Source organism: Haemorhous mexicanus, chromosome Z (assembly GCF_027477595.1).
Source record: "Haemorhous mexicanus isolate bHaeMex1 chromosome Z, bHaeMex1.pri, whole genome shotgun sequence".
NCBI lineage: Eukaryota > Metazoa > Chordata > Aves > Passeriformes > Fringillidae > Haemorhous > Haemorhous mexicanus.
In genome coordinates this window covers 50,501,507-50,623,402 of record NC_082381.1, presented here as the reverse complement: position 1 = coordinate 50,623,402, position 121,896 = coordinate 50,501,507, and the positions used below count along the sequence as shown (strand labels likewise).

Below are 121,896 nucleotides of genomic sequence, written 5' to 3'. Positions count from 1 at the left end.
GGGGCACAGGGGCCTGCATCCTGGCTGGCAAGCAGTAGCACGCTTCCCGGAGGGAATTTTGTCCCTTCTTATGGAGGGCTGTAGTTTTCAGAACTCAGCACACATTTATTTTTTTCTTCCACAAAGTGGAAATGCCAGACTGATTCTGTTATCCAATTTAGGGCACAACCACAGAGATGGAAAAAGACAAAGAACTTCCTCCCACATCTAAGAAGAAATAACCTTTCATATAAAGTGCTTTAGTCAACAAATTGCTTCATTCAGAATGAGAATGACATGCATAACACAATCCTAAACCTATCCCCCAACATGCAAAGGTGACAGAATCAACAGACAAGGACCAGCATGCTGCCCTTGAGACAGGGTAACAAATGGCTCCTGCTGCAAAATGGGCAAATCTGAATATCCCATACATCCCAAATACTGAAAGGTCTCAGATTCATGCTCCAAATCAGAATGATTGCATGGTTGCACCTGCAGAGATAACCAGCAGCAAATAAAGAAGCATTCCATAAACAACCAAATCTATAACCAGTAAGTTATAATATTTTTTTATTCATGTTAGAATTTCTATCAGTGTTTGAACATTAATATTTAGAGAGTTTGTACAATTTCCATTCAAAGCTTAAAATGAGAACCACGCTAGATCACAAATGGCAACTAAAACACAGTTCAGAATTGTATGAATATTCACACTCTCTTTCTCTCTTAACACTGTTAAACACTTTCTTTTCTCCAGGGGGTTTACAAGGAAAAGTGTGCACTGTAATTGTATCTCAGCAGTGTTCCAAAACATAATGGTATCATCATTACATATAAACTCTTTAAAAATATACTTCTGTCAAAAGACTTGATGACTACTATGTACACTACAAAAATAAATTTTCATATAAATAAATTATATGGCATAATTTTATCTTTGTAACTGAAATGACACAAACCCACTCCTACCAAACAGGCAGGCAATGAGACCCAGTTTGAATATTTTTTTTCCTTTTAACTCCTTACACTAAAAGCTACAACAAGTCCATAATGTAAATGTTATATACTCTTTCCTATTTAACATTAGTAAGCACTCTATACAAATAAAAATCCATTAAACAGTAAAAACATAACTGTAATAGTGTTTCCAATAGAAATAAAATCCCTGCATTTTGTTTGTTATAAACTGGCATGACAAATACTGTAAGAAAAACATTCTTATGATACAAAAATATAAATATCACCCATGATTAAAAAAGTTAAGAAACAAAACCAAAACAAAATAAATGTTGCCAGCCACTGAGTTCTCCCCTTGCCAATGTGACTATCGAAGAAGAAGGTCTACATTGTGCACAAAGCAGCAGACAGCTCACCCACACGCAAGCACGCAGGAAGACTCGGGCAGGGGCAGGTGGGAGACACTGCAACTTGCCCTGGGCCCCTTCCCTCCCGAGGAAGAGCAGGAAGCAAGGCAGCCTGCGGCACGGAGTGGTGCCAGTGGGAGCCCTGCCAATCTCTGACACGTGAGCGCACAAGCTTGGTGGTTGAAGGCGGCTTCCAATTAGTATCATACAGTTTTGTTGCAGAGTTTGTATGATCTGAGGTCACTATGCTGCTAGTGCTAAATTGGGGCCCCTCATCTTTTTGTCATCAAGAGTTTTCACGTTAGACAGTGAACTGGACCAGTAGGCAGTTGCGACATCAACCCTTGGTGTGCACTGAAACAGTAGCTTATGTATCACGGGAATGACACCAGGCTCTCGCCACCTGCTCTTCGAGCGTTCACATTGGAGATCTGTAAACAAGTGCCTCATATCAAAGTGTTTTCAAGTGAGCAAAAAAGGCATGGAAATTTGTGCATTCTAATTATCCCCATTTGTTTTGCTGGCAAGGTCTGTAGGCAAAGATAGACTCCCTGAAGCCACTGGAGAAAAACACTTTCCCATCAAAGAATTGGCCACTGCTGTTCAGGTATCCATAAAGAAAAGCCCCACCACTGCTGTGTTTAGAAACTGAAAATATTGGCTGTGTTTGGCTCTGAATACAAAACTGAACATCTACCTGCTCTAAAAAACAGCTTGGTGAAGGGCAGAAAAAAAGATTTAAAATAAAGACAGAGACAATGAAAACTTGTGTTGCATTATTTTAAATTAAAGTTCTTTGTTCCTATGGTTTGTTTCCAACTGGAGCACAGATTGTAGTGTTTTTCCAGACCCTTCACCTGCAGCAATCCCCTTTTAGTTTAAAAATAATAGTACAAAAAGCTAAATTAGTTTCGCAAAGAGATCCCAGTTTAGCTGTTATAATTAAAAGTGCCAATGCAGCATGGGAAAACACAAACAATAAAGAAAATAACTACCCAGGCCTTAGGTGTCATTACCATCCCGGCCCACCAGAAAGCCATTTATATTTATAAGTGAATATACTTTTTTTTTTTTTTTTAATCCTTCCGTTTGATTTTTATTACTGAATATTAACTCCTTCCTGCCATGAAAATAAGGTGACCAAAGATGCTGCTTTCAATGCTGTAATGACTCAGCTAAGCTGTGGCTCACCATCAAACAATCCATTATCCAGCTTCTAATGCCATTCAAAATTAACAGTATCAAAATAAGGCAGATGCTCATTGTATTTCTATAACCACCAGCACCAGTCAATATCCAGCACCTTTGGAAGTGAAAAAATAATGGTTATAGTGCTTGCACTTACCTGGCATATTTTGTGAGGGGAAAAGAAACCTCAAAGCACTATATGAACTGTAATTAAGCCTCACAACATTCCTGGGAGGTAGGTAAGTGTAATTATAGCCATTTTACAGAATGAAAAACTGAGGCATGGGGCAGCTAAGTGACTTGACTAAAGTCATATGAAACAAGACATTAAGGGTTTGGGAACAGAAACATAATTCTAAACCTCAACTCCCTGACTTATCTAGTATTTTAGTTGGGCCTCTGATGATGGCAGTCTATAGTTGTAAATATTGGTAAACAACAACAGAGTTTTCACTAGTGCCTACTAACAGGGAAAGCCAGACTCACATCAGCATCAGTGGGTTTGTAAGCCCACCAAGTGTTAACATACAGCAAAAGAGAAACTAGAGTACACCAGGAACATACACACAAAAGCATGCATATTTCCAGATGCACACTTGGACACATACAGCAAAACAAAACCTGCACATAGCTAAGTCTATTTAAGCCTCCCAGATTAACTTGCTTTTCTTCATATTTGCTTATTTTAAAAATTACCACGCATAGCGTGTTTGAAAGTTAACAGTAACATTTCATACTACCACAGGGTTGTGATACACAAATTTAAAATATTTTAAACAGACATGTACCTTTTAAAAAAATCCTATTACATAAGCAATATTTGCATAGAATTATACAAGTAAATTATAAAATATTTAAGCAGCAGCAACTTATGCTGGAATTTAGAACTAGATTAAGCTTAGTTGTGGCACAGATATCAATGTACAAAAAGTACAAAGAGCACACAATTTTGTCCCCATTCTATTGCCCAAAGGCAAATGACTCCAGACTATACTACTTTACATCATTCTTTTGTATATTACATATGTGTACATCTTTTAAATACTTAAAAGAAATATTTAACAAAATAATACAATAGGTTACAGTAACAGTGAACTGTTGTCCTGATGCAGCATGTCCTTTTCTACAACTTCAAGCAGTTCTTCTCTTCAAGCAGTTCTGGAATACAGTTTTCCATCTTTGGCCTCTTTGCTTCAGTTATTACCCTGTACAAATAAGGAGAGAGAAAAAAGCAAATGTTCACTAAATTTCAAGAAAAACAAACAAATCAAACGAAACCAATTCATTTCATGATTCTTATGGTTAGAGTTAGCAGTCAGGAAATGCTGGCTCTACTTTCATCTCAGTCATTAATTTCCTGGTGAAGAAATACTGATGCCAATTAAAAAAATGTAGATGTTTTACTTTTTAAGTTCCCAGTTTTAGATAGCTGTGACAAATTCAGTCAAAAAACAATGAACAGTTGAAGGAGAAGTATGCTACAATGAATACTGAGTTTATTTAAGAGTCTCACACTACCATACACTTCAGCTTGAAAAAACTAAGCCCAAGTATTTCCTTATTCTGTGGGTACTATTATTTGTCATATTTCTAGACTGCAAGGCTGAAGGCATTCACATCTATTTACTCTTTGGGATGTTTGGAGAGACATTTTATAATTCAGAAAGTGGTTTCATTTTGAATTATCATAAAAATTTCCATCAAAACTCTGTATGTGTGTGCATACACATGCATGAATGAGTACATGCAAAATATTCTAGAATCAAAATAAAATTACTTGCTCTGCTCAGACTGGTGTCTGTCACTGAAAAGCTCAGACAAGCAAAGAGAAAAAACAGTAATCCACAGATTAATAACTATTCTAACACCTTCTTTTTCCCCTGCAAGAGAAGAACATAGTAAAAATAGTGAGAAGTAGTTTTTCATGTAAGAGCCCCAAGAAGTAAAAAGTCAATGGGCAGCTCTATCCTGTGCAAACGTGCAATTGCCACTGCAGGTGCCCCTGGCACGGCAGAGGTCAGCTCAGACACCTCCAGTGTACGAGGTCACTGGGGAGGTTTCTGAAGGCCCCTCCTAAGAGCAGGGGACACTCTGCTGAGCATGGTAGGACTTCCCACTTCAGACTTGGCTTATCTTCTAGAGGGATTCAGTCCTTATTATGGACTTTAAATTCTTTCACAAACTATTTTATTCAAGAGATGACAACTCCTGAAGTAGCTGGCAACTTTACACTCTCCTAGGCAATGTCATTTCATACAATGTTTTAGAGCATGCCTGATTCAGGGTTCAGAAGACAGGACTTACACAATGGTAAAAGCAGTCGTACAGTTCTAAAGATGTTATACATCTCTGCTTTATTCTCCTCATCTGGTAAACTAGGATTGTACGATGCACTTATCCATTTTGCAAGGCTCTTCGAAGTAGTAAATGTCTGAATACAGTATGACTTCCCAGTGTTGGAGTGCTTTGTCTTAGCCAACCTCATGTCTAGTGCAAACTGTACTATACTCACAGTTGGCAGATTTAAGGTAATCAGTGTGACCTGTAAGTAGTGCTATCTATGAAAAGTTATCTCTGAGAAACTTTATTTTTCCTCTTTCTTTTGATCACACCATTGCCTAACACAGGCCAAAGCTTGCAGTTACACGGGATGGACCTACCTTATTGTGAGCTGTTGCCAGGTATCCTCTCCTCACATTCCACATCTTGCAGCTCTATAACTTCCACTTTAGAATTTCTTCTTTCACACCGCACATTAAAAGGCACGTGGGGGTCCTCAAACGGCGCATGGCCGGCTTCGTGGTGTCCCTCGTAGGATGGGAAGCTCACTCCCCGAGGGCTGTGGCTGTGCAGGGCAGGGTGGACAGCAACAGTGACCGAGGCCGAGGCAGTCACAGTAGTGATGGGCTGGCAGTAGGCTGCTCCTGCGGCGCCCGCGGCCCCGAACGCCGGGCTCCTCACGCTGTGGCAGCGAGCCTTGTGGCCCGAGCGATCCCTGGTGCTGCTGCTGCTGCTGCTGCTGGGTCCCGAGTACCCTTCAGTAGAAATTTCAAAAGCGTCCCTGCGAGGGCGGTAAGGAGGTGGTCGCGGCCCTTCCCTCGCTTCCCTTTTGGGCTGTCTGCCCTGATGCCACGGCTGCTGCGTGCTGGGCTCTGGATTCGACTGCAGCCGAGGGCTCGGCTGGTGCCTTGCTTCCGGCTGAACCACCTGAGAGAGACACGCACGGTTACGGCTCTGACAAGGCAAAGCAAGCAATATGTTTTATGCTGGGAATAATTACAATACTGCTTTGACTCTACAAAGGGAATGTTGTGGAATCTGATAATTGATTTTTCCATGGTTTTTGTCTGAAGTTATTAAAACCTGGAAAGCACATCTTCAGAAAAACACAGGATGACAGCTGAAAACATTATTGTAAGCTTCCTCCATGCTGGTCCATCTTTTCAAAGGGATGGGTGACAAGCACTTGGTCTTAACTCCACAAGCAGAATTGCAGGCATTTGGAAAAGGCTATTCCATGCAGGGAACATACACAGGATGTTAGTGGGGTAGTTTGTATAGACTGTAGGAATCTGTTTTCTGATTTCCATAAAGAGCGTGAAGCACAGCAGCTACATCAGTCAATAAACCGTGACCAACTTCAAATGTGGCTGTGCTTGTACCTATTTCTAGACCTCTGCTGAACAAAACCAGATCCACATTGCAGCTCAGCATGCAACATCAGCAGGGGTAGGAGACAGAGCTTTTTCACTTTCCTTCAAAATCGCAATTATGCCAACCCAGTAGCAAGATGCAACAAGGCTCAAGATTAGGTACAACGTTTAAACTGCTTTCTTCTGGCTCTAATCTTTCTCTCCAAAATGTGCTGCCACAGAGAGGTATACGATAGCAATCTACAAGGAGCTGTGTGAAAGAGGTTGGGATCTTGTAATCTCTCCTCCTTTGCTCTCTGAAAACAGACTGAGAGCTCTCTCTTGTGGCTGGTGCCAATAGGATGTAATAGCAATTACCCATGCCAAAGGCCCTGCTTTTGTACCACCACTTTACCCCTAGCTCAGTTCTAAAGGAGAGAATGAGGAGAACCTTCACTCCCTGCAAACAGGTTTTGGCACCAAGTCACAAAGCACAATCAGTCAGAAAGAGTTTTCCACAAAAATAAATAGATTAAAAAAAAAACCCAAAAAAAAAACCACACCAAAAAACTTCTTGCCCTCCTGCTAATACATATGAAAGCTACTTACTGTGGATCTTGCAAAGAGAGGATTCTCAGTCGCTTCCACTATTACTTGATGGACCGGTGCCCCAGGACCTCGTGTGGCCTCGTACTGATGCAGCTCTTCACTGATGCCAGACACTGTGGTTTGAGAGCTGTACTCAGAATCAGAGGAGTCTGAAGCATTATTTGTGTGGCCAGGTGGCAGTGCAAACCTCACAGTACTGGGGGGTGGCTCAGGAGATGGTGTGGGCAATCTGTCCTGTCCGTTGGCTGGAGAAACCTGGTGACAGCAACACTTTTAGTCACATTCAGCTAGCTTTTCCCTTTTAATCACTAGTGCTTGACACAAACAATGTTCTGCCAAATACACCCTGCCATGCCACAGCAAGCTTAGCAAGAGTTTTCTGATGAACACAGATACTGAACTGAAAAAGATTAATGGAAGTATAAAAGACATGACCTCCACCTGCAGATACATATGTAAACAAGACTACACAGATTCTGCTGTATATCATTGTATCAGGAAGAGCATACACGTGTGTATGTGCATGCACTTGCAAATATAAAAATAAAAACAATATGTGGGTTCCTCTCCCCCTTCAGCAAGCATTAGCAGTGATTTTATAAAATCACCTCAGTGGGTTGGGACAGTGTTACTCTGTGTCTGTTTGCAAAGAGATGGATACACGCATCACAGCAATATATATATATGGTAATAACACACACATTCATATTGTTTGAGTAAGAGACAAGTCATGCATACTGTTAGGAATTAGGAGAGTACACATTGTTGTCAAAACTGTTCTACTAATATTAAAAGAACCCAAACACTTCTGAAATATAGCAGTGCTGAATACATACCTCGTGTTTTATTCTTGGGCACACACATATATATAGACATGTAAAACATAGCCCACTGATTCTATTGACACGTGATAAAGATAACCCCACGTAACACAGTAATTGTGTTAACTACAGGGTAGGTAATAAGTGGCCAACAACCAAATATAAAGCTGGTATCTCTGAATCCTGGAATCTGGACTTGGACTTTGTACTGTAAAGTCATCTACATCTAAGTGAAGCCTTCCCCACATCAAAAATGCTACTTGAGGAAGGAGAATGGCTCAGGGAGAGGTGACTGGGCAGCGGGGACCTTCTGGCAGACCAGTCATGGTTATCAAGGTGTGGTCCATAGACCACCACTGTGTTTGTTGGTCCACACAGGCCTTCCTGGTGGTCTGCTCAGTTAAAAACTTTCGGGAATGCAACAGAGCCAGTGAAGTAGGAAAGTAGAAGGTATGTGTACAAAACAAGCTATCTTTTGGAAAATATTGAGGGAAATCCTTATTTTACAAGCTTGTTTGCACATCACATTATGCTAGTAGTATAAATAACACTATCAGGTTTGCTTATTGTGACCTCTAAAACAAGACTTATTTAAAAAAAAAAAAAACACCTTAAAAAAGAGTAGTATTAACTACATAACAAACAGCACTTTTAATAAAAAAATTATAAGGAAGCCTGAGAGCAAGAAACTTAATCTAAGAAAACTTTAAAAATACTTTCTAAAACCAGGGGGTGATTGAGGGGGACAGCAGCACAGACATAGTATTTTTTTTCTGTTCACCATTAATTTTACTGACCTCAGGGTATGGTCCAAAGAATGAGAGAAGAACAGGAAGCAGCACCAATCCATTGAGAACTCCCAGAATGGTTAGGATTGCCAGAACAGCAAAGAAATACCTGAAGTATAGTTTAAATGGTTTGGGGGGAGAGAATAGCCACTGTTAGAAACAAGAGATTACAAATTACTCCTACATGTGTTAAAATAATACAGATACTAAATTAACTCTAACATATTACTAACATCAAAGTAAACAATTGTATCACTTTCCATATAAAATATAAGGAGTTTTACCTTTTGAATTAGAGAAGCTACATTCCACAAAGTGTTAGTTGAAAAGGAAAGAAAAAATTAAATTTGTTAATTTCCCAGAATCTGGAAGCATGTAATGTTATTTATGAATGTGTTACACAAACACAAAAATATGGAATGTGCAGGGAATGGCTGAATGGATTGAAAGCACAAATACAATGAAAAGGGGCCCCCATTAGTGAAAACCCAGCAGAAGCAAACAAATGAAGTGAAGGGTGTAGAATTTAAACAATTTAGTGTAGAAGGAAAAGAAGCCCTCTTCTCCCAGCAGCTAATCCACTGTGAAATGCTTCTGCAACTTACAGCAGAATGTCTAATTAAATCTACAGTATATCAGGTAAGGGTTTTCCTTGCCGTTCATTAATCAAACTTAACGCCTAGAATTCTGTGAGTTCCAGTTTTACCAAATAGCTTGAATTGCAACTCTTTTACAACACAGGAACCCGCTTTCTGCAAAGAAAATGCCCCTTCTATAGTAAGCTTCAGCATTGTACTGAGTAAGAGCGCTCCACAATGGCAGAGCTGCATTGCAGGCTAATCTTTTGTTGAACAATTTAGCATCTCTGAATACTCTTGTTTTGCGTCAGCCAATTCAAACATAAAGGCTGAAATACTATGGAAGAAGAGAAAAGTGCACAAGTAGTTGTCCTTTCCCACCGCTGAGGGCTAAGGTCTGGGATCCTTCATGAATACCAAGGTAAACCTGTCAGTAAAAGGAAAGTCTTGCTAGTTGGTATTCGGCACAGCTGGGGCTCAGACTAAACTTAAGGCTGCGTTGTAACTAATGATTTCAAGGACTCAGTCTTGGTAAATTCCTGAAGGAGAAGGCAAAGGAGAAGAACAGAGGGCAAGTTTGCTACTAATGGGTCTGCTGATTACATTGTCTAGCTGGCAACAAACTTTATTGCCTCCCTGTTTCCACATCTGATCAAATATATCAGACTCCTGTAAAACTATAAATATCCTGCTATTGTAAACATTTGGGAATTTCTGATCTGCACTAACAAAAATCAGCAAGCCAATCTACTCTACTAACATAAACCTCCAGAACTTTAAACTGGGACACAGATCAACAACAGACATTAAAAACATTTGCATCTCATCCATCTAACGTTAGAATAAACAGGAGGATTATAGTTTTGACCAGTTGGTGTATACAGTGTCTGTTAATTTACTTAATCTTCCACATTGCTGGACTAATCTGTCGCTTTCCGGAAGTTTAGGATCTTCTTCGCCCACTCTAACAATGCTCAGGCTCCCCATAGTTTATTTTACTATATTTTTTAAACACAGCAAGCTGAAGTGAGATTGTGCTATAAAAACAGAAACTGATGGCCAAAAAAAGTAAAATAACATAAGTTGAAAAGTTGAAAGGCTCATTTTATAAACTGAGAGCACATCCAATCCAAATTTGGTGTGAAGGGCTGCTACAATCTTCCATTTGCTATGACACAAAAATGTGTGCCAAAATCTCATCTGTTAAGTAGGAAAGTAGCACACCAAAAATAAACCCCTGTAAATTTAGGTTAAATCTATCAGTAACCTGGATGTCAAAATATTCTAACCCTTACAAAACTAGGACCTAAAAGTAAAATTCTATTTCTTCAATACCAGTTCAATAAAGTAAAAAAATCGTGATTTCGGGAGGAAAAAATTTATTTTGGAACATGGAATACCTATATAGTAATAATCTTCCTGTGGGTTTCATGAGATCTAACTGCAAACCGCCTGCTTTCTTTAAATCTCTTTCATACATAAACAAAAAGCCTGATGAGATTTAGCAGTCATTCTCTCAGTTCCTGCCCCTGACATTTGTTGTTCTTGTTGTCAAATGGATGTCAGTTAAGTCTAGTCATCTATCCAGCTTATGTCTACCTAAGTAGTTAAGCCATCTTTCAGAGCATTTTTATTTGGCCCAGTTCTACCTCAGTTCCATTTTAGGGCTTGGATTATTTTTGTGTGTGTGTGCTATAGTTTACCACAAAGAGCCTGTGTTACTTCTAAGATTAGCCATTTTGCAGAGCTCCACAGGTTGTTTGGAATAGAAGAGGATCTGTTTCATTGCACTTCTCAAATTCCCCTCAAGAAAAGACTTGCTTTCCTCCATACTTGACAAACACACATTCTTAATTATATTCACAAGAAACAGCCTGCTTGTAGTTCTAAACAGAAGGGCCTTTAGGCTTTGCTGTACAAAATTTTAGTATGAAATTCTGTGTTCATATTTATGGTTCCCCAGCTCCCAAACAGCGCCTTCTCCCCCACCACATCCCCCCCACCCCTTTTCCTCATTATGTAAAACCTACATAAGGATAGAAGGGGAAGGCCCTGAGAGAGTCACTTGCAGCACAGACGAATGTTTGTAGGTTCACATGTCTTTTGCATACAAATTCCTGTGCATGCAAGAAGTCTGGAGGACCTCAAGGCTAAAGGTCAGCTGCAGCCAATACTGGACAATACAAGATGCTTTGAACTAATTCAAACCCAGAATCAGCAAACTTTCTAAAGAGCAACATTTTTGTGTTCCTTCATGCTAAGTCTCAGATTTTCCTGGAACAGATTTTAATGTCAGCAATGGAAACACTACCATTTCTAGCAAGTAACAAGGAGTTAATAAAACAGAGGGAAAGCAGGACCATGACATAAGCATACTTGACACACCATGCATAGTAATAAAATGACAGATTCACTGAAGTGAATAAAAATAAAAGCACACTTATTTTTGAAAGAAAGTCAAAACACAAAAATGCTTTACCTGACAATAAAATCAAACTCTGATCCTGCAAGCATTAGCACCCCAAGCAGAGTGGACACGGCCCCATCTAGCACTGGTGCAAACATGTGTTCCAACGCAAGGACAGCCCTATGGTTCCTGTCTCCTATGGCAGTTAAAAACGCCTGTAAAACAAAAAAGTCCATCTCCTTAGGCAGATGTATACAACCTTCCAAACAGCCTCTCTCCTAGCATACACAGATTTCCATCAGTTAATTACTCTAAACTACAGTTTATCAAAGTTATCTCTGTAGCTAACCCTTGAGAGAAGGCTTGATCCTGCAGATATACCACAGCAGCTGCTGAAGTCACACATCCAGAGTAAGCACTGATAACAGAGCCAGACCATAATAATTCTGGAAGCAATGCCTTCTTGCAACAGTGGCCTTTTGTCTCTGGATTTGCCTATTTCCACCTGAAAAGAACCCATATCCTGGTGAAAGCACTTCAGGTAGGGCTGCTCCTCTCATTCTTGTGGGTCCATGGCTTCTATGACTTTTTTAACATTTTCATTTCCCTCAAAAAAGTTTTTGAAACTTTTAGTAATTCAAAGCTAGCAGTTCTATATATACAAAATTATCCTAGGAATAGTGCTGAACATGGTAGTGCCTGAGCAACAATATCTGTAGTGAATGTCTTCATCTCTACCACTCTGTATGAATAAGCTTTATCAAGAACATGCAAATGCTGGAGTTATAAATTTGTTATAAATTTGTCTACTCTGTGTATGACTTAATGGTTTAAGAAAACAAGAACCTGACTGATCCTCTTACTGTGATTTGTAAGGGCTCTCTTTAGTTAATTCCCTACTGGCTATTAAGTTATGTGCTGAAGCAGCTATCTTCCTCACAGTCCTGGAATTAAGGTCTCTTTTCTCCAGAACTAGAAAAAAACAAGGTCACAATTCACAAGCAATAGCAGAAAACTGACCCACAACTGGATTGTGAATCACTCTTAAACTCAATTAAATCTGGCATTAAAAGTTCCAGCACTACCTTTTTGTTTATATGACACTGATTTGACTATTTATGCGTGCCAAAGTTTTTATCTCCGGTGTCAATGTGAGAAAACCACTATTTTCAGTTTGCCTGGCATTTTAATATCAGGCACAGGTGACCCGTAAAGTCCCGTAAATTAAATTAGTTCCTTCCCATCTAGAAACAACTGTTTTGTCAACAAACAACTCTTCTTTTTTATTCCATTTTTCCTGTTTTAAGTCCTCAATACTAAGAAGCTGTCATTTCTTTCTTCCTCATCTACACTAACACTTCCCAAACTATTCCAAGTCCTAGCAAATTCGTTTACCTCCAAAAGTCTATCTGTACCATCAGGGGAAAAAATATGTCATCACTTGAGGGATCCAATTGCTCCTCTTTAACCTTACCCTACTTCTACTTGGGTTTTTCTCAGAATGATTCTTTTCATTTAGGGTGACTTTATGTGCCCTAACTCTGTACATCATCTAAACCACTAGATAAACAGTAGGAAAATGTTTTCCTAGAGACCGCATGTTTGTGCCTGCTTTTATTAGCCAATGGCTTCTGAAAAGAAGGTGCAGATTTTACTAATTCAAACATGTTCACATTCAAGAAGTCCAGAAATACCAAGTGACACAATATCTAACTTTGAAAAGCTCCTCTGAAGAATTCTCTTTTGCAAGATAATCTACATGCAAGACGCAACAAAAAACTGTGTAACGCTGATGCAGCAACACTGAGGGTTCAGACAAGGATCATGAGAGTCTGGAATGAAGCAAGGTGATTTAAGATCTCTGTTTTCTTTATATAATTGCATTAATCAGACAAACAGGTATCACAGCAAATGTATTCTCTCTTGTCTCCTGGGAGACTGACTCAATAGCTAGGAACTGCCTCATGAAGATCAACTCTTGTTCCATTGAGACAAACAGAAAGGTGCACAAAACTGTGACCATTTTCCTTCTGAGAATCATGTCACTGACAAGAAACTGTAAGGATTTGTGATCTGAACATTGCCACCATTTTATTTTAAGATGTTTTTAGAATGCTTCTTGATTTTACGTACCAAAGCAACATGAACAGTGAATTCCACACCAATGCCAACAGAAGCAATCAGGATAACCACAGGCACTGCACTCAGCTTTATTCCAATTAGACCCATCATGCCGAACAGCTCCACAGTCATCAGAGCCAGCACCACCACCTAGATGATTTCAAACATCTATCAGTATTTCTTATACTCCAGACAATGAGGAGAAAGACATTTCCAAATAACGTGGTTACCATAGGACATATTCCTCAAAGCCATCCTATATTCCCAATGACAAGGTGCTCTTACTTGTTTCATTATTCTCAATGGCAATGAATGCTGCACAGCCAGTCTAAATTACACCCTAAGAACCAGTTAACATGTGAAGCACCAGCTTTGTATTGGATATGATCCATCAGTGAGCTGAAAAACCATTTATTCCTCCTTATCATGGATACTCCCAGAAGGTACATTTTTCTTTTTCACCCATCTTTCACACAATCCTTCTTTATTTTTTTTAATTTATTGTAATATTTTATTTTATTCTTTAGACAATATGTCTAAAGCACAGAAGAAACGGAATGCCATAATCAGCTGATGAGTCTCAGGTTACAGAGGGACTCTCAGCTTTTAAGGTATTTGGGGGGGATTGACATGGACAAAGTGAACAGTTAAATATAAGAGGAAGCTTTTATTTTTCTTTGATCTACCTTGTAAAAAAAGCTGAGGAAAAGGGAGGGAAGGAAATCTGGAGAATCAACTTTAAAAGTAGCTAAAGCCAAGCAGGAGAAAGAAAAAAAAAAAAAAAGACACACTCATAAAAGCAATGGTGGACTCTGAAAATAAACTCCTTTTCCAAAGGAGAAAAAGTATGCACTACAATAAATGATTTTATAAGCTAATGAATCAAGCATAATAGCATAAATTGCTTGATAAGGTGCTATGAAAAATATTCTAGACTAAACATTTACCTTTTAACATACCTGTCATATAAATGTACATTAAAAAAACTAGTAACTGTTTTATACTTTTCTACTTCTGGCTTTTTATAAACCATACAATAGTTTATGGAATTTAAACATAGGGACATCATCATTCAATTTAACTGAATGTTTACTGAGAGGCTTTTGGTGCCTTGCAGAAAGCATGGAGGAGTATTCTCTGCAGTTTACAATTTTATGCTCTTTCTCCTCTCTCAGTTACAGACTTTCCACAGTCTGTTCCATACAACATGAGCATTTCATTTTTTTCCAGAAAAATTGCATCCAGAATGGCTGGGAAAATTTACAGACAAGCTAGTTATAAGCGACTGCCTTAAAAAAAATTATGTGTGACAAAAGAAGAGAAGGAATACAGAATCAGAAATTATTTTAATAAAGCTCTTAATTTTCCTCTGTGTCTTTATTTCTTATGTTAGTGTGCATTTGAGCAAGGGTAAAAGTTTATGTACCTTTCTAAGAAACCTTTAAACCGGCAAAAAAGGTGGCCAGAAGATTAAAGTTATTAAGGTTTGTACCTTCAGCATGAACCCTACCCCCTCAAGTTGAATAAATATATAATGAATGATGCAATATACATACTCCACCAGAGGCCCAGACATAAACAAAACCTTCCCGACTACAGCAAGAGCTATGCTGAAAGGAATTTGACTTCAACAAAGACCCTTATAATAAACTTACAATGATCCCAGCTGTCCAGGGGTTTAGGAGGAAGAGGGCACACACCAGAAACGTGCAAGCCAAAACCACACTAATGGATAAGAGGAGCCAGTGACGAAGTCCAATGTACTGCTCCCAGAAGAGAAATGGGTAACCATTAGGGTAGCTGGATATCCCCAAGCTGGTGTAGTTATTACAGATAGCTCTCACTTTCTCAATAGCCTCCACAAAGTCAGAAGTTTCGCGCAATCCATTGAGGTAGAAAGGAAACTGAGCATATTCTATGGGCTCGGCTGCTGGAACTAGGAAAACAACAGCAGTGTTAAAATGCACTTTTGGGAAGAAGATGATATACAGAGATCAGAGTTAGCAAAACATTTAATCTTCACAGCAAAATGCATAAAAGGTGACGAATTTAAATTTACTTGTTTGGAATTAATGATAGTTTTAAAACTCTCCAGTAAAGAGAAACTGGAAACGTATGTGAGATTACTCTATTGTATCATGCAGTGTAATGGGATGAACACAGCCTCCACCAAGTTCCCTAACAGTTATATATAATTTAAGTTATATGTCAATCCATGTATTTAATCCTGATCAGTGTTACAGTGCTTTTTACAGAATACCTAGTCAAAAATCCCTAACTGCAACATAGGAGTAGACAATCACATAATTAAAAAAATTTTATCCAAATGCTCCTCTTTTATGCAGTTTCTTCAACATCAAAGATCATTTCCCTGAGATTAAGTGAGATCCACTGACACAAAACTAGAGAAAAATTAGGCTTGAGCAGGTTGGTTGTTTTTTAAAGATTTCCATCAAATATTTGGAAATTCAGATGCAGAAATCCACATTCAGATGGAAATCAGTGGAGGAAAAAATCCCCATAATATAGAAGTAATGGCTTACTGAGGAAATATATAATTTTGTATCCCTAATAATTTGACAAACCAACACTCTCCATTCTTCTTTTTGAGTGTAATGCAAGGTCTACTCTATGACTAGAAAAGAAAAGGCTTCTTCAACAAGCTTTTGGTTACTGCCATTGTGTGTTCCAACCCTGCAGCTTCATTCAGTTGACTTGCTTAACATGATTTGCCCTATTATAATCTCAACTATAAATTTTCATTAAGACAAAACTTGGCTGACTGCCACAAAGCTCTAGGGTTTGGATACACTGAAGCATGGTTATCCAACCACATTTCCAAGTGCACCAGTTGTCCCCTATATGCCCTCTCTCCTTCCCTACTGGTGTCCAACTAGCAATCCTCAATTGAAAGCTCAGTCTAAGCCAGCTTTTGGTATTGGTGCCAGGAAAACAGTGAATGCTGCAAAGTGGGACTTCTCCCCTAGTCCCTCTAGCTCTTGTACGATATCAGTGCAGTAGCTTAGTGTATGAGTTACCTTGGTAAAAATTTCTTTGATATTAAGAATTGAGAACAACCATGATAGAATTTCAGTAATGAAATTTTAGAAAAACTTAGGCAGGAATTTAATGAAATGCCCAGGTTTCCCACACAGGTAAAACTATCAGGCAACACTTTAAAAAAAGCAATGTTTACTATAAAATTTTAGAGCTTTAAACTGTTCTATAACTCATTATTCAACATGATAAAACCCTGTAATGGTGTCACAGTCTCAGCGGTGCTTGGATCTCCTATGACTACAGCGTAACACAATGTCTTCTCCTGCTTCTGCTTCTGAGCCCTGTGCAGCATCAGGGGTTACTGGTGCTGGAAGGAAGGAGTGGGGGCACTCATGTAAACTGCAGGATGTTAAGATGAAACACTACTTACTCCTCAGCCGTGTTTCTGGCATGTAGTCTGCTTTGTCATGGACCCACTCCGGGCGGTGCGGGCGGATGTTGGCCTGCGAGGCAGCATACGCCACAGGGTCATTGCTAACCCAGGCTGTCAGGTAGATGTAGAAAGCATTTGGGTTAATGATTCCATCCGCATCCACCAGACGCTGTTTAGTCAACTGCAAGATGGGAAAAAATTAGAAGCCTTTCAGAACAAGTTTTGCTTTCAGCACTCCTGCCATAATGCTTTCAGCAAATGGCCTGGAGATGCAACACACGTACAGGAGGGTAAAAGCAAAAGAAGATGAATCTTCACTTGAAGGGACTTATCAGTAAACTATTGCTGGACAACAAAACCAAAATCTAAGAAAATGCAGCGACAGTGGTTATTCATAAATTAGTACTCATATAATATTTACAATAACTAGTAAATCAACAGATGGTTCCAGAATACACTGAACCAGTTAAATCCAAATTCTGAAAGACTGCAGCCAAGAATGAAAAACAACCAAGTTGGAGAAACATATTTAAAGACACGGAAAGAAAACCTGGCAAGAGTCCCTATACATGTCTGTGTGCAGTTAACCTCTGTTGTTAACACTGAAGGAAATGCCACCCAGTAAATGGAGGAGAGCTATAAAAATAAAACAACATCTGTATAAATTTTGCTAACACTTGCCTCCTACGACCTATGTATTCAGAAAATGCCCAGCGTCAAAAAAGCAGACGACTGCCCCGTGTTATTTGGGTCACTGTGGGCAAATGCATCCGTGGGGTAAACAGCAGTGGTATACTTGCAGGGTTCTGTTAGCCAAATCCTGCACAGCTAGAGCTCTTGCAGAGGACTCCATGGGTGAAAAGTATTACTGGGACTTTTTGTTTTGTTTATTTAAAATTCTGGCTGAGCTCCAGTTCCAGGTCTTTTTAATGAAATGAAAAACAACAGTGACAGCAGTTAAAAAAAAAAAAAAGTTAGATTCCAAGGATCTGGATTCAATTAGTCCACAGGATATGCAACAACTGTATGTCTTCAAGCTGTCTCTGGAACTGCACAGTACAGCGCTCAACCCCTGTGGGTGCACCACACTTTTCTCCCTCCCAGGCACAGGAAATTATATCAGCAGCTGCAGTCCAATTGCATTTGTTCCACAGCGTACCTGGTACACTCTGCTAAACAAAATCTCACTGAAGGTTTTCTCTTCAACTCCCTTTCTTTGCCTAATTCATTGGTGAAGCTTCATTCAGACCTGACAGCATGTTGCATGTTGCTATACAGGAGTGTGTTTCACACACTACAGTAACTTTGAACAATGTACTCTGTAAATCTGTCACCTTTAATGCCAGGAAGAAAAAAGAAAGACAGTAAGCAGAACTGCCAAGAAGCTCATTAAAAACACTATTTTTCTGCCTGAAAGCACAGTGAGTTGATGATGACTCTCAGAGAAGAGAAGGTATGTTATTGAAGAATTTCTTCTTCAGCATTTGAAATCTGATTTTAGTGTAAGGAGTTATTCCTAATGTATTTCCACTTACAAGTGGCTACAGCAAATGCAGTCATATGCTGTGGTAACCTCAGGCATATTTTATTTGGTCAGCTTTAACAACTGCCATTGGTAGTTCTACAGCACTTTAGATATACTTAGTGATCATGGTACAAGATTTTGATACTGCATGTAATCCCTTTCGTCTCCTTCCTCTATAATTCATCAATATCTTTTTAAAAATGTTCTTCTTTGAACAAATCAGTAGGAACAAAACAAATAACTGCAAATGTCTGACATAGGACTACACTCCATACACCTATGGATGCAGAGAGGGATTTTTCACAACAATTTCCATGGAAACTGAGCATGTCTGGCATGGGAGCACAAAATGCACACCACCCAGTAACAATCTAGGACTGGTATTTGTCATGTTGATTCGAACACTTTGCAACATAGGCCACACTGCATCTGAGGAGTGGCTTCAGCAACATCAGCAAGGCCATACAAGAAAGGCATAATTCAGGCATTCAGCTGCTTGAGCTGGAAAAATGATACTACAGCCTCTGTAGAACTTTGCACCTCCCCCCACTCCTGATGGCTTGTGTATTGTTGTGTAAACCAGCATGGACTCTGATATGCTACCTGGCTGATATCAATGGGCTTCGCATGGTTGCCTGTTTGTACCAAGAGTTTGTAAGCCAAAACAGCATCATCAGAACCATTTTTGTAGCTGTTGTAAGTGATCTTCCCAGTTTCCCAGTCACTGTCAAACGCATCTTGAAGTCCTGAGGAGTTAAGAGAGACAAGGAGAAGACAGAATAAGCAGGTGAACAATCACTATTATAAACAAGTTTCAGAAGGAGAAAGAATAATGATGTTTCTTGATATGGAATGGATGAAGGATGAAAATTATTGACCTGGTGCCTCCTAAATTTGGGGCTCCACGCAGTCAGCATGTGGGAAGTGTCAGCTGCATGTCCAATATTTTGCCCAAATATAGGCAGGGGAAGCAAGGAAATGCAAGGGAGAAGCCCCAGGAGTCCCCAGGTTGTGCAGACCAGCGAAGCTGAGCTAGCAAGCTGCAGATGCCTTGTGAACTGGCAAAAATGGCTTCCCTTCAAGGGAAAGATGAAGATCTTCTCCAAGTGTTCCACTTGGAGAAGTGTATGGGAAAGAGTTACTCTTGTCTAGAACAGAAAAGGGCTGAGCTCAGCCCTCATCCAGCTTCACCATCTTTCAACCAGAGGAGGCATAAGTCTGTTACCTAGAAGGGAAACGTACTCCTTACTCACCTCTGCCTCACCAAGACCCTGTCTGAGTGCATGGAGCCACAGAGGAGGACACACACCGCTCTCATTACTGTTTTGAGCTACTGCAGAGCACTGGGGCAATAGCTTCTACACTATAACCAGAAATTCCACTATGAGCGGGGAGAAAAACACACTCAAACTTTCAACTTCAAACAGCAACTCAGCTGCTCCTCAAGCACAGCGTGAGTGAACACGATTTTGTCAATTTGTTCCATCTGTTCAACTTGTGCAGCTAATACAAGTCATGGGATCTGCTGCCAGCACATGTAAAGATCACAGCCAACACCTATTCACTCTCAACTGTTATTTTCCTCCTTGCCACCCTTCCAGGGGGAGGGAATACCTCACAGCAGAAATTTGGATCAGATTTAGTACAGGAAGCCACAGCCCAGTACAAGGAGGCTCTGTGCGAGCAGATGACAAACCGCATGTCCAGGGAAGGGAAGAAAAAGGCCGGGGGAGTGGCGGTGGAGGAAATCATTGACCCACCTCACAGCTGGGCTGAGGAGCTGTAATGAAAACCATCGCTGCAGGCTGGGTAGGTTAGCTACAGCTGTACTGAGATAAGAGCACTGGAAGAGAAAATGCACCCAGCTGACACTGACTCCTGGGCAGAGTACCCATTCTCATTGACAAACTCGGCCTCTCTTCTTAGAAAACTGCCTCTGATGCTGTCTCACTAAACCATGTCAAATCATGTGAAGCCAACAGGCTGAGAACCAAATGATGAAAGAGGCCTGCCAGATCTCTGCATGCAGTCCTCTGGCACTGCTCCAGGAGGAGGGACAATTTGCCATCAGGTTTTCTGACATCACCAAAGGACTTTGAGGTTCCCTTTCAAAAAAGCACTGTTTGCTGGCACTGTAGAGAGGGGAAACATTGGTAAGAGTATGCAAAAATACCAATCCATCCCTTCTGTGCCACATCCAGCTCCACATCAGTTTCTCACAAAGTGGCCAGGTGAGAGTATTTGGGCTATCGTATCAGTGACAAGACACACAATGACTTTGGAAAGTGAAGAGGATGCTGTCAAAAAAGCACGTGGAGAAGAAGGAGATGACCTAAGAACAGTGTAATTTCCAGTAGAAGTGTCCCTTCCACAGAAGGAGCACACAAATTCCATGATAGACAGCATGTCAGGGCAGAACTTTCGCATAAACATCCCACCCCTGTCAGGGGGCTCCACAGACACAATAAAAAATAAATCCATTGGCATGTGACATACCAGTTTTAGGTTGTAAAAAAGGGCATGTACTTGGGAACATTACTGCAGTGGGTGAAAACTCAGCTCTCTTACGTCTCCACCAGATCCTCCTGCTCCCCTGCTCTCACAAGTTTGGTCATCCTTCAAATCCTGCTCCCTTTTACACTTTTATTCTTCAACTAGCTTAAAACACTTTCTGTTTTGCGTGATTTTATAACTTGCCTTGCTGAAACTGAAAAGAATATTAAAAATCCCCTGGCAGGTGTACTTAATTTCTAAAGAATTTCAAACTTGCAAGAAATAAAATTTGCCATTACACTTTGAAATTTGTAGTAGACTTTGCTGTTTTCAAAGCAAACATGTTCATAACAATTATTTTAATAGACATTTAATCTACCATAAATGGGATAAACTATATGTTTCTGGGCAGAAAGATGAAAGTATGTTGCTGACATCTTTCTGCAGAAAAGTTATAGAAATTAAGGGAATTTTTAAAACTTTATATAATGGATTTTTTCACATAAGCAGTCACTTTTGCTCAGTACTTCAGAAGAAAGTGACAATATCGAAAATTACGTGGGGGTGAGGAAGGAATTCCTCCTGGCTCATGTGAGCAGCTGCTACCTTGAAACACCAGATAAGATTTCCCTTTGCAAAAACAAGCCTAATTAGAAGCCATCAGGGAATCCAAGTTACCTCATTTACATTTGGTCACTAACAAAAGCAATGTTAACATTTACAGCTTCAATGAATGATTAGTGTGAACTTTTCTTCTGTTGCATTTTCAGTAACAGAAAATGTGGTAACATAAACAATACTAAAAAGCAAAATAAGAGGGATCTCTGAAAAGAGAAGCGCATGAGGCAGAAGGCACACTCCACTGCTATTAGATGAGGAAGAATGCACAGCTAAACCAAGGGTGCCTTCTTGGTAAAAAATGGTTGTTCACATGTTGTTGCATCCTTCATTCTGCTGGACAAATGTGTGCGTGTCAGAAGGCCATCTTGAGCCATTAACCTCTGGCACTGGATTCACAGCCAAGTCAGCAGGAATTAGCCATGCAGGTCAAAGCTGTTCCTGCTCCGATTATCCACTCCTTCCAGTGCATAAAACCATGCCAGTAGAACTGCTCTGCCTCACAGAGGATTCTCCCTGAATCCAGCCTAAACCTGCACCTTGTTTGTAAATTCTATCTTCATCTTCCCTTCCCTTGACTCTTTCAGCATCAGCCACAGTTGGTAACAATGAGGTGTTATTCTGCCTGTTCGTCTGCACCTTCTGATAATTCCCCAACTATGACAAGCATGGCAGCTTTTAGTACAACAGTCTAGCTCCCCTGTTACATCAATTCCCTGTACCGCTTGAAAATATAATCTCTTCTCTTGATGCATCTCACCATCCTCCTTTACAGCCTCGTGAATGCAGTTTCATGCTCTGCCCTAAGAGCCCTGGAACTTTACAAAGCAGCAGGGCTGTATTAATTGTGACCTCCTCAGAAAAGGTGGGGAGAAGAGGTAAGTATACAGACCTAAGTGCTAATCAATAATCATAATGATTAATTCTAAAGCTGTGTGTGATCAAAAGGCCAGTCCACAGCCTATCAAAGGACTGGTATGTCACATGGACTGCAGCAAGTCACTACAGCTTCCTTGTGTCACCCTGACTGTTCTACTGTAACATTTTAGCTCCACGCAGCCTGTCAGTGTGCCTAGGGTACCAGGAATACACACAGCTCCTCTAGTGGAAGGAGAGCAGAGGACAAATAAGGACAGGCTGGCTAATGTGGACTGGAGGGGAAAAGTAACTATGTGCTGAGCTAAGTACAGAGTAGGAACAGAGCTATGGGAAGAGCATGTCTGCAAAGAACACACACGAGCACACTGCTGCAGTGTGAGAGGACATGCAGGCCCTTGGCCACACAAGAGGGACACAAAGGACTGCAAAGAGGACAGGGAGGCACCCAACGTGAAAAAGGTTTGGGAAAGCATGTGGTGCGCCTGACAGAGGGGCACTGGGAACGGGAGTACTCCTAGGAGTAACACCAAGTGGGCCAGCCTCCAGCACTTTACTTTGAGCAGCCTGCAAGGGAGCAGATCCAAGGGCACCTCCTCCTGATTTTATCGTTGGCAGACTGTGCTGAGGTTGAGCACTAATAAAGCTTCCCGAACACAATCTCAGATTTCCATCTCCCTCATGGGGGAGGGGGAAAAAGAGAAAGGGGGGACACCAGATACAGTTTTTCCTACTGTATTGGAACAGCAGCAAAAAATAACCACAAAAGAAACAAAGTAAACAGCAGAGGTTTAAGTGAATTTGGAAAAGCATGTAGAAGGACGACTGCTTAGAATTCTAGCAAGTATAGTAAGGTTTCAATCCAGCAAACATCAAGCTACATTGAATTTTCCTCCTGCCAGTAATGCCGCCCCTTACAGCTCAATATGCTTATGTGAGCAAAATATTTTAAATAAAGCTTCCAGTAAGTAGACTGCAATGAATGGATCCAATGTATTTAAAAACCATTAAAAAACCCCCAAAGCTAATAGCTGAAATACTGCTTTGCATTATTTAGGAATGCATTAAACACATGGGAAACCTCATTTTGTGTAGATTTGTCATTTACACGCATCTGCTTTCCTAATATTGTTCAACATATTTTCAGAAGGAATAAAATACATCAGATACTGACAGTTACTGATATGTTTTCTAAGAATCACAGGCTGCAGTGGTCATCTGTACACAATTAAGTTTAAAATTTACAGTCTCACCAAGTCAGCACAATTTTTTTTTTTTTTTTTTTTTTTTTTTTTTTTTTTTGGCAAACATTTCCTAGAAATTCTCCCAAGAGAAAGACATAGGTAGGACCAAAGTAATCCTGGGCAGGGTATGTTGGCTGTTAAAGTATCTTCAATATTCAATTACTTGAATACACCCTGCTACACTTCAGCACAGAAAAACAGCACCACAGAAAGGGTGAGTGTAGTTGATTAGAAACCTGGATTATGCAGTAAGTTCCTAGCCCAATAAAACACATAAGCCACACTGAGTTTTCTCCATGCCAGCAGTCCCAGTTGAAGCCAACAAGATCATTCAAGAGCTAAGTCTGTGTCAGAATACATCACTGGACAGGGATTTTTCATTCACTGCTCTGCAAACACTCACCAAATATTTATTTACGCAGGACACAGGGCCATATTTGGCCATAATACAGAACACCTCATCAACTTCTTAGACATGAATGGCATGGATATAATCCCCTAAAGCTTCAAAACTGTCTTACTGGGGAACAAACTTAAGCACAAAGAAAATAAGTGACAAAGAGCGAGCCCATACGTGGGTTCAAAGCAGCACCTAGGTGTTCTCCCTACTGCTCAGAGCCTTTGACTGTGTGACTGTGTTACAGCAATACCACTGTGAAAAACTGCTCTTTCTGACAAACTAGTAAAAGTTTCTGTAACACTCTCTTACCTTGCAGCCAGTCTCGAAAGTAGTGCAACCACATTTTGGGGAGCTGCCTATCCTCTTCCAACAGAACATATGCCACGTTGCTGAAACTTCTGTGAAGTTCATAAAGTAACTGCTGGACGTTTGGATAGTCTGCTTTCTGTGTCACAATGTACATGTTGTAAAATGAAAAGTACTTGAACTGTGCAGCAATAAAGTCATATTCCCGTGTTTCCCGTGGTACAATGTCTGTGAGATCTAGTCCATCTCTTACCCGGGTAGTTCCATAAAGGCTGAGCCCAAGTAAACCCAGAAAAAGAAAAATAACCACAATCTGCAACAGAAAACAGAGATGTATTTGGTTTTAGGCTTCTAAAGGCCCTAACAATCCATAATGTCATACTACAAAGCCAAATCCAAAATTAACATCCATCAGTACTATCAAGCTTTTATTTTTCTGGTGGTTTTTTCATGCATATACATACTACAAGACTAAGATCATTTTTTTTTCCTTGAAGGGGCTCCACATCATTGATGAGAAATTTCTAGTGTAGTAAAGTTTAAAATTTCACATCAATTTCACTGTTCACAAGCTTATGTTACTAGAAGTCACCAGAACCCTCACTTGTAACATATATTTTATGTCTCTATAGCACTTGTAAGATAAAACTTATAAAATAAGAAATCAGCTGAAAATTATTAAAAACTCTTATTTCACAAGAATTATATTTATTCCTTATACTTAAAACCATCGCTAGGATAGTTTTTTAACTGGGCAAGGCAGAAATCTAATTTTGAAAACAGGTAAATAGTTCCCCGATTACCTTAGCTTTTGGTTTTAGGAGGAATGGAGCATAATGTTTTTCTGCAAAAGATGAGAGTGTCCACTTTGTACAGGGCTGCTCAAGGCAATGTATACTGGAGTCTGAGAATTGGGAAAGCAAATCCCTCGTCGAGCTTGTGCTTTCTGGGCTCTGGCAGCTGAGGTTATCTTGTGTCACTGTCACTGGCTGCACAGATATTTCTGAGCGAGGCTCTGCTGTGGTGTAGTACACCTGCGTGTGAGGATCGTATTCTGTGCGCAGCTGCACCGTGGACTGCATTGTAATCTGAGTTTCATGTGCAAAACTGTGGCTGCTGTACGGGGGTGGAGGACTGTAGCAAGTATTGTCATTTTCTGCGTACGCTTGAGGCTCAACCTGAATCACTCTAGTGACACACGGGCTGTAAGAGAAGAAAAAAACCATCTGATCGCATTGAGACAGATCCTTATTTTAATCAGGCTAGATAGGATAACATGCTTTCATCTGAGATTTTTTTCCTACTTCTACCAGAGAGTTTACACTAATTACATGAAACATTTAGATATTAATTTCATTCTGTGCATTTAGGAAACATCTCTCAGATGTGGTTCATAGTGTAAGCCTCTGAGAATATGTGCTAATTTCTTGTCCTCCAGGAAGAAGGAAACAGCATCTGTCTGAAGACATGGACATGTACACACATCACTCCGCTAATTACACATGCTCATCAGGTAGTTGTACAGTCTGAATGCACATGCATTCTTCTCTGTACCCATGCTGAGAATTAAGATATTTAGATGAAGAGGGAAATGCATGGCATAGCTAGTTCTTGTGTTTAGAACAAATAAAGTAACTGTTAAATAATATTTGAGCCTTCTGGATAAGATCTCAGACTTTTGGGAGGCAGGTTGAAATAATCTGGCATAATCTGACTGAATATTATAAATCAGGAAAACATTAAAGTATTAATGAAGGGATTAATTTCTAGGAAGGATGGGCCATACAAAGAGACAAAACTACAGAAGTTGAAGTATTCTCTTTATTTTAGACTATGCAAGACCCTAACAGTTACCTAGTTTATATTAAAAAAATTTAACTATCAGAGACAAGCCAACTCCTGTACAAAAGAAATGACAAGTGGATGATACTAAACAGTATCAGATATTTTTCACCAAGTGCACAAATCCTACAAAAATAAGAGGAATTCAGAATGTTGCCTACCTAATCAAACCAAGCTCTTACTGGTTGCATTTCTTTACATGCAAAGGGGCTGAATTCTGATGCACATTTGGTGCAGCTTTAGGTGAGGGAATAAATAGAAGGTCTGAGGGTCCTGAATTCTTGAAAATCAGGGCTCCAATACTCTAATACATTCAGCTGTTCTCTGGAACTATGACTGAATAAGAAATAGCTTGGGATCTACTCCCTGTTTTAACCATTCACCCATAGACAAATTCAGTAAAATGTTTTCTTCCTTCTTCCTTTGACATTAAATATTAAACTATCAGCTCCTGGATGCATGTAAAAGGCTGAAATGTCCCAATGCAGATTCTCCACATCTTGGTTATGACAGTAGGAGTACATGTAGAAGTGTAGCTCACCCTCTTCACTGCAGTCAAAAGCAAAAACTAAGGTAGAAAAGAGGTTTCGTTTCCAAGCAGCGGCTCCACTGACAAGAGCAGACTCCTAGCCCCCATTACAGGTTCAGAGTTGGCTGTGTATCGGGTGAGAGTATGTTTGTACACACTTTAGAATGGAAGTGTTACCATTCTGTATTACTACTGCAGCCACAAAGGACGCTTTATCAAGCATTATCCTGTAATGGTAATGATTTTTCCTTACAGTGCTATGAAAAACTCACCTAAGGGGAAGTAATTTCTGAGTTTATTTATTTAGGTTTAAAAGCATAAAAGCATAAAGATTAACACATAGTGATTTACTGTAAATCAGGCTTCTCAGTATCCTGAGTTATGTACAGCTTTCCAAGATTAGCCAGTACTGGCACTAGACACCTTGCAGTAAGTCATAACCTTCTAAAAACACTTCAAGATATTCCTAAATAGTGGATCTTTCATCTGCTTTCAGAAAGTTGTTCTCCAACAGTAAAAACGGACATATGCAGGAATGAAGGGAAAAGTGTGGGGGAAAGGGGATGTGGGGGAAGAGAGGAAGACAGATATATTCCAGCTTTTCCCTGCAGGCAAGTTAAAAACAAGGCAGCAAATGTAAGCCAGTCACTAGCAATGAAATGGTAGCAATAACATGCTGACCCCACTTTAGTCAAGAACTCCCACTCCTGACAAGGAATGGATGCACTGATTGGTGACCACAGAAAGGACAAAGCTACTGCTAACTCTCACCTTGTAAAACAGCAAAATATGTCCAGTCTCCTGTCTTCCCGACGATAAAGGTCCATGCTCAGGATAGCAGGGAAAATCAGCAGAACCATGGCAAAATTGAACACCACCACAACTGCTGCCTAGAGACAATCACAGGATAGGTAATGCTGCTAAACTTCATTTATGGCATCAGCATCAGCTTTACAAAGCATAAAAATCCCTTTCAGTTCTCATCCCCATTTACCATTGCAATCCATCTGATGCTTTCAAGCTTTTGCCTGAGCAAACAGATTTATGTTTACATTCCCATTTCATTATGGTAGGATTATTGTGGTGAATCAACTTAATTTAATACTCAACCTTGTATTATCATAATACATTCTTGCCTGGATATGTGGTGATTATTTTTTAAAGAGGAAAAACAGTCTGTTGACTCAGTAATCATATTTTTATATGAAATTCTGCCATATTTAGAGTCTCAAAGCAAAATAAAATGGAAGAAAACCTGAAAGTAGAACCGAAGGTCTTCCATTTATGGGATCTGAAGTGATTTAAGTATCACAATAATATTAAAGCATGTTATTAAATCAGAAAATAAGATCTCTGTAAATTTAAAAAAAACAAACAACAGATGACTTTGGTGAAATACTGCACACTTGATAGTCTTACTTAAAAGTTTAGCCAAGAAAAAGCAATATTTTGAGTTTACCAGGGATTATTTGTAAAGTACAATCAAAACTAAACCAACACCACACAGAAAATATGTGTTAATATGCCTGTGTTTAACAATGAGCCAGTCTACCAAAATGAGGCTTAAATTGGAACAAGAATACTTGATTTAATTTGTAAAGCAAGTATCACATAATGAAAAAAAAACAACCTCCCCGCCCACCCCCTTTCAAACCATACTCCAAACCCTTTCCCACACAGAGATTCCCAGAGAATTTCCATAAACATATGTGGTGCAGCATCTATCATTATTATTGATAGCATGTATTTGTAATGCAGAATTGTTAGGAGCCCTACCCATCACAAAGAAAAGCTGGGCACTGGGAACTGGAAGACAGTTGTAAGGGTAGGAGAAACACTAGGAAAAAAATTGTTCAGCCACCAACCAATGAAAAGAAAAAACCCTTTGAAAGCCTTATGTTTTACCCATTTGGTAACCAGCAGCTATCTCAATAGTAGCCCAGTTTCATGTTAAGCTATCTGTATATAAACTATCAAGCGCCTCCACCTGTAACTTCTGAAATAATGGCTACTTGGGTTAATACAGTCTTGAAAAAGAACAAAAGTTGGGCTACAAAAATGACCCAATATAAATGTGATGTCTTTTTTCCCAAAAGAAATAGAGAGTTTCTTTTGATCTTGAGAGATCAGACGTCAAAACTGGCAGTACAAACAATGTGATATCCAAAATCCATGTTTTAAAAATTTTTTTAGTTGCTTTTCAATTAAGTTATATAAATTGCTTAAATTTAACTGCAAAAATCAATGTAATAACAGCCTGTAAGATTTTCACAGTTTTTAAATAGTCAGAATATAATAACAAGCTTAGAATGACAGAATCAACTAGTTATGTAAATATTTTCTAGTAATTTCAGTCACAAATATACTGCATACAAAAGCTGGTTTTATTGCTGTTTCTCTCTCCTGGTCTCCAGCCTGCTTTAAGATTTTAGTACTGCTGACTGTCTGCAGACATGGCTACTAAAACAGAATTTACCTGGTACTTGAAGCCAAATTAGTATTTAGTCATCTTTGCGAGAAAAGATCCAATGATTATTTAATGATTTATAAATATTCACACAGAAAAGTATGCAAGTTCATAGCCAATACTTTAAAATTAAGTGATTTGCTTTTGATCTGCTCTAGAATTAATTAAATCTGTCAGAAAAACAAATGGCTGCTGTTGAAAGAAAGGTGTTTGTTGGACTTCGTTCTTACAACTTTGCTTTCTTTGCTGGTGCTAAACCAAAATAAGGCTGAATCACCCATATGACATGAATAATTAGTTGTGCCTAACCAAGATCTTGTATCAAGGATCAGCTAAGATTTACTGAGATTTGGAAAAAATAGCTGAGGTCTGAGTCAATAATTCTTATTCCTCTTAGCATGGTTGAAAAACTAACAGAAGTCCTCTGTTTCTGCTCTATAACCTGCAAATACTTCATGCCATATCAGTTCCCTTTCTAGACCCCAACATCCTTGAATTGCCAATATTACTGAATCTGAAAATTAATAGTTAACCGTGTGGTAGAGATGCCATTCAAGTTAGTTATACTGACATCTGATTTTTTTAGGAAGGATCAAAACTAATCCAACAACACACAGTAAATCTGCCTACTTACATCTCTTTTTGGAACAACTACATTTTCCACTGTGCCATCCTACCACTGATATACTACTTTACCCTGCAAGTAAAATACTTCAAAGCAGTCTCTGTTCTGATTTTAACTTCAATAGATTCCTAGAGCTTAATATTGCACGACCTATATATTGCACACTCTATCTCACTCACCTTAACTCAGCATTACAAGGATTAACTGTTCTCAGCTTTCACAACTGAATAAGTTCTTGTGTGAATTCTAATACGTTGTCCCATCAAAGAAACCCCACCCTCTGACTTGCTAAGGAGAGGAAAGGATGAATTACTGAGGAGGGATTCAGTCCCTGACGCGATGCATCTGCCACTTCTGCCCTCCCAATACCATTCATACACACAGTGCTGCGGAATAGGAGAGTACGAGAACTGAGATCCTGACAACAGCCACAATCTGCAAAAGCAACAAGGAACTGTGGCAGCTGAGCTTCCCGAGCACAGGCAGCACCCAGGCTGAAAGCATACTTAGGATTTCTGAGAGCAGGGCATCTTCTCTCACACCTTTGGAGACCAGTGGTCAAACAAGAGAGAAAAAGGCCTCAGACCTTTTCCTTGGGAAATCAACAAAAGTAAAATTAATCCAAAAGGAATAAAATGGGACCTACTCAAGGGTGTAAAATGAAGGCATTCAGTGAAATGAGATCAGAGAGCAGTAAAAAAATTCCATTAATCAGAAAAAAATTATGTTGGTCACTTCCTGAGAAACATGCTACGGTTTTTGCATCTTTTCATAATGCACAGCTTAAAAATATTGCTGCTGCAACTGTTAATGGAGACAGAAGAATGGCAGTCTGTGCTGGAGGCAGCAAGGGAGCAGGGAGCCAGGCTGGTAGGTATGTGCTGGGGCCCCGCTGAAGTATGTGCTGCTATGTGCCATTCCTGGCAGCCCACCCAAGGAGACCGGGTGTGCTGTATAGCCAGAGGTGATGAACAGATGAGGAGGTCTGTCAGGAAAACTTCCACCCTACTGCTCTCTATCTGCAACTCCCTCCTGATATAGTACAGGCTCAGATCCTCGTCCCCTGCCCCCTTTTCCCTTAGGCTTTAATTCTGCTTGTTAAATTCTCATGTCAGGGGCAGGGGAAGGTAAATGGTGTGGATAAAGGTGGGGGATGAACCACTTCAGCAGAGTAAGACAATGGAATGAGCTTAAAAGCATACATTCTTTCCCTCCAGAAATCCACCACTGCCACCTGGTAATGGATTCTACATTTAGGAAAAAAACTTGTCGTTCTTGTGGTGAGGGAAAAAGTTATTTCTAACACTTCTTGGGAAAAGTTCCACCTCTGCTCATTACTGGATCCACACCACTCCTCTGCTGCTAGGGGAGGAAGTTTCTGATGTAAGAAAGAAGAGGGTGATAATTTTTTACCTTATCTTTCCTGGGCAGAATTTACTGTGTGACAGCCTCTGAACAGTCCGTCTTAGGAAATAATATAGACCAGAAGTAGTTAGACTCCACCATGACTTCCTTCACTTTTACTCAAAACAAAGGGCTATGTTTAAGACATTCCTATTGTAAGCTTCAAAACTTTGAGGATTTCTCTGATAACCTCTTCCTTCAACACCATTTTAAGAAACAAAATACATCTGAAAATTCAGGAGCTACTCCCTTAGAGTCTTGAGCGTGCTTAGAGATGATTCTTATGACTGAGTATTTAGGTCATATTCAGCAATCTCAAAGCCCTAAAACTGCTTAAATAAGGGGCTAATAAGATCAACAAATGAAAAAAAAATTAGAACAGGGAAAGAGCTAAAACAGTACCTACTTGTGCATGTAATTAATTTCAAAGATCTCACTTTCAAAAGAACTAAATTCCACTTTTTAAGTTTTGGAAAGAACTAATCCTAGCAGACTCTTAAGACAGCATCAGACTTGAAGTGTTTGAGTTCCATAAAGTAAAAAACCAACTCAGAGGTAACAAGGAACTGCTTTAGCTGGCAAAATATGACAGAAGCTGAGACAGAAGAAGGCACTGGTGTGCAAAATATGAGTTTCTAATTAGAAGTTTATCTTACAGATGCAGGAAATTATTTATTTTCCCTCAGCAGCCAGGTTACTTTACCAATACTGGGCCTCAAAATTATGCAAAGGTTGACAATTACCTTGCAATGTCTTAAGAAAAGTGAATGAAGAGCAAAACAAGGTCAAGAGCAATCCTTCTTTTTCAAGCCCCTCTGTTAAAAATTCATTATCTAGATGAGAAGATGGTAGTATCTGTGAAAAGTAAATGCAGCAGTATTTTATTGCTTTTTAAGTTTTGCTAGGAAACCATCAAAGACAGCAAGGACTTCTTGTTTAAACAAGTCTGAATAAAAGGGAGAGAGAGGAAGGAATACTGTAAATAAAGGAATACATAAATACATAAATACAGACCACCCACCAAAACTGCCATGGTTCTCTGATTCCAAGTACTGAGATCAAAGTATCACCTGATTTTGATTTTACCTGGTGAAGCTAAGCAAAGCAACTAATAGATGTTTCTTCCTAACAACAAAGGATTTCGTTTTAGTGGTTGCTAACTTTTAAGTGTATCAGTCACATATGTAGCTCTGACATCAATGAATATAAGTCTCCCACTGCTCCTCCTTTGCACATTTCACCCCTTATATATGTATACAGGGCTACTTGTGTTCCAGCAAAGATAAATTACCAAGTGAGAAAAGTTTGAGTAATTCAAACCACAATTTCTGGACACTCATGTGAGCTCCTACACATAAATTCCAAATTAATCACTGTCTTATAAAAGACGTCAATGTTTTTATTCTGAATAATATCAACAAGTTCATACAATAATACAGTATGTTGAAATCTCATCAGAAACTTTTTGTTTGTCATTTTGCTATGCAGACTTTATTTTAAAGTTTCAGTGACTCAGTCTGCAGCACAGCAGTAGGCAAAAATAAATTACTTTAGCCTATGTAAGTTAACTGATTATACTACCAATTACAGCCGTTGTCTCCACATATGTTCCAAAGACATCCTGTCACATTCTGACATTGAAGAGTGAAAATAAGTAAAAAATTGAGCAAAATTTGATCAGATAAGAAAGCATTAATACTGGTGGCTCACACTCAACAGCTCAGCAATGGGATAACAACAAAATGGCCAATTTGTGTTGAATACTTCTTCATGAAATGCATTTAGGCTGATGTAACTTCTGTAAAGCAGGTACTACAGTCTGATGACCTCCAGTATCCTGTTAGGAGCTGAAGGTACCTGTTAAATATTTGAAATTGAGACACAGACTTAGGAGACATAAATAACTTCTTCCAGTGGAAGAAGTGATATACTATCAAAAGTATTTCACATACAAAGCTTAGTCTTTACCATGCAAATGTCATGAGGTGCAACAAAGCCAAGGGCATGGTCCTGCACTTGTACCTGGTATCCCAGTACCAGCCCAGGCTGGGGATGAACAGATGGAGAGCAGCCCTGCCCAGAAGGACCTGGGGCTCCTGGTGGGTGAGAGGCTGGACATGACCCAGCCATGGGCACTCCCAGCCCAGAAAGCCAAACGTGTCCTGGGCTGCATCCAGAGCACCGTGGGCAGCAGGGCCAGGGAGGGGATTCTGCCCCTCTGCTCTGCTCTGGTGAGAGCCCACCTGGAACCCTGCATCCAGCTCTGGGGTCCCAGCACGGGGAGGATATGGACTGTGGGAATGAGCCCAAGAAAGGGTCACAAAGGTGATTTGACAGATTGAGCAATTCCTCTCCTAAGGCTGAGAGAATTTGGATTACTCAGCCTGGAGAAGAGAAATTTCTGGAGGGACCTTACAGCAGCCTCCCAGTACCTAAAGGGGGGGCTACAAGGAGGCTGGAGAGGGGCTTTTCACAAGGGCATGTAGTGACAAAACAAGAGGAATGACTTTAAACTGAAAGAGGGTAGATTTCAATTAGATACAAGAAAGTGGCTTTTAAAAATTTGGGTAGGAAAACACTGGAACAAGTTGCCCAGAGAAATCTAGTTAAAGATGTCCCTACTCAGGGTGTAGGGGACAGGGTTGGGCTAGATGACCTTCAAAAGGTCTGGTACAATTCAAGCTATTCTGTGATTAAAATAAAACAATTCACTATCATATGATCTGTCAGAAGAGACACCTAAGTTTTGGCAAATCAGCAGAGCTAAAGACTGCTAACCATTCAAGGCTTAACATCTAGGTTTAGTTGCCACAAGCATCTGCTAAATGATAAAGAAAACCAGTGAGGCCTTTACATTCGCTATTATCCTCCATCAAATTGCCTATTGAGAAGGAAATGTAAGGAAATTATCAATGCCTCAAGTTTTGGCTTTTGTATTTTTCAGATTCTGTATTATTAGTAACATAATTGTAATCACAAACAGTTTACCAATTTATAGTTTAATGCAGGCATACTTAAATCTCTGAGAACAGCAATAATTGCCACATATATCAGGAAAAATTTCAGCCCTGCCTCTTCTGAGTAACCAAGGGCTCAATGAGAATAAAAATCAATGGAGAACCAGGCCAGAGAAGAAGAAAAATAACTACTGAAATAGTACAGTGCTCTGTAGTGCCATAAATTGCTTGTGTCAGGGGAGAAACTTCCAAACCTTTCTTCAGTCTTCACTTTTAGAATAAGTCCTTCTCCAATATCATAAATATTTCATATTTATGAAGGTGTATTATCGCAAACAAATACAAGAAGACAGAGGAAGGCAGAGCAAGCTGGCTTAGCACATAAAATTCACATTTTCTTTGTACCCATCCAGAACACAATTTTTAAGTTTTCTCCAAGTTTGCTAAAATTACTGTAAGGCAGTAAAAAGTAATTATTAAAATTACAAATTCATATGTACTGCTGTCATTGTAGTTTTTAAGAGCAGCAAATGGACAAACATGAATGAAAGGATTAAATTGCTGCTGAGAAACATTACAGTACACACTTCACCGCAGCCTACTCCTCTTGACTTTGAAACACAAATCCATCTGGGAACTTGTTTCCTCTTAGTTACACGTAGCTTGGGTTTTGTGTTCAACCCAGCTGTGGTGGGACAGAGTATTCTTTCACCTGCTAGCAGGATGTGAGAGACTCTGTGTGTGAGAATAGGGAGCAGGAGAATGGAGAGCAGATAGCAGTTGTCACTGCCCAGGTCTGTGGTGCTGCTGCAGGGAGGTTCTGGCTCAGTGAACCACAGGAGCACCAAAATCAGCCTTCAGTGCCACCACTAACAAGTGCCATCATCGCACTTCCACAGGGCATCAGAGCTAAAGAAACAGGGTATAGACTTACTTGGAGTGAAAACGCTCTTAAAGCCGGAATTGGAATTAGGGCAGCCATAAAGAAAGCAGTAACATTGCTGATAGATGTAAGGGCTACACTTGCTCCTGTTCGCTTCAGACATTCACCTGTTCTGTCCTGCAAAACAAAGGATGCATCTTAAAAGTCAAGTGGACAAGGTGATGTCCTGCAAATTAAGGGGTCATCCTAGAGATGTGACACAGTAGCAGTGAAAAATTGTTACAACTGAATTCTGAATATAAATTCAGAACATGCAAGAAAACTATATACCAAGTTTACTGTTCAGCAGGAACACAGATGAAGTGCTCAAGTTTTTGAGGGCAGAAAACATGACTAGAATTGATTCTAGCTTCAGAACACAAAACTAAATGGGTACTGACAATACATCAAATACATCTGCTGTTGAGAAGGTTTTCATTTTTACCAGTGGAATCACCTGGTGTTCTCATTTTTCAGACAAAATAAACATGTATTAACAGCATGGAGGCATAATAGAGCCACACATCTTGAAAAAATATGTAACAAAACAAACAAAAAGAACTCCACCAAGTCTAGGGAACACACACAAAACCCACCAAGAAATCAAGATAAACACATGACCCTTTCCTAACCCAACAGGCTATTATGAAGCAGACAGAGATTATAGAGTGAGGTTGCACTGCCTGCATACAAAACCAGCTGGAGAGAGCACATGGAAGACTGCTAATACAAAACAAAATCAGCAAATATACACAAGTTTTAAATGGGATGTACTTCAGATGGGAACATTTGGACAGAGACTAAAATTTTAACAAAGGATCATAAAATTGATGACACCTTAGACTTCCTATCAGCTATATGTTAAGCTTTGAAATGTCATGGTCAATTATAAACTTCAGAAAATAAAAAAAAAAAAAAAAAAAGGGAAAATACAGAAAATAACTCAATTTTAGGGCCACAAAAAAAAAAGGAAAGGTAATGTCTTCTCTCTCTTTCCCCCTTATTTATCTCTTCTATTCCATGAGTTCTTTAATTCAAATAATTTTATCATCTCATTGTCAAGCACCTATTTGAGTTTCTTCCTAGATTTGCATTAACTTTCACTGAAATTTTTGGCAGAATTTGGATTATGGAAGTCTGTCTTTATGCAAATGGTTATAAATTCAAATTTCAATAGAAAATAAATCTAAGAGACTACAAAAAAAAGAAAAAGGAAACAAGAATATGTACATTCAAAAATGTCCTAGGACCACATGTATTACTATAATTTCCTATTTTGACAGAAATAAGAATTTCTAGACCCCAGGAAAAGCTATTAAAAAAAAAAACAACTCCACTGATTAATTCTAGATATGAGTATCTGTTCCTATATGAAATTTTTTGTTTTATTTTCCTGCAAATCTCCATTTTGTCATTACCTCAAACGGAATTCTCTTATTCTGTCCTGTTTCACTAAATGCATGTGCCAGAAGGAAAACATCATCTACACCAACTCCGAGAGCAAGAAAAGGCAAAACCTTGGGGAAGAAACAAAACAAAACCCAAATATACTGTGTTATGATTTGCCATGCAGCTAGCCATTAAATGGCTAATTATAGCAACTTTTACATTACACTCTACAGAAATCCAAGGGTAAAATGAAAATGGAAAGGATGCAATACAGGTCTTAACTTTTATTCTTGAATGCAGCTGAGTGATTTAAAAAATACCATTAACAGCTACAAATTCTCACCAGAAGTAATTCAAGTTCTGGATAGACAAATATCTGATAATAATTCAAGTTAGATTCCACATATTTTCAGAACTTGAACATCCTGGTATATTCAGATGCAAAAACAAATCTGCAGCTCCTTAAGTACTTAGGATGCCTCCATTTGTATTGGGACACAGAAAAACCAAACAAGAATTATACAGATTACATAACACCTGTTTTTTCTTCACTATCACTTGTCAGCATGATAATTTAATTTATCACAGCATAAGCTATGAAATAGGAAAACGGCACAAGTAAAAATCTAGAGCCAAAATATTTTTTCAGTACTTTATTTCTCAAAGATTCACTTGTGTTCATTCATTAACAGAGTACTTGCAATTTAAGGGCGGACTTGTGTCTTCCAAATACCTGAGTTGTGGCAGCATTAAAGGAAATTCCAATCAACGAGCACAGGCCCAATCCTGCAGCCACAGAGAGTGCAACCAACAAGACTCCTGCCAGCCCCACAGCACCCTGAGACTTGGCACAGTCCCACCGCAGCATCGTTAAACAGGCATAGGCAAGCTAAGGAAAAGAGGCAGGGAGGGGAATTTGGGGGGGAAAAAAACAAAATATTAGAATGGATCCTTCTCTGTCAGCTGTCTCTCCCCACCCACCTACAGATCCTTACACCTTTTTTAATCAGAATAGACATGTCACAGAGGTTACAAAGTGGAACAGGTAAGAAACCTGAGGTAAAGTTTACAAACTGTAGGTTTTATTTTAAATATTTGTAAAAGTCTCTGGACTACAAACTGGTAACAATAAAGTATATTTTTAAGCCTTGCTCTACTACTGAAGAAAATGAAATAATTCATTTTATTACCATTAGTAAGTAGCCACTAGCTACTCGGATAGCACTGACATCAGAAAATGACTTCAAGATGTCATCCAGGGTGGTTGTGGTAAAGGAAAGCACCTTCTGAGTAGAGTTTTGTGCAACACTTTGATGAACAACCTATGAAAAGAAAAATAAAACTTTGTGTGAATAAAGAATTTTTTCGCTTTATTTTAGTAATTTAGTCAAAAAAAGTCAGTACCATCTTCTACAGCACACAACTGAAATCCAATCTTTTTCTCTTAACGTTCTTGCTAAAGCCCATGCTCTACACAAACATTACAGTGATGCTATACAACACTGAGGTGTTTCCTGATTATTTTCGGGCAATCTGCTGATTATGAGACAGAATTTGCACCCTTCAGGAAAGCCTACTGCACGCCCAGCTCATAACAAACACTTAACTTGAACCCCTTCCTGTAACTCCACAACACAGTACCAGTTCTGCGCTTAACCCAGGCCAGCCATCTCTTTGCCCCTCGCTGCCTGGCCATTTGCAGAGGTCAGAAACAGTGCAAGGTTTGGGACACAGAGGGCAGGTATTGTCACACAGCCTCCTCACCTGGGCTGCTGCTGAGGGAGCAGCCCATGGGAGGCTAATGTTTTCCAGACACCTTTAGAATAATCATGCCAACCAAGAGCTTTTCAACTCCAGCTAGCTCTTTGTTTTTTTTCTCAGCCCCAACTAAACAAAATTGTCCCAGGCAGCAAAAAGTTAAACCTTCATGGCTTCTCATATAGGAATAACCAAGTTTTTCCTACTGGGGAAAAAAAAAAAAAAAGGGGGGGGGGGGGTAAAAACCCAAACCAAACCAAAAAAACAACCAACAAGCCACCAAAAGAACTCTTATAAACAGGGAGGCAATGACTCAGTCCTGAGTTAAGCATATTCCTTAAGGAAACACTATAAAAAGTAGGCAGTGGATCTTAGTAGGACTTTACAGTACGGTATCTAAGTTGTTTTCAATTTTACCTCAACATACATCCTCTGCCAGGCTTCCAGAATTGCTGCTGCCTTGTCCTCGTTCCAGTTGATGTGTGAAACATATTCATACCCCTTGAAATGCTCATACATTTGCTTAGGGGTCATTAACTGAAACATGGTTTGCAAAGCCTGGGCACTGTGACATGGACAGAAGAGAGAGGAGAAATAGGCACAATCTGAGCATTTTCAGGAAAATATTTTCATGGCATGAAGTCCCAAATGCAATTCTAATAGGAGTTCTTGATTTGATAGGGCACATGCTCATATTAAAATTGTACAGAGTATAATTATTCTACTGTGTATCTGGTGCAGTTGTACTGCTCCATGCAAGTATTGAGGCTGAATCTGTTTTCACTAAAGTTAATAAGAGTTTTGACATTATTTTCAGTAGGATTAGCTTCAGGAGAAAAGAATATAACCCTACAAATCTGTTCTAAAATTCATGCTTGATAAGACAGATTGCTGTGAGGATGCCACAGGAGCAGTTATTTCTATGAGGTCCTGTAAAGGCTGGCAAAATGTCATTTGAAGACCTCAGTCTTTTTTACCCCTTGGAGAGAAGTAATAGATTAAACTCCTCAGGCCTAATAAACTGTGGGGAATACACAAAGGCAATCTATCCTGAATTTCCACAGTATGCAATGCCATCCAACAATTTCAGAAGCTCTTATTAGCTAATAATACGAAGAAACCATTAATTAGTAAGAGAAAGAACCATTTTCTTTTTCAATAGAAGTGTCTTACTTGGCTCTTTCTTGAGAGACGTATTAATGTATTGTGTGAATGCTAAAAAGGTTAAAAGTTCTCTGGAGAAAAATTATGCTTCATTTTGTTTAGTATGGCCTGCATTTTTCAGAGAAGCAAATTACATAGTTTTATTCCCTCACTAAAGTCCAGCATTCTAAGTCTTTGTTCAGAAGTCTAAAACAAAGGGTTTGGATTTGTTTTACTACTTAAAACTGTATTAACAATACAGGGACATGAAAATAGACTATTCTCTGTATTGACCTTGAATAAAACACTCAGTGGATATTTTGGAATTCTGAGAGAAATCAAATGAGTTAGTACATTACTCGCAGTATTTTCCTTCCTTTTCCCTTTGATCAAATTTCAAAATGTGATCAAAGGTGTTCAGTGCTTTACACGCTGTTCAATGCTTTATACATACATTCTAAACAAAAAAGCTTCCAGTAAAAAGGTTTCTTTCTGACTGACATACACCATCATTCTGAAATGAGAAGCAGGAAATGATGACCCCACCTTATATTTAAACAACAGCCAAAGCATTCTTTTAAATTCTGCTCTCTTGAGATGTGTCACCCTGAAGCGAAATTTATAACACATGTGAAGGGCAATAGAGTTTGCAACATCCTCCTACTGTGTCCCAAAAAATGAATCCTAACAAATTAAAACTGACATTTTCTTTAAATATTTTTTTTTTTACCTGACAAGTTTACCAGAACTGTTCTTGACTGTACCACCTATAATCAGCTCCTCCTGCCAATGCATGTATTTTCTTGATAGTCCATAGCATCCACCACTCAAAACAAGGGCTACATCAAGAGGCTAGAAAAAGTTATAAAGAAACAGTTAACAGGTTTCATAACTCTATAAATTCATACCTTAATTCAGCATCCAGTGAACTAGAATCATGGATTTTAAAGACCATCTGGGTAGTCTACTAGAAGAAAGGCATTCAACAAATCAAGCTAAGAAATCACCTTGTTGACCAAATGGCAATTCCTCCAAAGTCTGATGTGACTGATGAAGGGATACATAAATTTGAGGCTTATGACTTCTAATTCATCACCAAAAATCAACAAAACTTGTGCTACTTGAGGAAAGGCTTTCTGCCTGGCATGGGGGTGCAGCAGCAGCAGCTGTGTTCCAGCAGTGGCTATTGTCTGTCTGAGGCACCAGTCTGCAGAAATGCCACATCACTGCAGTGCCACAGCAACAGCTGACAACTGTACTTTCATTCTAAATGTAGAGGATTAAGCATTGCATCACACAACGAGGCAAAATCCATGACAGTGAGCTAACAGTGGTTAACAGGAACAGAAAAATGACATCATGCAAGAACACAAGCTATATACAGCTTGGAAGAAAATGGTACTTTCTTCTAGTCTGTTTGACCTTCCCCCCCAACATTCCCCACCCCCCAGCCTCCCTTGAAAAGACATGCACAAGGACAAGCAAACTTACTTTGGTGGAATTTTTATTGGGAGCTGTGATTGGGCAATCGGGATCAGCAGGATTCAGGCAGGGTCGATCCATATAACCATGACCAACCTCCGCTTTATTCAGCATTTCTTCCCAGCTCTCCACTTGGTAGTTTATTTTCTTTAACTCTTCCAAGAATTCTAAGGGGTCAAAGTTGATCCACTGCAAAGGAGGCTTCCCTCTGCAAGAGCAACCAGGAGAAAAAGACACATAGAAAGAAGACAAAAGTTCTGAAATAAACATACTTTAAAATTCATGTTTGAACAAATAACTGAGTTATTTTCTGCTACAAGTTAAAACCTTTTCTGGTAAAGCTGTTTCATAAAATGTAAGGCATGCTTTAATGAGATTTGTTTATGTACTTTTCTTGAAGCCCAGTTGTAATTTGAACAAAAAATACTTGGTTCTTACAAAGCTATCTTGTAAAACTGGTTAAAAATACTTTCACTTACAAACAAGGCAAAACAAATTATCAAGAACCTAAATAACAAAAAAGCAGCCAACTGCTGCTTCAAAGAATTAGGGGGGAGGGGAAAGGGGCAGAAGAGAGGGGGCTGAGGAAAGAAAGCCTTTCTCATAGTATCAGATTACTTCTTGCTAGTCTAATAATCATCTTGCAAATGTAATCAATCAATATAACTGATCTTTGTTTATCTGTAACAATACTGTGCTCCTTCAAATGCCCTGGCAGCTTGACTATCAACCATCAAGCCTTCCTGCTACCATGGCTGTCACCACTATCACTGTCACGTCTCCCACCCCCCACTTCTGAATTTGTGATGTTGACAGACCAGAAAGGCTTTTGACTGCCTTATTCTGTGGTTCAAACCACACTGTATCTGCTTAACCAGGCTTAAGTCATTATTCTGAATCTCCCAACCAGAAAACACAAACCCCCTTATTTCCCCATCTAAAACTGTACACTAAAGGTTAGGAGATGGCCATTGCAAATTGCTTTTGCAGAGACATGCAAACCAGGACAGAAACAATAACTCAAATGCTAACTCTTGCATAATTAACAGAAAATGCCTGCACAGATTAACAATTAACTCTTTAAAGAACTCAGGGCATCTAATATCACACTCGTAAACTGTGAGAAACCATCCATAAAAGATACTATATGGTTTCTTTAATGGTCTCTGAAGCAAAGGATTTGTTCTTTATTCCTCAGGAAGACTTGGGAATTAACCCAAGACATTTTCTTAGGTCTAAAATTCCCAGCCAACCAATGTTTTGGTATTTTATGGGGTAAAAAAATCCACCAGAAACAACTTTGTTCCGGGGATAAAAAAAAGGCAAAGCATAAAATTCTTAAAGCTCCAACTCAGAATTTACATTTTAATTCACATGCCAGCAACACAGGAAAAATAATAGGGGATTTAAATTGAGGTTTACAAATAATCTCACAGAAATAGGTAAACCTTGTGTTAAATGAAAAAAAAAAATCCATGAGTATTTTTAATGCAGATACCTACACTTCATATTTTATTTTTCCTGTTAAATCAGAATATGAATAAACAATGGAAATGAAACAAACACTGTACAGTTATACAATTTAAAACATTCAGATCAGAAAGTTATGAAAAAACATCCTTACAATAGATAGGCAGTTCCTGACTGTAGCTTTGCTCCCTCCCAGAAGCAGTCCAAAGGAGTGATAATTAAGCAAGGATAAAGATATTCTATGATCTGTCAAAATAAAAAGAGGAAAAACATAGTCACATGAGAATATAATCAATGCAGCACAAGCTGAATCATGAAAATACACAAACTTTGTAATTAAATGCCTGCTACACATACCTGGTCCATGTAACCTGCTTCTGTGATGAGTTCTCCTGATTTGTAACACAAATGTTCCAATTTCCACTGTCTGTAAGAAATATGAAGGACAAATATTTTCTTCTTGCACAATTACTGAGAAGTAATTTTGAAAATGAAACAGACATTTAAAGCTGTGACTCATATACACACACTGGCCTCAAGCAGCAAATCATTGAGTAAGTCAAACATTATTAAAAATAGATATATTGGACCTCACAAAAAAAAAATCCTTTCTTTATTTCAGTTGTTTCCATATTCTCTGTATAACTCATTGAAAATAAGGGAAGTGCTTTAGTACACACAGGCTAGTCAGCACATGTTAATGGGACAAAAATACACTTTATATTTTTGTCAGTCTCATTTATATGAGACTACTTGTGACTTAAGGTATCACATGGTGACACCAGTAAGAGAAAAGCCACCTCCAGCTCAGAGGACTCAAATATAATCAGTGGACCAAGACAGGCAGAGGAAAATAAACCATTAAGATTCCTGCCTTCCTATTTCAGCTGTATTACAACTTCCACTACCATGGCTTCTAATGACTTAGACAGGGCAGGAGCTGCGTAAAAGAAAACTGGAGCCTTAGCAGTAGCTCATGGAGGAACCAGCTGGGTGTGCTGAAAAGATCTGCTGAAAGAGAGGGAGCTTTGTGCCTCACAGGCAGGACTCCTAGGCAAATACTGTCCAAGTAGTAACTCTGGCAGAACCATTTTTCAGGGAGACATCCTAGCCCTGTGCCGGTACCTTCCTGATGTCCCAAGGTGCACCGTTATTTTTCTGTTGGACAACACACAACTGCCAACCATCAGTATGGGGCCACAGACACTCTTGAAGGCACAGTCTGTTCTCTATGTTATTAAACAGCTCCTATTCCACCTGCTGACATTTCCAACAGATAGGCATTTCCCTTTACAGCCAAACTATTGGAAGAACACTAGCCTCTGCCACTGTTTACAGCCATTGTGTACCTCATTATGACATTAGCAAGTGAATTCAACTCTAGTATGGAAGGATTTTCAGTGCTATGAATCCTATCCATAAGGTTCTAGGTTTAAGATCACAGACATTATATCTTTACCTAAAGAAATGCTGCATGCTGTGGCATGTCTCACATAGCACCACTTCCCCCATATTACTTGTTAAATGCCAGTTTATCACAGCTATCACGCCACAGTGTCAAGCTATCAGAAACCAGTGACACTCAAATCAAAACACAGCCCCAAGGGAAAGTCTCAGAAGTGCTAACCATTTGAAAATACATTGAGGAAAGCACGCATCCATTTTTCAGCTACTGTATATGATCAAGAAAACTTTTGATTTTCCCCTCACCTGTTGTACATATAGACATGTACTCTGCTGGCCTGAAGCGCAGACTCAAGGTGCTGTCGGAGTGCTTCTGTTGTTAGTACATTAGCACCATCTTCCTGTGGAGTCTGGATCATGAGCTGGGGGTTGAACATGGCCTCTTCTCCAATCTTCTGCCGTGTGTAATTTAACTCCTGACTCACTCGTCCACCAACTGATGGATAAATATTAAGGACTTCATATTAGCCAGTACCTGCTTATTCTACATTCTCTTGATGAACACTCTCTAGTCAGAAAACCCTCACTGTGTGCAGGGCCTATTCTTTCTCAAACTGATCGCTGTGTAACTCTCAAACTAAGAACAACTTTTAGTATCTCCGAAAAAAACCCCACATTTCTCATTACAATACCTTTACTGCTACTGTACTGAAACACCGATGCATAAACTGGAGTCCCTGTTTTTTCTATATTATAACCAATATCCCAAGTATAAAAATTAAAGAAGAGGAAGAAAAAAGGAAAAACTATACCGGGCAGACCAGAAGAAATACTATGTTACAATTTCTTCTACTTGTATGTAGTCTGCTCCAAAAGCACATTTCAAGAGAATGGCTTTAATTTACACTCGTCTACTAAATAATTTGGCAACGATAGAAGGCAAATGTTTCTCTTTGGTATAAAAAAAAGGGGGGGGGAGGGAAAACATAAGTGAGCAGAAGTATTTCTTTCACCCTTAAATAAAAAAAGAAAAAAATGCAGGTTCATATAAAGAGATGCAATTTGAGTGTAGCAGAAAGGTCTGTCTAATTTACCCCAGTGGCCCAGTACCTGGCTGTGATGCAGGAGATTGCTCATGTGCAACAACATCTGTTTCTAAACCCACACGAGCTGAACAGTGTGCTCCATATTAAAACATGGTGGGGCAAAAAAGAAAAAGAAAAAAAAAAAGAGGCAGAGGGAGACGGCAGAGTCAACAGGCTCTAGAGGGAGCTATACACAATTTGCCTCGCCAGAAAACATTGCATAAGAATGGAAAACTGTCTTCCCTTCCACAAAAACCCCAGCCAGCTAGAGTTCATATACTTCATATAACCTCCCCTGTAGTCTCTCTAGCCAATGCATGTGGGAGGCAATGTCAATTAATTCAGCCTATTAGCTGAATCAAGACCACATCCAGATGAGGAGGACAAGAATGTAAATCCAAGCTACAGATCTGGTCTAATTTGTTCCATTTTTCTCAGTCCTAGTAAGCTTGACACTGGTGATCTGAATTACTGCCAAAGTTTAGCTCGCAACAGTGTGAACAGAAATTAAGCACACATATTTATTTCTTCCTAGGTCATATAGCAGAAGACTGATCCATAACCAGTTGGCAGAGTGGGAGATGAGATTCCTGAGCCTGAACAGGGACATACTTTTTCAATCACTTGGGCCCTCAACCCACCCGTAACACCCCTGGGGCTAAAACGACCACCAGGCAAGAAGCTGGGCCCCTGCATGCATAAAACTGTCAGAATGAGACCCTCAACAATTAAACCATACAGACATTCTGGCATGAAGCATTGCTTAATTTCTTGTTCAAGGATTCTTTGAAGAAATAAGTGTTTCCACAACACACCCAATTTTTTTTCAGCCTGTCACATATGGGATTACCTCCTTTATACCACGGAACAGAGACTAGCTCACAGTATGCAAAACAAAACAAAACAAATCAAAGTACAACCTTTTACCTAGAGTCCCTTTAGAACTTTTTAACATCACTCTTATTACAGTGAGAGGACATACTATCATTGAGACTGCATTTGCATGGTAACAAAATGCTATTGCTAATTCTTATCAAGATTAAAACTCTAAGAATACTTTCATTCATCAGCCCCAGGTTTATGCTCACTGCTGTCTTTCCACGGAACTGCAGCAATCAGTAGTCCTTCACACTAGGATTTTTAGTTCATTTTACAGGAATATGAGAAATAAGGGAGCAGAGTTATCCTAATCTGTATGTCTTGTAACCAGACCCTTCTTTCATAACCCTTTACACTGCAAGTGCTTCAAAGACAAAGTGACTCTCCCTCTTTTGTCTCTCAAAGCCAGTCAAGACAATAAAGCCCCAATGTTAAGAGGACTGGGGAGTCTGCCATAAACTTCTACTCCTGGTACTGTATTCTCTTCCATTCCACCCACACTTTCCTTCTGAATTTAACCAGAACTTGAACCAACAAATCATACTTCATGCAAGACAAAGGGCATCATTCCCACCTCTGCTAAAAGTGACCGACTGTTTACTATCAACAGAGATGATCGCTTCCTAATCAAGGTCCTGTCAAACAATGTTAACTTCACTGAACAAGGCAGATATAGCTAATCAAAATTGCATCATGCAAGTCAGTCATCAGAACAGAAGCTGTTTTTTCCCTTTCTAACTTTCAACCAGGAGTAGCAAAACCACCCAAGAAGCTGGGCACTGATTCCAGAACCCATCAGCAGATCTGCTTCATATTTTTCTTAAGGCATTTCACCATTTAACTATTCCTTTGATGGGTCCATTATCTACATTTCTTCTGCCAAACATAGTAAAAGTAGCTCCAAATATTGCAAATATTTTATACAATGTAACAGTCAGGCACAAAAAAAAAAAAAATCACATGTGTACATTGACAGAATTTTCATCTGCAAAACCAGGTTACGTTAAAACATATGGACAGACCAGAAGCAAGTGAACACATCAGTGGTCTTTCAACATATTAGGAGTAAAAGAGAGCAAAAGGGAAGGAAAAAAAAACAAAAAAAAGGAGGAAGTTTTTACCAGTTATGCTTCAATTTATTTCAATTAAAAGTTTGTAAATATCAGTGTGAGCCATACTCACATATCTTCTACCTACACAATCAGCACAATTAGCTGAATGGGTATTATTTTAAAATCAAGCCTCTTGTTGCTCATGTTTCCTCCCCTCCCACCATTTACCCACAAGTAGTGCAAAAACTTAGGAGAGAAATGACTAAAAATGTCACAGAAATGTACTAAAGCCACTGTGCTGGATATATCTATTACCTGCAAGACTCACGCATTCTGCAGGAATTCATTCCTTACACTTGTAAAACAAAAAAAAAAAAAAATGGCAATTGCAGTCATGATAGCATTTCCACACCACAGGACAAACAATATAATGGAAAATATGATCAATGAACAAAATGCTGGTGTTTTGTGGTTTTCCTTTATGGACTCTGTTTTCTTCTGCTTGGTAACAGCAACATTTTACACTCAAAATGCTACTAACAGAAATTTTATGTATGGCATACATACTTCCAATTCTATATCAAAGACAGACAAAACCATCTCACTTTAATATTCTGATGAAAAAATCTACATATCACTGTCCTTTTTTGATATACCAAAAGCCACTTGACGGCATTCTAGTCTTTTATTACGTGATTCCTTATGATTAGTTACGTAGGTGGTTGAGTTAGCGGCAAGAATTCCCGTAATCAAAAGATTATTTAAGTAGCAGGTCAATGCAGAGTCTCATGACTGGTGATAAGACAGTGCAGTGGCTTGTACACTACCCTTCCAGCAGTGTCATGGGTTTCTGCCCATGAAAAATGAGATACCACGCCATCTGTTTGACTTAGTTACAATTTTTTTTTTTAGGGGGAAAAAAACCCCAGCAAAGTAGCAACACCAATGTCCTGGCATTATTTCACATTTATGTATCTGTTTCTAATTCTCAAGGATGTATTTGAAGGCCCATCATGAAACAGTGTAACTGACAGCATCTCTACTGCTGAGGGTTAGTTATTGTTAAAAAGCTGTTTTTTTTCAGAGAAAAGAGTCTTCCTCCTCCCCATCCTCTCTGATATCCACAGTCTTCCCTCTTAGCTCTTTGCCAGAACAATCCAGATGAGCCTTGAGCAAGTCAGCATCCCACACCATGAAACAAGCTGCTGCTCCTCCTGAGCCTCCCCAACAACTGGAACAGAAGCTGGACAAGGTAATTTGCACTAAGACTGGTACATAACACTGATACACCCTTCAATGAGGTAACAATTAGACAGTGATTTTTTTCATTGGCACAATTTTTGACACATTTCCTTCCACTGACTTAGTATCCATTTTGAAGTTCCTGTGTCATTCAGCTCATGTGCTCATTCCACTGAGAATGTCAGTCTTATCTACACCTTTCTCACAGCCAAAGTGAAAATTTACATGGCATTATATTAACATGTTTACAAAGAAGTCTGGAATCCATCACTGCAGTCCCTTCCATACCAAGTAGCCTGAGGAGTAAATTTGACCTCTCTCACACTTAGAGATCAATGCTAGAACAAGCCATTAGGAATAGCCAGAAGTCACTGCTTATTAATTTACTGTCCAGTGGCTCTGAAGGCATTAAATACTTATTTTTCAGAGTGTCTTACAATGTTTCATTTCAGGTTACTGGAATTGCATCACATAGCTAGAGGTTTCTTTATTTTTCTTGGATGTGAACACTACCTCTATTAACCACTCAATAGTTACCTTGTGCACTACCACACAACCAGTAGCTTAGACAGCAAGCTCTCTCTAAAAAAGAACATTCCCAAGAGAAACATTTGCGATAAAAATGTTCGCCTACCAATGTGGAGGACAGACTTTGAGAAACCAGTCAGGTTTCCCACAAATACATACTAGTTTTGGAGCCTAAATTCTCAGACAAATTTTAGGTACACAAACAATTTTCTGGAGAACCTCCCTTTTGAAGATTATGGGCCTCAAGGTGTTTCCATTTGAGCACCTGAGGGGCAAGACACAGTTCTGCTTCGTTTGAGCAACACCACCTTTTTAATTTTTTGTCAGGACTATAAATGTGTAGCATTAGAGCAATTCAGCAACCTCGTGCCAGTGAAAACTCAAAGCAACAGAATCATGCCTCTAATAATCATGGACATCTCACACAAGCAATGTTTTTGTTTTATGTCTTTGAAAGATGCTGACATTTTTGATAAATCAGGCATATGGATAAGTATCCCTTGCAGCGCTTATTTTATGGATACAGCCAAGGCAGGGAACCCTTGCAATATTTGTAATCACTAGAGCAGAAGGTATAGGAAATAAAAACCCCTTACAACCCAGTAATCACATACAAAGACTGAATAATATTCCAACATGTTCACCTGGGTCTCAGCCTTCACCAACCAACCCAAAAAGCAGCAGTGTACAGAGAAAGATGCTAGAGAACAGACATCCTGCCTCCACCTTGCCTTCTCACCCTTCAGCACCCTCTCTCTGCCAGGATGGGAACCTGAAAGGGACTTCATACCTCTCTCCCTGACACCCTGCACAGCCCATCTCCCTCAGCTTTGACTGCCATTATGGGCTTTCTTCTACTCCACTTCCTCATGGAATGGTGTTCCCATGTGCATCTCTGTAACACGTGTGTACAGGTGCTACTCAAACACTTAGCAATGAAGCTAGTTTCAGTCTATCACAGTGGTACATGCATAAGAACAGCGAGACACAGTTCTGCTCCCCCATCCTAACTGGGTACCATGGTCACAATCAGTCACATATGCCACAGGGTAGAAAGCAGCTCCTAAGGGTACCAGTGACAATCTCTGTTTTTACTGATAAAGAACACAGACCTCATGAGAAAAAAACACAGCAGCCAAATACTATTCACAAAGGGTTGAAACCTCCTATAAAGAAACTGATATAAAGAGTTGAAGTTCTACAGCAGATATGAAGACTATCCTGTCTCTTACTGGGCACAGAAAAATAATGGCCTTTTGATTTAAAGCTTCCTGTTGCTCTGTAGGGAGTTCTGTCTTCATGTTCTCTCAGATGTTTGAGCTTGTCTGGTGCTGCTCTTTGTCAGCAACAGAATATAGTTTTTCTGCGCACAGACAGTTTTAGTCAGCATCCTGACAGAAGAGCAGGGAAGACAGCACCTTCCTCAGAATTATCATTCTTTAGGCCTGACAGGCAAAACCATTTACTGGGAGAAAGGGCAAAACACCTTCTGGAAGTCCAAGTTTAGTTGGTAGCAGAAATGGGATTGGTTGGAATGTCCACTTCTTTCAACTTTTAAAATGTCTTCTGCTTGTAGAGCCACATTTGCTATTGGTTTATATGGTTGATCTCTGAATGTATTAACTACTCTGAGATACTGATACATCTAATGATGTATCTAATGATGCTAAGGATGGCTGTCATAAATCCATCAGGATTACATTATAAAAACATAATGCAAAAGTAAAGACTTCACAGAAAGTGAATGAAACTGAGCTACCAAATAAAATCTCTTGAGAAATAGTGAGCTTACAAGAGCTAGAACACAGTGGTTAACAATCAGCGTCTTAAAGAGATTACATGGTCATTCAGTGGGCTGTGCAGCAGCTCAATAAAAAAATATCATATTAATCATGTAGCTAGACATGATCTCTGTGAGCACTGCCCTACAGGCAGTCAGAAATTGCATGCTGTGTCTGTCTAGGTTTTCTTGCACAGCATTCACTGAATACACATTTCTTCATCTGTATAGCACACATGGAACAGCTGTTGTGCCTACCCAGGTTAAAAGAGCCTGCACCCCACCACCTCCCTTCCCAACACACAGATAGACACTCTGCTCTCATCCCTCTCCCCAGTTTTGCTGTCCAACAAAAGGACACCGTCTAGAACATCATCACATCCCAATGAGAAGATATAATCGGTATCAATATCTCTTTAGTGCCAAAGACTTTAGGATTATGTAAAAGCAGTATGACCATATAAACCAGTTCTATCACACTGAGAATAAGATAACACCAGGCTCTTCATTTTTACTTTAAAAAAGTGGGGGGGCAGAGGGGAGGTGAGAAGTGGCAGAGATAAAAACCTACAAATGCAAAAAAAAAAAAAAGCTAACAAAAAACCACCCAACAAAGCACTTCAAAAGGCTGCTTTTTATCTCTCAAGACATCATATGATATGAGTTAAGTCAATCCTTACACATGCTGGGGATGGCTCCAGTGTTGCTGCTACAAATTTCATTAACACTGACACGATTATGAATAGCAAAAATAAAAACACACATCAAAGTTGCCTTTTCATTCTATCACAGTGTGATAAAGTTTAGAGCTGTGACAAGGACACAAAGCTGTCTGCATACTCAGGAAGACAGCCCAACAACAGCTGCCGCTGCTTGTAGTGGGAAACCTTCCCTGCAATTTTAGGAACTAAAACCTTTTCTTTCTAAAAATCCAGTTTTGCATGTAAACATCTGTATTGCCTATAGGCAGAAAAATATCCTTTTTGATTGGGTACAACAGATAGATTGCTAAAGAAAAAGAGATATTTTGATTTCTTGATTGGCGTCCATCTAGGCAGAGAGAGTGGAAAAGTACAGGGAAAAAAACCAGCACACCAGAATGAACAAATTAGACAGTACAAACTTAAGAAAAAAAAAAAAAGCACAGCCAATATGCAATGAGCTTTGAAATATACAATAATGTACAAAACTGGTACATCACAGTTCAAACTTTTCAATTAAACATAAAATGCAGTGGCTGCTTACTGAGCTGCGACACATGTCCTTGGTAACAGGATATGAGCTGTTCACCTCTGGGTCACCATTCCTAATCCAGCCAGGAACAATAGTGACCACAAGTTGTTTACCATCTGACAGCTGTTTGCTAACTTATGTGAAATGAGTTGGTGGTCTCAGCCCATTTCCTACGGGGCAGGTGTCCACATTATAAAACAGCACTGTCACAACAGGCATCCTTGTTGACCAACCCAGCAAAGAAACTGAGGAATGAATGGGCATGGAGAGCAAACTATACTTCCTTCCAAAGACATGGTCCCTTCACATCACAATTAAATCATAGCTTTTAGTGGAGAAGCCCAATCACTGAATTTTCTGGCTCAAGTAGCAAAGGAATAGTAGCAAAAGGGTCTCAGACTCTGCTTTTTCCTAGATATCAAGGAGACTGCCTTCAGCAGCTAATACAGATTATTGCAATTCTCCCAACAGTTTATGGTCACATAATGGTATATACCTCCTCCCATGAGGAGCAAGCTGAATTTTTATTGTTCAGTAATTTAAGACAACAGCCAAGCATGCTTCATAACAAGAAAAATCCTCAATTGTACACGAAAGAGGCAAAGTTGAGAGAAGTGCTGCTGGGAAGGGTATGTAAAGGGCTACAAGGTCTAAAGCTAAGAATTTCAAAACAGCTGAATATAATTTCTTTAAGTTACTTTAGGTTGAATAAGAACTTCTGCTGGGTAATATGTTACAAACAATTTGCTGTGTTGTTCCACAGCAGTCAGCTTTCCTCTAGGCCAAACTTTTCATTTAACCTCTCTGTGCCCTTTCCTCAAATATGTAATTGTTTTCCTGTGCGGTTAAAAACAGCATTTTTAGGTCTTTTCATCTGTACTCCTGGGATAGCACAAATTTCATCTGTACACGGAGTAGCACAAATTTGAATGCAATCTTTTTAAAGGAACAGCAAACAGCAATGCAAACAGATGCAAACAGCATCCAGAACCTCCTAGAGGATATCACTTCCTAAATAGCACTTTTAGGAGATGGCAAAATTAACATAGAAAAATGAAAGGAATGAACACGTTACGACACAGGGTACAGCTCCTTTCAAGTTTTCCTTACCAGCTGCTCGCTGTACCATCTGTTGTTGCCTAAGCAGCTTCCTTCTGAATGGCTTTGCACTGAAGCAGAACTGCTCTCACTGTTGGACACAATCAGGTCAGGTCAGCGCTCCCCCCAGCACCGAACCTGCTGCCTGTCACAGCTTCCCCCACCTCGATATTTCTTACTGGCCACCAGCTCCCGAGGCCGCGCTGCATCTGTCAGGAGGCCCATTTTTCATCGCTCGCTGGCCATTGACACCGAGCAGGACACAGCGCGTCCCACTTTGAGGGATGCACTCAGAGATTCCCGTCAGACACGCTGAGCGTGCGACCATATGGCCAGGTTTATGCTGAAGCAGGAAAGGCCTGGAAAAAAAGCCAAACAAATGGCCAAGCACACCCATCAGCACGGCTTTTATTTTCTGCTTTGGGCCACTGTGACCGTGCTGGTGGTTTTTTACTGCAGACCCCAGTGCGGAGGTCCGCGCTCCCTCTGGACCTTGAGCGGCAGCTCCAAGGTCTGGGGCGGGAGGAGGCCGAGTGGAGCCGGCAGTCCCGTGGGGGCACACGGCGGGGTCCCACCTGAAGCCCTGCCAGGAGCCGACCCCGCCGCCAGCCTCAGCCCTGCCCCAGGGGCACCCTCCGGCCCCCGCACAAAAGGCCGCCCCGGCCCCGAGGGGCTGGTGCGTTCCCAACGCCGCTCCTTCCCGCGGCATCTGCGCAGGGAAACACACATCGCTGGGAGCCACTTTCACGATTTTGTTGCGAGCGGGATTAGCTGGATTAGGGGCCGATTCATAAGGACCCCCTGCGGCTGTGAGGAAGTTTCATCACAAGGTCAGTGTGGTGTGAACTATATTCTGTCAACACCACCACTCCTTATAGCCGGCTACAAAAAAATACAAAAGCGGGGGGGTGGGGGGAAGGAGGAAATTGCAAGTGAAATATATGAATGAACAGTTTACAGCAACAAAAAGATTTACCGATTTCCCCCTCAAATGCTTAAAAAGATGTGTACCCTTCAACGCTGCGTTCCTTTAAAACAAGAAACCTGTATAAGTCATTTTTAATTTATAAAGAATTTAGTGGTTTAGGAGGTGGGAGGAACCTGGGGAATAAGTGTAGCAACCCACACACAAAAACCACAGAGGAACTTCTGGCACTTAGTTTAAAACCAGTCATGCAGCTCCAAGATTGTTGCACTGTTGAGATTTTATTACATTTAATGCTGTCACCTTCAAGACTATTTAATTCCTACCCCCCTAAGTGCAGTAAGTAACAGAGACATTAAAAAAATAAAAATAGGGTTGGATTGAAGAAAGGAGAAGGTGAATTAAAGGGGTTTTTTGTTTGTTTTTGCTCTTTAAAGCATAATTACCCACCTTGTACTTCCCCCACCTCCCCCCCAGCAAGATTCTCCTCATCCCATCGTAATGACATCACTCAAAGACTGCAACACTTTTATAGCTAGCATGATGCAAAATAAAATCTATAATGAAAGAGAGGGACTTTTGTTTTGCATGTGTAGTTTTGGGGGAGTTTGGGGGGGCGCGTGGTTTAAGAGAAGTCCCTCTTGCACAGAACCAGGCTGTTCAATCAAAGCCTTATCTGTTATATTTCTGTCTTTCTCTTCTGTTTAGCGCATTCACCGACAAGAGAAAAGGGGCTAAAGCAATGGAGGCTTTGACCTGCAGCTGTAACACAATACTTTCGCACAGCCCTGTCGACCCCTGACATAAATTTTACACCGCAGCTGGCATTTACACACTTAACATTACCATATGTATAGCCTACTCTGTGCTAATTATGCTAATCACCTGTCTAACTCTCTGCTGCGAAAAATGGTTGTATTTAGCAGTCCACTGCCTACCAATACAGCTTACTGTGTGGCTGAAATGTACATTCAGACGGCTCTGAATGGCAAGATTTTTCCACGTTGCTGGCTTCATTCAGACCACAGAAAAATTTATTCAAGTCAACTGGTTTCGGTCCGCAACAAAAAAGTTACGAGAAAAAAGTGAGTGTGTTCCTGCCCTAACATTCTAAGTCTGCTTGCAAGCAAAATGATAAATCAATTGGTGTGGGAAACAAAAAGGGAGAAAGATTTCTTTTGCAAGCCATGTGAAACTGTAGCCTATTTAAAAAAAAAAAAAAAAAAAAAAAAAAAAAACAGAAAAAAGAAGAAAAAGGTCATCCTATTTCCCCAAATCTCTAGAAAGAACAGTTTAATAGATATTTACACCTGCTCACAACTCTCTCAAGTTCCTCCCTTTTATCTACAGTTGGAAGTCGTACTAAACATGTTTCAGGTTTTGTTTCTTGAATTTAATAATTTCCACTAGAATATTACATTTTCTAATATCTACTGCTTAAACAGCATCAGCTTCTAAACAGCTAGGGCTTCTCTTCTGACTATGGGAACCCTTTGAAAAGTTAGTGAAGATTGCTCTAAATGAAATCAGAATGAGGCCCATGTTGAGACGCAAATAAAAAAAATGCCCAGGAGATACTCACCAGAAGAACTGAATTAAGTATCTTCTTTAAGTACTTTTTTTACCATTACAGAAAAGGTAACTTAAAAAAAAAAAAATAAAGTTGTAGTGGATAAGGGTTTCTTTTTAATGCTTAGTGTCAGCAGGAAGGGAGATGTTTAATTGAGTCTCTAAAGCTCATGATTCTACTTAGTATCACACTGAGGAGACTACACCAAGATTTGCACTGGGATTACATTCCTGAAGCTATTTAAATATGGTTTATCACCCAAGTAAGTTCCTATAACCCTCTTCTCCTCTACACACACCCAAAGAAGCTATGATAGTTCACAGATTTCTCAGATAACCAAAACGTAAATCTGATTATGGCATCACCCTTGGCAATTTCCTTTCAGGTTAGATTTGTGGAATCTTTTTTTCAACTAATTTTAAATGTTATGAAATGGCATGTTCATACACAAAATAGAAAAATGTGCAAATAAACCTTCTATATCCACTACCGCATCTGAATAAGGTAAGTACACTGGAAGGTAAGTCATTGTTAATATACAGCCAAGGGATTTAATTAAAAACAAGAACAGCTCAGCAATGTTTATGCTCAGAAGGTCCAGTAACATACCCAGTCACAGCATGAGGTCAAGAAGATCCCTATGTCTGTGCCTTCCCAACTTCCCATCCTTTGTCCACTCTACTTCCACATGCAAGAGATTGCTGCTCACAATAAGGTAAAGTAATAAGTTTTGCTTGTCAGCAATGGCCTTTACTTTAATATTTTACTTATTACATTGCCTGCTTGACTACACCGCAGACCCTCAGCCAAGACACATCTTGCTTTCTAGCATCTCAGTTTCAGTTCTCTGCTAGTCCAAAGCACTAATTTATCTGTGTTCTTTCAGCTCCAAAACACTGGTTGTGCAGCCAAAACCAGAAATAACACTACAACTACTGTTTATTTCAGAGCATGCGGATTTTCCCCTTTTCTGCCTTTTTTTTTTTTTTTTTCTTTTTTGACTAGGAGATGGACCACCCTGCTCTCATGGCACAGAACACTATTTACATTGCAATACTTGACTGTGTAATACATCTGGCATTTTTGGGCAGGATTCCTGAGCTAGGGGCCAGAAGCCCTTAAGCAATGATTTAACAGGGGAAAAAAATCATACAACTTGACTCAACAGTGCTCATTTCTAGTTTGCTGCACTTAACTTTTGATTACTGACTGAAAGGCAGAAATGCATCATACTGGTAAACAAGAGAAGACTGTTTCTTATAATTTATCTCACTGTTAATAAAAGACTGTATTACAGTCTTATGACTGAGCTTCAGCTTCAGGTAATACAGGTGTACAACACTGCACATGTGCTCACACATGAGCAAAATACAGATGTTTCAAATACACAATGATTACTTGTATATTTGAAGCTGGAATTAAGTTCAGTACAATTCTCTAAAGAAGCAGCACCTTTGCAGAAAGAATCAGGTTATGGTTCTCTTCATTCCCTTACCTCTTGTGTATTTTGTTCAAGCACTGAAATAACTTAAGTTTCCCAAAACCAAGCAGAAGTTAAAGCCAAGGCATTCATTCTAAAAACCAAAATTAAAATTCTCCATACATCAAAACATGTGTATGGTCAGCAGTTTCCATAAAGAACTTTTTACCTCTTGATACTATTGCTGCCAAAATCAGTCTGTTTATAGTAACTGAGGTGATAGTAAATGAAAATAACAGAGCAAAACCAAGAACAAGAAAATTGTATTTATAGATATTAAACTAAGTTTACACAATAAAAAAGAAATAAAGAAAAATGTTTTATTTATAAATTCTGAATTAATAACTACTCCTTTAAACTCCATTCTATTTTGCTGTACTGTACAATGAAAAACTACTCCAAGTCAAAAGTTACTCAATTAAGAGCAAGGGTGAACATAATTTATGGTATTCATCAGTCATATAATCTGAGTGGATAATAAAATATAACAGCATATGCAAAACTGGAGTGAAATATCTTCCTGTTCTCCTTAATTCATGGACACAGAAATGAAGGGGCCATTATAACATGGCACACATTCTCAGCACAGATATCACACTTTAAAGCACAGAGTTTTCTGTCATGAAGCACCATCTTGGGAATCTGCCACTCCAGCAAAGCATCAGCAGAACAAGGCAGAAAACAGCATGGTTTCTTAATTATTAATGAATACTGTGCATCTTTACTTTTCTGCACTTTGAGAGGCGACTACATTCTTATAATAGAACTGTCATGCAGACCTCAAGAAGTTTTACTGATTTCTTCAGGTTTTCCCTGGAAGAGTAACTCACAAACATAATGGGGGCAAGACTTCCTGCATATTACAAGGCAGCAGAGATCAGAGAAATGAAAAGAACCAAAGCCTTAAATACTGAAGAAAAATAAGACAAATACTGAAGAAAATAAGGATCGCTGAGAAAATGCATGTAACTGAATAGTATATACAAAGTAGAGTGAACTTCTTGATAAAATTCTGCACTCCAGATCCTGCTGAACTCTAAAATAGAGCAGCTAGAGCTACATATACACACACCACCATCTGTAGACAGAAAAAGCACTGTGCAAAGGATTGGACTTTATTCTGTATACAGAAGAGAACACCTGACAAGTAACAGCCCGACAAGATCTATAACCAAAATGCTGTTTTAACCAATCAGAAAAAAAGCTAGCTGTGGGGCAAAGAACTTTACAAGCATGGTTTTATCTGAGTGGTTACAGGTTGAAGCAGGCAATTAACAGTTAAGTTAAAAAAATTGTGCGTAATAGTCCATGAGTGTGAAAATGAGAACATGTTCCATTGGACACCAAAAGGAAAGTAATTGCAAACACATCAAAACCAGCATCCTAGTGGACACAGCTCCAACAGGTCATAGGGAGGTCAGTTTTTAAGAAAAAAATCCAACTGAAATATAAACACGGCACTATGGAAAGCAGACAAATCTCCCATAGCTTTGTCCAGCCAGCACTACTCTAGGCATCAGCTGTGGTGCCTAATCTAAACAAAGGGATCAGTTGGTTCATACATCTGGAAGCTGTCATATTTTGGAGCCTCCTAACAGTTATGTGTAAGTGCAGCCTTCACTTGGATGTAACAGCCTTTAAATCTGTTGAGTGGTCAAGAACAGTTACATGCATACACTACATCATATTATGACTATCTGGGGAAACATCAAAAATATTATATAATGACAGGGCTTGGACCACCTCTAACCACAAAAAAAAAAAGAAAAAAAAAATCATGAAAATTGACAGATTCAGGGTGAGCAGCTCAGGTTTACCTTAATGCATTCTATGCTGAAAGCAAGCTTGAACACCCATGGCTTTTAGAGTTCATTCTTTTCTGAACCCACTGGCTGCTGATGAATAATGAGGAAGGAAGGCCAGTTCTCTACAAAAACAAGCAAATAAACATAAAACCAGGCCACTTAGTAGGTAGCAAGAGCTGGTAGTAAGTAGGGCCCAAACCACTCACCACCACATCCACATAGCACCACAACTTCAGTAGCAGCCAGCCCCTACAGCTGATTCAGGTCTTTTGCTTACCTACACTTTCCTGTTCCTGCTCAGTAACAGCAGCATGAGGAACAACAATAAGGCAATGTTGCTTTCAGCTATTCTATTTCACTCCAGGACTTCTGTACCAAAATCTGCAAGCTCTCCAGAGCTACAGAAATGCCTTCAAACCCTGTTCGTAAGCAGCAAAATCCCCAGAGCACAAGATGACACTCAAAGCTCAGAAGAGGAGCACAATGGCATTGCCCAGGCGCCACCCTGTTTAAGTACACATTCCAACAGAGAAAGAAACAGATCCTTCCAAACAATGATCTGTAGGGCACATTCTAGCAGAGCACTGGCAACACTGTTAAATTTGGAAATAACAATGAAGATTAATTTGCTCCAGCCTTGAGTAAATTAAATGCCTCTGAAGTCTGAAAGGCAGAAGGAACCATGTAACAATGCACTTAGAGCTTTGAGGGGTGCAAATTCTACAGGAGGAGCTTCTCTTTCCCTTCCCTGAAGAGGCTAAAACATAGGCACACTGTTAGTCTGCTCTGGCTTTGTACATGGATAAACCCTGGTCACTCTAAAGTCATCCCAAGTTCTCCCACTACATTCAGTGAATTAAGGATTTCATCCTCTACCTTTTTACTGACCAAAGAATGGCAATACCTTTATTAAAACTCTTACAGATAAAAGAGGAATTTTATGTACTGAACCTGCAGGGATTTTTATCATGTGCAAGCTTTTCATCAAGGAGCACCAGCTCCGAGCAATTATGTGGATGCCTGTCAAGATGGAACTTAACAGAGGTCTTCAGTGATTTTGAACTTAATAGCGGGCTCTTGAAAGATGACAATCAATTAAACAAACATATAAGTAAAACCTGTAAACATCTTTTCCTAACAACTTTCAACACACAGAAGCAGAGAGAGTTCAAATTCAAAGGAACATAACACCAACTGCCCTGATGTTTTTATCCACAGATGTCATGTAAATATTAGAATTTGATGTTCCTTTTCAAAACAGTAGCATGGACCAAAATACTTTTGTGCTTCATCAGTAAACATTTAAATAAACATGTTGCTCAGATGACCATCCTTCAGCTATCATGTGGAAAAAAAAAGAGATGTAATAAATAATTGTACCAAAGTCAGATAAAATAGTGGCCTGGAAATTTTCCAGATGAACACCTCCCAGAGAACTTTCAATATGCACTGAGGAACGCAACACAGTGCAAGACAGCATCTGAGGATAAGTAAGATCTTAAGTCACCTGACTCACAGGAAACTAATGAACTGGGTGATGTGATCAGAGACAATGTCTTGACTGCCACAGAGCCTGCCAACAACTGTTGTGATGGACTGAAGAGGAGAGTAACTTCTGTAACAATTTCTACACCGTGCCAATGTGGTGATACAGGAGCAAGCTCATCTAATACAATACTCCCCTGCTGCTGTCCACAAATGCATTTGGTTGTGGGAGAAAGGAATTGCACTTGACTCTGTCAAGTCCTACTAACTATACTCAAACCAAGCATGTTACTTCAGCCCATTTACATAAATTTTTCTCCCATGAAAAAACAAATTCAGACAGATCTGTTCTGTTACTATTCTGTTTCTCCAAAGAATACTAGTGTAAAGTTAACTGGTGCCTTTAGGCAGAACCTAAGAACAACTTTTCTCTAAACCTGCACCTAATCTTGCTGAGTTAAGAAAACTGATAATCTTACAAATAATAAGGGTTCCTGCATCATTCACACACTTTCCTCATTTTCACCTCATTCTTAACTTGCACGGGTGGATTAACATATTTTAAAAAGGTCAGCCATAAGTACAATAGAGCAACCTGATTTTTGTCCCTTAAGAGAAAAAGGAAATAATACTACACATAGTCCAAATCTTGACTTACAAAGTATTTCTGCTGTACACACTCAATCCTAATTCACTTACAATTTGAACACACTCACTTTATTCCACATACCTGAACTGAAGCAGGCAGCTTCTGAGGCACTCTCTGCAAGATGTCCTACCCATTTGTATCATCCACCCTCTTCCTTCAAACTGTCTTAAAGAAGGAGCTCCGCATGTTATAGCTCAGTTCAAGCTCACAAATCTTCACAAAGCTTTGTGAAGAGGACTACTTAAGGAGGAAATAGTCTGACTGAGCTTCATCTAGTGCAAAAAGTGAAGAAAGAAAAAAATGAAGGGAAGAACAGCATGATCTTTGACCACTTAAGGAAGAAAGCTAATGAAAAAAAATGAGGAGAAAAAAATCCCAAAACAATGATGACATGAAATGAAATACCAAAGCACAAGACCAGACCATCTCCCCCATTATAAGCTGCTCCAATTAACATCATTTAAGGCACTGCAGTAGCCAAATTTCAAGCTTCATTTAACAGAACCTTCTCTGGAGCCACAAAACTACCTTCTTTCAGAAGCAGAGGCTGTGAATTTACATGTGTGACTGCTGCTGACACACTGGGTCTTAGACTGCCTATTTAGAGTGGTAGCAAATAAACATATCCAGTTATGAGCATGATTTCTTTTCCATCCTGAGCACTCTCTAGCTATGAATGGATGATTCTAAAAGCACATCTGTGTCCAACAAAATTCAGTCACCGAGGAAATCAATTCTAAGTCTTTTTTTTCTCTGTGTGTGTGTACAATGTATAAAGATGCTAAACAGTCTCCATAACTCCAGAATGCATGGACACCCACATACAGCAGTTCAACTCAAGCTGAATAACAGAACTGCCATTAAAATGTCAGTACAGTATTTGTCTGCCCTGGCAGACAACTCCTTCCCACCGCCACCAGCAGCAAGGTATGCCATGAGGATGATAGATCTCTTTTCCTACCTGTGCTGAAAAGATAGGCAAAGATGACTGAGAGCAAGTCTAGAAGACAGCAACATAGATGGAGCCACTGTGGGACATAGAGTAATAACTCAAGTATTCTGAACAGCAGCCAGAACAGGACTATGTTTAAAAGAAACCCCAAAAAACAAAAAGCTACTCTACAACACTCAGTGCCAAGAAACAAGCTGAGAGGAAAGCCACTTCGGTATCAGGAGGCTCAGAGAAGGCCAAGAATGCTAGCATAAATTTTGAAGGAGGACGACTACTACAGGAAATCTGAAAGAATGATGTTTCGAAGATCTCTCTCTACCAGGTGAGCTTCTAAACTCATGTAAATATTTCAACCATAACAGCTGCAGGCTCAGACTACTAATCATTTAACTTGGAATGTGCATGGTCTTAAAACTCATTCAAAGTTCACTTCACTGTTTGTTAATTAATTCTGTTATGATTTTAAAGCAACCATTTACTTCCAGCAAACTTCAGTGATGTATTATGTTCCATGGTATTCAGAAACAGACCATATCAAATTTCTCTCTTTAAATACTGCCAATTTATTCAGCAATAATAACTGTAAAAAGTTTCAGTAGCAAATCAAAACTGTTACTTGAAGTATATTTCAAGTAACCTATACACAGCACATACAAGACAGTCCAGGAATCAGGCCTAGCTGGAATGCGGTTGGGAAAGGCAGATGCTACTTCACCAATCTTACCTTCTTTGACAGCTTAGTGGATGAGGAAAAGGCTACGGATATTGTCTACCTGAACTTTAATAATGCCTTTAACACTGTTTCCTACAGCATTGTCCTGGTGATACTGGCTGCTCATGGTTTGGACAGGTGCACTGTTTGCCGGTTAAAAACTGGCTGGATGGCAGGGCCCAGAGAGAGTTTCATCCAGCTGGTGGCCAGTGACTGGAGGGGCTCCCCAGGGCTCAGTGATAGGACAAGTCCTGTTAAATAGCTTTAGCAATTATTTGGATGAGCAGTTCAAAGGCTCCCTCAGTCAGTTCCCAGATATCACCAAGCTGGGTGGGAGTGTTGATCTGCGGGAAGACAGGAAAGCTCTGCAGAGGGACCTGGATAGGCTGGATTAATGGGTCAATGCCAATGATGTGAGCTTCATACCGTGTTCTATAACATGAAGCGTCAGGTCCTGTCCTTGAGTCACGACAGCTCCATGCAGGACTACAGGCTTGGGGAAGAGCGGCTGGAAAGCTACCCCAGGAAACAGACCTGGGGGTGCTGAACATGAGCCAGCTGTGCCCAGGTGGCCAAGAAGGCCAATGGCATCCTGGCCTGCACCAGCAACAGTGTGACCAGCAGGACCAGGGCAATGGCTGTACCCCTGTACTCAGCACTGAGGCCACACCTTGAATTCTGTGTTCAGTTTTGGGCCCCTCACTACAAGAAAGTATGAGGGGCTGAAGCAAGTCCAGAGAAGGGCAATGGAGCACAAGTCCTGTGAGGAGCAGCTGAGGGAGCTGAGGTAATTTAGCCTGGAGAAGTGCAGCCTTGGGATGACCTCATCCCTCTCTAAGCTACCTGAATGGAGGATGTAGGCAACAAGTGACAGGATGGGAGATAATGCTCTCAAGTTGCTCCAGGAAAGGTTTAGATTGGATAGCAAAAAAATTTCTTCACAGAAAGGACTGTTAAGCACTGGAAGAGGCCACCCCTGAATTACCATCCCTAGAGGTATTTAAAAGGTGTTTAGATGTGACATTTAAAGACATGGTTCAGTGGTGAACACAATGGTGCGGGCTTAGCAATTGGATTTGATGATATTACAAATCTTTTCCAACTTAAACAATTCTATGATTCTGTATTTGGCCAGCATTGCCTCGTTCATCCAAACTCTCAGTAAACAAAAGGTAAAGTAAGACAGCTGTTTTAATAAACAGGACAATTCAGCCACTCCTTCACTAAGAAACCTTGATCTAAAGAGTCCCTTACTGTACCAACCTCCATGGAAGGTACTTTCAAGCTATTAGGACCAGGTCCATGTAAGTGCAGTAGAAAAAGTTTGGTGTGCTTTGCACTTCTGCATAGGAAGAATGGCATTCTCCATGCTATCTGTTCCATCTCAAACTCTCAATCTGTACTCCTGTTTGTAGTTTAGCAACAAAAATATGCAATTGCTATCTGTTAGGTTTAGTTGTACAACACCCTGGTTCATGAGCAGAACACTTACAGAGCCTCTACCAAGCAAGCACATTATTGCAAGCTCTTTTCTGTGAATGGTCATGTAGTGCTAGAATGGGAAAACTAGAAAATAAATTTAATCCAGAATATTTTATTTCACCTTAATCTGCTAGCTTTTGCTGGTTAGTTTTGAAATGCAACGGTTTCTAAATGCAGAGTTTTAATTTCTTTGCAAGGAAATAACTAAACTAAATAGATGCTAAACTAAACTACATAGAAATTACATAGATCAACTCTGTCAAACTAGCTACATTATAAATTCATCTTGTCCATAAAAACCTCAGAGATCAATTTCCACTAGATTCTATACTAGGCACTTCCCCCCACTCCTTCCCCATAACAATACTGACATTAGAAGAGACAAGAGTAGCAACTATTTTGCAAATCCTATTTTTTTTCCCTTGAGAAGTGTATTTTTACTGACAGGCCAGTCACTGAGGCATCATCAGCAAGTAGTTTCTTGGCTACAAAAAGCAGGTGGCACTAATTGAATAGGATCACCCTTCCAAGCAAGCAAACACCAGTAGCATCAGGATAATAAATGTCAGGGGAGCATGTGGGATGGAATTGCAATCACATATTAATCTATCTAACACAGAAAAGCAGAAACAAAATACCTAAGAACAAAAACTGACAAAAGAAACCTCTCCACAACAACCTCACGGTGTGTTTGGAAGAAAAATTAACAGCAAAGAAAAACAAGATTCACAGTCATTTTCATTAGTCTTTAAGGTATTGCAGTTAGCGACCAGTGCAAACTCTGACTGCACGTCCTGCCTACAGATGGGACCCAGCAGTGCCTTGTTCAGTTTCTCAGGCAGAACGGCTGGTAGCAGATCTCATCGCATTTTGAACTCCTGGTCTACACTACAGGGACCAAAAAAAGATCACTATTTTCCACAACAGAAAAAACCAGCCCCTACTAAATGACTGGCGAATCCAATCCTGACCCCAATACGGCTGTCATCTGCAAGGATGGACTCCGAATTCCCCTCGGGCAGGACAGACCACCTCCAGAACAGGCACCGACTTTGTCTGCACTCAGCCCTAGCTTTTCCACACATACACATACAGAGAACTATTTAGAAATTATTATTTATGCAGCCTCTCATATTAACTTTTATAAGCCAAATACTGCTGCAAGCTACTTTGACATAAACCTAGAGTAGTAATTGCTGCAGACAAGGAACTCTGTTTCCACGCCGACCCTGCAGTTAACGGCAGAAAGTGATCCTTAATAAATAGTATTTCCCCCCGCCCCCGAAAAAAAGAAAAATGGGGGCGGGGGGGAACAAAACAAAATAAAAACCCACAAAAAAACAAACAAACAAAAAAAAAACCAAAGCGAAAAAAAGAAAACGAGAGAAAGAAAACAAAAGAAGAAAAAAACACCACTACGGACTACACCTAAACCCCAAATCCGCGGCCGCCTGGAGCCATGGCTCCCAGCGCGGGGTGCGCCGCCCGGCTGGCTGCCCCACGCCGGGCTCCGCTTCGCCTCGGCTGCCTTTCTTTCGTGGTTGTGGTTTTTGGTTTTTTTTCCTCGTTCTTTCCCTCTCTTATTTTCCTTTTTTTTTTTTTTTTTTTTTTCCAGCGCTGCGCCCCGCGCTCCCCACAGCTGAAATCTGTCCAAGGCCAGGACCACACACAGGCTCCCGCCCCGCCGCGCCGCCAGCCCCTCCCCCGCCGCGGCCGCGCGCACTCCCAAAATGGCGGAGGGGAGACCTCCCGGCAGCGCTGCCGCTTCCCGCCGCGGGCGAGGACGCGGAAACCGCCGCCCGCACCTCGCCCGCACTGCGAGGCGGGGTAGAGGCGAGGGTACGGGGCGCTGGAGACGGGCTGTCCCGGCAGCCCTCCGCCGCGTGCACGGCCTGGACGCCGCGGCCCCCCGCGGGCGGAGTAGTGGTACGCGCCGCCCGGGGCTGCGCGCCCCAGCTCAGTGCCCGCCTCCCGCCCCGACAGCCGCCCGCCTTCCCCGCCGGCGGCCGCCTCTCCCGGGCATGCTGAGCGGCCCCGGGCAGCTCTACCCGGCCCGCCAGACGGGCAGTGACGGCCACAGAAAACAGGGGCACCCCCCCGGACTTACCTTCCACCCACAGCTCCTCCACGTTGGTCTCGAGATTAGCTGCCCTTAATCCTACAGCGAAAGCCCCAAATATCAGGAGGCCGACAACCAAAAACTTCCCGCAGTTTTTCTGAATGTAACAGCCCAGTTTAAACAACAGTCTCTGAAACTTTGCTCGCAGCCACAGCGGCGCTTTCCGTCCCGTCGCCTTCCCCTGCAAAGCAAGAAGAGGTCAGTAGTTGCGGGCTACGGCAGCCGCAGAAGCGGGGGGAGCCCCCCAGCCCTCCCACGAGCGGGACAGCTCGTGTCTCCCGGGGCGCAGTCCCCGGAGGAAGGATGGAGCGCCGCGAACAGCTCAAACAGGCATCCTTCCAGCAGGGCCCCTTGCCCCGCGGCCTTGCCGAGCAGCCACCCTCGAGCACTCACTCAGGGACAAGATGTACCTGCCGTCTGCATCCTTGCCCCAGACTAACACGCGGGTTGGGGGTGACAACACTGCGTAGGGCCCCCAGGCCCTCGCCTGTGCCGGCCACCACTTTACTCTTCTCTTGCCCGAGGCATCGCCACCAGCTCAGGCTGCAAAGCATTCGCGCTGGCGAGACCTGTGGCTCCAGGGAGGAAGGAACCACTTCCGACAAACCTCAACAACCACTAGAAAGAAAAGTCCCTTTTCCTGTTCTGTTTGGAACCCCAGAATGGCTGGGAGGAAAGGCGGGGGGATTGTGTGACAGATAGCAGTGGCCGTTTTCCCCATTCCCAGCTCCTAGCAGGGGCTTGGTGCTAAGACCCACGTGGTGAGCAGCGCTGTAACATCTGCAGTAATTCATTTCCATAGAGTTTGGAGACGCTGTGTGATCTGAATTAGGAAGTAGAGCAGCCATCTGTAAGTTACGACAATATTTGTGAACGGAAGAGGGCAGCCACATGGATTTTTTTTTTTTCCTCCTCCTTTCCCTCTTCTTACAAAGCCTAGAAATCCGCTCCCTGAAGTGAAACCATCCCTGCAGCAAGGCAGCTTTTGGAGATTGTTTACTTTGAACATTTTTTGGCCAGCGGAGATTGGCGGCCGGGGCTGTCCCGCCGCCCCGCCCGGCACCTCCAGTCCTCCGCGGGGACCGGCGCGGCAGGGTTAAGGAGGCAATTTGTTTATGGCCCTCGCTCCCCCTCCGGCCGCCAGGCAAGGGAGAAAACCGCTGCTTTCTTTGCTGGGGGACCCCGTTCTCCCAGGGCAGCCGCCGTCTCGGCGCTGGGCGGAAAACTTCACAAAAGCCCAGCTTCTGCCAAGAAGCCGGCCGGTTTCTCCCCTGTTCCGGCCGGGAGCGGGTGTTGCCGAGATCGCAGGGCGCTACGAGGGGATGGAGAAGCAGAAAGGAAGCGGGGAGAGAGAGAGAGAGGGGGGAAGCGGGAGAGCGGGCCTGGGCTTAGCCATGGGGAGGCCGGGACCGAGCCGAGGCTATTACGGGAAGTTTAGGAGGAGAAGTGCTCCGCAGCACAGGCACGCACCAGGGCAGGCACAGGCGAGCAGGGAGGGAAGGAGGGCACTCTCTCCCGCACTGAAGAGTCACAGACGTCCCTCTCTTTTTCCCAGCATTTTATTGGTGGCCGTTTAGTTTCCATCTCCTCCTTCCACCCCCGCGAGAAAACACACCACCTCCCTCCTCCTCCCCCGCGGAAAAAGCAGCACTACCACTAGCGTGTATCTCTGGAAAAAAGAGTGAGAGATTGAATGCACCTTTGAAATCTGCTCCAAGGCGAAAGCCGCATCGCAGTAGCTTGGTCGCTGCAGATACTCCCGGTCGGGCACCGCGGCGCGCCGATTCCCTCCAGTCCTTCGCCGCCTCCCGCCGCCGTTTCTCGGCGCCCGGCCGGGGTGGCCTCCGCCGCCCGCGCTGCTGCTTGTCTCCGGCTCCGACGCGTTACCGGCCGAGGCCATGTTGCCGCCGCCGGCGGGACGGGAGAGCTGCCGCTGGCGCTGCCGCGGCGGGGCCCGGGGCCCCGGGGGTGCGGCGGGGCCGCGGGGGGCTGGCGGCGTTGCGGGCCGCGGGCTGATGCTGCTGCTGCGGGGGCTGCTGCCGCCGCTGCTGCCGCCGCCGCCGCCGGGGCTGCTGCTGGGGCTGGTGCGGCGCGGCCGCCTCACGCGGGGCGCGGGGCGGCGGCTGCCGCCGCGGCCGCTCCGGCCGAGTCGCTCCCCGCGCCTCCCATTGCCACATCGCGCGCGGACCCCGAGCTGCAGGCGGTCGCTCCCCGCGCCCGGCGAGGGCGGGCGGACGGGCGGGCGCGACCCCCGGGATCCCCCGGCCGCCGCGCTATCCTCCGCTCCGGTTGAAATCGCCTCCTCCGGCCGGCCTCCGCTGCCTCGGGGAAGCCGCTGTCCGCGGCGGCGCTCAGCGGCGGCGGCGGGGCGGCGGCGCGGCGGGCCGCGGCTGCTGCTGCTGCTGCTGGGCTGCCTCGCCGCGCTGCACCATCCTGCTTCAGGGCCCGGGTGCTTCCCGCGGGCCGCGGGGCCGGCGGGGTTCCGCGGTTGGCCCCGCCGCGGCGGCGGGCGGGCGGCTGCCTGGCGCTCTCCCCCGGTGTGTGCGCGGCAGCACCGAGCTGCAGCCCCTCGGCTCCAGAGATGAGATGAAGAAGAAAAAAAGGACTCTCTCCATTTGGATAAAGAGGAGGAGGAGGAGGAGGAGGAGGAGGAGGGGTGGGGGGGGAGGTGGGGGGAGTATGAGTGGAGAGAGAGCGAGAGAGGGAGGGAAAAAAAAAGGGGCTGAGAGCCCGCCCCCGGGGCTGTCAGATGGCTTGGGTTTCTGCGAGGTGATTGGCTCGGGGAGGGCAGAAATTACTCAGCAAACATGACTATTATTAGCTGCTTAGCAACAGCTCACCAAAGTAGAGAGACCACCCAGGCCGGCAACCCTTGTGTGTGCATCTCCAGCTTCAGGGGGAGCCTTAAAGAGATCCAGTCTTCCTTGCGTGCAATACTTCCATTAAGGAATGCCTTCTCCCTCTTTCTTCTTCGTTTTCTTTTCAAGAGCGTTACTCCCCCCTCCCCTTACTCCCCTCCCCCGATCCCCGTCCGGGATGCTTGCAAATACACGCGCGGAACTTTCTTGCCAGGGACATATAGAAATACATTTTTCCCTTTTAAGAAAAGGAGAGGGAAACGAAGAAAAAGCAGCATTAAACGATTTCTAAAGGCCTTAAAAGAAAATCCTTTTAGAGGCACCTTGGCCTCGAGCTGCAACAAATACTGGGAGGTCCGAGCTGAATTCCCAGGCTTGCAGAAATAATGACAGGGTGGTGGATATTGCGGTAGAAATGCCAGATTTTTCTCCCCCTCTCCTTTTAACTAAAGAGGAGACTTTGTTCCTTGCAAGAAAACCACTCCGTCTAGTTAGAAAAACACAATGAAAATTTAACACTTAAGGGATTTAAAGCCGCGCGGTAGCTAGCTGTTTCTACTTAGGACTCATTCTTTAACTGAAACCTGAGGAAAGCCAATTCTAATGTTTTTAGTGTAAAAGTCCATGAAACTCAGCCTTCCTGGCCGCGCTAAACATTTCTCGAACTACACGCGATTGTTTACTTTTTTGGCACCGCTTCTCCGCGTCTCTCTTCATTAAGAATCAGCCATTAATTGCTGCCTCTAGAGCTGCGCGCTTCCCCCCCAGTCCCGAGCTCCGGCCCCGACCCAAAGCGCTGCTCCCCGCGGAGGCAACTACGGGCCGTGGCGGACACCCATGGGCACCGGGACGGGGGGCAGCGGAAAGCCCTTCCCTCCGCCCCCGGCCCGAGCCGGGGAGGTGCTCTGGGGGGTTGCCTTCCTGCAGGACGGCTGCTACATGCCTGCAGAGGAGCGCGGCTGTAAAGAGTTCGGGAGCTGGAGGGCGGGTGGGAGAAATGCAGCGAAGAGAGGGGCATGGAGACCTGAGGTGAGAAGAGAATCCCGTGCAGCCCCCGCCTGGTGCGGTGCCCGGCTCGACAAACCCGCCGGCACTGCGCACCTCTCCCTCTCCCGCCGTGCGTGTACCTGGGGCAGTGGTCCTGAGCAAAACCCCTGAGCCCCTGGTCACTGCAAGCGTCCTCCACCCTTCGGCGGGCTGGCGACCTCCCTTAGCGGAGCCATCCCGACGCCGGCAGCTCGGGTTGGCAGCGTCCCGGGAGCCGGGGCCGCCGGCGGGAGCGAGCTGCGCCCCGCACCGCCCTGATTTGTCCGTGAGACTGCCTAAAGGCACCAACTGTCAGGACCTTTCAAGGGCCAGACCCGCCGGCTAGGGGGTGTCTTTTTCCTTTGATTTCATCCCAACTCCGTTTTTTCCCACCCTGGGAAACTTGTCTCCGTGAAGGCCCTGCCCTGTGCCCCGCACAGGACTCTCCAGGAAAGCTGCTAGGACCAGCAAGCTGTCATGCACGCACACGTAGGTACATACGTATGGGAGAAGGAAACCTGAAGCAGTTGCAGCTGGAGGCTGTTTTCTATTTGAGGCTTAAACCTGTTCCTGGGGTGCAGTCGGCCACCTCCAAGTTTCCACTTGCGAAAGTGACCATCCATCTAGCTAGGAAGTGATGTGACACTGCTTCTGGAGATGCTCAACCTCACTGTGTCTGATCGGGTAGCAGGGCAGGGGAATGGAGAAAGAAGGGATGGGCACAGAAGCATTTTGGTTCAGCCTCCTGGAAGGCTCCAAAACCAGGGAAGAGTGTCCTTTCAAACACCTGGAATCCCCAGCGCTGTCCTACGTCCCTCCTGCCTGATAGTCTTCACACAGTACCCGAAAGTCCGTTCTCACTGCTGGTTCCAAAACTCTATCTGAAGACTCAAATTTAACAAGCATTGTCTTGATCTCCCCTCTCTCTCTCTCTCTCTGTGGTCTGGAAGGATTTTTTTTTTTTTTTTTTAAGGATACACAAGAGATTAATTACTGCAGAGATCTAATTGGTCTTGTTTCTGGGATGGGTGTGTGTATGTATGTTGGGGTTTTATTTCCCTTCAAGGAAGAAATGTCAGTGTAAAAGTCTCCACTTGGGTGGTCAGAGCAGTGGCTGTCCCGTCTGCCTCATAGCTGATGCCTGCTTGCTACATTCCTGGCAATAATGTTCCTAATCAATCTGCCCTTATTTACATTTGTAAGCACTGCTGACTGTGATATGCATGCCCTGAGTGTGCAACTGCTCCTCGACACCAAGGGCTATCTCCATCGTCAGCAACTCGAAGGGATCTCCCAGATTTCTTACCTAGGACATGTTATGCGGTGAGGGCCTAGTAAGTTGCCTCGTTATGTAGAGGGGCTACAATCTACAACAATTCATACCTGTTCCTTTCAATGCCTAGACAGCCCAGGCTGGTGTACAAGAATTTCAGCATTGACTTTAGTCGTAGTGGCTTCATTTTGTAATGCTCTGTCTCTTACATACATTCCCTTTGTATTCATAATCCCTGATGCTCCAGAGCACTTCTCCAGCCAGGTAAGGGATCAATCCAGTCGAGATTAACAATGGTAACAGATATTTACAGTGATGTTACTTAACACATTTTTTCCAGTTTGCTCTTCACCTGCAGACACCCACCAAAAACATTTGCATTGCTGGAGCGTCAGATTACCCTACTAAAGAAAAGACAGAAATAAAACGCAGCCACTTTGAGTTCCTTTTGTACGGTTTACAAGAGCACTGACCGTGGGAGAAGACCGATTTATGGGAGAATAATCAGATTTTTTCTATTCCCTCAAATTTTTGTCTCTCACACAGGTTTGCATGGCCCAAGTGCCCAGGTCTGCCCCGGCCCTGTGCTCCACCAGCACACCTGATTCTGGCTATGACATAAGATCACAGTCACTGGATTCTGCAGGGCAGCCTGAATCTCCCTCTTCTTTTCCACTGGAAGTGCCGTGCTGGCCACCGGGCCGGCGGGGGCTGCCGTCGGGGGCCGGCGGTGCGCAGCGGGAGCCGCTCCGCAGGGCAGCGCCGCCGCTCAGCGCCCGCGCCTGGGGAAGGAGGCAGGCGGCCTCTCCCCCTCCTCAGCCCTGGAAGAAAGGGAACTGCTCGAGCCAACTTGTCAAAATAATGCGGCTAATTACCCCTGATCTCCTTTAATGGAAAGCTGCTCTGCACGCCACAAAGGAGCAAATGAGGGATCTACAGCACCAACCCAGGAGCGCTGGCATTTTCTTCAGCGGAGGGCTGCGGGGAATTGTGCCTCCAGAGGAGCCTCCGAGGCTTCTGGGCTCCTCCCGCACAGCAGCGGAGTCCCAGAGGAGAAGAGCTCACGGGAAGCTGTGGAAGTTAGTGGATGGAGGAACAGCCCGCTCCGTCCAAAGCCACGAGGACATCCCAGCCCTAGCAGACTTTGTCATATTCCACGAGGGGCTTTACCTCTATAAACGCCGGTAGTCTTCAAATCAGATTCTTTTCCTGGCAAAATGCCCCACCACTTGCAGGACATTAATGTGCATTGAGAGGGGAAAGTTACACTGAACCTTTTCTAGCCAGCCTGGACAACACCGGGTCTGTGTAAAGAGAGCTCAAGTTTTGCATGTGCCAGAAGGCAGGGCATTCATTTCCATGATCTCTGCCATCAGGCCTTGAAGAAAAAAAAGCTGAACGACACAATCTCTTTGACCCACTGCTGGAGCAACAAATTTATTATAGATATAGGCGTGAGAAATGAAAAGGAAGTAAAACAATTCAGGCTCATTGTATGTCTTTCTTTCATACTGCTAATCCGGTTTACACATCACGCCTACATGTCTCAATAGGGCTTTATACACTGTGGCAAAGGCAGAACAAAATAAAAGGTGTGTGTGTGTGAGTGTGTGCGTGTGTGTGCATGTGTGTGTGAAATAGGGATAAAAACAGAGAAGCCTAAGACATTTTAATTCAGAGTGAGCTGCCAGTTTTATATCTACAGGCTCTTAAAAATCAAACAGATTTTAAAAGGTTCCTTCTCCTCCCCTCCCTCCTCAGCTCTAATATTTCTAAACAACGCTACCTGCTGTCCAGATACAATGTCATGTTACAATTCAGACACACAATGCCCCCAGTAGCCGCAACCAGAAATCTGAGACTGGTACTCAAACAAGGTGAGACTCTAGCTCGTAAAGGCTATCTGGTTAGGAGCTGTGAAACACCCACTTTGGCTCCCAACTTCTTCTAAAACCATCTGACGATACCAGATGTCTCCTCATTCCCCTCCTCGCTTTTGCCTCCCCCAGGTCTACCTCCCGTAGTGGGGCTAAGGCAGCGGAGAGGGTGAGGTCTGCCACTGAACTCTCCAGTCCCTGGAAGCAGTGAGACAGCACGACGAGACCGATTACAGCAGCGCTGTACCGATCCTGATGGTGCCCGGTGCCAGTCACACGAGGGGTCCAGTCCTGAAACCGGAGGCTGAAGCCAGTATTGAGTTCAACCTAAGGCGGCCCTTGTCCTCTAGAACCTAGCCCCAGAGAAGTTTCTGCTCCCCACAAGGCAGCTTGTTCGGACCAGAGTTCACACAGGTGCGAAATGCAGAGACGGCCGTCCTCTGCGGCGCTGCAATCACCTCAGGAGCCGCCTCCCATCAGCGGCGTGTCCCCCGCGCATCCCTTCCGCAGCTCTGAGCCGCCTCACCGCCAAGCCGGGCGAAGGGGAGCAGCGCCCAGCTCCGGGGAAGCCCCGCAGCCCCTGCTCCACGCCGAGCCCCCGTCACACCCCGCCCGCCGTACCCCGCGCTGTCGTTCCCGCTCGGGCCGCACCCGGTGCTCGGTCGATAGCCCCGGCCCCCGACTGCGAGAGGGAGGTTCCCCCCGCCCCCTCCGGGCCCCGGCGAAGGCCCGTGTAGCCCCTCCAGCACCGCCCCGGGCCCGGGCCTGTCCGCCGGGTCCCGCGGACGCGGCCCGCTGCCGCCCCGCCGAAGGGAAGGCACCTACCATCGCTGCCCTTGCAGGAGCCGCTCGGGCTGAGCCGCGCTGGAGGTCTGGGTGCGCCCTCATTCACTGGTACTGACGGCTTAAATGGAACATCTGTGCGTTTCTCTCTTTATCTTTCTTTCTTTCTTTCTTTCTTTCTTTCTTTCTTTCTTTCTTTCTTTCTTTCTTTCTTTCTTTCTTTCTTTCTTTCTTTCTTTCTTTCTTTCTTTCTTTCTCTTTCTTTCTTTCTTTTCCTTTCTTTCTTTCTTTTCCTTTCTTTCCCTTTTTAGTTCCTTCCTTCCTTCCTTCCTTCCTTCTTTCCTTCCTCCCTCCCTCCCTCTCTCCCTCCCCCTTTACGCCGAAGGAACTGAAAATGTAAAAAAACAACCCTCCTAGGTTGCAGACATTCTGCCGAGTGCTGGAAAGCCTCACAATTACATGCCTGTTTCTATTAAGCAGCTCCATCGTCCTCTATGTGGGTGGTCTGGCTCTCAATAGGCAGGACCTGTCAGGGTCACGTGACCGACCCGCGAGCGTTGCCCCTTTACAATAAACTTTAGGGAAAAAAGCGGAGGAAGGAAGGACGGGAGAGCGCCGCGCCGCCGAGCCCGCCCCGCTGCTCCCCCCAGCAGCACAGCACACCAGAGCGCGGGGGGCTCCTGCAGCCCCTGCCTCCTCCCCCTGCTCCCACCTGGCTGTCAAGGGGAGGAAGAGCGCGAAAAGCGCCCGGTCGGTGGGACGCGGTTTCCTCGTCAAAAGAAATACGTAGTCGGATGGGTACAGAGAGGAGAGAAGAAGAAGTTTCCTTCTGGCTGCTGGGCACCCCAGACTGCAGCAGATTTAGTATGTTTGTTCCTAAAACCTTTATGCCCGTCCTCCTCATTTTTGGTAGAATCCACAAGAAAGGCATCTTTCAAGTGAAGCAGGGCAATGCAAGAAGTTACCACCAGTAAATGATTCCTGAACGTTACTGGGGAAGACCACAGCGATTTTATTTTAAAAGCAACATTTTCTTGAATAGTTACAAGCAGGATATACAAGCAGAAATTTACTACTACTTTTTTTGGAGCTTGTGATGGCTGATATTGTTACAGGATCTGAGACTAGTGTTGTCAAATGTTCCTCCTGAATTAGGGTACGTTGTAAGGAATAAATTACCTGTCTTTGGAAGACTGTCACTCATTGTTTATGGATGACCCTTTTCCTCCAGTCAGTAACAGTTGATTTATTATTAGATTTGGAATATCTAGAACATGTCTTGAGAATAAAACACATTTTATATTGCTGCAGTCCTGTGTCCAAGTTGTCCAGAAAATTCTGTTTGTGTTATGTTTTGAAAATGTGCTTCAAAACATGATTGAGTTCAGTGATTCACATGACTTTTTGGAATACTTCTTAGCCATATTTTATACCACTCTACTGTTAGAGAATTCCACTAATAGAAAATAACGTGTATGTAACAATCATGTGTTCATTATCAGCAATATAAAAAGATTGTATAAGAAACCTGTAATGAAACCTCTTGTAATCCGATTGCATTAAGCAGCCTTAATTATATATCCCTATATATGATCTGCGTAAAACCAGGCTAGGTATCAACATAATGAGTAAGAAAGATACTTTTTTTTCCCCTACAGAACTTACATGACAGGGGCTTGTGTCAATGACAAAGACTTGGAAGAGCATGTGAAAATACATTTTACAGGATTTTTAAAACATATATGAAAAACATGGAAGGAGAGAGATGGGGAACTGAGAAAACTAAGCACAAACTGACTTTGCTGCTGAATACCAGACATCCTCCCTCTAAGCAGCACTACGCTTCAGTGCTTCAGTTTTATCATCTTTTATTCCCCTTTGCTCCTATATGGATAGAGACCATTTTTCAATCCAATTCTGTATTTTACTTCTGAAGCCACTGTTGGAGGTCTTCACTGAAGTTGTTTTGGCTGCAGCTATGGGGTGGTTCAGCCAAGAAAATGGTTCTGAACATGTGACAAGTCCATCTTGTCAATAACCAGGTGTTGCACCTCAGTCTAAGACAAAATTAGACAGACAGCTAGCTAAGATTAAGAGAACTGTTTCATAGTCTTGGCCAGGCCAGAAAGCTTCATGCCTGGACAACTGAAAGCATCTGCAGATCTGATCTAAAGCAAAACAAGTTTCTGAGTTTTGTTTGTTTGTTTGTTTTATATAAAACCAGTCCCTTATTACCCCAGTCCTGACCCTCACCACCAAGATAATGGGCGTCCTGCCCTTATCACCCCGCACTTTAAAATCCACATTGTTTTCATCTATAAGAGGGTTCTTCTCTGAAGCAGAAAGAAGGGAAACACTGTTTTCATTTACTTTGTTAACTTTGTTTTCATTTGTTATACAGAAGAGGCACATGGAAGCCATGGATACAAGTCTGATAGTCCTTTGGTACTTATATCACATGTATCTTCCTGATGGCTTGGGATACAAGAAACCCTATGAAAAGAGGCGTTCAAATGGCAAAGCGTTCTTCAGAAAACCCTACCACCAGAAGCCTTAGATCATTTGCTTCATCCTTATTCTGAAAATAGGATTGGTTCCTATGATATTCCTGGAGGATGGTTGCCCAGTCTGGCCTTTAAAATCTCCTTCCACAATTTTTCTGCTCAAACAGTAGGGAGTATGGTTCTGGATGTTGGAAAGGTATTAATAGTTTCTCAATGCCTAATCCAAATTTCCCATTTCTATAGTTTAGATATGTTGCTTCTTTTCCATTTTAGCATTGATCATAAAATTTATTTCCTTTCTCATTACATAAAAAAGAGACAGCTTTTCCATGCCTTTCTTCAATCTTTACTCTTCAGGCAATTCATTCTACCTTTCTCCACTGGTGTATTTTCTCACTCAGAACCTCTCCCAACAGACTCTAGTGTGGAGATCACCTTATTTGTAGTTGTGGCTTTTTATTTGGCTTGCACTCAGGATAGAAGTCAATATTCTGTCCCATTCTGCATTATCCTTCCCTGAAGTCTTTCCTTCTTTCCAAACATGTCACTATGTCACTGGAAAACACTTCTATTACACCTCTATGTATGATATTCAGCTTGTATGAGATATTATTTTCATATCTGCTTTTCCTTGGTATCATAGTGCAATAAAATAAGCATTCCAGTAAAAATTTCATCATCATTAATGAGCACATTAACACCATAACTCTCTTGGGCCTTTTCAGAAAAAAAAAAAACCAAAAAAAACCAGCTTGTTAATCTCAAAAGTGAACTCAAAATTCACTGACTTAATTAAAAAATATTGCTAAAATTTTTTTGATAGAAAGTTTTTCAAAGATTAGTAAATATTAGAGCTCAGCTGTTAGAAATTAGCCCATCTTTTGTAAGACTTCAACTGTATGTGATTTAGATGGCTAATTCATTGACTAAGACTGACAGTTTACTTCAGAAAGTCACATCAAGGGCACAAGACCCAATGTCACACCAAGGATTCCTACTATACCACCAGAAACATAGAGCTGAAAAAAACTAGGCAGAAATTAAATAACTGTGTCTTTATGCTGCATTCTTAGGCCATCCCAGGCTTGATATGAGCTTGACAAACCTGAGAAACCTCTTAGGTCATCTTTGGGCTGATGGCCATCCCTGGCCTAAGAACTTTTTCCTGTTTATTGGTGTAATTAACCTGGCACATATGGTTTCTGATGTGTTCATACAGGAAATACAAAGAGAATGCAAGTGTCAGAAGGCAAAAGAGTAGCAGATTTTCTGTATAGTTTATTCTCCATCAGTCTCAAAGCTGGAGCTGTGAAATTTCAAATATATATGCCACTCTACGTGACCCTTTGTTCATCCTACACATCTTCCGAAATATGGTGCAAGACGTCTCCATGAGACCAAAAATTTCATGTGGTGCAGAAAAGTTACAGAAGCAGTACCGTGTGTCTGAGTGGTTGACAGGAATTTATCTGGATCCAAGAGACAGAATCACACCTTGTACCTACTGAAACCATGGTGATTAATGAGAGGATTCATGATTAGGAGGAGGTGTTGAAGTGTGTACCAGTCTACAAACATCCTGTTTCTACTGCAACATTTCCTAGGTCTATACCTCTCTGTGGGAGAGTGACACCTCATCCAAGAGAGTCTTGGAATCTGGTGAAGAATCCTCTGGGAACATGAGCATTAGTGGCCATGGTGGGCCATGGAACTCTGCTATGGTTTTGCTGGCAAGTCATTCCTACTTGTCTGCCACATGAAGAAATGTTTACAAGGGCAAAACAATCTGGTCTCCCTCTGTAGTGCTTCCTGGAACACTAGTGATCACCAGAACTGAGATGATTTCCTATGCCATCACATGCTAATAACCATATTTGACTCCACATTTAAAACAGAGTGAGAATTGTGTTGGGATGTTGGGGTCATATGTGGTACAAATGAGCCCAAGGGTGGTTCGGTAGGTTGCGACAGTTTTTTAAAAATAAATTGGAACAAGTGGAATAATTGTAAATCTCATCAAATTCGTTTGTACACAAGTCTTTCTTCAGCTCTGAAGAAATAATGAACTTCAAAGTTATATGCATGTTAGTAACAGTGCCCATGAATTTAATTATGCTGAGTTTAATGAGAAATGAGAAGAAAGGGCTTTGAGCCTCTGGAATAGAGAGGGGTTAAGAGGTGCTATCTTCTCATATAGTTGAGAAACAGGAATTTATTGCCTAGGGAGCACACAGAGGTTTTGGAAGGAGCTAGAACAGAAAATGGAAGACAGTTTTTTATGCATCTTATATGCACACTTAAGTATGCCCTAAACCCTAAAGAATCCAGGATTTCTAATGTCTTCCTGTCCTATGAGGTTTCAGCTCCCAAGTGCATAATTTGAAGGGACATTTTCATAACTGAAGGGCTCCTGTACCCAAAAGCTGTCCTTTTTTCTCCAGCTGTACAAGCTGGACTAATGAAAAATACTATCTCTGCCTTTACATCTTCCAATTTTAACAAACTAGCAGCTCAGCTACAAGGAAGTCCAGTGTTTCTGAACGCCAAACTGCTTGTCAGGAAGCCTAAAATTCTTCTCTTTAGGTTTTTAGTTGCTTATCTATGGATGTCAGGACAGAAATCCTTCTTGTCCTTTGCTGATATGTTTAAGCCCTGAGGAGCAAGAATTGTTAGATTGCTCTTGACATTTTATCTTAGCTAGGTCAGCTATAGGGTTTTTCTACCCAGATACATATGCCTCAGTATCATGATGAAGCTGTGTTTTGTATGGTTTCTTTGCCTTTTCATTTTGTCAAGTACTTCCATTGGGGGAGGAGCAGCCAGTCAGCCTTCTCTACCATATTTAATGAGGCGGGGTAAAAGCATTGCATTGTAAATTGCAACCCAAGACACTCTTATGGAAGAGTATATTTTCTCTTTAATTACAATGGAAAAACTTTTGCCTATTATTTTGCAAAGCAAAAATGCACAGATTAATTATTTCCCTCTTTCTCTAAAAATCATGCATCACAATGCATTTTTTTACATTTATCAGTTTTGTTTTCTTTATTAATGATGCTATTTACTATAAAGTAAATGCAAAAATGAAGTCTTAGCACTCACTACGCTATTACACTAAGTAAATATTTCTCAACGTGTGAAACTCAATAGAAGCATCTGTGTTAGTGAAGTTCAGTGATATGTTATTGAGAATTCTGTACTCATCTGTAATGAATTATTTGGACAAACAGTCTAGCATTCATGACTGAAAGACACACTTGTGAGTGTTTATGAATCTATGTTTAATATTTACTCGTGTTTTTGTATATCACCTTTATTGCTACTAGTGCCATTGTGCTCTCTTTGAAAAAAGCATGATTTTGTTCTCTGGACAGGTGGCTGGAGCTTTGCAAATGGTTATTTCCAGTTTGTACTGGTAGTAGTGACAGCAGCTCTTCTGGTTCACTTGAGACCTATGAGTTATATTCTCTTTTCATGGACAACATTTTTGATTGTGGAAAATGCTTGATTTTGTCCACTTCACACTCTGCCAAGAGCCCCTCTGCAAACAATAATCCACTTTAACACAAAAACAAACAATAATCCTCTTTAAAATCCCAGAACCTTTCATAGGAAATGTGAGTGTTCATATCTAGGAAGATATTAATGCTTCTAAATCATCTATGTGGTGGTAATTTTTTGTGCAACAATTCATTTGCACACTGAGGCTACATGATATTTGGATGGAAGAGTTTAGAAAAATGCAGACTGTTAGAATCGTGGGCTTATTTCCAAGTGTTGACTTCTCTGAGAATTAATTGCTGTTGAGTACCATGGTGCTGCTGAGTTATTCAACAGAATTCTTCCATCTGTGTGTCTTAGTATTACAAGCTAATTAAAGAGTTCATTGCTTGTTTTCAAAACTAATAAAGTATTCTGACCTGTTCATGGATCCTGCAAGAGCGACAATTTCGAATATTGTCCTTTTATCACCTTCTTTTTCTTATATTTTATTTGGGGTTTGGGGTTGGCTTTTTTTTTTTTTGTGGGAATTTGCAGTTTTTTTGCAAACCAGGTGCCTATATGCTACATATACATCCTATATAGAAGCTGTGTGGGCTGAACGATACCAGTTGAAAATTTAAGCAACTATACAGTGCGTTGTGCTGAGCCTGTACTTTGAAAACTGCCTTTGTCTGCTGACATGCATAAAATCATTAAAGCTTCTAAACCATATTTTTTTTGCGTATTACTTCAAAAGAATGCTTTAGATAATTGAAGAGAAATACAAATGCTTTTTGGCATACTGCCACAGATTATAGCTTTGGTTACAGGAAATAAATTTCATTCTCAGAATTTACTTTTTTTTTCCTTAATTCTGCTGTTAATTGGAAAGTATAATGGCCTAAAATACTGTCAATCATCAGAGAAAGGTTGATAAAATTAGACAATCTGAAGGAACACCTCTTGTACTGTGACATCAAGAAGAAAGTTTATGTTTTGATTAGGGTAATTGCTATTAGGACTACAGAGCTTTGCAGGTGAGAATAACTGGTAGTGGGAGTGGGGGACTCTGACCCATCAGGTGCAATGAAGTCTGTACAGTTCTAAGTGTGCTAAGTGTCTTTTGAGCTGAGATTACAACAGTTTGATATCAAAGTCTGTGTGGTTGCTGTGGCTTAAAGAACCAAACGCCTCTCTATTCTCCCCACTCCTACTACCCCAGACTTTGTCATTAGGAAATGCCACTGGAAAGCAAACAAAAGAATGGTGTCTCATTAGTGGTAGATGTCAGGGAACATTGGCTTTGTTGACACATTGCTTTCTTAAAAGTAATCACCTTCAGCTATAACGGATTACTCCACCAGGAGGAAAACTAATCCTCCTCTTCAGCTGCCAATCAGGGCCAAAGAATGTTCCAAGAATTCCACAAGATGACACTCTTAGCAAAATAAGAGTAGTTTGGGAAAATATTTGCCTTGGTTGCCTTGTGAGGCAGTAATGATTTACAGGGGTTTCATATTGCTCTGGAACTGTTACCAAGATTTCAGCACCTGCGTCATAACAGCAACTCTGTTTTTCCCTTCTTTCATTAAGGAATACGGTGTTGACCCACAAACTGAGCAAAGCTGTCATGGAAGTTACATATATGTATCACTAGGGAGTAATTGTTAACTCTTGCTAAGTAATAAATGTCTTTTTGGGACAGGCTTTTCTTATATGAAAAAGAAAAGTAGGAAATACACTAAATAAAATGCATTCCAATCTAGAATTCCTGGTATTTCATCCTTAGCTGCTACAGTAGGCATCAGCCCCCTTGGCTGATTGAATCACCCTGACATTTGTATGAGACCGAAAGAAGCTGTTCTGAACTTGTGTTTTCTAATGTTAATCAGTTACAAAGGAAAAAAAAATACAAATGTATAATACACCTTATTTTTCTTCCAAAATACTTAAAAACATAAATAATACAACACTGAGGCTGAATTCAGTGTGGCATGTGAGTCTTCAGAGGACATTCAGTAGACCTATACCACGGGGAAGGATTTTAAGACACTAAGAGTGCTTGTGGTAACTGATGGGCAAGTGGTGGTTAAGTGAGGAATCTTTAGATTTAAGACACTGGTTTGAACAAACATCTTTGTGTTTAGGTACTAAACTGAGGTGTAGGATAGGGACTGTCTGTAGGTGTTTGATAATACCAGGAGGTGAATTCAGATGAAATGATATGAGTTTATGGAATTCAGCTTTTTCTGGCTTATTTTTGCTGTGCACAATCTCACTGGAGAGCAGATGGACCTTCGTCTCTTTCAGTTTACAGACTTTCAGGATGAATTAAGGTGCTGTAGAACACAGCTGAACAAAGAGTTGGACTCGATTTGGGGACTGCTTTCCTACTTTACCTCTAAGCAAGTTTTTTCTTATATCTTCTTTAGGAGGGTTATAGTTTTACACTCCCTGCACTTTTAAGCTATTGCAATATAAATAAATACATGACAACTCTATCAAAGCTAATTGCTAATCTGAAGGTTGAAAGAGATTCTTTTGTGGTTTACCTAATATTGTGGGATCTCTTCATCTTGCCACAGCATAAGCAAATAAAAATAATAATACATTGATATGTGGATGTTATTCTGAAATATTGACAATGTTCTTCAGTTTGTAAAACTGGACTGAAACGCTGATGTGTACCAGGGTCCTTCTGAGTAGATTAACAGTTCTCTGTAAACAGGTTTTCTTATGTTCTTTCCCCATTTCCAATTATAGTCTCTGCAGGAATCATACAGCACTAGGGGGAAAAAAATAGAAAAAAGACTAGGAAAACAATGGAAGAAAGCAATTGCAGTCTTTTAAACTGCCAGCAGTGCTTGCTTTGAGCTGGTATTTGTCCTGAGCTCCAGCTCTGCTTACAATTTTGGGTGTGACACAACTGAAGGGGAGGGGGAGAGACATCAATTGTTTTCTGTGGCGAAGAAGGCAATAGATTTCAAGGGCAAAACTCACCAAAATAAAGTAGAAGTTTCTTAGGCATCACATAAGGGATTAGGTCCTAAATTTAAGAGTCAAATAGCGCTGATCAATGGTTACATTTGGCCAGCACTGACTTGAGTGGTTTTCTATGGTTGCTTCTGTTTAGTGCTTCATGAAACTAAGAGGCAGCTTTGTAATTTTAGATAGCAGCCAGTAAACATACAGTACTACAGAAGGAAGTTCTCTTTAGCATGAATTAAGGACTCATGGAACACTTTTTAAATTGTCCTAAGACTTTTCTTGAAGAAGCTTATCTTTGAAAAGGAAACATTTTTCTATGTGTTAACAAGTTCCTGTATAGGAATACTGGCTCTTCATCTGTAGTCAGTCATAAGGAAAAAATAGGTGTGATGTACTGCATAGCAAGTAATGGGGTTTTTTACTCTTTAGAAACAAAGAACTGTTGTTTTAGTAAAAATTTTATACTGAAGTCCATTTTGGAAAGGCCTTTCATTGCATGGTCAAGCATTAAATGTTCTATTAAATGTACTCTCAAGATTGCTCATAGCTTGTATACTGTCATGTAGAGATCAGATTGGTGTATCTTTAACTTGGTGCTTAGGTCTGTACCTACACAGCTACACCAAATTCTGTATTTTCAAAGATTTGGCATTTCTGCAGTTCTTTCTGCCTGATCATTGAATTTAATACTGTGGCCACTCAGTGCAGCTCTGTGTGGTTAACACTTTGAAAACTAGGATTGTTAAACACAAAGGGAAACATTTTAAAAACATGTAATCATTGAATAATCCAAGTATTTAATTTATTTTAAAATAAAAAAAGACTTTGTTCAGTTTCTACACCTTATGCAAAAAAAATCAGTTGAGTTAGAATTTACCCAGTTAAACTGACAGCATGGAGGCTGTGTTTAATTTGACAAATTTCTTCTGAATCTAAAACAAATAGAAAGTTCTGAATGTTGAAATTTTTAGCTCATTCAGTTTTATCTTTCTTAATTTTTGCTAGAGATTTCCTCTTAAATAATCAAATAGGCTTAAGTTTGCAACAATGTTCTACTGGTAAATCATAGTTTATGTATCCCTAAAATGAGGAATGAAGGTTAAAAATTTACATTTAATTTGGCATTTCTTGATGTTACAGTAGAGTTTTTAAATATAGTTTCAAAGCTGTATTTCTTTTTTCATTCGCACAGCAGCTGGAGCATCTTATTTTCCTGTAGGATATCTGAATTCTGATCTCCAAAATTGAACACATACTGCGTTTGCTGCAGTATGTCTACAATAAGAGGATTGAGTCCTACTAGAATGGGATTTTAGAAAATTTTCCTCCTCATAGAATAGAGCTAAGCAGAAGTAATAAAATATGTATCCACATCTCTGTAATTGGTTTCTTCCTCTGAAAATGCATTGGTGGAAAAGCCAATTCACTAGCAGATTGAAGGAAAGTTATGACTGCAAGGAGTTATGTTCAGTAGGAAACGTTGAAGAAGAAATGTTAGGAAAATAATAAATGTTTATGTGACTAACCATTGCAGCTCCTGCAGTCCTGTGTTACAAAGGTCAGTCCAAGGCCACTATCTGATTGCACTGCATGGCTTAAAGCAAGGTAAGCAGGGATGTGTTCTTGTGACATAACAGCTTAGCTTTTGAACCAGGTAAGGCCTGAGAGCTGACGACAGCAAGCCAGACAAAGCAAAATTTTTGAGGACTCATAACCAGTTTTTCTCCTTGTTAACAATTACCTCTCAGCCAGATCAGTTTTGTAATCTGTTTCACTATGCAGGTGTATAGGCACCAGAGCTGGCACAAGTGGTCCAGAGCAAGGAAGAAGCACTAGGATGGCCCCCTGACAACAGCCCACACTGGAAGCCTGCGTGGTGATGAGTGGCTGCAGCTGGGAATCTAAATATCTGGAAGGCTGATATGAAGTCAGAGGAGAAAGAAATGTAGCCTTAATCATCTATCATAAAGAAATGAGCCAATCTTGTTGCCCTTAAAATGGGGTTGCTGGCTTTCAGTGTAGACCAGCTGATCATGTGGATTGTGTCCAGAAGTGGCAAAAGAACTGCGTAAAATTCTGCTGTTTTAAATACCAAGCCTTCATAAACCAAATATTGTTTTCCACTCATTCTCAGGTCAATAATTATTAAGGATATCAGTACCCCCTAATATTACTTTACCTGCAGTGTAGTTCAGAATTGAATAATTTCTGTTCCGGGATTTATGAATTCTTCATTAATATTAGCTTCTGCACTTCAAACATCACCCAGAAGTTAGTGCATTTGTCTGTTATTATATTCTACTTGCTTGTCCCATTGTATTGTTATCGTGTGCTAAGAGAAATAGGGAATGTCTCTGAAAATCAGCAGTTTTGGTCTAACACAAGAAGGTAGCAGACCATGTAGACAGAGCATAATGAGGAGAATTGTCCTGTAGGAAAGCTTAGAAAATCACAATGGTTATCATAGCTGATATAAGAGAAAAATTATGCAAGCAGCATAATGTAGTAAATCAACAAGAAACTTTTCAAGTGCTTCTGAGTAATTTATCAGAAAAGTCAGTTACATACCTATTTTTATTATTCTTTAAAAAATTAAATGAGATAAAATCTATTTATGGAAGTGTAGCCTGTGCAATGGCTATCTTGCCTTCCCTATATTTTTTCAGACCCTCACTCTATAGCTGAGAAACAAAACCTTTCCATTCTGACTGTATCAGTTAGATGACAAATGAAGTGCCTTTGAAAATGGAAATAAACAAGCTGCTCTATTCAGCTGAGCACTAATGAATCTTGGTTTCCCAGACATATTTTGCTCTTCTGCAAAACTCAGTGAAACTTAAATCTGGTTAAAATCAGTGAACAGCTAAACTATATAATTCTGTTTTTCCCATTTCCTCAGAAAACCAAATTAAAATCATGTAGTCATCTTCCTTAAGAGACAGGATTGAAGAAGTCTTTGTAGATATAGCATTAGTTTTGTGCAGTTTGGTCTATGACAAGACTAATTAGTAGATCCATTGTTTGCACAAAATTTTACTTGACCTTCTTGCATTAATTTCCCCATAGCTGCAAAAGCTCTGTGTTATTCAACAAGATTCTTGAGAATGGTTGTCTGTCCTTTGTGGTCAATCTGTACAGTTGAAAGTACTGCTACTCACTGAGACCACCTTCCCAGTACTGAGCTGTAGACTACTGAGGTGTGTGCAGTGCCTTAGTCAATAACAACCCCATGACAAACTGGAGTTGCACACACTGAAAAGCTGAAGCATTTTACAGTGTGGCTGCTTCTGCCAATGGGGATTTCACAGGTGTTGGGGCTGCTGTGTGCCAGCGCCAAAGGCCTCTGGATATTTGTTCTCAGTCTCCTGGTTTCTGTGGGCTTACTATCCCAAATACCACTGTGGACTCAGGTAGCAAGCCACAGGTGGCAAATGGGACTGGCATGGGCATCTTATGGTAAGGTAACCACAGGTCTTAGTTGTGGTTTAATGGGCAGAATTAGATTTTACACAACTTGCACAACACTCAAGTTCAGTCCTTTCCACAGAAGATGGTTAATTCAGTTTCTGGATGGCTCTCTGTTCACAAGTTGCCTTATTGCAGAAGGCTCTGTGCGTCTTCCTGACAGCTAAGGCTGTGTTGATGACTTCCCATCCAAATAACAAAGTGGGCAGAAGTAGCCCCATCTTGCCTGAGTTACAGCCTATTATTTTTTTCTATGATCATCTCTTCATAGTGTGAGCTGAAAAAATCTGCTTAGTGGATGGAAGGTTTTGTGGGCCGACTTTAGAAGCAATATGATTCATTGTTGTGAAGTAAATATGGAAGATACAGTTTAAAAATCAACAAAACAGAAAGATGTAATAGCATGATATTTTGATTTCTTCCAAGCTGTCTCTCTGTTAAAACTCACACATTCATCACTGAAAGTCTTTGTTGGGACTGATTTGGTTTTTAGGAAAATCTTCAGCAGTAAATCTTTCAAGTATAGATCTTTGACTAGACTGCTCTAAAGTGATTTAACATTTTATGAGAAAATTGCCTTGCAATTTTCACAAAAATGTGAAAAGTGTTCTTTGCCTCCATGTACTTGATTTTCAGAGCTGGTATCCTGGATCTCTAAAATTATTGTTCCAGTGCTGGCTGAAAGTGAACACAGAGGTAAATTCTCAAGATCTAGACCAGGCACTTCACATCATTCCATGTGGATGTAAAAGAATCCAGATTTGAATGTTTGGCAGGAAAATCTATAACCAGCCTGTCTTTCAAGGAACATTGCAGAATATGGCTATAAACAATATATTTCATCCTTACTTCCCTGTCTTGCCTTTTGCAATTGATGAAGCCTGCCAGCTTCCCCACCTGAGGCTGTCTAAACCTTTGTTGACCCTTTTCTCTCACTACCTTTACATCTGCCAGCTGTTATTTTCTTTCTGCCTATTGTCTCAAAGTGAGACTGTTGAAAGTTTTCTGCTCCTAAAACTTCTCTGATGAGAGATCTATAAGTGTTATGCTGAAGAGCATCAGCTTTTCATCAATCCACATATTTCTCTGTCACATTAATACACCCAATGTGACCAAGGAACCAGGGAGCTTGATGCCACCAGGCTTTCTGTGGTGCTTCCTGGGTTCACAACATGATCATTGATATGTCAGCATGGAGCATGCAGTATAGAGTACCACATGCAAGACTGACTTTGAAGCAAAGATTTTTTTAATGTACTGGCAGTGAAAATCCACAGGACTAATTGTTAAAATGGTGAGGAAACTGACAGTTAAGAAGTTACAACAATTTCTTTCTGAATTTCTACACAAAGGAGGTTAGTCAGTGAGACTTGCTGAAAATCATACACATCAGCTAGGTGCAAAATACTAATATTTGAAAATCACTTGACACATGTATTTAGTCTACAATTAGCAACAAAATGCAAATACAGAATATTTGAAAAGTTGAAGGTTTTTTTGGGAGTATGGTATAACATAACCCAGCTTTATGTAACAGGAATTAAGTTAGGTTTTGGTGGTGGCAGAAGCCATTATTTCTTTTGCTTTTTTTTCCTTCCACCACGCTGTCAGCAGTGGATGGAGGGATTTGTGCCTGTGCAGTAGCACAGGATGCTGTTAACACTTGGCTAGTCAAGTTGCATAATGCTTACAGAAATTAGGCACAGCACTTACCAAGCTCCTTTTTGCCTGCAGACTATTATTTTGCTGACCACAGACCTTCACAGTAGGTGAACTACCTCTGCCAGGATTTACAGGTGTGATTGAATGCCATCTATTTTCACATTCAGGATAATTTGTTCTCTATCAGCCTACTGATACTGGGATACTGGAAGGGTTTTAAAAGTAAGTCCAAAGGAAATAGGCAGGCCTAAGTAATTAGATTATGAATGCAGCACTACTTGAACAATTTCATTTCAGCACCCTTTCATAATACTTGTTTTCTTGTCAGGGAATTCAAAATAATTTAATCAACTTGCATTTTTTGTTCTATTTATGGAGTCAGTCACCAGTGCATTTTCTGTGTAATGAATGTTAGAACACTAATACACTTATCAAGAAGTGAATGTGCAAAAGAGAATGTAGGAATTGATTGTGAAAATCTTTTTTCTCCAAGATCAACTTAATGAAGACACTATTTTTTTTCAAAACTCATTTGCTTTTAATGGTCTCTAATATTCCCAAGCATTACAAAATTGGTAGCACAACCTCAACCTTATGAGGCTGATTTGTTAACCTTGAAAGTAATTTTAAATGTGTTTGATTCTTTAGCAACCATCTAAACCAACTTTTAAGGGTTCTTTAGCTCCTCTAAATGTATCACTCTGGGAACTTCTTGCTAGAAGGAATAAGAGAATTCTCTATATAAAAAAACCCCTATACATTCACTGATCCCAAAAAAATCACAAAACAAATACTTGTGGATTGATTTTCTTTTCCACACTATGGGTATGATTTACACATGCTTATTTCTCAGTGGCCAAGTGATGTAAGCATCCTCCACTTGCTCATTTTTCTGTTCTTTTAGTGCTGTCGGTTCAAGTGCTCATGGAGCCATGAGATAAAGTAATCAGGTGGTACATCCAGGTTAAAAACACTGTTTTGTTTTTGTTTTTTTAAGGGTAATTTTCGACTTGACACAGTCATTGGCTCATTTCACTCATACAGTCCCACAAAGAGTAGCACCAGCATAACCTGTGCCAGATGAGGCCAGAGGGAGGAGGAGGAACCTCTCCAGATGCCAAGGGAAACACACATGCAGTCCATTGGCTCCTCTGCTCCCTGCCCACGGGTGCCACTGGGGCAGGGCAAAGCAACTGGCTGGCATGAAGCAAACTTGGCTCCTTTGAAGTCCCAGAACAGTGTCAGAGCCAGTGGGGTTTCTTTAAATGAAACACACCCACAGGCACTGCTCATCTTCTGCTGCGTGCACTACATTTCAGAGCATTTGCCTCTCTAAGCTTGCAAATGACTGGAGGAGGATTTTTTAAAGCAGAAGGTCAACACAGAGGCCCATATCCAGAACCAAATGCTTTCCTGAATACTAAGTGCTATACATGGCAGTTGTTCATGGCAGCTACATTTTTATGCATTTGCAGGCTTAATATAGTAAGCATAATGTAAACATGCATCACTCTTTTGGCTCAGGGTTCATTCATGATTACTCTCATTGCAATTGTAGAGCTGCAAAGTGGTGCCTGGTTTTCTCTTACAGACACCTCTAGAGTAATTTCCTTAGGAAGTAAGCTCACTCTCCCCCATGGAAGGGCTTTCAGTAAACGGGGGAAATCCTTTCAATGCCAGCCACTGAAGACTGGGCTGGAGTGCATGCACTTATTTATTTATTTATTTTAAACTCCAAAGTATTTCTCTGTAACAACTTGTCAGCTAATGAGTTCTTTTTATCTGTGCCTCCTAAACAGTGTACACAGTATTGTTTTACTAATAGTTTCCAATTAATAGGCACCATAAAAATATAAACAGCAGGAATGGAAAAATCATTAAAAGAGTGGCTTTTGGCTTCTTTCATTCAGGCGAAATAAATGGGTTATATTGCTGCTGTTATTACTGATACAAGACATAAAGCAGATTAAAACAACATATGTTTTCAATAGCAAATGCTGACTTGAGATGTGCGTGGATGCAGGCTCAGAACAGAAAAAATATATTGCTGTCAAATGGTGAAAAAGGCTGCTTATTCAATGGCCCTGTCCCTGTACATCACAAAAAACAGTGGACACCATGACCCAAGGACTACGCAAACTGTGATCAGAGATCTGCAGGAGAGGTGCAACTGAAGTTGTAAAGACTGAAATAGTCATTCCATTCCTCAAAATGTTTTGGCTCCATCTATTCCGTCTATTTAAATAACCTTTTTGCTCAAAGCAGGAGCAAACAGTGCTGTGCCTTCTGAGGAGCACTTATTTACACAGTGATGTATATCCGCAGTTACCAGGGAGGGTGAATGTCTCATTCAGACCAGAGCTGGTACCTTAGCTATACCTCAGCACACCAACTGCACTGCTCAATGTGTTTATCTACCAGTGTAGCCTGGAAATATAAGACACACTGGTGTCTTTCAGGACAGCGTCAGGATCTCTGGGATACACTAGGAGGGCTTGAGTCCATAGAATGGACACCAGTCCACAGCCCACAGGATGTCCCCTCATGTATACAATAATGCTAGTGGGAAGTCTTAGAGAGGTATCCCAAGTGAGGACACACTGATACTGGATGTGATTTGGCAACCACATAGAATTAATAGGAATTGTCTCAAAGAAGCAGCTTAAAAAGAGTGGATTTAGGAGAATTTTATTCCGAGTTTTAAAACCACAGTAGAGCTAGTAAAGTCAGAACAATACGAATAACACATAACCAACTGTGTTCTCTTCCCACCCTCCCAAGTCATATGCCTTACAAAACACTTAAACCCTCAAGTACAGAGAAAACAAGCTAAACCACCTGGAATTGTTGCTTCTAGAAGCTGAGGGTTGCTAGCTGTTCAGTTTACTATCAAGACCCAACCCAAATTCAGAGGTTAAGTCTCCAAATGAAAATATAAAAAGAGAAGATGTAATGAAATTTGCTATCAGAAGAACACATAACATAACTCCTGCCACTTCATCCCACAGATAAACTCCTTGGCTACAAATGGCAAGGGTGAAGAAAGCATAGAAGAAATTATGGTTTCTCCTACTCCACAGCTCAGCACGTGCTACCTACATTACAGAGATTATAAACTGATTCTGGGCCCTGAAAGCCTTCCATCCCTGCTCATGCCAAATCTTTTCTTGTCCATGATCACTTTCCTGGTGCCGACATCTCACCAGCAGTGTGTTGTTGGCTAGCTTATGCTAATATACACCCATAAAATAAAGCCTATTCAATCTTTGCCGGCAGGTTAAAACAGGAACAAAAAGAGTTTTTCCATCCTGAAGTTTGCTGCTTCCTGAGTCCATGAACCAGACATAACTTTATTTGTCTTATTGGAATCTGTGAGCTTAGCTGATGAGGATGTGCATACGTAACTGCAGCTTTGATAAACAGAGTTTAAGGTTTCTCAAGGCAAGGAATCATTTCAATGGGCAACCCAGCCAGTGACTGTGGCCTTAGCCTGCACACATCAGTCAGGTTCTGTATCTCCTGCTTTTAATGGGGAAAAAAATGGAAAAGATGACCTTCATAAACCCTTTCTAAATGCTTATGCAAGACAGGATTGACATAATTTAAAGCTTGCAGCTATACAAGTCAACAAGCTGCAGAGATCATGACTTAGTAGCCGTGTGCTAGGCAAATATCTAATTTGCAGTGAGAAAAAGTACCTTAGAAGGAAAAGGTATTAGCAATGATTACTTTTATCCCTGGAAGGATGCTTTAAGAGAAGAAAATCAGTGCTGTCATTAAACAACTTGAATTTTCAAGACAAAAAACTCATGCACCATCAAGTAGCTCAGGTTTATATTCTGAAAAGCTCAATATATTAAGTTTTTATTGGCTACATTTTTGGTCACAGACATTTTAACCTAAGTTATTCAGCACAGTCTAGCTTTGACACTGTAAACTGAGTAAAATATAGATGATATTTATGTAAGTATATAGATAAATATAAAAGTATATATAAATGAAACAGCATTAATGAGAAAATCCTGCCCTCAGAAAATTAATTGTTGAAATATAGAACAATAAACACTTGAATTTATAATATCACTCATAACTCTTTTGAAGCTCAAGCCTTGTAAACACCTATGTTTTTAATTACTTAAGTATAAACATTTATTAATTAAATCAATGAATTAATTATTTTCATGTTGTGTTTTTAAAGATTCTGATTTATAGAAATATGTTTCCTTGGAAGCGTCTACAGTCTTAAGCAGAATGAAAAAATGTGGTACCATTTTAAAATAATAAACTACAGTGAGGAAGTAGAACTGCACTTGTAGAACAGCAGCATTTCAGTGTGAAACTGCCAACACATTTACTGCCTAATGCCTATATTTAATTAAACCAGTCTGTGAGCATAACAAAGAATGTAACTTCTCTGTTTTTGAAGATGGTCCAGTGTGCATTCCACATTAATTCTGTGTGTGGTCTTTTCATGGTCAGAAAACAATATTCTTCTCATGTCCCATGTTTTCTGGGATGGTAATCTTAGTTGGCTGTGTACTCCATCCAAGTGCCGAACAGTCATTCTCTTGCAGATTCACAATGAAACCCTACAGTGTCCAGCATTGCACGAAACAAATGCTTTGCTCTTGGTATTAGGCTGTAACCAACTATGAAAGCTCTGTAGATGAGCCTGTCATATCCTCCCTTGGACATTTTTGATTTTACTTTGAGTGGAAAAGCAGTGGTAGTAATGAGTTACATTTTTTTAATACGTGCTCTAAATTGCATATTTATGCTAACCTATAAGGTTCACTAATTAGCTCATTCGGTTTGGTTGTGAAATCACTGGTTATGACAAGAGACAAAGAGGCCTAACAGAAGGTTCTGCACCACCAAAGAAGGAATTGAAGAATTTAGGAACATTATTAAGCCAAGGGCAATTGCTAAGCCAGACAAAATTTTCCAGAGTACTTATGAACCAGGAAATCTGAAAACAGACTGAGTAATCTCTTAGAAGACTGGTAACCTCTAAGTGATACAATTTTTGTATCACCAGCTTACTTGTCCATTTGTTCATATCTTTGATATTTTTGTATTGCAAGACTTAATGGTATCTTCAGATGATCCTTAAAATTTCAGTGAAAAATCCCATGGTTGGGTAAGGGTGTCTCAACTACACCCTGTCTTCAACAGGGAATTCATTTTCTTTAAAAGGAATTAAAAAGCATTACAGAAGCAGAAATGTCTTTTAACAGAATATAGAGCACAAACTGACAGCTCTGTGGTCCTGATGCCATTAGGAGGCCGGAATCCCTGTTCCACACAGGCTTGGCTAATACCCTGCTTTCAGCCACATCTCCCTTACACAGAGGGAAAAGTGTGGAAGAATGGAAAGATGTTTGAAGATGCAGCTCTGGTCTTTCTGGACAGTCAAGACAGAGAGTGATAGCTGGGTATTCATAACTCTGGAGAGTGGTTCATCACTGATTCATTCAAGCTGTTCCCTTCAATGAAACAGGAAGAAACCAGTACAATAGAGGTTTTGCAGAGTGAAGAAACAGGGAAGGACTTAGCATCATAAGGCAATAAATTGTTGTTATTATGAAAGATGTTATGAAACAGTTTGTGGTTCTAAGATTAATTTTAGTTCAAGCTTCAACTTCAGAGCAGTTGCCAGCTGCTGACACTCAAACCATCCTTCTCTCAGTTACAAAACGGGGAGCAAGCAGAGCAGAAAATACCCTTCTGCAAACAGCTGCTCTCCTGCTTACCTACACCACTACATCACTGAGACCCAGGGATATACTCTGCAAAGGTTCTTGAGACTCCCGGCACCAAGGCTGGACACTACATATTCCAGAAAAGATGGATTTTTCATATTTTGCCATCTGTGATCGTCCATTCCCAGTTCAACATGAAAAGTTAATAGGATGGAGCTCCTTCTGCTACTTTTATGGCAGATGGATGCTAGTCCAGGTTTTCAGTCATCTGACAAAATATCTGCAGCAGCAACATGGGAGTATTATAATGTGGGGTTTTTTTGCTAGGTCTTTGGCCATAGTCCAAAATGTGGCTTTAGTATGGGTGAATCTGTGAAACTAATAAATAATTAAATAAATAAAACTAATAAAACTGTGTACTTGGGCACTCTTGCATGACAAAAAAGATAGGGAAACTGCCTTTGAGTTGTTGAAAGATATTTTTGACCATGCCATACCACCAAAATGCTCAAATGCATTTTTATAAATGGGACAGTTGTTAATTTAATTTCTCATCCACTGATGTGATGAACTCCCCTCTGTCCCTAACTGCAATCTTAGTTTTGGTCCTTCTTAGTTAATCTCTCCTGTTAGACAGAAGTAATTTTTGGGGTAAATTATGCCTTGATAATGCTTTTCAACCTTTTTGGTATCCAAAGCAAACTACATTTAAGTATTGCATCAGCCTTAAAAGACTATTGCATAATTACAACTGTGGCTGTCTCATCTTGTAACTGTTCCACATCTTTTGTCCCTCCCCCAAATTATTTTGGATAGGAAAACAATAGAATGAGCTCTTCTCCATAGACATCATTTTGTTGCCAGAGGGAAACAGTCTAAGGAGTAACATTCTTGCTAGATAAATACGCTTGTGGCTACACAGACCAAGGAATAAACAGGACGAAGTTGTGAGCCTCCATATTTTGTTTACTAACTGCCAACAAGGAAAATCTGTTCTACAGGAAGGTCATGTAGGAATTGAAATATGACTTGTGAATGACTGCACCCTGAACCCAGACCCAAAAGTTCAGAGAGGCAGGCAGGTGGTATGCCATTATAATGATAGCAGAGGACTAATTAGGAGAAATTGCTGCTTTGTATCTATGTGCATTATTGACATGAGATGAGGGAACAGGCAGTGACATTTCACAGGCTGCTCAATAGGAGAAAGAAGAAGGGAAGCCAATTCCTCTGGAGAACCAAATTCTCATTGCTGCCCATTACAACCCTGCTGCCCTCAGGAAAACAGCCAGTGAGTAAAGTGATGGCTGTAATCTGCTGAATAACCATGGCAAGTTCTGCTACGCTTTTGAAGGTCCTGGATATTGTGGTTTAACAATAGTATTCTCAAATTTAGCACTCTGGCTAGAGACAAAACCAGGAGGTGCTCTCCTCATTGCTACAGTAATAGAGAAAAAAAAAAGCAGAAATTATGGGTTGAGATAAGAACAATTTACTGGAAACAGCAATGAGATAAGAAAATTGACAGTAGGAGCAACGTAATAATAACATAATACTAATCTCAAAAGTGTTCAAGGAGAGCATGATTTACATGCACAAATGCTCAGCAAAGACCAGGACAATGAAAAACAATGGCATAGAGGCCCTCTGGCCACCACAATTTTACCTGGCCACAAGCCACTTTCTTCCTGGAAGCAAGAGTCCCATACTTCTGCCCCCAGCAATGACCTCAGGCGGTATAAAATAACAACCCAGATGCATTGACACACCTGTGTGGCTCCAGGCTCCCCTCTCTCACTGCTATTGCAAAAAATTACCTTCATCCTGGTTGAAAACCAGGATATTATTCACCTTTTAGGCTATACCATACACTTCCTGCCCAGTTCCACACCTTTCAAATATATATATGCACACACATAAGAACAGGTATCATTTCCGTAGTCAAGACCCATCCCTCCAAGTTGTCTGTTGAGTTCATTTTGTCTGTAATTGTGGGTTCTACCCATCCTAGATGTCTTCCAGGGCAGGAGAGCTGGTGTACTGTTGGGGTTGCAGTCTGCATCAGGAGCTCATGACTGCTGGAGCAGTCCATACTCGTTGTTCCTGGTAGTTCCGGCATACACTGGCAGTGTCATTCAGCAACCAATATTATACAATTCAATATTACACACTCTCCTCATCCCAAAATCAAATCCCCCTGAGGTACACATCACCTTTCCTGCTCCTTCTGCATTACCCACCAAATGCACTCAGGTCCTTGAGCAAAAATAATGGGTTAACCCAAGGATGGGTTTGCCTTTGCTTGAGGCAGGACTAATCCAAACCGTATTCCCTAAAACTTTTCTTGTATGCATCAAGAAAAGTTTACCCCCTTCTACAATACATGGAGGTTTTGATTGGGCAAGGACAGCTCTGCTGGCAGAGCCTGGGGTGTTAACTAAACCAGGCAGCCTTAGCTAAACGTAGAGCCTAATGGTTGAAGGTCCCACCACTCATGGCTTTCAGTGTGGTTTTTAACTGTCCATGGCACCATTCTGTCTTCCCAGAGGCTGGTGAGTGATAGGGAATGTGATGCAGCCACTTGATACTGTGTTCCTTGGCCTGGCTGTCCAGGAGGTTGTTTTGGAAATGAGTCCCCTTGTCTGACTCCATTCTCTCGGGATGGCAGATCACCACAGGACTTGCTTTCCAAGGCCCAGGGTGGTGTTCCAGGCAGTGCTGCAAGGCACGGGATACTTCTCCAGCCATCCAGTGGTTGTTTCCAGGAGCACATAGCACTTGCCTTGGCAAGCCTGCAGGAGTGTGAGGTAACTGATCTGCCAGGCCTCCCCTTATTTCTGCTTTGGCCATCGTCTGTCATACCACAGAGGCTTTTCTTGGCCTGCTCGATCCCAGCACGTTTCACAGTTGTGGACAACCTGGGATAAAGAGCCCATCCCTTGACCACAAGCCCATCTGGGTGTTGCATCTCTTCCCTGATGACCTGAGGCATCGTGGGCCCACCAAGTCAGAAATAATTCACCCTTATGTTGCCAGTCCAGATCCTCCTGAGGCATTTTAATCTTGGCAGCTCAATCCACTCGTCCATTGTTGCGATGTTCTTCAGCAGCCCAACTCTTGGGCACATCTGCATCTCATGATGAACTTCTACAGCCAGTTTCTCTATCCAGGCAGCCACATCTTGCCACAGTTCAGCCACTCAGGTGGGTTTGTCTCTGCACTTCCAATTGGTCTTTTTCCATCTTTCTGGCCTCCTCCACAGAGCATTTGACATTATCCACAAGTCAGTGCAGAGGTAGAGCACTGATTTCTGGCTGAAATAAGAACATTTAGCTGTAATCAACAATGAGACAAGAAAGTGAACAGTAAGAGCAACAATACTACTAAAAAAAGTGTTCATAGAGATGGTGATTTACGTGAAAAATGCTCATCAAAGCCCCGGACAATGAAAAAAAGGGTGCAGGGGCGATCCCCTGGTGCTCCTCAGCCCCTGCTCTGTCAAACCAGAGGAACCACTGAGGTGACCTAGGTAGGGCTGTTTCCCGTCTAGGTTTCCGTTCCAAAGAGAGCCAGGGAGTACTGTGTGGTATCAGAACACAGATCCCAAGCTGATGTGGAGATAGGAGGCAAAAAGGAGGTGTGGTCTGGGCAAGGTTTACCCTACACACTGTGGGTGACCTACTCCACACTATGTAGAATCACCCTCTGTTTTAAATTCCTGTGACAATTTTTGCACAGTAAAACAAACAGACTCCCCTTCCTCTCCCCTTCAAAAGGAGAAACACTAGACAAACAAAGAGCCAAATCCTCACTCACAGTACAGAGAACTTTGTATAAAGTTCAGCAGATAAATTTTACTCATTCCAGAAGCAATTTGGAGTACACGATGCAGTTGCAAAATGACAGCAGATCTTCACTTTCTACCTGGAGCTCTCTACACTGAAACACTTTTTGTTCCCATGTGCGTTGCTCGTATGCAATTTGACAATTGTTTGGTAACTGACTTTGCACAGACAGTGAAGCATCCATTGGCCTATCATTATTTTGTAAGGCCTCTGGGGAAAGGACCACCTTAGAAAAGAGTGTTTCTATGGTGACCTCTACAAGGGGGAGAAAAACACTCTTTGAATTCTTAGATGCCATCAAAATAAGTAAGTGTGTATGTATTGCATACATATCATTAATACAGTAAACAAGGAATGAAAAATTAAGTAAAACCAGATTCCCTCCCTCTGTTTACACAAGGTGGGATTTTGGAAGGATGCTGACTCTCTTTCTAACATTTTATTCAAAAGGAATTATTTATTGGACAATAGATATATGAGAGCAAATTTTTTGGAAGAAGAGAGCTGGTTTTGAACGACATTGCTTATCCGCCTGTAATTACATCCTGGGCAAAGGCAAAGTATCCAGATCTGCTGTATGGCTTGCAGAAAGGCCTTCAGTCAAGAATTTGTGCGAATTTATAAACTGGCTATCATAAATTTCAGTTTAAGATAGAATAGCTTTATTTATAAGTCTTTCAGGCAACATCTGGGTGCATCTCTGATGCCAGCATAACTCCGCGGAGATGTGAGAGAAAGGAAGGCTGGTTCAGCAGAGTCCCTCAACGTTCTTTGCTGGCTGACTGAACTTCTTTGGACACAGATTTTTGAGAACTAGATCTGTGATCTGATCCTAAGGGACTCAGATTAAGGCTGAAAGATGAATTTCCATGCAATAAAGACCATGAAGTCTTTTGTCTTGGAAGTCATGATTTGAATGGTAAGCCCTGAGGCATTAATAAAGAAAACAACAAACACATTAAAATTTCTTTGGCTATACAGACTCCTAGGAACAAAAAATATTTCTTTTTATCTTTTTAATTGATACATTTGTGTATATGTGTATGTATGTGTATCTACATGTGTATACACAAAACATAAATGTATGTCTCTTTCAAATGTATACAGCAAACCAAATGTGTACAACAAACCTTTAAGCAAACAAACCTCTTTTCTTTGGTCCAGCTTCTTAACTCCCACTGCAGCTCAGTGTCTGAGTTATAGCCGAAGGATGCCGTGATAGCTGTCAGAATGCCCAGTGTTTAACAAAGACTATCTTCAACAGCGATTTCCCCCATACTAAATTGGAACGCATTATGTCAGGGGCCACCCTGGTTTTATTGAACTCAAAGCCACTACAGGGACTGAAAGTGACTCTGAAGCTGTGAGCATAAACCTTCTTTGTTGTGTATGTGTGTGTTAGCATGTCATCTTTCGGGATAATCATCCAAATGTGGTGCCTATGGAGATGTGGCTGATTCAATGCTTGTGCTCCCGGGTGGTCAGCCCGTAATTTAAAGATTCACTGGCCTCATGAAGATAGCCACAAATGGAACAGCAACCATAATTACAAGAGGCTGTTCCACTAATCCATGGTTAACAAATGTTACTTGAAAGATAAGTAAGCCTAATGCAAGCATTTTTTGGAGGTGTTTGTGACTTGTATTTTCATTTGTTCTGGCTTCCCTCCTCTTTAGAGAGGGAGTACAGAAAAATAAAAAAGATTTTGTAACCTAATTTTGTTTCAACAGTCAGAAATCACAAAACATCTTTGAAGTTGAACTATTTTTGAAAAAAACCACCAAATATTCCTTGTTGTTTATGACTCTGAGAAAGAGTATAATTATTTTATTTTCCAGGCTGAATTTCTCTTAACTCTGTTTCTTGTTTTATTTTTTATCTTATTTCTAATCTGTTGGTTTATAGAAGAGAACAGGAGGCTTTTCTTAGAATTTAGCACCAAAATAATAATTTTCCTTTGCAAAAAATGTAAGTATTGTTATGTTTGCAGTATACATATCACATTAATTTTTGCCACTTTTCTGCAGAAAACCTTTGTGGTCTAGTAGTTCCAAAGCATAACAGCTCTCCAAGGTAGAATTGTATCCTTTTTTTTTTTTTTTTTAATGTGGCAAACTGCAGTCTGGCACTGATGCAACTAAAGCAGGCCTGATTGCACAGCCATAAAGGAATACAGGAATTACATTACTGCAACAGCAGGCTAGTCACATAACTCTGCTGTAACCTTCTTACTTGCAAAAATCTTTACATGGGTCTTAAGTAGGTAGTGGTTGCTGTCAGAAATTAAGAATTAAGATATATTCCTTTAATTTTTACACTGTTTAAAATAACTTTGGATGGTCTGATTATCCATATAAATGTATAATCCTTTCTTAAATCCTGCTAAGCTCGTAGCCTCATGTTCAATTGTTATTCTGCCATATCCCAACATTGCTCCCACTACCACAGAACTATGCAGTTGTGCAAGAGGGGTAGAGAAGCAAAGATTCTTGCCCTTGAAAGCATTTGAAAGCAAATACAGAGGTGTAATTTACTGAATTAGTCAGTTATTTAGGGCTTCTCTCTTAAACTTAAAAACATATTAAAATGTTGATATGAGCTGTATGTGTTGAAGATGAGTCTAGCCAATATACTCTGTTTATTCTTAGCATAGAGAGAGATTTTCTTCATGGAAGACTTTAGAAAAAGTTCCTATCTATCTCTATGACATGCTACAGGTGGAAAATGTAGACAAAACCTTGCATACCAGTATTCCTCCAGCAAGTCTGAGGAAAAGCAGGGAAGTCGATAAAATTCCTAACTAAAAATTGCTACTGAGCAAGAGATGCTTGAGTCAAACACAGACAGAAAATAAGACAGTAGAGCAATATGTTGGAATGAAGAGAAAAAATATGCTAATGCTTGTACAGTGGGGAAAGAGAAACAGGAAGGTTTTAAAGTGCCACAAAATCAGTACCTCTACTGAACAGGTGCAGTTTTCCAGAAAAATGGGGAACACCTCCTCTGAGTGACAGGAGTGGAATTATGATTATGAAAAATATTTTCTAAATTGTTTTTTGGTTGTTACCAGTATTCATTGTCATTCATCTTAGTTGAATAGACAACCTCCTTTCCAACAAATCGCTTGAAATGCTGGAAGAAACAGATCATATTTTCACCTTACTTGATCTGGGAACCATCTGGATCTGTAGTGTGTCTGCGTGTTTTATTTGGTGGGAGGTGTGATATATTTCTCTGGAGACTAATGCTTGCTCTGTGACAATCACCTTTAGGCTGTGCAGTACCCTCCATGTTCTTCTGAAATAAAATACAGTGGTATTTGACAGCTTAGCTGTATGTTGTGAATTTCAGAGACATTTGGTTAATTTCTGGAATTAAAGACCGGCCTGTGAATTTTGTGTGTTCCCTTTACCTTACTTTCTGTTTTTCTTGAGCTTTATAGGATAGAGTGGTCAAAAGCACCTTTACCTTATTGCTAAAAGAACTCTTTGAGATTAGGTAAAAAACTCTTAAAAAGATGATGGCAAACCACTCCCTCTTCTGTCCATCTCTGAGACATAAAAGATGGGTTCTAATATTTATTAAGGGAGTGTTTGCTCTCTGGACTGGTCAGAACAGTTACTGCAATTTGAGTACAAAATAGTGTATGCTCTGTGTGATCAAGGATTTCCTTCTATTTTCTTCTAATGGTAATTTAATATTAAATATTAGATTAATAATTTCTATTCTTGGAAAAACTTAAGATAAAAAAGTACTTAGAAGACACTAGGGGGAAACTTTCTAGAGGCAAACTTGGTGTTGTGCAACAACAAACTAAAACAAGTAGTCTATTCTACAGCACTGGAGAGGCACAATTAATCCTAAAGAGATAGTCTAAACAGTATTTGGTGGTGCCCTACAGATATACAGTCTCTATACTCAATTACAAGTTGAGTTTTTTCAAACTTTGTGAAGACTGTGTGTAAAGTCAACTGTTACTAATATGGTATTTCTGCTGCTGACCATAGTTACATTCCCAGGTAGAAGCTTTACAGTTGCAGCAAAGCTGATTTAACCATGAGAGTAAGAATACAGTTTAACTCTTTGACATCCAGAAAGTCAGATGAACACAAACATGTGTCAATCTGGTTGCATTTAGAAATTGAGTTTACAGAGGTATTACTGTTATTTAAATCTGTCTTAAGATTTTAAAAAGGTTTAAATAATTTAAATCTTACTTTATTTAAATCTATCTATAAACAACACTTACAAATTTTTTTCTGACATGGATGAATTGACAAAAAAGAACAAAATAATTTCTGTTTTTAAAATCCCTTTGACAACAATTTTAAACTCAAAATTTGAGTGAGAACAATGAACAGGTCAAAAGGGTAGGAATTAATTTAGTGGCTAATCTTTATTACAGATTTCTACAATTTTTTTCCCTCATTTTCTCTCTATTTGGTCCTGTGGGATTTCCTAATGAGCAGGGGAGTTGTAAGGAAATATTTGGGCATGCTGGGGCTTCCCTGAAAGACAAGATTTTTATTTAGGGTTTTCATAAACATTTGCAGTGTTACAGCCAGGTTTAAGGTGCAGATGTCAAATTGTATAATCCTCTGAATCTTCAATACCCTCACACACGCCTGCCTGTGAGGTCTGCATTTGAGCACACAGAAGTCATACAAGGCTTGAGCCATTCAGCTCTGCAGAAAGGCAGCCTAACCTCTCCTTTTCAGCCTTCTGCAGTGGGGCTCAAAGGCTGAAATATTTCCTGGTTTAGTTTGGGTTCTGAAAAGTTGTATCCACCAAAAGAATTAGCCACATGCCAATTTCAATGAATGTCCTCAGTAAGCATGGGTGCTTCATTGTTATGTTACAATTTCGGAGCCATTTTACCAATGAGAAGAAAAGAGGTCTTGGGGAATGACTAGCAGGGTATGGTTTGACCTTACAGCAAGGCAGGAGGATCTGATTAATCTACATTATTTTCTGACCTGTTTGTAGTACCCAATGATCTTTCTCTGTGGAGGGGATAATAGCAGCAGGAAAGGTGACAACCTCCTTCAAGCATCCTTCATATGAAGTCAATACATTTTTCCCAGTTAAATGACAGGAATATGCAATAAAGTCCTAAATATTAAGAAATCAATATATTCCTGACTGCAGTCTGAGTCTGAGTCAACCAAAATAACAAACATACTTCTCCTTTTTATGAAGAACAGTAATTAATAATTTTGAAAACTGTAAGGGCCTCTGAGTTTTTGATGCTGAGGCTCTCCACCTAATGCATATGTTTCTCAATGCCTCACTTGCCATTGTTTAAATTATATCTTCCAAGTTCTGTTCTACTCTTCTATTAATTCATGTGCATTAGCACAGGTGTAATGTACAGAGGTTCTGACACAGGTACTCCATTTCTAGCTATTCTAGTTAAACTGGAAGCTAGTGCAGAGTGTAATACTAACCCAAATTTAGCACCGAGACCCCAAACTATTCATTGCCTTTCAAATTACTGTGAGAATGCCACACTTACTTAAAGGTGTAAGGACCAGACTGCAAAAGGATAGCCATTTGTTGCACCCAGTCTGCTAAGAAATATGTGATCTACAGCATCAATATATTTCCAGCCCTGGCTCACACAGAAACAGAAGCTGTTGATTTTTGCCAAGTTCTGTGGTGGTTTTGTGTAGGGAACTGCCAATTGGTGCTATGTGCCTTTATTATTATTCTCATCCAAACAATGTGCAGGCAAGCAGATATGTAAGCATTTGGCTACTTTGTCTAGAGAACCCAACACCATTTATTATAGTTTCTTACTGATTTTTGAAGGTGGAAGGTTCTTTACCTAATGTCAGAAAAACCTTCATCCATCGCAGAGGTGGTTAGAAAGCCAGGGAGAGTGAGAAGATATTGTCTGGAGTGCATGGAACACCATCTGGAGTGCATGGACCTCCCCCCGGGAAAGGATGATAAGCTGACTGAGAGTTTATGGCTTAGGAGTGAAGGGAGGGCAGGAACAGGTGATTTTATTGTGGGGATGTACTACAGGCTGTCTGATCAGGGAGACAGGGGTGTTGGGACCCTCCATGGATGGACAGAAGCAAATTCACATTCACAAGCTCTGGTCCTCATGAGGGACTTCAACCACCCAACACCTGTTACAGGGAGAACACAGCAGAGCATAAGGAATCCAGGAGGTTCTTGGAATGCACTGATGGCAATTTCCTTCTCCAAGTGATAGAGGAGCCAAGGAGGAGAGGCAATGAGCTGGACCTCATTCTCACCAACAAGGAGGGCTTGGTGTGGAATGTGAATCCCAAGGGCAGGCTGGGCTGCAGTGACCATGAAACTGTGAAGTTTGAGATTCCTGAGGCAACGAAGAGGGAAAGAAGCAAGATGAATATGCTGGATTTCAGGAGAGCTAACTCTGGCCTCTTGAAGGATCTCCTTGGGAGAGTGCTATGGGATGGAGCCTGGAAAGGAAAAGGGGCCAAAAAGTTCTGTATGATATTGGAACTTCCAAGCTTGAGAGCAAGTCATCTCTACAAAGAAGAATCAGGCAAAAGGCATGGAGGTCCTCATGGATGAACAAGGAGACCTTGGACAAATTGAAACACAAACAGATCGATTACTGAGTATGAAAAGAGGGCAAGGTAGCTTGGGAGCAATACAAAGAAATTGTCTGAACAGCCATGGAGATGTTTAGGAAAGCTAAACCACTGCCAGAGGTAAATCTGACCAAGGAAATCAAGGATAGTAAAAAAAGGTTCTTTAGCTATATCAGCAATAGAAGAAAGGCTGGGGAAAATGCAAGTCTTCTCAGGAAGAATATGGGAAACCTGGTTACCCAAGATGTGGAGAAGGCTGAGGTATTCAATTACTTTTTCACCTCAATCTTCACCAGCAAGTGCTCCACACACACTGCCCACGTCCCTGACGGGGTGAGGAGAGATTGGGAAAATGAAGAACTGCCCTAGGCAGGAGCAGATCAGGCTCAAAAACATCTAAGCAACCTGAAGGTGGGCAAATCCATGGGATCTGATAAGATGTATCTGAGGGTCTTGAGGGAGCTGGCCAAGCAAGTGGCCCATCACAGTGGAAGGGTTACAGTGATTTGGTGAAGTTCCCACTGACTTTAAAAGGGGGAAATAGAAGCCTGTTTTTAAAAAAACAATAAGAACACACGAAAAATAAGAAGGGGGCAGCCAACATGTCCTGATAAATTTGGTGACCTTTTATGACAGGGTTACATCAATGATGGAAGAAAGAAGGGCAACAGGTATCATCTACCTGGCCTTGAGCCAAGTACTGGACATTGTCCCACATTTCATCATTTACTCTAAACTGGAAAAATGTGGACTTGTTGGGTGGACCACTTACTTGATTAGGAATTTGCTAGTTGGTCATATTCTTGTCATTCTTGTGTTGGGGGCCCCTGAATTTGGCACAGCACTCCAGATGGAGTCTCACCAGAGCACAGCAGAGGGGGGGTCCCTCCCTCCCACTGCTGATCACACTGCTTTGGATGCAGCCCACGATACAATTGGCTTTCTGGGCTGTTAGTGCATATGCCCAAATTATATTTACCTTTTTCTCCACAAACAGCACGAGGAATGCTCTTGATCCATTCTCAGCACAGCCTGGGTTTAGGATGGCCCTAGTACAGGTGCAGAACTTGGCATGTGGCCTTACTGAATCTCTTGAGGTTTGCATAGGCCCACCTCTCAATTCTCTCATGGTCCCTCAGGATGACATCCTTTCCCTGGAGGGTGTTGACTGCACCACTCAGCTTGGAGTCATGAGCAAACTTGCTGGGAGTGCACTCACCCCACTGTCCGTGTCACCGACAGAGATGTGGAACAGTCCCAGCCCCAGTACTGACCCCTGAGGACACCACTCATCGCAGTTGGGGTCATTCAATCTGGAGAAAAGAGGGCTCCAGGAAGACCTTGTGGCATCCTTCCAAAACCTAAAATGTTCCTAGAAGGTGGCTGGAGAAGGATTTTTCACAAGAGCATGCAGTGATAAGGCAAAGGGAAATGGCCTAAGGCTGAAAGGGGGCAGTTTTAAATTAATATTAAGAAGAAATTCCTTACAGTGAGGGTATTGAGGCATTGCTACAGGTTATCCAGGGAGGTTGTGGGCTCCCTATCATTGGAGGTGTTCCAGTCCAGGCTGCAGAGGACTCTGAGCAAACTGGTCTAGAGGAAGGTGCCCTGCCCATAGCAGGAGGGCTGGAACTACATGATCTTTCATGTCCCTTTCAACACAAACCATTCTCTGATTCTATGTTTCTGTGATCCTATTTTTCTATGATTCTGAGGATTTGCTGTTCCAATACTTATCTAACTCAAACTGTATTTGTGGAGCAATTAGAGAGTAATCTAACTGAGAAAGGGAGACCACACAAACTCCACAACATTCTTACAGAAAGACCCAGATTTTTCATTCTTCTCTAGGTCCTCAGGCAGACCTAGAGAGGTACTTTGGGGAATGTCTGGTATGTCTACGTTACTATCAAAACAAGTTTTTAGAGGCTAGAGAGTTGCTAAAGGATTTACTTATCATTGACAAGGACTATTGTGAATTTCACTTAACATTTCTGAAAGGGCTTTTGTCTCTAAAAGAAATGTTCAATGACGGGTACACAACTCTTTTTTTCTAAAAGAAATGTACTGGTTAGTCCAATTTGAACTATGGAATGCCATGATACAGTAACATGTTTCTGAAAAGTATATTGTTTGACCGAGACTGTACATACCTAAGGTTCAACATACGGATTCTTCAGTCCTTGTTTCAGTATTCAGTAATCCATTTAAAAAGATAATGCTTTGAGCCAATAAGGGACAGATGAAATCCACAAACTCTTCCAGTGAAGGTGTCTATAAATTACAATTTTCCTTTTTTTATTGCTTCCTCCACACAAAATCCACTAATGTCTATAGCTTTTAAAAGACAACAGGTGTTCACACAAGGAATAGTCAGTACTTTAGAATAATTTATATATACTCAAAAATGTAACACCCTTGCCACTATTATTATTTTGCAGTTGTGAGTTTTAACTTTTGTATACTTAAAAACAATTGTTAAATATGTAACACAAATCAAATACTTGTTTCTAAAATTGATCAGTTCATCTGTACTATAAATTCAGATAAGAAAAGTGTGATGTGTATTTTGGGTACAAAAGTTTCTTTCCTTCTTGGAAGGATGACTTGAACACACACTGCTCAAGAAAAAAGTGTTATGATCAGATTTAAAAGAGAATACACAGATCTGTATGGACGTATTGCAAGCTGATCACATTTAAAAGTAGAATCAGTCACAAAAGTGCCAGCTGTGGATCACTTTTTAGATGCAGGACTTGTAACCAAAGTCAGTGATCTAACTAGGTTCCATCTTAGGGACATGGTGAGTGCACATGCCCAACTGATATTTAAAAGACAGAGTCTATTGAGAAGGAGGCCTTCAAGAAGAGAAAAGCCCTAGATATTTGCTGTCTGTGATATACAGGGAAACATATAAATAGAGAATAAGTAGAACAAAGAAATGCAAATGAAGCTTATTTCCACTCAAAGACACAAAATTTCATTGTTTCTATCTTTAAAGGACTCTGCTAAAATGACTTGTTGATGAGGGTGTCCAAGTGGGTGCTACAACCACTGAGATAAAGAAAATGCTACATGAATAGTTCAGGTCTTTGCTTTGTCCTGGTCTTTTTGCCATAGTTTCAAGACCCTTCTGAAGAGACCAGGAGCTTGTGTTAAATTCTGACCTGGGTCTGACCAGCCTGAGTTTCTCACTGAGAACAAAGACAAACTTTATGTTGTAACTTCTATTTTGACTTTCTCACAGGCAAGAATGGTGGAACCTTCTTAGCCACCTTGGTTTACCAGTCAACATCAGTTTTGTTTTATCTACCTAAAGACTCTTCAACTCACTATAACAATGTTAGCACAATTCTTCCATGCACAGGCTGGTCTTAATGGTAACTGCAGGTTTACCTGTCTAGTGTAGGGGTTTCCTCACGCAGCATAATTATGCTGAAAATGCACTTACTAAATTAGGAGAAAATTTATTTGGAATGGCTTTCAGAATATTGCAAAATGAGAAAGTTTGGTAAGAAGAACCATATTAACTGTAATTTCAGCAACAGCTTTTTTTTTTTTTTTTAATCTCATTGTCGCTCTTATATATTATGTCTTTAAACTTCAGCATGATTCTTTCTCCTTTTATAGCACAGCCTTAGTATTAGTTAGGTAATGGGATTTATGATTTTGTTTACATCAGTTGCCATGGAGATCCACCATAAAAGATCAGTTGCTTGGCAACTGGGTATTGTGGAGCTGCAATGGAGGGAGGAATTTTTTGTCTCTCTGAAGGGAGGGCTTAAGGAATAATGAAAACTTCTGCTCATACTTCTCATGAATGCTTTATTTTCAAGGTCAACCAAATGTTTTTTCAGTAAAGACTAATGCACTTTTCTTCAAAAGATGCACCGTAAAATGTTTCTCAAAGATTATCCTGTCTCAGAGTAAAGGACAACCAGCTTAAGAAGTTTTTATTCTCTTCATGCTCTTGCAATATAAGGGTTTGAGTAACTGTGGGGCAGCCATAATGAAACAGGTCTCTTATTTCCTGGCTATTCTGCATTCATTAACAAATGAACTACTGTACATTCAAAACCCTCTCTGATCCCAGAAAATGCTGTGATTTTTCTTCACTGAATTAATGTTTAGATTTTTGTAACTGTAGATTTACATCTCATTTCATTATAACATCTTTTAAACCAACATTTTACTTGCAGTGTAATTTAAAGCTGAGACTCTGGGATCTTATTATTCTAACATATAGGCAAACTTAAAGAAAAGTGTGATAGAATAGAGTTTTGCAATGTTGGTGTGTGGTTTAAAATTATTCCTATATACATATAAAACACATATACTTGAATACATGTGCTATCACTATATATCAGATATGGTATCCCTTTGTATGAGATGTGTACACTATATATTTCAAATTATTAAATCAGCTTTGCATGAGGTAACTGTTAGATAAAAACTTAAGTTTGTGCTCAATCTGAAATTCAGGTTTTGGGGTCCTTCTAAATAATTATCTGCCTATCATTTTTTATGATACATCTATTTTTAAGCAAACTTCTTTCTTGGAATCACCTTCAGCTTATTGTGAGATTGTAATATTTTCTCTTTAATATTACCCTTTCAGAACTAGATCAGTACTTTGATTGTAGACTACCTTAGTGTTTCTGAGGTTTGGATTCCACCGAATTACTATGGTTAAATCTACACTACCTTTGTGTCACTGTGTGTAATATTCATCTAATTGCTTGGCAAATGGTAGAAGTCTGACTCCTGCTCACATTGTTAAACATCTGAATCTTTTGTGTTGGACAGGTTTGGTCCAAGCACTGTCCTTGTGGAAGAAATGTCAGCAGGGAGATGTGGAAGTGATGTATGACAGTAACACCATCTTGGCAACAATTTTAACTTTTGGCTAAATAATTACAATATACTGTCTCATGTAAAATTATGAAAGAGGTGCTGCTACCAATTATCAAAAACTAGGAAATTATCTATATGGCTGTGCATTTTAAGTGATTTGACAATACTTTGAACTTTTAATTCATGGAAATCTCTATGAAGAGGATCTAAAGAGGAAGGGAAAGAAAATGACACTCTGATATGTGTAGTGTTGCTTTTAATCAATACAGAGTCATGCATAAATGTGCATGATTGCTAATATCAAGGACATTAGAAAAACGTGTTGCTTAGAACTTAGAACTATTAGCAAAATGCTGGTAATACTCTAGTCTCATGTAAACCTCATATTAAATACCTCAATATCTCTTACCCAGCATGGAAGTCTTATGCCATTAAAAATCTACTTTGTCCTGGACATTATTATTGAAAATAAGCAAAGCCCTGGAACTATGACAGGAGTGTGTCTAGATGACATTATTTTTCTGGAACAGAAAGACTGATACAAACACCAGGTATATTTATCATATCCAAAAGCAGCAGATTCTGTTGTATGACGCAGGTAGACAACCATTCCATGTAAGCCCCTGGGTCTCCATGAGAAGGCTTTAGAAGACAGACTATGCTTCTTTAAACCTTTATTTCAGAAATGAAGGAGAAGATGGACATCATTCTACAGTGTCATCTTGTAATGAATTAGAGTGTTGTGAGTTTTAGAAAATGCCAGGTTTTAAGAAAATAACACCTGGTTTTAAGAAAACCAGGCAACAGTCCACTGTAGTGGATTGCAAAGAGCAGTGAAAGAGCAATTTAGATTAATTCTGAGTATTTAAAAGTTACTTGAGAACTTCTGTGGCTGCAAGAGAGATCTGATTCAGGGGACAACCCTGCACAGGACAGGGGCAACTCCTTCTTAAAACCACTCAATGAATTTCACCCTCCCCACCTTTCTCATCCTGACAGCCACCACTCAGCTCTCCATGGTCTTCCCTCAGCTTGGCTTATTCTCTTGCCAGCTTTGGCATTCATCTTATGTTTCACTCTTGGTTTCAGCAGCACATTGTGCCTGCACAACTGCACCTCTAGCCAGGATGCACTTGCAGCATCTTTGGTTAGACGCATAGTTGGTGGCTGTGGAGTGATTCCACATTCCAGAGCATGAATTATTCCCATGGGTAAGAGAGGTATGAGGGGGCTTGCTATTTGCCACTAATTAGATTATTGTGACTAATTAGACCATTGGGCTTTTGTGATGAAACAAGGGCCAGACTTCTGCTGGAGGCTGGTGATATTCCTCCAGAATTCACTGTTCCTTGAAGTTTCTAGAAAGATGCCTTCTGTGTGCTGGATCTGGGCTAGTCATCCTACCTGGTGTTCATGAGCCAAGTGTTTGTTTGTAAGATTAAAGAAAAAGAATGACTAAGCAAATACTTTTCCCTGTAGCCTCTAATTTTTATCAGTGTCATTGCTGATGCTCCCACAATTAATTTTTTTGCTGCATTTTTAAAGAATAAGGATATTAAGAGGGGAAAACCTGCTTCTTATCAAAGAATGCCTTGCTTCCAGAATTAGGGAAGATGAAAGTCTGTCAGTTGTTAAAGCCTTTTTCAATAAATGAAAATACAAACAAAAATTGAAATTTCTCTACACTTTTTAAAGGCAAAAATAAAATATGCAGGCATTGTCAAACCCTTGTTGTGATGTTTTATTGCTGTTTAAAAAAGTTAATGTAGTAAATATTAGTATTTTAATTCATTCTATCTCCAATCATTATAAATTAAATATAGTCTTTACTATTTCCATTAAGTTTTTCATCAAAAACAATTTATTTTTTTCCTCTCCACTTGGTGGTCTCCATCAGCCTTTCACTGAGAGTGCAACTGCTATTATGATAGGTGATTTATGCCCTGCTATGGTTACCTCCACAGCATCTTTACTCTTTCACCACCATTTTGCACCACACACAATCCTAGTATGCCTTATAATTTGAAACTAGCTATTTTATTGCAAAGCAGCTCATTAGTCTATGAGGACTTACCAAGGTACTTCTAAGGCAGGTCTAGTTTGAGAAAGTAGTTCTCTAAAATGTAGCCACTGATGCACATTTTGGTGATGATTCTACTCTTGCCTGGGTGTAGAAGTCCACGTCAGCTTTTTTGTGATCAGAATTGCAGAGTTCTGTTTCCCTATAACTTCTTAAATATAATTTATCTTTTGTGATTATAATGTTTCTTTAAAATGAACAAAATGTGGCTGTGGAAACACGGAAATTAGGGAGATTTCTGATATTAAGAAAGTAAAAATATTCTTAATTGTATGTACCTGCTTATCTAGTAAGTGCTTCAGGACATATGTATTTGCTTTTTTGAGGAAAATTTTCCCTCTTTCATTTTATTGCAATTACCGCTGCAACATAAACATAGCTAAATAAATTTTTTTGGTCATGCATTAGCCAGCTATCTTGCACTGAATTTCAGCCAGCACAGAAGCCCAGGTTCTGCAAGTAGAATTTTTTGTTACCAATGATTACTTTTAAAGGCAAGTAGAGAGTAGCTGAGGAACAGTTTTAAGCTAGTCTGAAGCCACAGTTTACTAGTATGATCCTAGCTTAAAATGTATACTGATATAGATCCAATATAAATATTATATCATCTATGAAAAAAGATATCCTCTGTCAGAATTAAATGCCTGACCTTTTTCATCATTACTTGCATAATACATTTTCTGCATCCCTTAAATAAATTCTTTTTTATATATGTATGCACAGACAAATACTTATAGAAGATGTCCCCCTTTGAATTAGAGTAAATATTGCAAGAGTGATTTCAGAGGAACAGACAGCTCCTTTTTCCTTCCCCTTTCCCTTTCCCTTTCCCTTTCCCTTTCCCTTTCCCTTTCCCTTTCCCTTTCCCTTTCCCTTTCCCTTTCCCTTTCCCTTTCCCTTTCCCTCAGAAACAGACTGACCCAAGGGAAGATTTACTGTATGAAAAATCAGATATTTATAGATCAATATGCCAGAGAGGACAAACTGCAGGGACCCTTCTCCCTCTAGGGCTTTGACTAAAACCCATTTTCTATTGACCACAAACACCTTTCCCAGTTTAATTGTCAGACCTCCTCTGTAACTTGCTGTTTTTCTGTTCTTCTGAAGACAGTTGAAAAAGTTAACTTTGTTGATTTTTTTCTTTTTCAGTCATGAGGTAAAATGTCATTATCAGACATCAAACTGGATGACTTGCAGCCATTCTAAAAGTTTGCTGAATTTAGGGTTATAGAATGGCTTGGGATGGAAGGACCTTAAAGATAATTTAGTTCCAACCCCACTGGTGTGGACAGAGACACCTCCCACTAGAACAGGTTTCTCAGAGCTCCATACAGCCCAGCTTTAAACACTCCCAGGGATGGGGCTCAGCTCCCAGGGATGGGGCACGACTTTCCTTTTGTGCCTAGAGAATGCTTCTCTAGGCAACCTATTCCAGTGCCTAGAGAAGCTTTCCCACAGAAGAGAATTTCTTCCTAATATCTAATCTAAATCTACTCTCAGTTTGAAGCCATTGCTCCTTGTCCTGTCACTGCATGCCCTGTAGTCCCCCCTCATCTTTCTTGTAGGCTCCCTTTAGGAACTGTAAGGTGACAATTAGTTCACCCCAACACCTTCTCTTTTCCAGGCTGAGCAATCCCAATTCTCTTCCTGCACACAAGAGGTGCTCTATCCCTCTAATCATCTTGGTGACCCTCCTTTGGATAACCACTCCCACAGTCCACATCCTCCCTGTCCTGTTGGACCCCAGAGCTGGGTGCAGGGTTCCAGGTGGGCTCTGACCAGAGCAGAGCAGAGGGGCAGAATCCCCTCCCTGGCTCTGCTGCCCACGCTGCTCTGGATGCAGCCCAGGACACGTTTGGCTTTCTGGGCTGGGAGTGCCCATGGCTGGGTCATGTCCAGGCTCTCACCCACCAGCAGCCCCAAGTCCTCCTGGGCAGGGCTGCTCTCCATCTGCCAGTGCTGGTACTGGGGTTTGTCCTGACCCAGGTGCAGCACATGGAACTTGGTCTTGTTAAACCTCATGACATTCCCATGGGCCCGCTTTTCCATGGGCCAAGCTTTTTCATGTCCCTCTGGATGACATCCTGTCCTTCAGGTGTGTCAATGGCACCACTTAGATTGGCGTCACCTGCAGATTTGCTCAGGGTGCACTTGATCCCTTTGTCTGTCATTAATGAAGACATTAAATGCCACTGGTCCCACTGCAGACCCCTGGGGGACACCACTTGTCACCGGTGTCCATGAGGAGTCAGAGCTGTTGACCACTACCCTCTGCATGTGACCATCCACCCAATTCCTTATCCATCTAAGAGTCTGCCCACCAAGTCCATCTCTCTTTGATTTACAAAGAAGGTTGTTGTGGACAACCATGTTTTGACATGACTTTACAGAAGTCCAGACAAATGTAATCCTTCCCTTGTCCTCTGAGCAAGTCACTCCGTTTCTGGTGGCTGCTCCTGTCTCAGGGAGGCCAGAGTCTGACTCCACCAGTATATCTCTCTTTCTGATTCCCACTCCTTAACCATTCAACATGAAAAGAAAAGAAAAGAAAAGAAAAGAAAAGAAAAGAAAAGAAAAGAAAAGAAAAGAAAAGAAAAGAAAAGAAAAGAAAAGAAAAGAAAAGAAAAGAAAAGAAAAGAAAAGAAAAGAAAAGAAAAGAAAGAAAAGAAAAGAAAAGAAAAGAAAAGAAAAGAAAAGAAAAGAAAAGAAAAGAAAAGAAAAGAAAAGAAAAGAAAAGAAAAGAAAAGAAAAGAAAAGAAAGAAAAGAAAAGAAAAGAAAGAAAAGGAAAGGAAAGAAAGGAAAGGAAAGGAAAGGAAAGGAAAGGAAAGGAAGAAGGAAAGGAAAGGAAAGGAAAGGAAAGGAAAGGAAAGGAAAGGAAAGGAAAGGAAAGGAAAGGAAAGGAAAGGAAAGGAAAGGAAAGGAAAGGAAAGGAAAGGAAAGGAAAGGAAAGGAAAGGAAAGGAAAGGAAAGGAAAGGAAAGAAGGAAAGGAAAGGAAAGGAAAGGAAAGGAAAGGAAAGGAAAGGAAAGGAAAGGAAAGGAAAGGAAAGGAAAGGAAAGGAAAGGAAAGGAAAGGAAAGGAAAGGAAAGGAAAGGAAGAAGGAAAGGAAAGGAAAGGAAAGGAAAGGAAAGGAAAGGAAAGGAAAGGAAAGGAAAGGAAAGGAAAGGAAAGGAAAGGAAAGGAAAGGAAAGGAAAGGAAAGGAAAGGAAAGGAAAGGAAAGGAAAGGAAAGGAAAGGAAAGGAAAGGAAAGGAAAGGAAAGGAAAGGAAGGAAAGGAAAGAAAAGAAAAGAAAAGAAAAGAAAAGAAAAGAAAAGAAAAGAAAAGAAAAGAAAAGAAAAGAGAAACAAACCTCACTTCCTTGTCAAATAATAAATTCAATTATGACTGCAGTCTTAACATCCTGGAGATTGATTTTCTTTTATCTCTCCTGTTCTCTAGAAAGTTTAGCTTTTTGTCAATGTCAGAACCTAAATACCAGTGTGTGAGTATTGTGACAGAGTAAATTCCTACCCATCCCTTATTCTTTGTCCCCTCAGTGAGTCCTCTTTCCAGAGAGCTGCCTTTGACTGGGGGCTGTGGCTAAGTCTCATCGGCATGGGTATGCTATCAACAAAAGAATGCTGGTTCACTTCCTTTCTTCATGCCTAATTAGCCAGAGAAGAAATTTTCAAAGATACCAATTGGAGTTGTTTTCATGTGAATTCTGAGAAAAGTTTTGTTATTTGCTTTTTTTTTTTTTTTTTGGTGAAGAAATACAGTTTCAATGAGATTTTCTGCCTCTCCCCTTTTTCTTTGAAGGAGTATATGAGAAAAAGTTAACAACTCAAAAACACTGTGAAATGTGTTAGCCAGAGAAACAACTCCTTTAGCCTTTATACCTTAAAATTTTATAAGCACATTTGAAAATAATGGGAGACTTCCCCACAGTCCCATTTATTTTAGTTTTGTACTGAGCTGCACTGTAGTTATTTTGTTAATCACTACAATTTTGGACAAATAATATTTTTTGAAAGCAGTCTGTCAAAAGTTCAGGAAAGGTCTCAAAACGTTACACATCATGGGACTTTGACTTGTATCTTTTTCTTGTAATGCTTTCTTCAGAGAAAACAGTCCTTGTACCACTGAGCTGGCTGTGCTTTCTCATCTGGCTTCCAGCAGCACTCCTGGTGGTGTCTCTTGGCCAGCATACACAAACAGCTTGGGACTGCCCACCCACATTCGCTGTGACCACGGGTCTCAGACATTCACTGGGACTCAGCTGGATTTCCCTAGCACCTTTTTCTTAACCTTTGCTGAAAATGAGCGTGATCTGCATAATCACATAAAACACCCCACTATCAATTAATGTGGAAGCTGCAATAAAATAAAAACAGAGTAGTGTGTGTGCCATCTGCTTGTCCTGGGGCCAGATTTTCGCCTTTGTGGTGCCGACAGCTGGGGTCAGATGATATAAAAAATGTAGTCCCCAAACTTGGATATTCTCTTGAAAATCTAGGTTTGTATATCAGTGTGGGTTTGTATACGTGCACCACAGTATTGGCAACAGCTACTGTACATGCTGCAATCCTTTGAAGCTTTTCCTTTCTGAATTTCAGCTTACACTTACATCCCAGTCACTCCTTTAAAATCCCTGATGGGTTACCTGTTTCTTACCCTTTCCTTCTAGCTAAAACAAAACTTTAACAATAAGTCTGCCTTTCACAAACTTTCAAAAGCACAGCTTTATCCCCTGGTCTCTGTAACTGTAGATAACAACACAGACACCATAAATGACATTCATTTACTGTTTCTGGCATGCATCACAGACACATGGGGAATACACTTCTAGAAGCTCTGTGAGTAATTCTCGTCACAGGAACAAACTGGAATCTAATTTTTTAAATTTCAAATCTGTAAAGTGGAAAGCATAAAATTTACTATATAATAACACTGTATCATATAAAATGTTTGAATTTTGCCCTTGCAATGCAACACTTCCACTTAGGTTGAAAATGCACAGTAACTTCTAAAGCAATTTTGCATGTTCTAAATTCCAGTAAAGCTATGACTTGGAAACTTTTAATGGTTTCCCTGAAGATGATTTTTTTCTTTCCTTGTAAAAATCAAAATTCCCTGAGGAAATACACATTTTTAAAAATTTACGTTTGGAAATGAAGATTGTTATTATTACAATGGCATGGTTTGACTTTCTTAAACAAAATTAGACAAAAGCAATTGAAAACAAGCAGTACTAGCCTACTTTAGTAAAGGCAAATTTACAAAGGCAAGCTATGTGTATGCAATCACCTTTTGAGCACATTACAAAATAAGGCATATTTTGTAGATAACATACAACCAGATTCAAAGAAATGCTCCAGAAACCGGCAGGACAGAATCACTGGTGCCTAAGGAAAATGTAATTGAGCAGGCAGGAGCACAGATCAGATGGAATATCCATAGGATATGGACAAGAAATTGTGGTGATATCAACCAATAAAGAAGAGGCACAAACCAGCACAAATATCTAGAGATATTTGTCAGCACTAATATCTCTAGAATTTCTCTTTATTTTTTTAAAGATTGTTTGACAGCATCCTCTAGAAAGCGGATTCCTTGTAGACAGATCTCACAAAATTTTTCACTGAAAGAGAATGGCTCTCAGTCTGCCCTGAAACATTGGAATGTAATGACTGTGAAGGCAGAATGAAATAAACTGGTATGAAATATTTCATAAGTCTGAAGAGAATATTCTGACTTTTTTCTTTTAATAGAAACCTGAAAGTCCATTTGAAAAAGACTTCAGCAACTAAACAAGAAAACAGAAGAAACCTATCAAAATTAAGGACTATTTTGATAGCCTTTTAAAGTAATACTACAAGACTGAAATTATTTATTTAAATCCATTTTTATACAAATTTCTAAATATAGCACATTGATTTGAGTTTAAATGAAAACAAATTTTGAAATAACATTATTACCAGTTCCCACACAGCTCCTCTTTGAAGTCTTTAGCTGTGAAGTCAATTAATAACAAAGATAAATGCCAGATGGGTTTTTGCCATGTGTACGTTATGTGAGCTGAAATTTTTCTTTTTCTTTTCCTTTCTATTTTCCTTTATTAGTGTAAAAGTGGGAGATTAAATTCAAGAAAAACAATTTTTGATATGTCTGTTAGTGAAAACTATGTCTGTAAAAATTCAGTAGTCTATCCTAGATTTCCTCCTACACTATGATGTCTAACCTTCACTGTAGTCAAGACTGAAGATGGACAGGCAGACATTTTGTTATGAGATGCTGAGTGACCAAATCCATCCCTATTGAACCTTTGAGTGGTCACAGGCCTTCCAGAGACCCCAAAGTTCTACTCCAATCTTGCATCCAGTGACACCAAAGCTGGACTCCCAAACTTGCTCCTCAGCCTTTCCAGGAAATTTTCTGTCTTACTGATAACCTATTTAGAGTGTGAAAACCTACAGCTTTTTGCCCTCATCAGATGGAAACAAAGCAATTGCTCACTCAGAAATGTTAAGGAGATTAATCAGAGGACTGCTAAACCTCTATCACAGTTCTACTCTTTTTGACATAACAGCAGTTTGGGATCTGCTGGGATTAACTGCTTACAGCACTGTTGATTTCTCTATAGCCATGTTCTTTTTAGACAGTTTGATTCCCTAATAAACAATAATACTTTGCAAGAATAGCAGTTTGTCCTACCTTTCCTCTTGAGCAAGGCTGAGTTGGGGCTTTTGGTATGCCACATTCTCCAAAACATTTCATCTTACTTCAGCTCTCTGAATTAGTTTCTGTACCACTGTAGGAATGTGAGCTCTATGATTCTGGATGAGGTTGTTCACAGGCTTAATCCTCTTTGTTCAAATTTTAAGGATTCACTGAGGAGTTATATCATCTTTCAGCCTGTCTTTTTCATTTAGTTCCCTGGATACAAGTTCCATTCTTGTCTTAAGACACTGTAAACTTGTATTTTAGATCGTTGTATTAGCAGAGTAAATTTTACATCCATTTTTTTCTTTCACTTAATGTATCCAACAAGGTTTCTAATGCACTTTCATGCCTAATTTTCCTGGAGGCTTGGAAAGCTCATAACTTTTGATGGCAAGGAGCTGTATCTTATTCAGAGAACCTTGCAGAAGTTCCTCCTAACGCTTTCTGGCTTTCTAGTCTGTGACTAACAAACATTCATGTATTAAGATTGCCAAGCTGTTTACCTTACAATAAAGACTGCAAGTCCTCTGACTCAAAAGTGGACCAAAGATGCTGTTTCCCTTTGCCTTCCTGAACTGTAATCCAAACCTAACACCTAAATATGGTTTTAACTTTCACCTTCTGAACAGTTCTGTTGATTATTCACATGTTTAAAGCTCAGTGAGATTGTAATACACATGCTGCGTGCTCTTATTAGAAACACTTTTGGGGATGCTTTTAGGAATGTTTTACCCTTCAAAAGGGTTACTGTGACATCCTCAAGGAATGGAGCTTGCAAAACAGAAAGCTGAATTTGGCTAAAAAGGCAACTTCAAACACAAAAACTTTTCAAAGAACAAAACCTCCCTGCTGACAAAAGCAGTTTGGAATGAAGAATGCTTTGCTGTAAAATTATCTAGAATAGTTTTGAGGAAGGCTACTGCTGCTTGGTTTGCACATTCACAGCATCACAAAATCATTCAGGTTACAAGGGGACTTAGGAGATCATTCAGTCTAGCCTGCCCAAAGCAGGTTTCACAGGACTTTACTCAGGTTTTATTCCCCGTTTACTTTTGCACTGATAAAGTTGCTATATATTCCTTGTCACTTCTTGCCAGCAGCCACTCTGAAAGCCAGCTCTGAGCTGTGGCTCAAAATCAGGAATAGCACCAACCCTGCGTGCTCCAGGCAATGTTCCTAACTGCAGAGTGACTGTTCCTTTTTGCAGATTGTCCTTATATAGAGTTTTTAATCCTAAGAATAAGGAGCAAGTGTTTCTAAAATAGCCATATAGTTCTACTGTACTGAATTAAATGGTTGAATGTAAAACCATGGAATTTTTACCTTAGGTCTATATTATCTCCCCTTCATCTCTATTACCTACTATTATCATTCACACAACTAACTTACATTAGTCTAAAATAATGACTTTTAAAGTCCCATTCATAACTACTTATGGAGATGAACATTTACATTTGGAATTTTGAGTATTCTTGTCAGTAATATTGCTGCGTGCTCAAATAATCTGGGACCTGCAACAATGTGATATGAACTTGCTGAAACTAACTAGAAGAGCAAAAAACTGCAGCCCTTAATGTGTGATTTATTACTGAATAAATTAAAAACTCAGCTGATTACAGTTAGTGCCTATTTTGTAAAATATTTTAATGCCTTGAAATAAAAGTTAAAAACATTAGAAAATAGAAGGCAACTACCATTGGCTTTGTCATGGCTATTAAGCAAAAAGACACTTAAACTGTGAGTAAAAAAAATAATTGCTACAACTCATACACCGTGCAATAAGGACAACAGTTTAGCACATCTCAGGAAGATTGTTCTATTGGATATTGTTTACGTTGATGTCATGTCAAAAAATTTATTATGATAATGCAAGTTATACATACAATTTATGATGCTTTGTATTTGCTGAGGTACTGTAGTGCCTGTCTTTTTCACATGGCACAGCAAAACACAGGAAATAATTTCACTAAGCCATGCATCTCTTTTGCAGGACTGAAAATGCATCATTGCAGGATTTCTGGTTGACAAAATTTTTCCTTAAACATTTTAAACCTTCTCTTTTCCTCATTTCCTGATTGAATACTCATTTCATAACAACAGCTCCAACTGGTGATAATAACCTCAAATTCTTCAATACCACCAATTTGCTAGATTTTCATAAACAGGTGGTGTTTATCTGCCTGGTTTTGCCCAGAATAGACTAAAGATATGTTATTTTGGGCTGGGGTAGCGTTAACCTTTTCAGTGGATGGTATGGGGCTGAGTTTTGGATTTGTGCTGAACAGAGGGTTGATAATGGAGAGATGTTTTTGTTGTTGCTAAGCAGGACAGGGCTTGCACAGAAACAAGGCCTTTTCTGCTTTTTGTGATACCACAATGGTGAGGAAGCTGTGAGAGGCACAGGGAGCTGGGAGGAGACACAGCCAGGACAGGTGACCTGAACTGACCAGAGGGATATTCCAGACTGGATGACATCATGCCCAGGTTATAAAGCTGAGGGAATGAAGAAGAAAGGGGGAACATTTGGAGTGATGGCATTGGTTTCCCCAAGTCACTGTTATGTGTGATGGGACCCTGCTCTCCTGGAGATGGCTGAACACCTGCCTGACCATGGGAAGCAGTGAATTAATTCCTTGTTTTGCTTTGCCTGTTTGCATGGCTTTTGCTTTCCCTATTAAACTGTATTTATCTCAGCCCATGAAGGCTTTTACCCTTCCAGTCCTCTCCCTGACCCTTTGGTGGGGAAATGAGTGGGTGGTGCTGATAGCTTGACTGCTGATATTCGCAAGGTTTGGGAAATTCTGGCAAAACATGTTAGAGTAAAACAGAAGGTAAAAAAGGAGAAGTCATCTTTAACTTGCACAACTAGATCTGGTAGAGACTATCTGTTGGCTAAATCCAAAGTAACTTCTTATCATATACTTCTTTATCTTTAAAATAGACAATCTTGGAAATAATAAATTAACCTTCAAAGGGAGTTGAAATATGAAACGAAACCAATTATTTGCACATGGAAGTAGTGATGATTTTAATCCTGCTTCTTTTGTTTGGAAATAAGTCAAAGAAACCAAAACAATTAGTACCTCTGGTCTGGAAATTAAAATCATGGCATTAGAAATAGATAGATTTAGAAATAGAATAGTTAGTTACTTGAGATTCAAATGAAAATACATGAAAAAATATATAATAAAGTATTATTGTATATTGTATGTTGCCTTCTTTGCTTTTGCCTGAAGAAGTAACAGCATTGCTTCACAATTTCCAGGAAAACTTCAGTGTTTTTTGTCTTACAATGCTTTATATATTTTTTCATTACAGAAATAAGATTTACATATATAATTATATATGTAATATATTTCATATATAATTATCATATAATTATATTTCATTCAAGATATGTAAGTCTATATTTGCTAAGATACCCATGAATGACTGATACCTATCCCTACTTAAGCCAGTAGCCAACTGGGACCAGGGGACTGCACAAACCAAAGTTAGGTTAATGTATAACTGATGTGCCTTTGCATGTTCTTTTCTCCTCTCTACCCTTGCTAATGCAAAATAGGGTGAGTTGCCATTGTTTTTAAAAAAAAAAATGTTTTTTAAAGAATTTTATTGTAGGGAGCCCTTGTTCCAAGATCTGAAGTTTTATCACAGCTGAAACCAATTCCAGTTAGAAACTAATTGAACTAATTAGAAGTACCAACTTTTCTTCTTTATTAAGAAACTATTTTTCTTGATAAAATAAGTACCAGACTACTGAACACTCATTCATGAGTTCTAAAGGAAGGAGTACTTTGTGAGTTAAATTAAAAGAGGAAATGAGTAGCCAGATGTCACTGATATTCCCAAATAAATTCTTACCTGCTCTGGGAATGACATCATAACTAAACTGCATTTTACTATATGTGTATAGTTTTAGTATGCTCAGAAAGACTGCATCTATCATGAGCAGCTTGATAAACCCTGAAAGCCATGTTAAAGTAAAGGACATTATGAGATGACTCTGCTGGATTTATTAAGTGAGGAAAATACTCAAGAATCTCCATAAAGATTATCACCTCCATGGTCCTCTCCTACCATTGTCTCTCTTCTCACAGACATGAAGAAATTTTGACATGAGGAAACAAATACTAAATAAAATGGATAGGGTTGTCTGGATTAAGCTATTAATGGACTCAGCCTTACCTCTCCTGATGAGAATTTTTGTTTTGATTCCAGCAGAACTTATTCTTTTTACCAAAAATTATTAATCTGATTGATAAGCAGAAGGACTACTCAGAAGAATGGTTGATATGATAAACCACTTAAAATCAGTACAAAAGACATGCTTTATTCATTCTCCAGAAA

General features: G+C 40.6%; 1 protein-coding gene across 1 annotated transcript; it reads right to left on the bottom strand.

The window, feature by feature from the left end:
- Nucleotides 1–535: 535 nt before the first annotated feature.
- On the bottom strand, nt 536–68,543 carry PTCH1 (patched 1). Its single transcript, XM_059873770.1, has 24 exons — nt 67,553–68,543; nt 65,842–66,034; nt 44,084–44,273; nt 42,731–42,800; nt 42,528–42,619; nt 40,913–41,111; nt 40,152–40,273; nt 38,696–38,843; nt 37,711–37,842; nt 37,254–37,409; nt 36,550–36,648; nt 35,144–35,269; nt 27,528–27,646; nt 25,189–25,588; nt 24,389–24,698; nt 19,052–19,194; nt 16,921–17,104; nt 15,146–15,426; nt 13,503–13,640; nt 11,442–11,584; nt 8,394–8,493; nt 6,776–7,030; nt 5,195–5,741; nt 536–3,739 (listed from the first exon to the last, which is right to left on the bottom strand). Exons 1-23 carry the CDS (start codon nt 67,751–67,753, stop codon nt 5,196–5,198), a joined length of 4,347 nt encoding a protein of 1,448 aa, XP_059729753.1. The 5' UTR covers nt 67,754–68,543; the 3' UTR covers nt 536–3,739; nt 5,195.
- Between the last annotated feature and the right edge of the window lie 53,353 nt (nt 68,544–121,896).

Bases quoted from the DNA above. Each gene is read 5' to 3' on its own strand.
- PTCH1 (XM_059873770.1), bottom strand. From the start codon at position 67,753: ATGGCCTCGGCCGGTAACGCGTCGGAGCCGGAGACAAGCAGCAGCGCG. The intron at 25,589-27,527 runs GTGAGAGTTAGC...CTTCTCTTACAG, and splicing joins ATATTTTGCTGTTTTACAAG to CCCGTGTGTCACTAGAGTGA. The intron at 24,699-25,188 runs GTAATCGGGGAA...TTTCTGTTGCAG, and splicing joins TCCTAAAACCAAAAGCTAAG to ATTGTGGTTATTTTTCTTTT.